The sequence below is a fragment of the Rhinoraja longicauda genome, chromosome 23 (genome assembly GCF_053455715.1).
Source record: "Rhinoraja longicauda isolate Sanriku21f chromosome 23, sRhiLon1.1, whole genome shotgun sequence".
NCBI classification, from domain to species: Eukaryota; Metazoa; Chordata; class Chondrichthyes; order Rajiformes; family Arhynchobatidae; genus Rhinoraja; species Rhinoraja longicauda.
This window is the reverse complement of record NC_135975.1, coordinates 25,693,155-25,837,333: the sequence shown is the minus strand read 5'-3', so window position 1 is coordinate 25,837,333 and position 144,179 is coordinate 25,693,155. Positions and strand designations below refer to the sequence as shown.

Sequence of the window (144,179 nt, the reverse complement as noted above, 5' to 3'; positions counted from 1 at the left end):
AATGATTATAAATCCATTATAAATATAAATATGACTTGAAATTTAAATTTAACCAATTAAGGTGCACCTTCTACCTAGCTCTGTATGGTTTACAATCTTGGGATATTTAATCTCCTTGTTCAAATAATTAATGATACTAGCGAGTGGCACAGTGGTAGAGCTGCTGCCTTACAGTGCCAAAGACCCGGGTTCAATCCTGACTATGGGTGCTGTTTGTACGGAGTTTGTACGTTCTCCCTGTGACAGCGTGGGTTTTCTCCGGGTGTTCCGGTTTCCGCCTACATTCCAGACGTGCAGGTTTGTAGGTTAATTGGCTTCTGTAAATTGTCCCTAGTGTACAGGTGATCGTTGGTTGCCTCAAACTCGGTGGGCCAAAGGGCCTGTTTCCACGTTGTATCTCTAAAACCAAAATCTAAAGCTAACAGTATATTATGAAATATAATATTTCATATGAAAGGCTGGATTTTCAGAAATGATTTGTATATTACTCTGTGAGTAACTGCATCTTTGAATGACAGAGATGAACAAAAACTATTCAAATTAATTACTGACTTTGACAAAGTCAAAGTTCCACCCTCGCTATTTCTTTGCGAGAGCCTGTCAGTGGTGTTCTGCAGCCAGGACGGCTGAAGCCTATTGGCCATTAACTCCAACATGTGGATGGCCAGCAAGATGAGCTCTCTGATGCAATTAAATTGAGTGTGAATAGCGAGAACCACAGGTAGCTCTGAGCAATCGGCTAAGTTCAGTAACATCTAACCCAAAGTTTTTGGAGTGCAGCCACTTCGACTAAAGCTTCATTAACTGATTTTGTTTCAGCCATGAAAACCTAAACTGAGCTCACAATTTGAAAATCATGTGAAAATATTGGCAGGAATATGATTTGCTTCAATACCCGTTAAAATAGAAAGATATAATAGAATCCCTCGATATATAGCACAAGCACTGTATGATAAGCTAAGTACTTTAGAAATGTTGTCACTATTGTATAATGGAAATGGTACATTTTTGTTTTAAATGTTCTCATCTTTAAATAAATTATAATGTGTATATTTTATAGTTTCTATACATGCCACACAGAAGAATATATTTTACAGAATACATTACTTTGACTATAACTACTTACGTTGCTGTGGACAATCATAGCAGCAGCGATGTTCATCCCATATTCTGGCAGCCTAAATTAATAGAAAATATTAATCACTGTTGTACACATACTATTTAAATTTCAATTATGTGTTATGCAAATTGCACAGCATATACAAATGTATATATTGGTGAAAATTAAATTCTAATTAAATTATGTCAGAATAAAATGTGATTTATCATATCTTTTTGAAACATGATTATTTTATATTATGTAAATAATTGCTCCAGTTATCCATAGCAAGGATTTGAGGATGTAGGTGACTGCAATTAGGACTACTTACCAAGTTTTAGTTTATTTACATTTTACAAATTTTGTGTACTTCAAATTACTTAGATGTGTTTCATTCAATTGGATTTTAAATTCCACACACCTTGACAATCTTGGTGAAATTATGATTACATTTTGGAATTTCATTTCTGTCATTTTTATATACTTTGTTGTTTCTAACGGATATTTTGACCAAATCTGCAAATAAATGCAATACGATGTAGCGGTATATTTATCTGCTGGGTTTAAAGTAAATCTATAACAATGTTTATCGTGGTAAGCCTTGCATTGTCATCCTCTATTTCCAGATTGATTTGATGATATCAATTTCCATGAATTGCTTTAGTCGGGAGGGAGAGGAAGCTCTTGATCAGTCAGAATGAATTAGACTAGTAGGATGCACTGGTGAGTCAAACATAGCACACCTAACATAGATTATTGTTCTTCTTATTTTGTTCCAATGAACTGTTTTTGAACCGTACAATATACTTGACTCCATTGGGTTGCACACTGGTGCAACTTACAGTTACTGCCTCACAGCGGCAGGGATCTGGGTTTGATCCTGATCTCGGGTGCTGTCTGTGTGGAGTTTACACATTCTCCCTGTGACCATGGAGGTTTCCTCTGTATGCTCTGGTTTCCTGCCACATCCCAAAGATGTGTGGATTTGTCGGTTAATTGGCCTCCGTAAATTGTTCTTAGTGTGTACGGAATGGATGTGAAAGTGGAATAACATTGAACTAGTGTTAATAAGTGATCGATGGTGGGCCAAAGGACTGGTTTCCATGCTGAATCTTTCAATTAAATCAAAACTAAATCATTACAGTTTGGAGTTTCTTGCCCCTTACCTCCATCTGACGTGATTGCTGCTTTGATATCAATTTGTAATTTGTTCCCAACATATGAGAAACTAATGAGATTAGCCTCTGTTTTTTTTACGAATAACCTTTGTAACAAACAAAAGCCACCCTTCATCTCAGTAATCGGAGCTAAATTAAAATCTTGGGTACTTAGATGAACTGGTACAATAATGGTTTCTGCAGCAGCTGTATCTTGAAAGGATGCTGTGTTAATCCTCTGAGCCGAGATTTTATTTTAAAGTTTCTACTGATGTAGGATCTTTCCCATTAATTTAAATTTGCTTCTCATTTTGCTGTTCTTTTAGGTTTACCATCCATTAGTCAATTCTTTGCACAAACAAAAATTATAGCAAAAGTGATAAATACTTCAATGGCAAAAACAAAGCTGTGGAAAAACTCAGCAGGTCAGGCAGCACCAAATGAGAGATAAATAGTTAACCTTTCAGACTGAAGACTTTCTCAGAATCCTTTGTCTGATAAAGGGTCTTTGAACTGAAATGTTAACTCTATTTCTCTTTCCACAGATGCTGCCTAACTTGCTGAGTGTTTGAAGCAATATCTGATTTTGTTAAGATATCTTCAGTTTTTAAAAACAATTTCAACACACCAGTGTTATGAACATCAGAACAAAAGGAATTTAGTACAAATCAAATGGTGTATTGTACAAACCTCATCACAGCTTGGGTGAGATGAACATGTTATTTTAGTCTCTACTACCACACCTTGTGAGCAGCTGAAGTGAATACATGTATTAGTGGGATGCGACCAATGTTCACCTTCCTGTAAGAAAAATATAGACAATAGACAATAGGTACAGGAGTAGGCCATTCGGCCCTTCGAGCCAGCACCACCATTCAATGTAATCATATCATATCATCATCATATCATCATATCATCATCATATATATACAGCCGGAAACAGGCCTTTTCGGCCCACCAAGTCCGTGCCGCCCAGCGATCCCCGTACATTAACACCATCCTACACCCACTAGGGACAATTTTTTATTTATTTTTTTACATTTACCCAGCCAATTAACCTACATGGCTGATCATTCTCAATCAGTACCCCATTCCTGCCTTCTCCCCATACCCCCTGACTCCGCTATCCTTAAGAGCTCTATCTAGCTCTCTCTTGAATGCATTCAGAGAATTGGCCTCCACTGCCTTCTGAGGCAGTGAATTCCACAGATTTACAACTCTCTGACTGAAAACGTCTTTCCTCATCTCCGTTCTAAATGGCCTACCCCTTATTCTTAAACTGTGGCCCCTGGTTCTGGACTCCCCCAACATTGGGAACATGTTTCCTGCCTCTAACATTTCCAACCCCTTAATAATCTTATATGTTTCGATAAGATCCCCTCTCATCCTTCTAAATTCCAGTGTATACAAGCCTAGCCGCTCTAGTCTTTCAACATATGACAGTCCCGCCATTCTGGGAATTAACCTAGTAAACCTACGCTGCACGCCCTCAATAGCAAGAATATATAAATATTCACCAAAAAATTATAAAATTCCATAGTGTTAGAAACTCCTCTCAAGATGATTCAGTTGCTTATGGCAGTAAGGAGTTTAATCATGTAATCCAGAAGGATCAATTTTGAGATAGCTAACATCAGATGAAGCAGCTTTGGATCATTACAATTGGTATTTGCAAAGTGCTGGAGTAACTCAGCAAGTCAGAAATAATGGCATGCTTTACTGCTTCAGTGTATTTTTTCTCTCTTGAAATTATCCATTGGAGGGAAATACCTAATGCAATGAGATCAAGTTGTCTTAGAAGGATGTGCACAGTTCTGACATAGGATTTTCAACCTGAAATGTTAACTTTATTTCACTTTCACCCGCTAAGTGTTTGCAGCATTTCTTGTTTTATTTCGGGTATCCAGGAGCTACAGTTTTAATTGGTTTTCATACATAATGAATACCTCATTTGACCAGAAGATCAAACTCACAACTTTCATACTTGTTGGAGATTCAGCACAAGAGCGTCACAGGCAATTCACACATTGAGCATTATTGTAGTCAAGTCAGCACCTGTTTTCCAAGTATTTATTACCAGTGTGTGGACTCACAAAATAAATTTGCTGAATAATATTGATAATGCAAATTCTGGTCGATTTATGTTTTCTTTTCTTGAACTATTATAGGCTTAATCAGGAATCTAACCATGACCTTTATTGTTAATTTCAAAGGGGATTACACAATGTCAAAAGTAATTGGTACATTGACACTGAAGTGGCCAGGCCTTTTGTGCAGGCAAAGGGATGTTCAGAAAGGGGGATACTTTTAAAAGAATGAGAGTGAGAATTCAAGGTAAAGATGTTCCCATTAGAGTAAAGATGAATACAGGTATGAGTAAGGAAACCTGGATGACAAGTGAAATGAAAGCTCTGACCAGGAAAAAGGAGGCAAGGCATGGGTCAGGTAGTGACTAAGCAACCGAGAGGGTTGAGAAGGGCAGGGGTGTTTACATTGTCTATATGCACTTCAGCCAGGTCTTTTATAAGGTTCCACATGGTAACTGCTCTGGATGGCTAGATCGCATAGGATTCAGAGAGGATTTGCCAGCTGGATATAGAACTGGCTTCATGGTAGGAAGCTGAGGATCGGGGAGGAAGGTTGTACTTTGCACGAAAGGCCTATGACGTGGTGTGCGTCAGGGATCGGTGCTGAACCCCTGCTATTTGTTATCTATGTCGACAATTTGTATGAATATATATGGCATGATGATAAGTTTGCAAATGACACCAAAATAGACAGTATTGTAGACTGTGAAGGTGGTTATTAAATATCACAGAGGGGTTTTGATCAGCTGGGCCAAGTAATGGTAATTGAAGTGTAATCACACAAGTGTTACCTGTTGCATTTTGGGAAGTCAAACGTGGACAGGGTCTTCACAGAAAACGGTAGAGCAGTGAGATACTCCAGTGTACATATTTCACTGAAAGTGGCTTTGCAGGTGGATAGGTGAAGAATGTTTTTGACAAACTGTCCTTTATCAGTCAGGGAATTGAGTAACAAAGCAGTTACAGTTGTACAAGGCGTTGGTGAGGCCACACTTGGAGTATTGTGATTAGTTTTGGTCACCCCACTATAGTAAAGATGCCATTAAGCTGAAGAGTGTGCAGACAAGATTTATGAAGATGTTACCAGGACTTGAGTTTGGGCAAGCTAGGACTTTATTCCTTGGAGTGCAGTTTGGCTCAGAGGAGGTCTTCTCATGGTGTATAAAACCATGAGTGGAGTAAATAGGGTGAATTCAGAGTCTTTATCTCAGGGTTGGGGAATCACGAACTAGAGGGCATGTTTAAAGTGAGAGCGGAGAGATTTAAAAGGAACTCGAGGGCACATTTATTTACAGAGGAAGGGGAATGTATGGGAACAATTTGTCAGAGGAAGTGCTTGGAAAAGTTCAGAAGGATATGGGCCAAACATAGACATGTTGGGCTGAAGAGCTTCTTTCCTTGAGTGCGACTAGGTTACTTGAGGCATTATCATTAAGTACATTCTCAGAATATTATACTGGTAAAAAAGCTACCGAATGCAAGCAAAGAAAATCACCACACGGTTTGATGCAAGTAAACAATATGGGGAACACTACTGTGAGAGAGCTTCAAAATAAAAGAGTTGGATGATGGAAACAGTTTGAAACTTCACACTGTTTGATTTTAGTTTATTCTGGAATCAGATTAGGAATTGTCGACGTCTTCACATAACTGAATGTACTGTGCATGAATAGGAAAGTGACAATATAATTACTGCCCAATAAAAAATAAAAATCTTTGAGAGATTATGTACAGAAAATAAAACTTGATTAGCAATGACAGGAGGAGCATTAATTTAAGATCATTAGCATTAGAAGAAGGAAACAAAGTTAATTATTCATGCCAATAACTTGTTTGGGTGCAGGATGTACCATTTCAAAGTGCAATTAATACAGATTTAATAGTAACTTTCAAAGAGGATGAGATATATATTTATTTTTAAATGTAGTGTTACTGGGAAAGAACAATACAGAGGTCTAATTGGATAGTCACATATATAATGATCCAAATGGGCTTCTTCTCTTATGTCAGCTTTAAAACACTGCATAAGAGCAGTTGGACTATTTTATGATATAAATTTGCATAAAAATATAGATTCCAATGAAGCATTGAAAAATGTTCTAGTACTCACATTTCTTAAATTTCCTGAATGGTCTTTACATCCTGTAGAAATAATGCAGCAATGCATAATTAATTCTGCATTAAATTCCCAAGCAGTTAATTTTTTCGACATTAACACCTCAAATTGCGATCTAGATACATTCCAAGAAAATGGAATGCTAAACGAAAGTGCGCTCAAAATGGGGTCACTATATATTATAAATGAGGATGCGACCCTGGTAAGTTATTTTTAACCTCAGACATACACAGTACTGTATATTATATGGTATATGAAGAGTGTGGATAATAATAATAAAGAATAATAGTAAAGAATAAAGAAAAATAATATAGAAATGTATCTTTACTAATTAATGTACAGTGTAGATTATTGAACGGTATAATTCTGCTTTTTGCGTATGGCGTGTACAGCCTGAAGTTGTAGGTCAAGGGTAGACATCCAGACCAGGGCAGCATCAGTTGCTGGGTGGATGGCCTTGATGCCATTGGGCAAAAGCCTCAGTGAGCAGTCTCAGTAAACTGGTCCATGATTTCTGTAATCTTTGCGATGGTTTTACGGAAGAATTCAGTGGTGAGGATTCTCTCTAGTGTTGTCTATGTCTCTGTAGCAGGGTTGTCAGGATCTTCAGCCTCACACTGGATTTGTTGCTGTGCCTACTCCTGCAGTTGTTCAACATTTAAAACCTTACCACGAGACTCCAATAACTCCTCCACATCTTCAACGCTGGTATCCGCCACTCCCCCTTCTTCGGCCAGTTCCATGATTTCATTGGTGACTGTTGGAGGTTCTCATCCATGCTTCTGGCCATAAGTTCTTCCAGACTCAGTTCATGTAGTTTTGGGTTACTTCACATTGAATGGTGGTGCTGGCTCGAAGGGCCGAATGGCCTACTCCTGCAGCTATTGTCTATTGACATTATCTATCAACCTTTATGATGTGGTAGATTTTCTAAAATTCATGATTGATTGATTGTTTCCTGGGCCGTTTGTCTTCTCACCATGTTGTCTGACGGTGTGACGAAGGAAGGTTTTAAAATTAGAAATGACTCCCTGATCCATTGGAAGGAATCAGCAAGTTGTGTGCATTATTCATCATTTTTCTGAGTGATAAACTAATCAGCATCTTCAGGTTGAAATCTCCTGAAGTGTTACTGCCGAGTGAGAGTGTTAAACTGTCTTTTCCAGCCTTGAACCCACAAGAACTTTTCTTTTCAGAAAATAAAAGTGCTGGATAGCATTCTTTTTCAAAAAAAGATCGTTTCATCAACATTGAAGACAAGCTGGGGAGGGTAATTGCTATGTTTAATGATTGCTTTGAGATTTTGGGGAAATTGTTTGGCTGACTGCATGACTGCACACAACTTCATCTGAGATAGATACTGTGCAGGTTATAGCATTGTTTGAACTTGTCAAACCAATCCCTGCTAACTGTGAATGTTTTGGGGCTATCACTTTCTTCTTGTAGGTGTCTGAAGATGCTCCTTGTTTTTTCCGTGATGATAAATTGGTTTAATAGCATGTTGCATTGCGATTGCAAGTGCAAAACATATCTTCCATTTTCTCCAAAATAATTCTCCTTGAAAAAGCCTCCTTCTTTGAGGTTGTCATGGCACAAGCTTTTATCTTCTCTACATTTTTTATAATGGTTCTAATCATTGATGTAGCCACATTCATAGATTTACTCGCTTTCATCTGATGCGCACCAGCTTCCAATTGGCTCAACACCTTCAGTTTTACGTCCATTGTGCTGCTTTTCCTCAGCAACAGATGCACTTCAGCACTTGAAGTTGCAGGCCGTTTTCCAGTCATGATAAGTAAAAATTGTGTAGATAATATAACAAATGATAATAAGACAGCCAGAATGTGTGCACAATGTAGTTGCCTCAGAGCATGACCTAACTGAGGACTAGGAGGTAGCTGTTGTCTGGATGTGAGCACACGTGTGGTGCATTCTGATTGGCTACATGAATGTAAACAAAGATAGACACTCTTGGTGGGCTGTTCGAACTTGCAAATTTTGACCAATGTTATGGAGTTTATTCTTATTTTTGGAAAAAATAAGGCTCCAAAATGGAAACGTGCTTATGGTGATGGGGGTAGTGCTAAACGTGGTATTACTGTATTTTAATTGTGATTTATAAATATTTGTATGTTTACTTGGAAATAGAACTTACTTCTGCATGAAGGAACACATTGGGTCTCATCTTCAGATAGCATCATGCTCTCCGGACAAAAGCAACCTTCAGCAGGCTCATCAAAATTCTCTCCAACTATCATCACACTGCAACAAAGATAATTATTTAAAATGACTTACTAAATTATAGTTTCATATCAATATTGAAATTTGGCATGAAAGGTATGAAACAGATTTTGAAAATATGAAGTATATCATAAAATACTTACTTGTTCTTACAATAATTGTGATTACGGCTGGAACAGGCTTTGTAGATGAAACCATTCGGACAAATGTAGTCTTAAAATAGAATTAACATAAAATATCAGATACAGAGACATTTAAAATTTCCATAAACATTGTAACATTGTAAATATGTGTCCCTTCCGAACGGAGACCCGACCTTTGTTTCTGGGCCGTGTCTCCGTTCCTGCTGCGGCCTACCATCGGCCCTACTCCTGGAGCTGTCGGCCTCCAGGGCTCTGGTTCGCAGAGCCCGCGGATCGGACTAACCATCACCGGAGCCGGCCGTCTTCGGAGGCTGCGGGAGCGGCTGCGACTCGCCTTAGGCTCGGGCCGCGTGGATGCCGACATCGGGAGCTCCGGCAGCGGCAGCGGGTTCGCCCGCCCCGGATCGCGGGGCTTGGGTCGAGGACATTTCACCGTCCGGCGCGGCCTAAGATATGCCGCGGGATATTTCTCTGCTGGGCGGGGGCTTCAATGTCGGGAGCCATGACCGCCCCGACGTGCAGCAACAGCAGCAGCAGCAGCGTGTTCGCCCGCCCCGGATCGGACATATCATCGGTGGAGCCGGCCGTCTTCGGAGGCTGCGGGAGCGGCTGCGACTCGCCTTGGGCTTGGCCCGCTGTGGACCGTCCGGCGCGGCCTGCAACCACAACAACCTGACTGCGGGCGAGGACAGCAGGAGAAGGGAAAGACATTGTGGCCTTCCATCACAGTGAGGAGAGAGAGGACTGGAGGAGACTCTCTGTGATGGATGTTTCTTTGATGGATGTTTCTTTTTTGTGTGTTTTTGGGGTTGGGTAATTTGAATGCCTATTTAATGCTTTTATTGTTGGACTGTGTTTTGGGGGTTTTTTGGGGTTGTGTAATTTTAATGCTTATTTAATGCTTTTATTGTTGGACTGTGGGTGACTGAATTTCGTCCAATATTGGATGACAAATAAAGCTATCTTGAATCTTGAAAACTAATATTTTAGTCCCAGCCAGAATGTTTGACTAAAAGCTCTCTGTGAAATGTGCTCAGCATCGTTACTTCCAGCTGAAGAAAAGCCAGAAGACGAGATCAAATTTGGTCACCAAAACATGTACAGTTCTTTTAATCTTTGCACATTTGTTCCATTCATGTCAAAGGAAACTAATTTCAAAAGCACAGTTGAACATATAAGCCTCAAGTTTCTCAGTCCCTATATTTTCACACCATAATTTAACTGTTAGGGATAGTAATTGCAAAAGTTGATTGGAGTAGATTGTATGCAGGCAAAGGGACATCGAGAAATTAGGGGATGTCTTTTAAAGCGGGATAGAGTTCAAGACATGCATGTTCCTGATAGAGCAAGACAGGTAAGAATCAAGAGGTTTTTATTATCATATGTCCCAGATAGAACAATGACATTTTTACTTGCAGCAGCACAACAGAATGCACGAACATAGTACTCTGTAAACAATGTAATAAATAAGAAAATAAAAGTTCACTATGAACGGAATCTTGGATGACAAGAGAAATTGTCAGGAAAAAGAGGTATGTTTGGGTATAGCAGCTGGGATCAGGTATATCCCAGGAAAAATATGGATTGAGGAGTATATTTCAGAAGGAAATCAGGAAGGCAAAAAAGGGGCATGATATACGTAACTCTGGCAGAGAGGATCAAGGAGAATCCAAATAATTTTTGTGGTATATTAAGGGAAAAATAATAAGTCGAGAAAGAAGAAGGTCTCTTAGAAACCAGTGGTGGCCTATGCGTGGAGCTACATGAAATGGGCAAGATCCTCAATGAGTGTTTTTACTGTGTAGAAAAACATGAAAGTGAGGGAACTTGGGAAAGTTAATGGTCAATTATAGTCAAGGAGGTGCTAAGTGTCTGAAGGCTTATGAAGGTAAATACATTTTACGGGCCTCATCAGATAAATCTGATGACACAGTGGGAAGTTAGACAAGAATTGCAGGAGCCTCGACTGAAATATATGAACCATCGTTAAATTGAGGTGAGGCACCTGAAGCCTGGAGATTGTAATAGAATTAACATAAAATATCAGATACAGAGACATTAAAAATATCCATTTTTATTGCGGGGCTCCTGCAATTCTATTTAAGATGCAAAAAAAAGCCTAGGAATTATAACCAGTGAGCCTAACAACTGAGGTAGGAATGTTACAAGATAGGATTTTGAGGGATAAGATATAGATGCATTTGGAAAGATGGAGATTGATTAAGAATTGCCAGAATGGTTTAGTGCATGGTGACTAATGAATTTACTGAGTTTTTTTGTTTGAATATTTCAGAAAGGGCTTTCTTAAGGTTCCAAATGCTCAGGGTTGTTAGATCGCATAGGTTGCAGGGAGAGCTAGCTAACTGGATGCACAATTGGCTTCATGGTAGGAAACAGAAGGTGATGGTGGAAGGTCATTTTTCGGACTGGAAGCCTGTGACTGGTGTGCCTCAGGGATCAGTGCTGGGTCCATTACTGTTTGTTATCTTTATCATTGATTTGAATGAAACTGTAAAAGGTATGTTTAGTAAGTTTGGTCATGACACTAAAATGTCATATTGTAGATAGTGAAGTATTATTATTAGGAATTACAGCAGGATGTTGATCAGCTGGGCAAGGATACCGAGGAATCGAGTTAATTTAGAAAAATGTGAGGTGTTATATTGGGAAGTCAAACTAAAGTAGGATCTTCACAGTGAATGGAAACGCCCTGGGGAGTGTTGCAGAGTAGAAGGATCGAGGGCAAAATTCTCTAAAAGTGGTGTCATAGGTAGATAAGATGTGAAGAAGGCTGTTGGCACGTAGTTCCTAATCAGTCAGGGAATTGAATAAAGAAGTCTGTTACAGTTGCACGAAAGGTGGGTAAGGTTGTACTCCTGAGTATCGTATTCAGTTTTTGTCACCATTCTGTAAGAAAGATGATATTAAGCTGGAAACAGAGCAGAGAAGGTCTATGAGGATTTTGCCAGCTCTCTGGGGCTTGAACAAAAAGGAGAGTTGGGCAGGCTAGGACTTTATTTCTTGGAATGCAGGAGATTGAGAGGAGATCTGATGTGATGTATAAAATCATGAGGGGAATACATAGGTTGGATGTACAGAGTCTTTTTCCCCAGGGGTGCGGACTCAAGAACTAGAGTTTATGATTAGAGAGGAGGGATTTACCAGGAATCTGAGGGGCAACTTTGGGTATATGATGCAAGAGGGTGGTGGATATATGGTGCAAGCTGTTGATGCATATGCAATAAAAACATTGAAAAGCTATTTGGACACGCATATAAAGGGACTAGACCAAGTGGACCCGTTGGGCCCAAACCTCTCCTGCATTGGTGCACCACCCTGTCCTCCCCTGTCTCCTCAACCCCCTCTCCCTTCTCCTCCCACTCCCCCCTTCCCTCCCTCCTCCCTCCTCCCCTCCCCTCCTTTTAAACTTTAAAATGTGAATAACTTAAAAAATATAACACCGACTTCAATAAAACTACTTGCATTATCACTAAAGTGACAATGGTGAGCCTAAAGTTGTTGCGCTATCGTGTACCGTTTTGGCTAAAGTTCAGTCACAAACAGATAACAAACAAGAGTTTTAGTATATAGATATGGGCCAAACGCAGACAAATAAATCTAGCTTAGAAAAGGCATCTTGGTCAACACGAAAGAGTTGGGCCAAAGGGCTTGTTAATACGCTGTATTGAACATCAAATAATATAAAACAATACAGCACAAAAAGGGGTTCTTTGCTCACAAAACCTATGTCCAAGATGACTCCAAGACCAACTCTTATCTGCCTGCACATAATCCATTTCCTCAATTCACTGCATATCCACGTGCTTATCTGAAAGTCTCTTAAATGGCACTATTGTATCTGGCTTCACCATCACCCCCAGCAGTGCATTCCAGGTACTTACTACGCTTGGTGTAAAAAACGTGCCCGACACATTTAGTTTAAACATTATCCCTCTCACTTAAAGGTATAACCTCTAGTAGTTGGCATTTCCATCCTGGGAAAAAAAGATCTACCCTATGACTCCATGACTATTGCTTCACAATACTCACCACATAATCCTTTTGCAGATGATCTCCAGTCGACACACCGTCCCGCTCTATTGCACATTTGGGCAGCTGCTTCCAGGCTGGAACAGTCAGGTTTTCTGGAATTCGACCCACAGTTGTCGTACTGACATGCCTGGTTGCAGAAGTCAAAATACCTATTGTTTCTGCAACCACTGAATGAACTGTAGAATTGGAACATAAAGAATTTAGTTCTACAATTTAACAAAACCCAAAATAATTTCACATCTAAGAAAGCTTAACATTAATTGCAACAATAAAATTACAATGCATATAACAAACGTTAGAAATTCCTTTCTCTGTTGTTTTTGACTAATACTTGTTAAAGGGGAGAATGCTTATTAATTGTATATATAATGGTCAAGATTTCCAGAAATACTGGTTATCAAAATGTTAATCAAAATGGTTTATATTTTTTATGCATTTATTCCCTTGCCCATCGCTAACCTATATCTGGTGTGCATTTTTCCAGTAATGCAAGTGCAAATCCCCCAATAATAAAAAAACACTGAATCCAGAAATAATCTTGGTCATGATCGGATAATTTGCCAGCACAATGTTGCAATCAGTGACCACTGTAAATTTAGTGCAAATACCCTTGGACAACAGTGAACCATATGGTCTCTTAAAAAACAACTTATGCACTAAAATATTTTGCAAAGAGCATCAATGCACACAAAATAATGTTCAATGTTTGTGTTAATGTTTTATTTTGAATTATTAACGGGCTATCAATAAAGCCAAGAGCAGTCCCATGACAGGAACATGATTCAAACCACATCATATGTGCTGAAGTGGAATTGGGGAGGGGGGGGGGGGGGATTGTTTATCATCATATCATATCATATCATATATATATACAGCCGTGAAACAGGCCTTTTCGGCCCACCAAGTCCGTGCCGCCCAGCGATCCCCGTACATTAACACTATCCTACACCCACTAGGGACAATTTTTACATTTACCCAGCCAATTAACCTGTACGTCTTTGGAGACGTTTATTGCAACAATATTTGCAACAATTATTGCAACAATATTTCATCAAACCCACATCAGATACACAGTTCCCCACTGATATTTTTAATTCTGTACTTAGGAACTGCAGAGTTCAGGAGCTAACTTTCAAACAATCTCAGAGCATGAGAGGTATGCAAATTGCTGAGGAAGTCTCCACTCCACTTTGTACAGGACCAGGGCCATTGACTGCATTCTAGGTATCACCTGCTCCCCAGTGCTCTGACTCAGGTCAGCGCATGTTAGCAATATCGACAGGCACAGGGACTTTAATAGCAGAGGAAATTAATCCAAATACCAAAATGTACTCAGTATTCCATTGAAGGCACTTAGAGATCAATTAATTTTCAGAGACATCAGGCATGTCTCAACTGGTGTCACTCTTGACAGAATCTGAATTGATGACCAATCTCGGAAGCTTAATTTGAAAAATCAGTTTCCATTCCAGCGCAGAACAAATGAGATTTTAAATTGTGTCCCATTCGCTCTTTGAGGTGTATATAAATGATCCCATGAAACTGTTCCAAAATTAATTAAATACTGAAGTTATCTCTGATATCCTTGTATGATGTATTAACGCACATCCTTAAGAAAATATAATGGAAAAACAATATTAAGGGTGACTCTGGCTAGCAGTTGTCCATCACTTTAAGTTTCTATTGCACTCCTTTTCAGACATTTTTTCTTTCCACAGATGCTCCCTGATCTGCCAACCTTTTACAATATTTTATGTTCAGAATTTTCAGCAACAGTTCAATAAAGTCATCAATTGAATTTATTATTTAATTTCAAAGAAATAAAATGAAATAGTACATACTTTCCTTTCAGGACATCACACACAGTTTCGTGTTCACATGGCGGTGGAGGAGAAGGTGGAGTGCACGGCACATTTGTAGGAGATGCTCTACACTCTGGTTTTTTTGGGTCATCAATCTTCCAGTCAAATGCAGTTTTGTGGCAGCAGTTAGGAGGCTCTGCTTTACCATTTCTTCTTTTACAGTCATCATTCATATTTCTGGATAGAAAACCTATGAAGTGGGGACATTTTCGATAAGCAAAAAAAAAAATCAAATTCAGAACAATACAATTTATAGTTTAATTGATTTTTATAAAAGCTTAATAGGTTAAGCATGCACTCAATATTTTATGAAATTCACTTTCTGTAAAAATATATAACAAATATGTAAAGAATTAGTTTAATGGCATGAACTATAGGTTACCCCATGTTAAAGTTCATATTATATGTGTTAAATGTAATTGCAAGAAAAATGTTCAGTCTTTAATCCACAGATTTAATGCACCCTGATGCCATTGTACCTGCCCTTAGTTTGGGTAAGCTACAAACAAACTGCACAAACTTATTAAAACACAATTGTATGATATAGCTATGTATCCTAGCATTGTGTATAAACAATAACAGATCTCATACCGCATTGTCCTTGTGTGTTATCTCGGAAGTATTGCTCTGGTACTTGAATCTTGATGGTATGTTTGTGACCAGTAATAGTGGTTCGAATGTAAGGAATGCTAACACGTACATTGGCACCCATCTTTGAAATGTAGATTCCTTCTGCATCATATGGAAAGCTCTCAGCTATTCCATTGAATGTCATCTGTTGATAATTGATGAAAGATTGTTGAGACTTCATTTGTGAGAAACATATTGTCAAATAATCTCTATATTACTAAACCTCTCATCTTGTATATTTGTGGGTTTGTGGATAGATTTGTTCCCAAAATACAGCCAAAACAGTACATGATAGCGCAACAATTTTAGGCCCACCTTACTCACCATTGGCCTGCAGGCCTGCAGTTCAAATGGTTGTTATATTTTAAAAGGTATTCACTTTTTGAACTTAAAAATACATTTTTAAACCTTAATAAATCCCTTTTCCACTTATGCTGCCCGTCAGCCGCGCCTGCTTCTGTTTTCGACGTCCCAATGCGCAGTTGGGAGCTCGGAGAGGGGCGGGACGCACCCGAGTGACAGGAGCGGCGGACAATCGGGAGGAGGGGGGTGAGGAGAGCTCTCCTGCTGCTGGCCACCCGGGTCCAGGGTGAATGGCTACCTTTTAAGGGTGGTTGAGGGAGGATGGTAGGTGGTGGTGGGGAGGGGTGGAGTAAGGGGGGATTAAGGGGGGATGGAATGGGTGAGTGCGTGAGGGAGGGGGGATAAGGGGGGTTGAGGGGGGATGGAGTGAGTGAGTGGGTGGGGGCAAGGGGAGTGGAGGGGGGATAAAGGGGGTTGACGGGGGCTGGAGTGGGTGAGTGGCTGAGTGGGGGAGGAGAGGAGGGTGAGTTGGGGTGTGAGGGGGAAGGGGGGGAAGGGGGGAGTGGGGAAGGAGAGGGTGCTGGACCAATGCAGGAGAGGTTTGGGCCCAACAGGTCCACTCAGACTAGTGAGTCATAAAGTCATACAGAACAGAAACAGGTTCTTGGGCCTAACTTGCCCATGCAGACCAAGATGCCTCATCTAAGTTCGTCCCACCTGCCCAGGTTACACCCATATCCATCTGTCATTGCCGATCAACTGGACTCTGACACCTTGCATTCGTTTTCCAGCCACACGATTTCCTCGTGCACAATGAGAGCAGTACAGTGCCAGTTACTGTACGACTCTGAAATCCCACTCTCTAATTTATTATCATCGATCACAAAACATTCTCGAAAACACTAATACGGATAAAATGGCATGCTATTGAAATCAAGTTATCTGAAGTTGTAGAATTCAATATTGAACCCAGAAGTGTGCAATGTGGCCAGGCAGAAGATAAAGTGCTGTTCCTCAAGCTTGTGTTGGGCCACAATACAACAGTTGAGGAGGCCAATCTGCTTTTGGTTTCCCAATGTAAAAGATACCATATTATGAACAGCAGGTACACTGGATTGGAAAGCGATTAAGTGAATCATTGCTTCATCTGGAAGGGCTGTTTGGGCCCCTGGGTGGTAGGCAGGGAATAGGTGAAAGGGCGAGTGTTGCATCATTTATGGTTGAGAGAGAAAATTCCATAATAAAGAGATTGGCTGGGGGGAGCAGAACAGTGGACCAGGAAGTCACAAATGGAATGGTTCCTGCAAATGCTGAAAGGGGAGGAAAGGAGAAGATGTGTCTGGTGGTGGAATCTCTTTCAAGGTAATTGTAGAGAATTATCTGTTGAATGTGGAGACTTGGAAGGTGAGGACCAGACTAACACTAACCTTGTTCTGTCCCGGGGGAGCAGAGGTCCAGGAAATGGATGAGGAGCAGTCAAGAAATTTGTTAAGATTGGTAGAGAAGAAATAGTGATTAAGAAAGAAAACATTTTAGAGGTGACTATGGAATGTCTTTTTTAATGCAAATACAAGTTTAGAAAGAAAGAAGACATTTTACAGGCAGATGTATGGAATGTGTCATCATTAGTGCAAATATGATGAAGACGGAGGAACCAGGTGAATGGAATAAAGTACTTACAAGGTACTTACAAAGTACTTTATAAGGTGAGACAAAGAGTAGTTAGAGAGCTCTCTTGTGCCCTTTCTCAACTATGCTTTGTCCAACTCCCACAACCATCCTGACAACACTTCATCACCTTGTTTAGAGGCCAAGCAGCCTAACCTGCTCACCACTTTTTGTTTTCATTTGACATTGACACAATCTGTAGTTTTGTCTTGATTTTCATTTACCTCTTGAAAATCTGTCCCATGTGAGGATTACCTAGAGCCTTTCCTCAATAATGCTTCAATGTATATTATTCAATGTATATAATGTTTATTCAATGTTATTCAGTGTCCAATGACACTGTAAAATATTATTGGTCTCTTGGGAGTGTGGCAAAGAACAACATTGGAAACAACATGAAAGGATTTTTTTTTCACGTGTTTCTAACATGTAAGGAAGCCTATAAAACCAAATATTATTAAATATCAAATAGCAAAGGAAAAAATATACATTGAAATGTGAGATAATGGCTGCTAGTAGGGAAAGGGTTTGTGAAACTGACATACAGTATAACTAGGCATTAATTTTTATGAAGACATTACTTACACTGGGTCGGTATCCGGTTGTTAAATATATGACATTTCCTTGGTAATGGATAATTAATGTTTGTTGACAGGAATTAGGCGCTGATGATGTGCAGTAATAATTATCGAGTATCACCGTAAAATTGTATTTTGGGACAATTTCTTGCACAAGAATATGTGTACAATTTTCAAAGAAGTTATAGAATATCCCATCAAAGGTACGATAATGTTGTCCTCCCCATATCTGACAATCATCTAAAAAAAAAAAAATCCACTTAGATTCATGAAAAAAAAAAAAATAATAAAGAAAACTACATCAAAGAAAGTCAAGTCAAGTCAAGTCAATTTATTTGTATAGCACATTTAAAAACAACCCAAAGAAAGATGAATCTGAATCAATTAAAAGACTTACATTCACAATCCCACTTTGAACAGCAACCATCTTGAGTTTCAACTCTGATAGGGCGTAACCCATTGTAACAACTTGGTTTCACAGGTAATTGACAGGCAACATGTTCAATTTTGAACATTTCGTCTTTCACACAAGTAAGGGTCGCACAGTTCTCTTTCCATGTTTCATTGCACTACGGAAAGATGACAAAAAATGTAGACATCAACAGCTTACACATTTGCCAAGTTGTTTGAATTCGGCATGTAACTGCATGTGAAAAAGTATATTTTAGGATGGCTTGGTTGAATTAGTTTCCATCTAAACGATTTGAATATGAAACGTGGTGGTTTCTCTGAACCATAATCACCTCTGATTATGATGGAATTTTTGGAGAACCAACATTGTGCTTATTAGATGGCTGAAAATCCAGCCGTCAGTAACGAGAGATCAGAGTTTTTGAATACCTGCGGTGCTGGTTAGGATTATGGAGGGGTGAGGCAGAGAGGGTGAGAATTTTAAGACAGAGACATTGGTGGACAATGTGGGTAAAACTACATAAAGGTGTTGGATGAACCCAACGTGTCATAGGCTGGGATTTAGAAGCAGAAGCAAGGAGCAGAAATTTATGGAAGAACACAAGAGGCCGAGTGCACAAATAATGGAAGAGTCAACGCTAATGGATGCAGAAGAGCGTATGAAAAGTTTGGCGGCAACATAGTGAAACAGGTGGAGATGTCTAATGTTATTAGTTTCAGAAGGTGGTGCTATATTGACATGAAGAAATATGGTTGGAAATTCAGCTCAATTCAATGGAATGTTGAGGGTGTAAACTGTGTCATTGAGCCTGAGATAAAGGTTAGAGATTGTCATTACAACTTGCAATTCAATCTGATAACTACAATAAAATATGAGGTAAATTAAGTTTTTAAAGGCAAAACTTTCAGTACTTATTTTAGTACCACATCAAATCTGCCAAATTGGATGAAACAATTACCTTTCTTGGTGGATGTGAATCACAGAAACATTCTTCAGGTGCTGTAGTCGTGGTGACAGTTGTAGTCTCTTCAGTTGTGACAATGGGGAAAAAGCATAAAGCACAAACATGAGATGTCACTTTTCAGGCAGCTGACTGCAGCTGTGCGCTAACTATTGCATGATTTTAACAGCCGGATATTCTTTCCACTTTGATGGGTTGGTCTCAGCGTGCTATTGAAGAACATTATTGGAGTATTGCGCTATATCACCTTTGGATAGACAATAGACCATAGACGATAGATGCAGAAGTAGGCCATTCAGCCCTTCGAGCCAGCACCGCCATTCAATGCGATCATTGCTACGTATATGGTGAAAGGATATACCCCATATGCAGAAGAGATTAATTAGTGGGCAAGAGGGAAATGGCAAAAAGTTAGCTGCTCCAGGATAATATATGATAAAGGACCAAGTTTGCTATCAATTCATAAAACAGAATCATGAGATAATGCAGGAAAGAGATTATAATGAAAACAAGACCACTCTCAATAAGCTGTGGAAGGCTGTGCCTCGCCTTTGCCTGAAAGCTTGAGAAATCCAAGTTCAATCGTGATATTACATATTGTTTGTATGGAGTTTGCATTAGCTCCCTGTACCTCCTTGGGTTCCTCCTGTCACACAGAGAAGTACCTGTAGATTAATTGGCTGTTGTAAATTATCCCTTTGTGAAGGTCATTACCAGAAGAGTCAAAGGAGAGATGATGTGAGAGAGAATATGTTGTGGAGTTACAGGGAAATAAGCAAGGGACATGACATTGCACTGTTGGAAGCTGAAAATGACCCAATGGGCCAAACAGCCTCCTCCCATGGCCTAATAAAGAGATTACCTATCATATTCATAAACACACGAGTTCAAATTCAGGAATTATGATAAAAGTAGCTGCCATTGTGAGCGACCAACCATTTTACTTATGAAAGTAAAATTGGTGAAAAGGGAACAGGGTCTATGCCAATGTTTGCCCATGGAGAAATTACAAATGTGATTTAGAAAAGGAATAGAGTTGTTATTACTGCCATTGCCATTGCTGTAAGTATTTGCTTTGAAGAAAAATTGAGGCATTCAAAACTGGACCAAATTAATGAATAATTGCTGTGAAGTTCCTCAAATGGGCAACTTTATCAGTTTGAAGTAAAATACAGCAGGAATAATTGATTACAGACATATATAATGGCAATCTAAATAATATTAGGCCAGGCACCTAGAAAGAAGTATGAACTATATTTTGATAGAATCAGCAGGTGCCACCAACATTAAAACCTCCGCTGATTTCAAAACCTTTTAGTGAAAGAAAATTGTTTCAATTTATTAAAAGAATTTGGAACAGTTTGTACTTAATATGTTTGACAATAAACTCTTGTGAGAATATACCAAAAAGGTAGAGAAGAAAACAAATGGATTTTCACTGTGATGAGTTGAGGTTGCAAAATAAATATATATTGAAAAAGCCAACACTTACCTGTCGTGGAAGAAATGCTGGTTGATGTCACAGTTGATGTTTCTTCTGGAAAATAACAAACAAATTCAAATCACAAAGTCAACTCAATTCTTATACCACTCCAGCAGATTTCAGACATTAGAAAAATGAAAGCAAAAACTACTGGAAGTACTTGGTAGGTCAAGCAGCATCTGTTAAGAATTAACATTTGAGACTGATTATATTTTATGTACTGGAAAATTTAGAATAAAACAAAATTTACGGTGCAGAGAAATAGGGGAGGATGTGACGGGCTGGAGACCAGGAGAGATTGAGTGACACAAATGGTGACTGAAATATGGAAGGAAAGGGTAAGAAAGAATAAGGTGAATGCTTGGAAAAAGTGTCACTGCAAAGAAACAAATAAAATGTAAAAATTATCGGGAAAGGCAGTGAGTATATAAGAAAAGGGAAGGGAAGGTCCACAGCAGAGTGGAGGGCAAAACAGATTTACTGTAGAATATATTAATTATCAGAATTAAAGTGTCTGTCGTTTAAATGTTCCCCACATTTCCACTCTGTGCCTCTAACACTGTTCCAATAAAGTTCAGTACTCGGTGTAAGTTACAGCGCCTCATCTTCCCACTACGCATATGGCTTTAGGACCCAAGACAAAATTTAACTGTTTCAGATAATCAGCTGGATTTGTATATCACATTTGGTCTTTAATCTCTCTCCAATATGGTGTCTCAGGTTTCAGTTGTCTGCTGACATTTACAAATTCTCTGGTTATGAAGTCTCATCAAAACTTTCTCTTGCAACTTAAAAGCTTGAATAATTTCAAATTTTTAATATTTGTTAATAAAGGTGAATGATCTGAAAAGATATCTTTAGTGCTCTATACAAAAATAATTCTTAATATTAACAAAGGAGATATCTTTGGTCTGTCCTGTATCATATCACCAACCTCGAGTAAACCCTCAAGGCTCTGGGGTAGGATAGAACTCTACTGCGCTGAAATTCAAACGATTGTGGCAAGCCAATAAAGTTCAAGCTTACAGTGCCTAAAAGGATAGTTGCGTTAGAATATCCATGAATTAATATTGAATGATGGCATCACCCACCAGTTATGTGACTGGTGGTAAACTAAGTTATGGTTGACTCTGTTATTGTATTTTCTATAAATAAAAGCAATCATGACCACTACATTCAACTTGATGAATGGCAGTAAAAATTAACCCGAGAAATGATTGTGGAAAATAATTTCAGCAAATGGCTTCAAAATTATAACCATACTCCATTCAGCTTTAAAATTTGCTGGGTGATTTATCTGTTTCGCATGTAAACTCTACTTTCAAAAGAACATCATTTTGTGAGCAAGCATGTTAACATACAGTTGATCACTTGGAACATTCAAGTGCAATGCTGCGAAATTACTGAGAAATGTGAAAACAATTTAGAGAGGGAAAAATTATTTTCTTCACTTCAGAACCTACATGAGTGGAGATGCAACTGCAACAAAATAGTATAGTCCTTCACGATTTATTCTCAGATTTGATGCCCTCTCAAGACATCAACGCATTTCAGTAACGCTTAATTACCCACGAGATTCGCTTTGTTCAGTCTCACACAGGCTGGCTGATTTTAGTAGCCATCATTTAAAGAAGAGGATTCTAATAAATTTCTGTAGAAATAAATTTAAATATTCACTACGCTTGTTTTGGAAATTGTAGTGGAAAGGTCAAATTAGTCGACTTTTACAGAAGTTGAGTGGAAGTTTTAATTGAACAACCAAACGCAACAGCCAGTAAATAAATACTGACCAAGCCGATCACTCATCTGTTATGGATGAAGTGAAATTGAAGAAAGGAGGGGAAAGGAATGTAACTGAAAATGATGTCTATGAGCTTAGCTGTGATATAAAAACCCATGGATTTACATTGAAAGTAGTTATCACTCACCAGTTGTGGGACTGGTGGTCGATTCTGTTGTGGTTGTCGCTGTTGTTGTAGATTTTTCTGTAAACATGTACATACACGGCCTTTACATTCAACTTGAAGAATTACACATTTGAGAGAGCAGTCTCAAAATGAACATATATTGCACAAATTACAAGAAGTTGCACAATAATATTTCAACATAATAACTGCAAATTTATAATCCATACGACATTCAGCAGTAATAATTGTATGTATTTCAACTCCAGCACATACTTTGGGCATTATTGTTGTTCCTTTGCGTTGCATTAAAGCACCATTCTAGTGTGAATCTCAAAACTTTGAAATTCGATAACATCCCATGAACTGCTGAGGTAAAATTGTGGCGCAGCAAAGCAAGAGTGATCAACGTTGTCACAACCTACGAGTGATACTGTAGTTGAGCATATGTGTGTTAAAATGACTACTAAAAGTCATTACTCACCAGTTGTGGGGCTGGTGGTAGACTCAGTTGTGGTTGTCTCTGTTGTTGTTTCTTCTGTAAATAAAACAATTACATTCAACTGTAAGAATGATTCAACTGAGGGCAAGTGGAAGTTGAAATTGAATGACTGAACGTAACGGCTGGTAATAGCCTACTGACAGAGGTGATTACTCACCTGTTGTGGAGGTAGTGGTGCTTGGTGTCACCGTGGTAGTTGTTTCTTCTGGAAAATAATAAAGGCATTACATTGTTTTGCATGAACATAATATATATATGTATTGGGGAGCTTTTGTTACAACGATTTGCAAATGAAAATATCACCACCCACCAGTTGTGGAAGTGGTTGTGGACTTAGTTGTGTTTGTTATTGGAGATGTTTCTTCTAAAGAGAAACAAATTCATGGACAAATAAATCATCCATTTTGAATAGTAGATTTTGAATGACCGACAAATTCAGCCAGTAATTGGACTATTTCAAAAGAGATTCTGTAAAGTGGAGATAAAATCATGGAATTACTTCCCATCTTGCAAAGGACTTACAGCAAGAAATTGTACTAAAGAATGGTCACAGCTGGAATATAGGGAACACCGTAACCTGCTTATTCATATCTTCACCGTATAAACTAGAAAGCTTAAAAATATTTTCTGAGAAATCTTGTGTTAATTACTGGTATTATTCAGGGTAGTGGGAAGATTTTTCTGTTCTTCGCCATTGGCCACAAGATATACCGCAGTCACGACAGCACACTCACAAATCTCAAGCAGAATAGCACAGTATTGGCAGTGCTGCACTAACCCTATCCTGCACCAGAGGACCATCAAGACTGAACCTACGGACTGAAATGGGATCATGAACTACTGAGCTGAAATTGCGAAACTTGAAGCAAGGAGAATCAAGCCCTGCTACTGAACATGAGTGTGTGATGTATATGAGCTCAGCAGTGTTACAAAAAACAATGAGTGCACATTGAGAGAAGTTATCACTGACCAGTTGTGGGACTGGCGGTAGATTCTGTTGTGGTCGTGGCTGTTGTTGTTCTTTCTACGGTAAACAAATGCAGACATGTCCTTTATATTCAACTTGAAGAATGACACATTTGAGAGAAGTTACAAAATCAGCATATATTACATAAATGAATAGAAGTTGTGGAATAACATTTCAACAAAAGTCACTGCAAATTCAACAATGATCAACACGACATTCAGCAGTAACATTTGTATGTGGTTCAACTCCAGCACAAGCTGGACATAGTTTGGTCAATGTTGTCCTTCCTTTAAAATGACTGTTAACAAGTACTAGAGAAGGAGCCACTCACCAGTTGTGGGACTGGTGGTAGACTCAGTTGTGGTGGTCTCTGTTATTGTTGTTTCTTCTGCAAAATAAAACCATTACATTCAACAAAATGTCAGACCCTAATAGCTGGTAATAACACACTGACCGATACGTTCACTCACCTGTTGTGGAGGTGGTGGTGCTTGGTGTTACCGTGGTAGTTGTTTCTTCTGGAAAATAAGAAAGACGTTCAATTTGTTTGGAATGAAAATGATATCTATATGCTAAAACTCTTGTTTGTTTGTTTGTTTGTTCCTGAACTGCAGCCAAAACGATACAGGATAGCGTGACAATTTTAGGACCACCTTACTCACCGCCGTCCCTTTGGTGCTAACGGAAGAAGTTTAATTGAAATCGGTGTTATATTTTTAAAGTTATTTACATTTTAAAGTTTAAATCTATCTCCTAGGGAGGGAGGGAGGGGATGGGAGGGAGAGAAGGGGTGGGAGGGAGGATAAGGGGTGGGGTTGATGGGGATGGAGTGGAAGGGTGGTGGAAGGAGGGGAGCAAAGGGGGAGGGGTGGAGGGAGGGGGAGGGAAGGGGGGTGGGGAAGGGGGGAGGGCGAGGGGAGGAAGAGAGAGAAGAGGGGAGGGGGAGGGGAGGAGGAGGGGGAAGTGGAGGAGAGGGTGCTGCACCAATGCAGGTGAGGTTTGGGTCCAACGGGTCCACTTGGTCTTGTGTATACGTATAACTTGTGCATTTGTACTCTGGGAGTGCCTGTGTTAAAAATATCTGCAAATTATTATTGAATATATCATCACCTACCAGTTGTGGAAGTGGTTGTGGACTCGGTTGTGCTGATGGTTGAGGGTGATGGCTCGCAGCAAACCCTAATTCTGTAGTCACGACAAAGTTGGCCTAAAGCATATCCAGAGTGTGTGCAGGTCAATCCTACATCTTTATTGCAGATCACAGCTTCTGTCGATATACTTAGTGGACTGTAAGGATCAGCGGCAACTTGGCACTCAATGTTCGTAATTGTATCAGAAGCGGATGGGCACAATGGAGTGCCATATAAAGCAAACAATTCATAATCATGTGGATTTGACGTTGTTGGATGATGTTCATTATACCAACGAGTCCATACACCGAAACAGTGTGGCCCTGTAATGGAAAAGAAAGAAAACATAAGGCAGACTTGTATAAAACAATACAAAGTGGAAAATATAAACATAAATATAAAGAACAAGATTTGAGAAACATGGTTGTGCATCAAAAGGAATCTTCCAAATTACAGTTTAAAAGAAAATGGGAACAGTAAAATGGGAATAATAACAATACGTTTGGAGAACTATTGATTGATCTGAATTTAGAAACAGCTTCAAGTATCAGATAGGGAAACAGTAATTGTCAGTGCAGAACCGGACAATGGGGAAAAAGCATAAAGCACAAACGTGAGATGTCACTTTTCAGGAAGCTGACTGCAGCTGTGCGCTAACTATTGCATGATTTTAACAGCCACTTTGATGGGTTGGTCTCAGCATGCTATTGAAGAACATTATTGGAATAGTTACACTGCCTCCCCATATCACCTTTGGACATGCTACGGTATATGGTGAAAAGATATACCCCATATGCAGAAGAAATTAATTGGTGGGCAAGAGGGAAATGGTAAAAAGGTAGCTGCTCCAGGATAATATATGATAAAGGACTAAGTTTGCTGTCAATTCATAAAACAGAATCAAGAGATAAAGCAGGAAAGAGATTATAATGAAAACAAGACCACTCTCAATAAGCTGTGGAAGGCTGTGCCTCGCCTTTGCCTGAAAGCTTGAGAGATCCAAGTTCAATCCTGATATTAGGTACTGTTTGTATGGAATTTACATTGGCTCCCTGTACATCCTTGGGTTCCTCCTGTCACCCAGAGACGTAGATTAATTGTCTATTGTAAATTATCCCTTTGTGGAGGGCATTACCAAAAGAATCAAAGGAGAGTTGATGTGAGAGAGAATCTGTTGTGGAATTACAGGGAAATAAGCAGGGGACATGACATTGCACTGTTGGAAGTTGAAAAGGACCCAATGGGCCAAACAGCCTCCTCCCATGCCCGAATAAAGAGGTTACCTATCATATTCTTATAAAGAAATGTTCAAATTCAGGCATGATGATAAAAGTAGGAAAGGGGAACAGTAAAGTCTAAGCCAATGTTTGCCCATGGAGAAATTACAAATGTGATTTAGAAAAGTAATGCATTGGTTACTGCCATTGCTGTAAGTATTTATTTTGAAGAAAAATGGAGGCATTCAAACCTGGACCAAATGAATGAATAATTGCTGCAAAGTTCCTCAGGTGGGCAACTTTATCAGTTTGAAGCAAAATACATCAGGAATAATTGATTACTGACATATATAATGGCAATCTAAATAATATTAGGCCAGGCACCTAGAAAGAAGCATGAACAATATTTTGATAGAATCAGCAGGTGCCACCAACATTCAAACCTCCGCTAATTTTAATACATTTTAGTGAAAGAAAATTGTTTCAATTTATCTATTAAAATAATTTGCAACAGTTTGTACTTAATATGTTTGACAATAACCTCCTGTGAGAATATACCAAAAAGGTAGAAAAGAAAACAAATGGATTTTCACTGTGATGAGTTGAGGTTGCAAAATAAATATATATTGAAAAAGCCAACACTTACCTGTCGTGGAAGAAATGCTGGTTGATGTCACAGTTGATGTTTCTTCTGGAAAATAACAAACAAATTCAAATCACAAAGTCAACTCAATTCTTATACCACTCTAGCAGATTTCAAACATTAGAAAAATGAACGCAGAAACTACTGGAAGTACTTGGTAGGTCAAGCAGCATCTGTTAAGAATGAATATTTGAGACTGATTATATTTTATAAGTCCTGGAAAATTTAGAATGAAACAAAGTTGATGGTGCAGAGAAATAGGGGAGGATGTGACGGGCTGGAGACCAGGAGAGATTGAGTGACACAAATGGTGACTGAAATATGGAAGGAAAGGATAAGAACAAGGGGTATGCTTGGAAAAAGTGCCACTGCAACGAAACAAATGAAATCTAAAAATTATCGGGAAAGGCAGTGAGTATATAAGAAAAGGGAAGGGAAGGTCCACAGCAGAGTGGAGGGCAAAACAGATTTACTGTGGTATATATTAATTATGAGAATTAAAGTGTCTGTCGTTTAAATGTGCCCCACATTTCCACTCTGTGCCTCTAACACTGTTCCAATAAAGTTCAGTACTCGGTGTAAGTTACAGTGCCTCATCTTCCCACTACGCATATGGCTTTAGGACCCAAGACAAAATTTAACTGTTTCAGATAATCAGCTGGATTTGTATATCACATTTGGTCTTTAATCTCTCTCCAATATGGTGTCTCAGGTTTCAGTTGTATGCTTACATTTACAAAACCTCTGGTTAGGAAATCTCATCAAACCTTTCTCTTGCAACTTAAAAGCTTAAATAATTTCATTTTTTTAAATATTTGTTAATAAAGGTGAATGATCTGAAAAGATATCTTTGGTGCTCTATACAGAAATAATTCCTAATGTTAACGAAGGAAATATCTTTGGTCTGTCCTGTATCATATCACCAACCTCGAGTGAACCCTCAAGACTCTGGAGTAGGATAGAACTCTACTGCGCTGAAATTGAAACAACTGTGGCAAGCCAATAAAGTTCAAGCTTACAGTGCCTAAAAGGATAGTTGCGTTGGAATATCCATTAATTAATATTGAATGAAGGCTTCACCCACCAGTTATGTGACTGGTGGTAAACTCAGTTATGGTTGACTCTGTTATTGTTTCTTCTATAAATAAAAACATTCATGACCACTACATTAAACTTGATGAAAGGCAGTAGAAAATTAACCCGATAAATGATTGTGTAGAATAATTTCAGCAAATGGCTTCAAAATTATAACCATACTCCATTCAGCAATAAAATTTGCTGGGTGATTTATCTGCATGACAAGTAAACTCTACTTTGAAAAGAACATCGTTTTGTGAGCAAGAGTGTTAACTGCATTTAACATACTGTGATCAGTTGGATCATTCAAGTGTAATGCTGAGAAATTATTGAGAAATTTGAACATAATTTAGCCATGGAAAAATTATTTTCTTCACTGCAGAACCATCACGAGTGGAGATGCAGCAGCAACAAAATAGTATAGTCCTGCACGATTTATTCTCAGTTTTGGTTCCCTCTCAAGACCTCAATACATTTCAGTATGGCGCACCCACCTATTATGGCAATCACCAAAAAATCTACCACTGCACTTTTATTATGAATTACATAGCTTAATTACCCATGAGAGACACTTTATTCAGTCTCACACAGGCTACCTGATTTTAGTAGCCATCATTTAAAGAAGAGGATTCCAATAAATTACTGTAGAAATAAATTTCAGGATCCTTCATTCAACATTTAGACCGATGCTTGTTTTGGAAATTGTAGCGGAAAGGTCAAATTAATAGACTTTTACTGAAGATGAGTAGAAGTTTTAATTGAACAACCAAACCCAACAGCCAGTAAATACATACTAACTGAGGCGATCACTCACCTGTTGCGGATGAAGTGAAATTGAAGAAAGGATGGGAAAGGACTGTGACTGAAAATTATGTCTATGAGCTAGCTGTGATATACAAACCCATGGATTTACATTGAGAGTAGTTATCACTCACCAGTTGTGGGACTGGTGGTCGATTCTGTTGTGGTTGTCGCTGTTGTTGTAGTTTTTTCTGTAAACACATACATACACGGCCTTTACATTCAACTTGAAGAATTACACATTTGAGAGAGTAGTAATAAAATGAACATATATTGCACAAATTAAAAGAAGTTGTGCAATAATATTTCAACATAATCACTGCAAATTTACAGTCCATACGACATTCAGCAGTAATATTTGCATGTGTTTCCACTCCAGCACATACTTTGGGCATTATTGTTGTTCCTTTGCGTTGCATTAAAGCACCATTCTAGTTTGAATCTCAAGACTTTGAAATTCGATAACATCCCATGAACTGCTGAGGTAAAATTGTGGCGCAGCAAAGCAAGAGTGATCAACGTTGTCACAACCTACGAGTGATACTGTAGTTGAGCATATGTGTGTTAAAATGACTGATAAAAGTCATTACTCACCAGTTGTGGGGCTGGTGGTAGACTCAGTTGTCGTTGCCTCTGTTGTTGTTGTTGTTGTTTCTTCTATAAATAAAACCATTACATTCAACTTGAAGAATGATTCAACTGAGGGCAAGTGGAAGTTGAAATTGAATGACTGAACGTAATGGCTGGTAATAGCCTACTGACAGAGGTGATTACTCACCTGTTGAGGATGTAGTGGTGCTTGGTGTCACCATGGTAGTTGTTTCTTCTGGAAAATAATAAAGGCATTACATTGTTTTGCATGAACATAATATATATATGTATTGGGGAGCTTGTGTTACAACGATTTGCAAATGAAAATATCACCACCCACCAGTTGTGGAAGTGGTTGTGGACTTAGTTGTGCTTGTTATTGGAGATGTTTCTTCTAAAGAGAAACAAATTCATGGACAATTAAATCATCCATTTTGAATAGTAGATTTTGAATGACCGACAAATTCAGCCGGTAATTCAAGAGAGAGCTAGATAGAGCTCTTAAGAATAGCAGAGTCAGGGGATATGGGGAGAAAGCAGGAACGGGGTACTGATTGAGAATGATCAGCCATGATCACATTGAATGGCGGTGCTGGCTCGAAGGGCCGAATGGCCTACTCCTGCACCTATTGTCTATCGTCTATCGTAATTGGACTATTTCAAAAGAGATTCTGTAAAGTGGAGATAAAATCATGGAATTACTTCCCATCTTGCAAAGGACTTACAGCAAGAAATTGTACTAAAGAATGGTCACAGCTGGAATATAGGGAACACCGTAACCTGCTTATTCATATCTTCACCGTATAAACTAGAAAGCTTAAAAATATTTTCTGAGAAATCTTGTGTTAATTACTGGTATTATTCAGGGTAGTGGGAAGATTTTTCTGTTCTTCGCCATTGGCCACAAGATATACCGCAGTCACGACAGCACACTCACAAATCTCAAGCAGAATAGCACAGTATTGGCAGTGCTGCACTAACCCTATCCTGCACCAGAGGACCATCAAGACTAAACCTACGGACTGAAATGGGATCATGAACTACTGAGCTGAAATTGCGAAACTTGAAGCAAGGAGAATCAAGCCCTGCTACTGAACATGAGTGTGTGATGTATATGAGCTCAGCAGTGTTACAAAAAAACAATGAGTGCACATTGAGAGAAGTTATCACTGACCAGTTGTGGGACTGGCGGTAGATTCTGTTGTGGTCGTGGCTGTTGTTGTTCTTTCTACGGTAAACAAATGCAGACATGTCCTTTATATTCAACTTGAAGAATGACACATTTGAGAGAAGTTACAAAATCAGCATATATTACATAAATGAATAGAAGTTGTGGAATAACATTTCAACAAAAGTCACTGCAAATTCAACAATGATCAACACGACATTCAGCAGTAACATTTGTATGTGGTTCAACTCCAGCACAAGCTGGACATAGTTTGGTCAATGTTGTCCTTCCTTTAAAATGACTGTTAACAAGTACTGGAGAAGGAGCCACTCACCAATTGTGGGACTGGTGGTAGACTCAGTTGTGGTGGTCTCTGTTATTGTTGTTTCTTCTGCAAAATAAAACCATTACATTCAACAAAATGTCAGACCCTAATAGCTGGTAATAACACACTGACCGAGACGTTCACTCACCTGTTGTGGAGGTGGTGGTGCTTGGTGTTACCGTGGTAGTTGTTTCTTCTGGAAAATAAGAAAGACGTTCAATTTGTTTGGAATGAAAATGATATCTATATGCTAAAACGCTTGTTTGTTTGTTTGTGTTTGTTTGTTCCTGAACTGCAGGCAAAACGATACAGGATAGCATGACAATTTTAGGCCCACCTTACTCACCTTTGGTGCTAACGGAAGAAGTTTAATTGAAATCGGTGTTATATTTTTAAAGTTATTTACATTTTAAAGTTTAAATCTATCTCCTAGGGAGGGAGGGAGGGGATGGGAGGGAGAGAAGGGGTGGGAGGGAGGATAAGGGGTGGGGTTGATGGGGATGGAGTGGAAGGGTGGTGGAAGGAGGGGAGCAAAGGGGGAGGGGTGGAGGGAGGGGGAGGGAAGGGGGGTGGGGAAGGGGGGAGGGCGAGGGGAGGAAGAGAGAGAAGAGGGGAGGGGGAGGGGAGGAGGAGGGGGAAGTGGAGGAGAGGGTGCTGCACCAATGCAGGTGAGGTTTGGGTCCAACGGGTCCACTTGGTCTTGTGTATACGTATAACTTGTGCATTTGTACTCTGGGAGTGCCTGTGTTAAAAATATCTGCAAATTATTATTGAATATATCATCACCTACCAGTTGTGGAAGTGGTTGTGGACTCGGTTGTGCTGATGGTTGAGGGTGATGGCTCGCAGCAAACCCTAATTCTGTAGTCACGACAAAGTTGGCCTAAAGCATATCCAGAGTGTGTGCAGGTCAATCCTACATCTTTATTGCAGATCACAGCTTCTGTCGATATACTTAGTGGACTGTAAGGATCAGCGGCAACTTGGCACTCAATGTTCGTAATTGTATCAGAAGCGGATGGGCACAATGGAGTGCCATATAAAGCAAACAATTCATAATCATGTGGATTTGACGTTGTTGGATGATGTTCATTATACCAACGAGTCCATACACCGAAACAGTGTGGCCCTGTAATGGAAAAGAAAGAAAACATAAGGCAGACTTGTATAAAACAATACAAAGTGGAAAATATAAACATAAATATAAAGAACAAGATTTGAGAAACATGGTTGTGCATCAAAAGGAATCTTCCAAATTACAGTTTAAAAGAAAATGGGAACAGTAAAATGGGAATAATAACAATACGTTTGGAGAACTATTGATTGATCTGAATTTAGAAACAGCTTCAAGTATCAGATAGGGAAACAGTAATTGTCAGTGCAGAACCGGACAATGGGGAAAAAGCATAAAGCACAAACGTGAGATGTCACTTTTCAGGAAGCTGACTGCAGCTGTGCGCTAACTATTGCATGATTTTAACAGCCACTTTGATGGGTTGGTCTCAGCATGCTATTGAAGAACATTATTGGAATAGTTACACTGCCTCCCCATATCACCTTTGGACATGCTACGGTATATGGTGAAAAGATATACCCCATATGCAGAAGAAATTAATTGGTGGGCAAGAGGGAAATGGTAAAAAGGTAGCTGCTCCAGGATAATATATGATAAAGGACTAAGTTTGCTGTCAATTCATAAAACAGAATCAAGAGATAAAGCAGGAAAGAGATTATAATGAAAACAAGACCACTCTCAATAAGCTGTGGAAGGCTGTGCCTCGCCTTTGCCTGAAAGCTTGAGAGATCCAAGTTCAATCCTGATATTAGGTACTGTTTGTATGGAATTTACATTGGCTCCCTGTACATCCTTGGGTTCCTCCTGTCACCCAGAGACGTAGATTAATTGTCTATTGTAAATTATCCCTTTGTGGAGGGCATTACCAAAAGAATCAAAGGAGAGTTGATGTGAGAGAGAATCTGTTGTGGAATTACAGGGAAATAAGCAGGGGACATGACATTGCACTGTTGGAAGTTGAAAAGGACCCAATGGGCCAAACAGCCTCCTCCCATGCCCGAATAAAGAGGTTACCTATCATATTCTTATAAAGAAATGTTCAAATTCAGGCATGATGATAAAAGTAGGAAAGGGGAACAGTAAAGTCTAAGCCAATGTTTGCCCATGGAGAAATTACAAATGTGATTTAGAAAAGTAATGCATTGGTTACTGCCATTGCTGTAAGTATTTATTTTGAAGAAAAATGGAGGCATTCAAACCTGGACCAAATGAATGAATAATTGCTGCAAAGTTCCTCAGGTGGGCAACTTTATCAGTTTGAAGCAAAATACATCAGGAATAATTGATTACTGACATATATAATGGCAATCTAAATAATATTAGGCCAGGCACCTAGAAAGAAGCATGAACAATATTTTGATAGAATCAGCAGGTGCCACCAACATTCAAACCTCCGCTAATTTTAATACATTTTAGTGAAAGAAAATTGTTTCAATTTATCTATTAAAATAATTTGCAACAGTTTGTACTTAATATGTTTGACAATAACCTCCTGTGAGAATATACCAAAAAGGTAGAAAAGAAAACAAATGGATTTTCACTGTGATGAGTTGAGGTTGCAAAATAAATATATATTGAAAAAGCCAACACTTACCTGTCGTGGAAGAAATGCTGGTTGATGTCACAGTTGATGTTTCTTCTGGAAAATAACAAACAAATTCAAATCACAAAGTCAACTCAATTCTTATACCACTCTAGCAGATTTCAAACATTAGAAAAATGAACGCAGAAACTACTGGAAGTACTTGGTAGGTCAAGCAGCATCTGTTAAGAATGAATATTTGAGACTGATTATATTTTATAAGTCCTGGAAAATTTAGAATGAAACAAAGTTGATGGTGCAGAGAAATAGGGGAGGATGTGACGGGCTGGAGACCAGGAGAGATTGAGTGACACAAATGGTGACTGAAATATGGAAGGAAAGGATAAGAACAAGGGGTATGCTTGGAAAAAGTGCCACTGCAACGAAACAAATGAAATCTAAAAATTATCGGGAAAGGCAGTGAGTATATAAGAAAAGGGAAGGGAAGGTCCACAGCAGAGTGGAGGGCAAAACAGATTTACTGTGGTATATATTAATTATGAGAATTAAAGTGTCTGTCGTTTAAATGTGCCCCACATTTCCACTCTGTGCCTCTAACACTGTTCCAATAAAGTTCAGTACTCGGTGTAAGTTACAGTGCCTCATCTTCCCACTACGCATATGGCTTTAGGACCCAAGACAAAATTTAACTGTTTCAGATAATCAGCTGGATTTGTATATCACATTTGGTCTTTAATCTCTCTCCAATATGGTGTCTCAGGTTTCAGTTGTATGCTTACATTTACAAAACCTCTGGTTAGGAAATCTCATCAAACCTTTCTCTTGCAACTTAAAAGCTTAAATAATTTCATTTTTTTAAATATTTGTTAATAAAGGTGAATGATCTGAAAAGATATCTTTGGTGCTCTATACAGAAATAATTCCTAATGTTAACGAAGGAAATATCTTTGGTCTGTCCTGTATCATATCACCAACCTCGAGTGAACCCTCAAGACTCTGGAGTAGGATAGAACTCTACTGCGCTGAAATTGAAACAACTGTGGCAAGCCAATAAAGTTCAAGCTTACAGTGCCTAAAAGGATAGTTGCGTTGGAATATCCATTAATTAATATTGAATGAAGGCTTCACCCACCAGTTATGTGACTGGTGGTAAACTCAGTTATGGTTGACTCTGTTATTGTTTCTTCTATAAATAAAAACATTCATGACCACTACATTAAACTTGATGAAAGGCAGTAGAAAATTAACCCGATAAATGATTGTGTAGAATAATTTCAGCAAATGGCTTCAAAATTATAACCATACTCCATTCAGCAATAAAATTTGCTGGGTGATTTATCTGCATGACAAGTAAACTCTACTTTGAAAAGAACATCGTTTTGTGAGCAAGAGTGTTAACTGCATTTAACATACTGTGATCAGTTGGATCATTCAAGTGTAATGCTGAGAAATTATTGAGAAATTTGAACATAATTTAGCCATGGAAAAATTATTTTCTTCACTGCAGAACCATCACGAGTGGAGATGCAGCAGCAACAAAATAGTATAGTCCTGCACGATTTATTCTCAGTTTTGGTTCCCTCTCAAGACCTCAATACATTTCAGTATGGCGCACCCACCTATTATGGCAATCACCAAAAAATCTACCACTGCACTTTTATTATGAATTACATAGCTTAATTACCCATGAGAGACACTTTATTCAGTCTCACACAGGCTACCTGATTTTAGTAGCCATCATTTAAAGAAGAGGATTCCAATAAATTACTGTAGAAATAAATTTCAGGATCCTTCATTCAACATTTAGACCAATGCTTGTTTTGGAAATTGTAGCGGAAAGGTCAAATTAATAGACTTTTACTGAAGATGAGTAGAAGTTTTAATTGAACAACCAAACCCAACAGCCAGTAAATACATACTAACTGAGGCGATCACTCACCTGTTGCGGATGAAGTGAAATTGAAGAAAGGATGGGAAAGGACTGTGACTGAAAATTATGTCTATGAGCTAGCTGTGATATACAAACCCATGGATTTACATTGAGAGTAGTTATCACTCACCAGTTGTGGGACTGGTGGTCGATTCTGTTGTGGTTGTCGCTGTTGTTGTAGTTTTTTCTGTAAACACATACATACACGGCCTTTACATTCAACTTGAAGAATTACACATTTGAGAGAGTAGTAATAAAATGAACATATATTGCACAAATTAAAAGAAGTTGTGCAATAATATTTCAACATAATCACTGCAAATTTACAGTCCATACGACATTCAGCAGTAATATTTGCATGTGTTTCCACTCCAGCACATACTTTGGGCATTATTGTTGTTCCTTTGCGTTGCATTAAAGCACCATTCTAGTTTGAATCTCAAGACTTTGAAATTCGATAACATCCCATGAACTGCTGAGGTAAAATTGTGGCGCAGCAAAGCAAGAGTGATCAACGTTGTCACAACCTACGAGTGATACTGTAGTTGAGCATATGTGTGTTAAAATGACTGATAAAAGTCATTACTCACCAGTTGTGGGGCTGGTGGTAGACTCAGTTGTCGTTGCCTCTGTTGTTGTTGTTGTTGTTTCTTCTATAAATAAAACCATTACATTCAACTTGAAGAATGATTCAACTGAGGGCAAGTGGAAGTTGAAATTGAATGACTGAACGTAATGGCTGGTAATAGCCTACTGACAGAGGTGATTACTCACCTGTTGAGGATGTAGTGGTGCTTGGTGTCACCATGGTAGTTGTTTCTTCTGGAAAATAATAAAGGCATTACATTGTTTTGCATGAACATAATATATATATGTATTGGGGAGCTTGTGTTACAACGATTTGCAAATGAAAATATCACCACCCACCAGTTGTGGAAGTGGTTGTGGACTTAGTTGTGCTTGTTATTGGAGATGTTTCTTCTAAAGAGAAACAAATTCATGGACAATTAAATCATCCATTTTGAATAGTAGATTTTGAATGACCGACAAATTCAGCCGGTAATTCAAGAGAGAGCTAGATAGAGCTCTTAAGAATAGCAGAGTCAGGGGATATGGGGAGAAAGCAGGAACGGGGTACTGATTGAGAATGATCAGCCATGATCACATTGAATGGCGGTGCTGGCTCGAAGGGCCGAATGGCCTACTCCTGCACCTATTGTCTATCGTCTATCGTAATTGGACTATTTCAAAAGAGATTCTGTAAAGTGGAGATAAAATCATGGAATTACTTCCCATCTTGCAAAGGACTTACAGCAAGAAATTGTACTAAAGAATGGTCACAGCTGGAATATAGGGAACACCGTAACCTGCTTATTCATATCTTCACCGTATAAACTAGAAAGCTTAAAAATATTTTCTGAGAAATCTTGTGTTAATTACTGGTATTATTCAGGGTAGTGGGAAGATTTTTCTGTTCTTCGCCATTGGCCACAAGATATACCGCAGTCACGACAGCACACTCACAAATCTCAAGCAGAATAGCACAGTATTGGCAGTGCTGCACTAACCCTATCCTGCACCAGAGGACCATCAAGACTGAACCTACGGACTGAAATGGGATCATGAACTACTGAGCTGAAATTGCGAAACTTGAAGCAAGGAGAATCAAGCCCTGCTACTGAACATGAGTGTGTGATGTATATGAGCTCAGCAGTGTTACAAAAAAACAATGAGTGCACATTGAGAGAAGTTATCACTGACCAGTTGTGGGACTGGCGGTAGATTCTGTTGTGGTCGTGGCTGTTGTTGTTCTTTCTACGGTAAACAAATGCAGACATGTCCTTTATATTCAACTTGAAGAATGACACATTTGAGAGAAGTTACAAAATCAGCATATATTACATAAATGAATAGAAGTTGTGGAATAACATTTCAACAAAAGTCACTGCAAATTCAACAATGATCAACACGACATTCAGCAGTAACATTTGTATGTGGTTCAACTCCAGCACAAGCTGGACATAGTTTGGTCAATGTTGTCCTTCCTTTAAAATGACTGTTAACAAGTACTGGAGAAGGAGCCACTCACCAATTGTGGGACTGGTGGTAGACTCAGTTGTGGTGGTCTCTGTTATTGTTGTTTCTTCTGCAAAATAAAACCATTACATTCAACAAAATGTCAGACCCTAATAGCTGGTAATAACACACTGACCGAGACGTTCACTCACCTGTTGTGGAGGTGGTGGTGCTTGGTGTTACCGTGGTAGTTGTTTCTTCTGGAAAATAAGAAAGACGTTCAATTTGTTTGGAATGAAAATGATATCTATATGCTAAAACGCTTGTTTGTTTGTTTGTGTTTGTTTGTTCCTGAACTGCAGGCAAAACGATACAGGATAGCATGACAATTTTAGGCCCACCTTACTCACCTTTGGTGCTAACGGAAGAAGTTTAATTGAAATCGGTGTTATATTTTTAAAGTTATTTACATTTTAAAGTTTAAATCTATCTCCTAGGGAGGGAGGGAGGGGATGGGAGGGAGAGAAGGGGTGGGAGGGAGGATAAGGGGTGGGGTTGATGGGGATGGAGTGGAAGGGTGGTGGAAGGAGGGGAGCAAAGGGGGAGGGGTGGAGGGAGGGGGAGGGAAGGGGGGTGGGGAAGGGGGGAGGGCGAGGGGAGGAAGAGAGAGAAGAGGGGAGGGGGAGGGGAGGAGGAGGGGGAAGTGGAGGAGAGGGTGCTGCACCAATGCAGGTGAGGTTTGGGTCCAACGGGTCCACTTGGTCTTGTGTATACGTATAACTTGTGCATTTGTACTCTGGGAGTGCCTGTGTTAAAAATATCTGCAAATTATTATTGAATATATCATCACCTACCAGTTGTGGAAGTGGTTGTGGACTCGGTTGTGCTGATGGTTGAGGGTGATGGCTCGCAGCAAACCCTAATTCTGTAGTCACGACAAAGTTGGCCTAAAGCATATCCAGAGTGTGTGCAGGTCAATCCTACATCTTTATTGCAGATCACAGCTTCTGTCGATATACTTAGTGGACTGTAAGGATCAGCGGCAACTTGGCACTCAATGTTCGTAATTGTATCAGAAGCGGATGGGCACAATGGAGTGCCATATAAAGCAAACAATTCATAATCATGTGGATTTGACGTTGTTGGATGATGTTCATTATACCAACGAGTCCATACACCGAAACAGTGTGGCCCTGTAATGGAAAAGAAAGAAAACATAAGGCAGACTTGTATAAAACAATACAAAGTGGAAAATATAAACATAAATATAAAGAACAAGATTTGAGAAACATGGTTGTGCATCAAAAGGAATCTTCCAAATTACAGTTTAAAAGAAAATGGGAACAGTAAAATGGGAATAATAACAATACGTTTGGAGAACTATTGATTGATCTGAATTTAGAAACAGCTTCAAGTATCAGATAGGGAAACAGTAATTGTCAGTGCAGAACCGGACAATGGGGAAAAAGCATAAAGCACAAACGTGAGATGTCACTTTTCAGGAAGCTGACTGCAGCTGTGCGCTAACTATTGCATGATTTTAACAGCCACTTTGATGGGTTGGTCTCAGCATGCTATTGAAGAACATTATTGGAATAGTTACACTGCCTCCCCATATCACCTTTGGACATGCTACGGTATATGGTGAAAAGATATACCCCATATGCAGAAGAAATTAATTGGTGGGCAAGAGGGAAATGGTAAAAAGGTAGCTGCTCCAGGATAATATATGATAAAGGACTAAGTTTGCTGTCAATTCATAAAACAGAATCAAGAGATAAAGCAGGAAAGAGATTATAATGAAAACAAGACCACTCTCAATAAGCTGTGGAAGGCTGTGCCTCGCCTTTGCCTGAAAGCTTGAGAGATCCAAGTTCAATCCTGATATTAGGTACTGTTTGTATGGAATTTACATTGGCTCCCTGTACATCCTTGGGTTCCTCCTGTCACCCAGAGACGTAGATTAATTGTCTATTGTAAATTATCCCTTTGTGGAGGGCATTACCAAAAGAATCAAAGGAGAGTTGATGTGAGAGAGAATCTGTTGTGGAATTACAGGGAAATAAGCAGGGGACATGACATTGCACTGTTGGAAGTTGAAAAGGACCCAATGGGCCAAACAGCCTCCTCCCATGCCCGAATAAAGAGGTTACCTATCATATTCTTATAAAGAAATGTTCAAATTCAGGCATGATGATAAAAGTAGGAAAGGGGAACAGTAAAGTCTAAGCCAATGTTTGCCCATGGAGAAATTACAAATGTGATTTAGAAAAGTAATGCATTGGTTACTGCCATTGCTGTAAGTATTTATTTTGAAGAAAAATGGAGGCATTCAAACCTGGACCAAATGAATGAATAATTGCTGCAAAGTTCCTCAGGTGGGCAACTTTATCAGTTTGAAGCAAAATACATCAGGAATAATTGATTACTGACATATATAATGGCAATCTAAATAATATTAGGCCAGGCACCTAGAAAGAAGCATGAACAATATTTTGATAGAATCAGCAGGTGCCACCAACATTCAAACCTCCGCTAATTTTAATACATTTTAGTGAAAGAAAATTGTTTCAATTTATCTATTAAAATAATTTGCAACAGTTTGTACTTAATATGTTTGACAATAACCTCCTGTGAGAATATACCAAAAAGGTAGAGAAGAAAACAAATGGATTTTCACTGTGATGAGTTGAGGTTGCAAAATAAATATATATTGAAAAAGCCAACACTTACCTGTCGTGGAAGAAATGCTGGTTGATGTCACAGTTGATGTTTCTTCTGGAAAATAACAAACAAATTCAAATCACAAAGTCAACTCAATTCTTATACCACTCTAGCAGATTTCAAACATTAGAAAAATGAACGCAGAAACTACTGGAAGTACTTGGTAGGTCAAGCAGCATCTGTTAAGAATGAATATTTGAGACTGATTATATTTTATAAGTCCTGGAAAATTTAGAATGAAACAAAGTTGATGGTGCAGAGAAATAGGGGAGGATGTGACGGGCTGGAGACCAGGAGAGATTGAGTGACACAAATGGTGACTGAAATATGGAAGGAAAGGATAAGAACAAGGGGTATGCTTGGAAAAAGTGCCACTGCAACGAAACAAATGAAATCTAAAAATTATCGTGAAAGGCAGTGAGTATATAAGAAAAGGGAAGGGAAGGTCCACAGCAGAGTGGAGGGCAAAACAGATTTACTGTAGTATATATTAATTATGAGAATTAAAGTGTCTGTCGTTTAAATGTTCCCCACATTTCCACTCTGTGCCTCTAACACTGTTCCAATAAAGTTCAGTACTCGGTGTAAGTTACAGTGCCTCATCTTCCCACTACGCATATGGCTTTAGGACCCAAGACAAAATTTAACTGTTTCAGATAATCAGCTGGATTTGTATATCACATTTGGTCTTTAATCTCTCTCCAATATGGTGTCTCAGGTTTCAGTTGTATGCTTACATTTACAAAACCTCTGGTTAGGAAATCTCATCAAACCTTTCTCTTGCAACTTAAAAGCTTAAATAATTTCATTTTTTAAATATTTGTTAATAAAGGTGAATGATCTGAAAAGATATCTTTGGTGCTCTATACAGAAATAATTCCTAATGTTAACGAAGGAAATATCTTTGGTCTGTCCTGTATCATATCACCAACCTCGAGTGAACCCTCAAGACTCTGGAGTAGGATAGAACTCTACTGCGCTGAAATTGAAACAACTGTGGCAAGCCAATAAAGTTCAAGCTTACAGTGCCTAAAAGGATAGTTGCGTTGGAATATCCATTAATTAATATTGAATGAAGGCTTCACCCACCAGTTATGTGACTGGTGGTAAACTCAGTTATGGTTGACTCTGTTATTGTTTCTTCTATAAATAAAAACATTCATGACCACTACATTAAACTTGATGAAAGGCAGTAGAAAATTAACCCGATAAATGATTGTGTAGAATAATTTCAGCAAATGGCTTCAAAATTATAACCATACTCCATTCAGCAATAAAATTTGCTGGGTGATTTATCTGCATGACAAGTAAACTCTACTTTGAAAAGAACATCGTTTTGTGAGCAAGAGTGTTAACTGCATTTAACATACTGTGATCAGTTGGATCATTCAAGTGTAATGCTGAGAAATTATTGAGAAATTTGAACATAATTTAGCCATGGAAAAATTATTTTCTTCACTGCAGAACCATCACGAGTGGAGATGCAGCAGCAACAAAATAGTATAGTCCTGCACGATTTATTCTCAGTTTTGGTTCCCTCTCAAGACCTCAATACATTTCAGTATGGCGCACCCACCTATTATGGCAATCACCAAAAAATCTACCACTGCACTTTTATTATGAATTACATAGCTTAATTACCCATGAGAGACACTTTATTCAGTCTCACACAGGCTACCTGATTTTAGTAGCCATCATTTAAAGAAGAGGATTCCAATAAATTACTGTAGAAATAAATTTCAGGATCCTTCATTCAACATTTAGACCGATGCTTGTTTTGGAAATTGTAGCGGAAAGGTCAAATTAATAGACTTTTACTGAAGATGAGTAGAAGTTTTAATTGAACAACCAAACCCAACAGCCAGTAAATACATACTAACTGAGGCGATCACTCACCTGTTGCGGATGAAGTGAAATTGAAGAAAGGATGGGAAAGGACTGTGACTGAAAATTATGTCTATGAGCTAGCTGTGATATACAAACCCATGGATTTACATTGAGAGTAGTTATCACTCACCAGTTGTGGGACTGGTGGTCGATTCTGTTGTGGTTGTCGCTGTTGTTGTAGTTTTTTCTGTAAACACATACATACACGGCCTTTACATTCAACTTGAAGAATTACACATTTGAGAGAGTAGTAATAAAATGAACATATATTGCACAAATTAAAAGAAGTTGTGCAATAATATTTCAACATAATCACTGCAAATTTACAGTCCATACGACATTCAGCAGTAATATTTGCATGTGTTTCCACTCCAGCACATACTTTGGGCATTATTGTTGTTCCTTTGCGTTGCATTAAAGCACCATTCTAGTTTGAATCTCAAGACTTTGAAATTCGATAACATCCCATGAACTGCTGAGGTAAAATTGTGGCGCAGCAAAGCAAGAGTGATCAACGTTGTCACAACCTACGAGTGATACTGTAGTTGAGCATATGTGTGTTAAAATGACTGATAAAAGTCATTACTCACCAGTTGTGGGGCTGGTGGTAGACTCAGTTGTCGTTGCCTCTGTTGTTGTTGTTGTTGTTTCTTCTATAAATAAAACCATTACATTCAACTTGAAGAATGATTCAACTGAGGGCAAGTGGAAGTTGAAATTGAATGACTGAACGTAATGGCTGGTAATAGCCTACTGACAGAGGTGATTACTCACCTGTTGAGGATGTAGTGGTGCTTGGTGTCACCATGGTAGTTGTTTCTTCTGGAAAATAATAAAGGCATTACATTGTTTTGCATGAACATAATATATATATGTATTGGGGAGCTTGTGTTACAACGATTTGCAAATGAAAATATCACCACCCACCAGTTGTGGAAGTGGTTGTGGACTTAGTTGTGCTTGTTATTGGAGATGTTTCTTCTAAAGAGAAACAAATTCATGGACAATTAAATCATCCATTTTGAATAGTAGATTTTGAATGACCGACAAATTCAGCCGGTAATTCAAGAGAGAGCTAGATAGAGCTCTTAAGAATAGCAGAGTCAGGGGATATGGGGAGAAAGCAGGAACGGGGTACTGATTGAGAATGATCAGCCATGATCACATTGAATGGCGGTGCTGGCTCGAAGGGCCGAATGGCCTACTCCTGCACCTATTGTCTATCGTCTATCGTAATTGGACTATTTCAAAAGAGATTCTGTAAAGTGGAGATAAAATCATGGAATTACTTCCCATCTTGCAAAGGACTTACAGCAAGAAATTGTACTAAAGAATGGTCACAGCTGGAATATAGGGAACACCGTAACCTGCTTATTCATATCTTCACCGTATAAACTAGAAAGCTTAAAAATATTTTCTGAGAAATCTTGTGTTAATTACTGGTATTATTCAGGGTAGTGGGAAGATTTTTCTGTTCTTCGCCATTGGCCACAAGATATACCGCAGTCACGACAGCACACTCACAAATCTCAAGCAGAATAGCACAGTATTGGCAGTGCTGCACTAACCCTATCCTGCACCAGAGGACCATCAAGACTAAACCTACGGACTGAAATGGGATCATGAACTACTGAGCTGAAATTGCGAAACTTGAAGCAAGGAGAATCAAGCCCTGCTACTGAACATGAGTGTGTGATGTATATGAGCTCAGCAGTGTTACAAAAAAACAATGAGTGCACATTGAGAGAAGTTATCACTGACCAGTTGTGGGACTGGCGGTAGATTCTGTTGTGGTCGTGGCTGTTGTTGTTCTTTCTACGGTAAACAAATGCAGACATGTCCTTTATATTCAACTTGAAGAATGACACATTTGAGAGAAGTTACAAAATCAGCATATATTACATAAATGAATAGAAGTTGTGGAATAACATTTCAACAAAAGTCACTGCAAATTCAACAATGATCAACACGACATTCAGCAGTAACATTTGTATGTGGTTCAACTCCAGCACAAGCTGGACATAGTTTGGTCAATGTTGTCCTTCCTTTAAAATGACTGTTAACAAGTACTGGAGAAGGAGCCACTCACCAATTGTGGGACTGGTGGTAGACTCAGTTGTGGTGGTCTCTGTTATTGTTGTTTCTTCTGCAAAATAAAACCATTACATTCAACAAAATGTCAGACCCTAATAGCTGGTAATAACACACTGACCGAGACGTTCACTCACCTGTTGTGGAGGTGGTGGTGCTTGGTGTTACCGTGGTAGTTGTTTCTTCTGGAAAATAAGAAAGACGTTCAATTTGTTTGGAATGAAAATGATATCTATATGCTAAAACGCTTGTTTGTTTGTTTGTGTTTGTTTGTTCCTGAACTGCAGGCAAAACGATACAGGATAGCATGACAATTTTAGGCCCACCTTACTCACCTTTGGTGCTAACGGAAGAAGTTTAATTGAAATCGGTGTTATATTTTTAAAGTTATTTACATTTTAAAGTTTAAATCTATCTCCTAGGGAGGGAGGGAGGGGATGGGAGGGAGAGAAGGGGTGGGAGGGAGGATAAGGGGTGGGGTTGATGGGGATGGAGTGGAAGGGTGGTGGAAGGAGGGGAGCAAAGGGGGAGGGGTGGAGGGAGGGGGAGGGAAGGGGGGTGGGGAAGGGGGGAGGGCGAGGGGAGGAAGAGAGAGAAGAGGGGAGGGGGAGGGGAGGAGGAGGGGGAAGTGGAGGAGAGGGTGCTGCACCAATGCAGGTGAGGTTTGGGTCCAACGGGTCCACTTGGTCTTGTGTATACGTATAACTTGTGCATTTGTACTCTGGGAGTGCCTGTGTTAAAAATATCTGCAAATTATTATTGAATATATCATCACCTACCAGTTGTGGAAGTGGTTGTGGACTCGGTTGTGCTGATGGTTGAGGGTGATGGCTCGCAGCAAACCCTAATTCTGTAGTCACGACAAAGTTGGCCTAAAGCATATCCAGAGTGTGTGCAGGTCAATCCTACATCTTTATTGCAGATCACAGCTTCTGTCGATATACTTAGTGGACTGTAAGGATCAGCGGCAACTTGGCACTCAATGTTCGTAATTGTATCAGAAGCGGATGGGCACAATGGAGTGCCATATAAAGCAAACAATTCATAATCATGTGGATTTGACGTTGTTGGATGATGTTCATTATACCAACGAGTCCATACACCGAAACAGTGTGGCCCTGTAATGGAAAAGAAAGAAAACATAAGGCAGACTTGTATAAAACAATACAAAGTGGAAAATATAAACATAAATATAAAGAACAAGATTTGAGAAACATGGTTGTGCATCAAAAGGAATCTTCCAAATTACAGTTTAAAAGAAAATGGGAACAGTAAAATGGGAATAATAACAATACGTTTGGAGAACTATTGATTGATCTGAATTTAGAAACAGCTTCAAGTATCAGATAGGGAAACAGTAATTGTCAGTGCAGAACCGGACAATGGGGAAAAAGCATAAAGCACAAACGTGAGATGTCACTTTTCAGGAAGCTGACTGCAGCTGTGCGCTAACTATTGCATGATTTTAACAGCCACTTTGATGGGTTGGTCTCAGCATGCTATTGAAGAACATTATTGGAATAGTTACACTGCCTCCCCATATCACCTTTGGACATGCTACGGTATATGGTGAAAAGATATACCCCATATGCAGAAGAAATTAATTGGTGGGCAAGAGGGAAATGGTAAAAAGGTAGCTGCTCCAGGATAATATATGATAAAGGACTAAGTTTGCTGTCAATTCATAAAACAGAATCAAGAGATAAAGCAGGAAAGAGATTATAATGAAAACAAGACCACTCTCAATAAGCTGTGGAAGGCTGTGCCTCGCCTTTGCCTGAAAGCTTGAGAGATCCAAGTTCAATCCTGATATTAGGTACTGTTTGTATGGAATTTACATTGGCTCCCTGTACATCCTTGGGTTCCTCCTGTCACCCAGAGACGTAGATTAATTGTCTATTGTAAATTATCCCTTTGTGGAGGGCATTACCAAAAGAATCAAAGGAGAGTTGATGTGAGAGAGAATCTGTTGTGGAATTACAGGGAAATAAGCAGGGGACATGACATTGCACTGTTGGAAGTTGAAAAGGACCCAATGGGCCAAACAGCCTCCTCCCATGCCCGAATAAAGAGGTTACCTATCATATTCTTATAAAGAAATGTTCAAATTCAGGCATGATGATAAAAGTAGGAAAGGGGAACAGTAAAGTCTAAGCCAATGTTTGCCCATGGAGAAATTACAAATGTGATTTAGAAAAGTAATGCATTGGTTACTGCCATTGCTGTAAGTATTTATTTTGAAGAAAAATGGAGGCATTCAAACCTGGACCAAATGAATGAATAATTGCTGCAAAGTTCCTCAGGTGGGCAACTTTATCAGTTTGAAGCAAAATACATCAGGAATAATTGATTACTGACATATATAATGGCAATCTAAATAATATTAGGCCAGGCACCTAGAAAGAAGCATGAACAATATTTTGATAGAATCAGCAGGTGCCACCAACATTCAAACCTCCGCTAATTTTAATACATTTTAGTGAAAGAAAATTGTTTCAATTTATCTATTAAAATAATTTGCAACAGTTTGTACTTAATATGTTTGACAATAACCTCCTGTGAGAATATACCAAAAAGGTAGAAAAGAAAACAAATGGATTTTCACTGTGATGAGTTGAGGTTGCAAAATAAATATATATTGAAAAAGCCAACACTTACCTGTCGTGGAAGAAATGCTGGTTGATGTCACAGTTGATGTTTCTTCTGGAAAATAACAAACAAATTCAAATCACAAAGTCAACTCAATTCTTATACCACTCTAGCAGATTTCAAACATTAGAAAAATGAACGCAGAAACTACTGGAAGTACTTGGTAGGTCAAGCAGCATCTGTTAAGAATGAATATTTGAGACTGATTATATTTTATAAGTCCTGGAAAATTTAGAATGAAACAAAGTTGATGGTGCAGAGAAATAGGGGAGGATGTGACGGGCTGGAGACCAGGAGAGATTGAGTGACACAAATGGTGACTGAAATATGGAAGGAAAGGATAAGAACAAGGGGTATGCTTGGAAAAAGTGCCACTGCAACGAAACAAATGAAATCTAAAAATTATCGGGAAAGGCAGTGAGTATATAAGAAAAGGGAAGGGAAGGTCCACAGCAGAGTGGAGGGCAAAACAGATTTACTGTGGTATATATTAATTATGAGAATTAAAGTGTCTGTCGTTTAAATGTGCCCCACATTTCCACTCTGTGCCTCTAACACTGTTCCAATAAAGTTCAGTACTCGGTGTAAGTTACAGTGCCTCATCTTCCCACTACGCATATGGCTTTAGGACCCAAGACAAAATTTAACTGTTTCAGATAATCAGCTGGATTTGTATATCACATTTGGTCTTTAATCTCTCTCCAATATGGTGTCTCAGGTTTCAGTTGTATGCTTACATTTACAAAACCTCTGGTTAGGAAATCTCATCAAACCTTTCTCTTGCAACTTAAAAGCTTAAATAATTTCATTTTTTTAAATATTTGTTAATAAAGGTGAATGATCTGAAAAGATATCTTTGGTGCTCTATACAGAAATAATTCCTAATGTTAACGAAGGAAATATCTTTGGTCTGTCCTGTATCATATCACCAACCTCGAGTGAACCCTCAAGACTCTGGAGTAGGATAGAACTCTACTGCGCTGAAATTGAAACAACTGTGGCAAGCCAATAAAGTTCAAGCTTACAGTGCCTAAAAGGATAGTTGCGTTGGAATATCCATTAATTAATATTGAATGAAGGCTTCACCCACCAGTTATGTGACTGGTGGTAAACTCAGTTATGGTTGACTCTGTTATTGTTTCTTCTATAAATAAAAACATTCATGACCACTACATTAAACTTGATGAAAGGCAGTAGAAAATTAACCCGATAAATGATTGTGTAGAATAATTTCAGCAAATGGCTTCAAAATTATAACCATACTCCATTCAGCAATAAAATTTGCTGGGTGATTTATCTGCATGACAAGTAAACTCTACTTTGAAAAGAACATCGTTTTGTGAGCAAGAGTGTTAACTGCATTTAACATACTGTGATCAGTTGGATCATTCAAGTGTAATGCTGAGAAATTATTGAGAAATTTGAACATAATTTAGCCATGGAAAAATTATTTTCTTCACTGCAGAACCATCACGAGTGGAGATGCAGCAGCAACAAAATAGTATAGTCCTGCACGATTTATTCTCAGTTTTGGTTCCCTCTCAAGACCTCAATACATTTCAGTATGGCGCACCCACCTATTATGGCAATCACCAAAAAATCTACCACTGCACTTTTATTATGAATTACATAGCTTAATTACCCATGAGAGACACTTTATTCAGTCTCACACAGGCTACCTGATTTTAGTAGCCATCATTTAAAGAAGAGGATTCCAATAAATTACTGTAGAAATAAATTTCAGGATCCTTCATTCAACATTTAGACCAATGCTTGTTTTGGAAATTGTAGCGGAAAGGTCAAATTAATAGACTTTTACTGAAGATGAGTAGAAGTTTTAATTGAACAACCAAACCCAACAGCCAGTAAATACATACTAACTGAGGCGATCACTCACCTGTTGCGGATGAAGTGAAATTGAAGAAAGGATGGGAAAGGACTGTGACTGAAAATTATGTCTATGAGCTAGCTGTGATATACAAACCCATGGATTTACATTGAGAGTAGTTATCACTCACCAGTTGTGGGACTGGTGGTCGATTCTGTTGTGGTTGTCGCTGTTGTTGTAGTTTTTTCTGTAAACACATACATACACGGCCTTTACATTCAACTTGAAGAATTACACATTTGAGAGAGTAGTAATAAAATGAACATATATTGCACAAATTAAAAGAAGTTGTGCAATAATATTTCAACATAATCACTGCAAATTTACAGTCCATACGACATTCAGCAGTAATATTTGCATGTGTTTCCACTCCAGCACATACTTTGGGCATTATTGTTGTTCCTTTGCGTTGCATTAAAGCACCATTCTAGTTTGAATCTCAAGACTTTGAAATTCGATAACATCCCATGAACTGCTGAGGTAAAATTGTGGCGCAGCAAAGCAAGAGTGATCAACGTTGTCACAACCTACGAGTGATACTGTAGTTGAGCATATGTGTGTTAAAATGACTGATAAAAGTCATTACTCACCAGTTGTGGGGCTGGTGGTAGACTCAGTTGTCGTTGCCTCTGTTGTTGTTGTTGTTGTTTCTTCTATAAATAAAACCATTACATTCAACTTGAAGAATGATTCAACTGAGGGCAAGTGGAAGTTGAAATTGAATGACTGAACGTAATGGCTGGTAATAGCCTACTGACAGAGGTGATTACTCACCTGTTGAGGATGTAGTGGTGCTTGGTGTCACCATGGTAGTTGTTTCTTCTGGAAAATAATAAAGGCATTACATTGTTTTGCATGAACATAATATATATATGTATTGGGGAGCTTGTGTTACAACGATTTGCAAATGAAAATATCACCACCCACCAGTTGTGGAAGTGGTTGTGGACTTAGTTGTGCTTGTTATTGGAGATGTTTCTTCTAAAGAGAAACAAATTCATGGACAATTAAATCATCCATTTTGAATAGTAGATTTTGAATGACCGACAAATTCAGCCGGTAATTCAAGAGAGAGCTAGATAGAGCTCTTAAGAATAGCAGAGTCAGGGGATATGGGGAGAAAGCAGGAACGGGGTACTGATTGAGAATGATCAGCCATGATCACATTGAATGGCGGTGCTGGCTCGAAGGGCCGAATGGCCTACTCCTGCACCTATTGTCTATCGTCTATCGTAATTGGACTATTTCAAAAGAGATTCTGTAAAGTGGAGATAAAATCATGGAATTACTTCCCATCTTGCAAAGGACTTACAGCAAGAAATTGTACTAAAGAATGGTCACAGCTGGAATATAGGGAACACCGTAACCTGCTTATTCATATCTTCACCGTATAAACTAGAAAGCTTAAAAATATTTTCTGAGAAATCTTGTGTTAATTACTGGTATTATTCAGGGTAGTGGGAAGATTTTTCTGTTCTTCGCCATTGGCCACAAGATATACCGCAGTCACGACAGCACACTCACAAATCTCAAGCAGAATAGCACAGTATTGGCAGTGCTGCACTAACCCTATCCTGCACCAGAGGACCATCAAGACTAAACCTACGGACTGAAATGGGATCATGAACTACTGAGCTGAAATTGCGAAACTTGAAGCAAGGAGAATCAAGCCCTGCTACTGAACATGAGTGTGTGATGTATATGAGCTCAGCAGTGTTACAAAAAAACAATGAGTGCACATTGAGAGAAGTTATCACTGACCAGTTGTGGGACTGGCGGTAGATTCTGTTGTGGTCGTGGCTGTTGTTGTTCTTTCTACGGTAAACAAATGCAGACATGTCCTTTATATTCAACTTGAAGAATGACACATTTGAGAGAAGTTACAAAATCAGCATATATTACATAAATGAATAGAAGTTGTGGAATAACATTTCAACAAAAGTCACTGCAAATTCAACAATGATCAACACGACATTCAGCAGTAACATTTGTATGTGGTTCAACTCCAGCACAAGCTGGACATAGTTTGGTCAATGTTGTCCTTCCTTTAAAATGACTGTTAACAAGTACTGGAGAAGGAGCCACTCACCAATTGTGGGACTGGTGGTAGACTCAGTTGTGGTGGTCTCTGTTATTGTTGTTTCTTCTGCAAAATAAAACCATTACATTCAACAAAATGTCAGACCCTAATAGCTGGTAATAACACACTGACCGAGACGTTCACTCACCTGTTGTGGAGGTGGTGGTGCTTGGTGTTACCGTGGTAGTTGTTTCTTCTGGAAAATAAGAAAGACGTTCAATTTGTTTGGAATGAAAATGATATCTATATGCTAAAACGCTTGTTTGTTTGTTTGTGTTTGTTTGTTCCTGAACTGCAGGCAAAACGATACAGGATAGCATGACAATTTTAGGCCCACCTTACTCACCTTTGGTGCTAACGGAAGAAGTTTAATTGAAATCGGTGTTATATTTTTAAAGTTATTTACATTTTAAAGTTTAAATCTATCTCCTAGGGAGGGAGGGAGGGGATGGGAGGGAGAGAAGGGGTGGGAGGGAGGATAAGGGGTGGGGTTGATGGGGATGGAGTGGAAGGGTGGTGGAAGGAGGGGAGCAAAGGGGGAGGGGTGGAGGGAGGGGGAGGGAAGGGGGGTGGGGAAGGGGGGAGGGCGAGGGGAGGAAGAGAGAGAAGAGGGGAGGGGGAGGGGAGGAGGAGGGGGAAGTGGAGGAGAGGGTGCTGCACCAATGCAGGTGAGGTTTGGGTCCAACGGGTCCACTTGGTCTTGTGTATACGTATAACTTGTGCATTTGTACTCTGGGAGTGCCTGTGTTAAAAATATCTGCAAATTATTATTGAATATATCATCACCTACCAGTTGTGGAAGTGGTTGTGGACTCGGTTGTGCTGATGGTTGAGGGTGATGGCTCGCAGCAAACCCTAATTCTGTAGTCACGACAAAGTTGGCCTAAAGCATATCTAGAGGGTGTGCAGGTCAATCCTACATCTTTATTGCAGATCACAGCTTCTGTCGATATACTTAGTGGACTGTAAGGATCAGCGGCAACTTGGCACTCAATGTTCGTAATTGTATCAGAAGCGGATGGGCACAATGGAGTGCCATATAAAGCAAACAATTCATAATCATGTGGATTTGACGTTGTTGGATGATGTTCATTATACCAACGAGTCCATACACCGAAACAGTGTGGCCCTGTAATGGAAAAGAAAGAAAACATAAGGCAGACTTGTATAAAACAATACAAAGTGGAAAATATAAACATAAATATAAAGAACAAGATTTGAGAAACATGGTTGTGCATCAAAAGGAATCTTCCAAATTACAGTTTAAAAGAAAATGGGAACAGTAAAATGGGAATAATAACAATACGTTTGGAGAACTATTGATTGATCTGAATTTAGAAACAGCTTCAAGTATCAGATAGGGAAACAGTAATTGTCAGTACAGAACCGGACAATGGGGAAAAAGCATAAAGCACAAACGTGAGATGTCACTTTTCAGGAAGCTGACTGCAGCTGTGCGCTAACTATTGCATGATTTTAACAGCCACTTTGATGGGTTGGTCTCAGCATGCTATTGAAGAACATTATTGGAATAGTTACACTGCCTCCCCATATCACCTTTGGACATGCTACGGTATATGGTGAAAAGATATACCCCATATGCAGAAGAAATTAATTGGTGGGCAAGAGGGAAATGGTAAAAAGGTAGCTGCTCCAGGATAATATATGATAAAGGACTAAGTTTGCTGTCAATTCATAAAACAGAATCAAGAGATAAAGCAGGAAAGAGATTATAATGAAAACAAGACCACTCTCAATAAGCTGTGGAAGGCTGTGCCTCGCCTTTGCCTGAAAGCTTGAGAGATCCAAGTTCAATCCTGATATTAGGTACTGTTTGTATGGAATTTACATTGGCTCCCTGTACATCCTTGGGTTCCTCCTGTCACCCAGAGACGTAGATTAATTGTCTATTGTAAATTATCCCTTTGTGGAGGGCATTACCAAAAGAATCAAAGGAGAGTTGATGTGAGAGAGAATCTGTTGTGGAATTACAGGGAAATAAGCAGGGGACATGACATTGCACTGTTGGAAGTTGAAAAGGACCCAATGGGCCAAACAGCCTCCTCCCATGCCCGAATAAAGAGGTTACCTATCATATTCTTATAAAGAAATGTTCAAATTCAGGCATGATGATAAAAGTAGGAAAGGGGAACAGTAAAGTCTAAGCCAATGTTTGCCCATGGAGAAATTACAAATGTGATTTAGAAAAGTAATGCATTGGTTACTGCCATTGCTGTAAGTATTTATTTTGAAGAAAAATGGAGGCATTCAAACCTGGACCAAATGAATGAATAATTGCTGCAAAGTTCCTCAGGTGGGCAACTTTATCAGTTTGAAGCAAAATACATCAGGAATAATTGATTACTGACATATATAATGGCAATCTAAATAATATTAGGCCAGGCACCTAGAAAGAAGCATGAACAATATTTTGATAGAATCAGCAGGTGCCACCAACATTCAAACCTCCGCTAATTTTAATACATTTTAGTGAAAGAAAATTGTTTCAATTTATCTATTAAAATAATTTGCAACAGTTTGTACTTAATATGTTTGACAATAACCTCCTGTGAGAATATACCAAAAAGGTAGAGAAGAAAACAAATGGATTTTCACTGTGATGAGTTGAGGTTGCAAAATAAATATATATTGAAAAAGCCAACACTTACCTGTCGTGGAAGAAATGCTGGTTGATGTCACAGTTGATGTTTCTTCTGGAAAATAACAAACAAATTCAAATCACAAAGTCAACTCAATTCTTATACCACTCTAGCAGATTTCAAACATTAGAAAAATGAACGCAGAAACTACTGGAAGTACTTGGTAGGTCAAGCAGCATCTGTTAAGAATGAATATTTGAGACTGATTATATTTTATAAGTCCTGGAAAATTTAGAATGAAACAAAGTTGATGGTGCAGAGAAATAGGGGAGGATGTGACGGGCTGGAGACCAGGAGAGATTGAGTGACACAAATGGTGACTGAAATATGGAAGGAAAGGATAAGAACAAGGGGTATGCTTGGAAAAAGTGCCACTGCAACGAAACAAATGAAATCTAAAAATTATCGTGAAAGGCAGTGAGTATATAAGAAAAGGGAAGGGAAGGTCCACAGCAGAGTGGAGGGCAAAACAGATTTACTGTAGTATATATTAATTATGAGAATTAAAGTGTCTGTCGTTTAAATGTTCCCCACATTTCCACTCTGTGCCTCTAACACTGTTCCAATAAAGTTCAGTACTCGGTGTAAGTTACAGTGCCTCATCTTCCCACTACGCATATGGCTTTAGGACCCAAGACAAAATTTAACTGTTTCAGATAATCAGCTGGATTTGTATATCACATTTGGTCTTTAATCTCTCTCCAATATGGTGTCTCAGGTTTCAGTTGTATGCTTACATTTACAAAACCTCTGGTTAGGAAATCTCATCAAACCTTTCTCTTGCAACTTAAAAGCTTAAATAATTTCATTTTTTAAATATTTGTTAATAAAGGTGAATGATCTGAAAAGATATCTTTGGTGCTCTATACAGAAATAATTCCTAATGTTAACGAAGGAAATATCTTTGGTCTGTCCTGTATCATATCACCAACCTCGAGTGAACCCTCAAGACTCTGGAGTAGGATAGAACTCTACTGCGCTGAAATTGAAACAACTGTGGCAAGCCAATAAAGTTCAAGCTTACAGTGCCTAAAAGGATAGTTGCGTTGGAATATCCATTAATTAATATTGAATGAAGGCTTCACCCACCAGTTATGTGACTGGTGGTAAACTCAGTTATGGTTGACTCTGTTATTGTTTCTTCTATAAATAAAAACATTCATGACCACTACATTAAACTTGATGAAAGGCAGTAGAAAATTAACCCGATAAATGATTGTGTAGAATAATTTCAGCAAATGGCTTCAAAATTATAACCATACTCCATTCAGCAATAAAATTTGCTGGGTGATTTATCTGCATGACAAGTAAACTCTACTTTGAAAAGAACATCGTTTTGTGAGCAAGAGTGTTAACCGCATTTAACATACTGTGATCAGTTGGATCATTCAAGTGTAATGCTGAGAAATTATTGAGAAATTTGAACATAATTTAGCCATGGAAAAATTATTTTCTTCACTGCAGAACCATCACGAGTGGAGATGCAGCAGCAACAAAATAGTATAGTCCTGCACGATTTATTCTCAGTTTTGGTTCCCTCTCAAGACCTCAATACATTTCAGTATGGCGCACCCACCTATTATGGCAATCACCAAAAAATCTACCACTGCACTTTTATTATGAATTACATAGCTTAATTACCCATGAGAGACACTTTATTCAGTCTCACACAGGCTACCTGATTTTAGTAGCCATCATTTAAAGAAGAGGATTCCAATAAATTACTGTAGAAATAAATTTCAGGATCCTTCATTCAACATTTAGACCAATGCTTGTTTTGGAAATTGTAGCGGAAAGGTCAAATTAATAGACTTTTACTGAAGATGAGTAGAAGTTTTAATTGAACAACCAAACCCAACAGCCAGTAAATACATACTAACTGAGGCGATCACTCACCTGTTGCGGATGAAGTGAAATTGAAGAAAGGATGGGAAAGGACTGTGACTGAAAATTATGTCTATGAGCTAGCTGTGATATACAAACCCATGGATTTACATTGAGAGTAGTTATCACTCACCAGTTGTGGGACTGGTGGTCGATTCTGTTGTGGTTGTCGCTGTTGTTGTAGTTTTTTCTGTAAACACATACATACACGGCCTTTACATTCAACTTGAAGAATTACACATTTGAGAGAGTAGTAATAAAATGAACATATATTGCACAAATTAAAAGAAGTTGTGCAATAATATTTCAACATAATCACTGCAAATTTACAGTCCATACGACATTCAGCAGTAATATTTGCATGTGTTTCCACTCCAGCACATACTTTGGGCATTATTGTTGTTCCTTTGCGTTGCATTAAAGCACCATTCTAGTTTGAATCTCAAGACTTTGAAATTCGATAACATCCCATGAACTGCTGAGGTAAAATTGTGGCGCAGCAAAGCAAGAGTGATCAACGTTGTCACAACCTACGAGTGATACTGTAGTTGAGCATATGTGTGTTAAAATGACTGATAAAAGTCATTACTCACCAGTTGTGGGGCTGGTGGTAGACTCAGTTGTCGTTGCCTCTGTTGTTGTTGTTGTTGTTTCTTCTATAAATAAAACCATTACATTCAACTTGAAGAATGATTCAACTGAGGGCAAGTGGAAGTTGAAATTGAATGACTGAACGTAATGGCTGGTAATAGCCTACTGACAGAGGTGATTACTCACCTGTTGAGGATGTAGTGGTGCTTGGTGTCACCATGGTAGTTGTTTCTTCTGGAAAATAATAAAGGCATTACATTGTTTTGCATGAACATAATATATATATGTATTGGGGAGCTTGTGTTACAACGATTTGCAAATGAAAATATCACCACCCACCAGTTGTGGAAGTGGTTGTGGACTTAGTTGTGCTTGTTATTGGAGATGTTTCTTCTAAAGAGAAACAAATTCATGGACAATTAAATCATCCATTTTGAATAGTAGATTTTGAATGACCGACAAATTCAGCCGGTAATTCAAGAGAGAGCTAGATAGAGCTCTTAAGAATAGCAGAGTCAGGGGATATGGGGAGAAAGCAGGAACGGGGTACTGATTGAGAATGATCAGCCATGATCACATTGAATGGCGGTGCTGGCTCGAAGGGCCGAATGGCCTACTCCTGCACCTATTGTCTATCGTCTATCGTAATTGGACTATTTCAAAAGAGATTCTGTAAAGTGGAGATAAAATCATGGAATTACTTCCCATCTTGCAAAGGACTTACAGCAAGAAATTGTACTAAAGAATGGTCACAGCTGGAATATAGGGAACACCGTAACCTGCTTATTCATATCTTCACCGTATAAACTAGAAAGCTTAAAAATATTTTCTGAGAAATCTTGTGTTAATTACTGGTATTATTCAGGGTAGTGGGAAGATTTTTCTGTTCTTCGCCATTGGCCACAAGATATACCGCAGTCACGACAGCACACTCACAAATCTCAAGCAGAATAGCACAGTATTGGCAGTGCTGCACTAACCCTATCCTGCACCAGAGGACCATCAAGACTGAACCTACGGACTGAAATGGGATCATGAACTACTGAGCTGAAATTGCGAAACTTGAAGCAAGGAGAATCAAGCCCTGCTACTGAACATGAGTGTGTGATGTATATGAGCTCAGCAGTGTTACAAAAAAACAATGAGTGCACATTGAGAGAAGTTATCACTGACCAGTTGTGGGACTGGCGGTAGATTCTGTTGTGGTCGTGGCTGTTGTTGTTCTTTCTACGGTAAACAAATGCAGACATGTCCTTTATATTCAACTTGAAGAATGACACATTTGAGAGAAGTTACAAAATCAGCATATATTACATAAATGAATAGAAGTTGTGGAATAACATTTCAACAAAAGTCACTGCAAATTCAACAATGATCAACACGACATTCAGCAGTAACATTTGTATGTGGTTCAACTCCAGCACAAGCTGGACATAGTTTGGTCAATGTTGTCCTTCCTTTAAAATGACTGTTAACAAGTACTGGAGAAGGAGCCACTCACCAATTGTGGGACTGGTGGTAGACTCAGTTGTGGTGGTCTCTGTTATTGTTGTTTCTTCTGCAAAATAAAACCATTACATTCAACAAAATGTCAGACCCTAATAGCTGGTAATAACACACTGACCGAGACGTTCACTCACCTGTTGTGGAGGTGGTGGTGCTTGGTGTTACCGTGGTAGTTGTTTCTTCTGGAAAATAAGAAAGACGTTCAATTTGTTTGGAATGAAAATGATATCTATATGCTAAAACGCTTGTTTGTTTGTTTGTGTTTGTTTGTTCCTGAACTGCAGGCAAAACGATACAGGATAGCATGACAATTTTAGGCCCACCTTACTCACCTTTGGTGCTAACGGAAGAAGTTTAATTGAAATCGGTGTTATATTTTTAAAGTTATTTACATTTTAAAGTTTAAATCTATCTCCTAGGGAGGGAGGGAGGGGATGGGAGGGAGAGAAGGGGTGGGAGGGAGGATAAGGGGTGGGGTTGATGGGGATGGAGTGGAAGGGTGGTGGAAGGAGGGGAGCAAAGGGGGAGGGGTGGAGGGAGGGGGAGGGAAGGGGGGTGGGGAAGGGGGGAGGGCGAGGGGAGGAAGAGAGAGAAGAGGGGAGGGGGAGGGGAGGAGGAGGGGGAAGTGGAGGAGAGGGTGCTGCACCAATGCAGGTGAGGTTTGGGTCCAACGGGTCCACTTGGTCTTGTGTATACGTATAACTTGTGCATTTGTACTCTGGGAGTGCCTGTGTTAAAAATATCTGCAAATTATTATTGAATATATCATCACCTACCAGTTGTGGAAGTGGTTGTGGACTCGGTTGTGCTGATGGTTGAGGGTGATGGCTCGCAGCAAACCCTAATTCTGTAGTCACGACAAAGTTGGCCTAAAGCATATCCAGAGTGTGTGCAGGTCAATCCTACATCTTTATTGCAGATCACAGCTTCTGTCGATATACTTAGTGGACTGTAAGGATCAGCGGCAACTTGGCACTCAATGTTCGTAATTGTATCAGAAGCGGATGGGCACAATGGAGTGCCATATAAAGCAAACAATTCATAATCATGTGGATTTGACGTTGTTGGATGATGTTCATTATACCAACGAGTCCATACACCGAAACAGTGTGGCCCTGTAATGGAAAAGAAAGAAAACATAAGGCAGACTTGTATAAAACAATACAAAGTGGAAAATATAAACATAAATATAAAGAACAAGATTTGAGAAACATGGTTGTGCATCAAAAGGAATCTTCCAAATTACAGTTTAAAAGAAAATGGGAACAGTAAAATGGGAATAATAACAATACGTTTGGAGAACTATTGATTGATCTGAATTTAGAAACAGCTTCAAGTATCAGATAGGGAAACAGTAATTGTCAGTGCAGAACCGGACAATGGGGAAAAAGCATAAAGCACAAACGTGAGATGTCACTTTTCAGGAAGCTGACTGCAGCTGTGCGCTAACTATTGCATGATTTTAACAGCCACTTTGATGGGTTGGTCTCAGCATGCTATTGAAGAACATTATTGGAATAGTTACACTGCCTCCCCATATCACCTTTGGACATGCTACGGTATATGGTGAAAAGATATACCCCATATGCAGAAGAAATTAATTGGTGGGCAAGAGGGAAATGGTAAAAAGGTAGCTGCTCCAGGATAATATATGATAAAGGACTAAGTTTGCTGTCAATTCATAAAACAGAATCAAGAGATAAAGCAGGAAAGAGATTATAATGAAAACAAGACCACTCTCAATAAGCTGTGGAAGGCTGTGCCTCGCCTTTGCCTGAAAGCTTGAGAGATCCAAGTTCAATCCTGATATTAGGTACTGTTTGTATGGAATTTACATTGGCTCCCTGTACATCCTTGGGTTCCTCCTGTCACCCAGAGACGTAGATTAATTGTCTATTGTAAATTATCCCTTTGTGGAGGGCATTACCAAAAGAATCAAAGGAGAGTTGATGTGAGAGAGAATCTGTTGTGGAATTACAGGGAAATAAGCAGGGGACATGACATTGCACTGTTGGAAGTTGAAAAGGACCCAATGGGCCAAACAGCCTCCTCCCATGCCCGAATAAAGAGGTTACCTATCATATTCTTATAAAGAAATGTTCAAATTCAGGCATGATGATAAAAGTAGGAAAGGGGAACAGTAAAGTCTAAGCCAATGTTTGCCCATGGAGAAATTACAAATGTGATTTAGAAAAGTAATGCATTGGTTACTGCCATTGCTGTAAGTATTTATTTTGAAGAAAAATGGAGGCATTCAAACCTGGACCAAATGAATGAATAATTGCTGCAAAGTTCCTCAGGTGGGCAACTTTATCAGTTTGAAGCAAAATACATCAGGAATAATTGATTACTGACATATATAATGGCAATCTAAATAATATTAGGCCAGGCACCTAGAAAGAAGCATGAACAATATTTTGATAGAATCAGCAGGTGCCACCAACATTCAAACCTCCGCTAATTTTAATACATTTTAGTGAAAGAAAATTGTTTCAATTTATCTATTAAAATAATTTGCAACAGTTTGTACTTAATATGTTTGACAATAACCTCCTGTGAGAATATACCAAAAAGGTAGAGAAGAAAACAAATGGATTTTCACTGTGATGAGTTGAGGTTGCAAAATAAATATATATTGAAAAAGCCAACACTTACCTGTCGTGGAAGAAATGCTGGTTGATGTCACAGTTGATGTTTCTTCTGGAAAATAACAAACAAATTCAAATCACAAAGTCAACTCAATTCTTATACCACTCTAGCAGATTTCAAACATTAGAAAAATGAACGCAGAAACTACTGGAAGTACTTGGTAGGTCAAGCAGCATCTGTTAAGAATGAATATTTGAGACTGATTATATTTTATAAGTCCTGGAAAATTTAGAATGAAACAAAGTTGATGGTGCAGAGAAATAGGGGAGGATGTGACGGGCTGGAGACCAGGAGAGATTGAGTGACACAAATGGTGACTGAAATATGGAAGGAAAGGATAAGAACAAGGGGTATGCTTGGAAAAAGTGCCACTGCAACGAAACAAATGAAATCTAAAAATTATCGTGAAAGGCAGTGAGTATATAAGAAAAGGGAAGGGAAGGTCCACAGCAGAGTGGAGGGCAAAACAGATTTACTGTAGTATATATTAATTATGAGAATTAAAGTGTCTGTCGTTTAAATGTTCCCCACATTTCCACTCTGTGCCTCTAACACTGTTCCAATAAAGTTCAGTACTCGGTGTAAGTTACAGTGCCTCATCTTCCCACTACGCATATGGCTTTAGGACCCAAGACAAAATTTAACTGTTTCAGATAATCAGCTGGATTTGTATATCACATTTGGTCTTTAATCTCTCTCCAATATGGTGTCTCAGGTTTCAGTTGTATGCTTACATTTACAAAACCTCTGGTTAGGAAATCTCATCAAACCTTTCTCTTGCAACTTAAAAGCTTAAATAATTTCATTTTTTAAATATTTGTTAATAAAGGTGAATGATCTGAAAAGATATCTTTGGTGCTCTATACAGAAATAATTCCTAATGTTAACGAAGGAAATATCTTTGGTCTGTCCTGTATCATATCACCAACCTCGAGTGAACCCTCAAGACTCTGGAGTAGGATAGAACTCTACTGCGCTGAAATTGAAACAACTGTGGCAAGCCAATAAAGTTCAAGCTTACAGTGCCTAAAAGGATAGTTGCGTTGGAATATCCATTAATTAATATTGAATGAAGGCTTCACCCACCAGTTATGTGACTGGTGGTAAACTCAGTTATGGTTGACTCTGTTATTGTTTCTTCTATAAATAAAAACATTCATGACCACTACATTAAACTTGATGAAAGGCAGTAGAAAATTAACCCGATAAATGATTGTGTAGAATAATTTCAGCAAATGGCTTCAAAATTATAACCATACTCCATTCAGCAATAAAATTTGCTGGGTGATTTATCTGCATGACAAGTAAACTCTACTTTGAAAAGAACATCGTTTTGTGAGCAAGAGTGTTAACCGCATTTAACATACTGTGATCAGTTGGATCATTCAAGTGTAATGCTGAGAAATTATTGAGAAATTTGAACATAATTTAGCCATGGAAAAATTATTTTCTTCACTGCAGAACCATCACGAGTGGAGATGCAGCAGCAACAAAATAGTATAGTCCTGCACGATTTATTCTCAGTTTTGGTTCCCTCTCAAGACCTCAATACATTTCAGTATGGCGCACCCACCTATTATGGCAATCACCAAAAAATCTACCACTGCACTTTTATTATGAATTACATAGCTTAATTACCCATGAGAGACACTTTATTCAGTCTCACACAGGCTACCTGATTTTAGTAGCCATCATTTAAAGAAGAGGATTCCAATAAATTACTGTAGAAATAAATTTCAGGATCCTTCATTCAACATTTAGACCAATGCTTGTTTTGGAAATTGTAGCGGAAAGGTCAAATTAATAGACTTTTACTGAAGATGAGTAGAAGTTTTAATTGAACAACCAAACCCAACAGCCAGTAAATACATACTAACTGAGGCGATCACTCACCTGTTGCGGATGAAGTGAAATTGAAGAAAGGATGGGAAAGGACTGTGACTGAAAATTATGTCTATGAGCTAGCTGTGATATACAAACCCATGGATTTACATTGAGAGTAGTTATCACTCACCAGTTGTGGGACTGGTGGTCGATTCTGTTGTGGTTGTCGCTGTTGTTGTAGTTTTTTCTGTAAACACATACATACACGGCCTTTACATTCAACTTGAAGAATTACACATTTGAGAGAGTAGTAATAAAATGAACATATATTGCACAAATTAAAAGAAGTTGTGCAATAATATTTCAACATAATCACTGCAAATTTACAGTCCATACGACATTCAGCAGTAATATTTGCATGTGTTTCCACTCCAGCACATACTTTGGGCATTATTGTTGTTCCTTTGCGTTGCATTAAAGCACCATTCTAGTTTGAATCTCAAGACTTTGAAATTCGATAACATCCCATGAACTGCTGAGGTAAAATTGTGGCGCAGCAAAGCAAGAGTGATCAACGTTGTCACAACCTACGAGTGATACTGTAGTTGAGCATATGTGTGTTAAAATGACTGATAAAAGTCATTACTCACCAGTTGTGGGGCTGGTGGTAGACTCAGTTGTCGTTGCCTCTGTTGTTGTTGTTGTTGTTTCTTCTATAAATAAAACCATTACATTCAACTTGAAGAATGATTCAACTGAGGGCAAGTGGAAGTTGAAATTGAATGACTGAACGTAATGGCTGGTAATAGCCTACTGACAGAGGTGATTACTCACCTGTTGAGGATGTAGTGGTGCTTGGTGTCACCATGGTAGTTGTTTCTTCTGGAAAATAATAAAGGCATTACATTGTTTTGCATGAACATAATATATATATGTATTGGGGAGCTTGTGTTACAACGATTTGCAAATGAAAATATCACCACCCACCAGTTGTGGAAGTGGTTGTGGACTTAGTTGTGCTTGTTATTGGAGATGTTTCTTCTAAAGAGAAACAAATTCATGGACAATTAAATCATCCATTTTGAATAGTAGATTTTGAATGACCGACAAATTCAGCCGGTAATTCAAGAGAGAGCTAGATAGAGCTCTTAAGAATAGCAGAGTCAGGGGATATGGGGAGAAAGCAGGAACGGGGTACTGATTGAGAATGATCAGCCATGATCACATTGAATGGCGGTGCTGGCTCGAAGGGCCGAATGGCCTACTCCTGCACCTATTGTCTATCGTCTATCGTAATTGGACTATTTCAAAAGAGATTCTGTAAAGTGGAGATAAAATCATGGAATTACTTCCCATCTTGCAAAGGACTTACAGCAAGAAATTGTACTAAAGAATGGTCACAGCTGGAATATAGGGAACACCGTAACCTGCTTATTCATATCTTCACCGTATAAACTAGAAAGCTTAAAAATATTTTCTGAGAAATCTTGTGTTAATTACTGGTATTATTCAGGGTAGTGGGAAGATTTTTCTGTTCTTCGCCATTGGCCACAAGATATACCGCAGTCACGACAGCACACTCACAAATCTCAAGCAGAATAGCACAGTATTGGCAGTGCTGCACTAACCCTATCCTGCACCAGAGGACCATCAAGACTAAACCTACGGACTGAAATGGGATCATGAACTACTGAGCTGAAATTGCGAAACTTGAAGCAAGGAGAATCAAGCCCTGCTACTGAACATGAGTGTGTGATGTATATGAGCTCAGCAGTGTTACAAAAAAACAATGAGTGCACATTGAGAGAAGTTATCACTGACCAGTTGTGGGACTGGCGGTAGATTCTGTTGTGGTCGTGGCTGTTGTTGTTCTTTCTACGGTAAACAAATGCAGACATGTCCTTTATATTCAACTTGAAGAATGACACATTTGAGAGAAGTTACAAAATCAGCATATATTACATAAATGAATAGAAGTTGTGGAATAACATTTCAACAAAAGTCACTGCAAATTCAACAATGATCAACACGACATTCAGCAGTAACATTTGTATGTGGTTCAACTCCAGCACAAGCTGGACATAGTTTGGTCAATGTTGTCCTTCCTTTAAAATGACTGTTAACAAGTACTGGAGAAGGAGCCACTCACCAATTGTGGGACTGGTGGTAGACTCAGTTGTGGTGGTCTCTGTTATTGTTGTTTCTTCTGCAAAATAAAACCATTACATTCAACAAAATGTCAGACCCTAATAGCTGGTAATAACACACTGACCGAGACGTTCACTCACCTGTTGTGGAGGTGGTGGTGCTTGGTGTTACCGTGGTAGTTGTTTCTTCTGGAAAATAAGAAAGACGTTCAATTTGTTTGGAATGAAAATGATATCTATATGCTAAAACGCTTGTTTGTTTGTTTGTGTTTGTTTGTTCCTGAACTGCAGGCAAAACGATACAGGATAGCATGACAATTTTAGGCCCACCTTACTCACCTTTGGTGCTAACGGAAGAAGTTTAATTGAAATCGGTGTTATATTTTTAAAGTTATTTACATTTTAAAGTTTAAATCTATCTCCTAGGGAGGGAGGGAGGGGATGGGAGGGAGAGAAGGGGTGGGAGGGAGGATAAGGGGTGGGGTTGATGGGGATGGAGTGGAAGGGTGGTGGAAGGAGGGGAGCAAAGGGGGAGGGGTGGAGGGAGGGGGAGGGAAGGGGGGTGGGGAAGGGGGGAGGGCGAGGGGAGGAAGAGAGAGAAGAGGGGAGGGGGAGGGGAGGAGGAGGGGGAAGTGGAGGAGAGGGTGCTGCACCAATGCAGGTGAGGTTTGGGTCCAACGGGTCCACTTGGTCTTGTGTATACGTATAACTTGTGCATTTGTACTCTGGGAGTGCCTGTGTTAAAAATATCTGCAAATTATTATTGAATATATCATCACCTACCAGTTGTGGAAGTGGTTGTGGACTCGGTTGTGCTGATGGTTGAGGGTGATGGCTCGCAGCAAACCCTAATTCTGTAGTCACGACAAAGTTGGCCTAAAGCATATCCAGAGTGTGTGCAGGTCAATCCTACATCTTTATTGCAGATCACAGCTTCTGTCGATATACTTAGTGGACTGTAAGGATCAGCGGCAACTTGGCACTCAATGTTCGTAATTGTATCAGAAGCGGATGGGCACAATGGAGTGCCATATAAAGCAAACAATTCATAATCATGTGGATTTGACGTTGTTGGATGATGTTCATTATACCAACGAGTCCATACACCGAAACAGTGTGGCCCTGTAATGGAAAAGAAAGAAAACATAAGGCAGACTTGTATAAAACAATACAAAGTGGAAAATATAAACATAAATATAAAGAACAAGATTTGAGAAACATGGTTGTGCATCAAAAGGAATCTTCCAAATTACAGTTTAAAAGAAAATGGGAACAGTAAAATGGGAATAATAACAATACGTTTGGAGAACTATTGATTGATCTGAATTTAGAAACAGCTTCAAGTATCAGATAGGGAAACAGTAATTGTCAGTGCAGAACCGGACAATGGGGAAAAAGCATAAAGCACAAACGTGAGATGTCACTTTTCAGGAAGCTGACTGCAGCTGTGCGCTAACTATTGCATGATTTTAACAGCCACTTTGATGGGTTGGTCTCAGCATGCTATTGAAGAACATTATTGGAATAGTTACACTGCCTCCCCATATCACCTTTGGACATGCTACGGTATATGGTGAAAAGATATACCCCATATGCAGAAGAAATTAATTGGTGGGCAAGAGGGAAATGGTAAAAAGGTAGCTGCTCCAGGATAATATATGATAAAGGACTAAGTTTGCTGTCAATTCATAAAACAGAATCAAGAGATAAAGCAGGAAAGAGATTATAATGAAAACAAGACCACTCTCAATAAGCTGTGGAAGGCTGTGCCTCGCCTTTGCCTGAAAGCTTGAGAGATCCAAGTTCAATCCTGATATTAGGTACTGTTTGTATGGAATTTACATTGGCTCCCTGTACATCCTTGGGTTCCTCCTGTCACCCAGAGACGTAGATTAATTGTCTATTGTAAATTATCCCTTTGTGGAGGGCATTACCAAAAGAATCAAAGGAGAGTTGATGTGAGAGAGAATCTGTTGTGGAATTACAGGGAAATAAGCAGGGGACATGACATTGCACTGTTGGAAGTTGAAAAGGACCCAATGGGCCAAACAGCCTCCTCCCATGCCCGAATAAAGAGGTTACCTATCATATTCTTATAAAGAAATGTTCAAATTCAGGCATGATGATAAAAGTAGGAAAGGGGAACAGTAAAGTCTAAGCCAATGTTTGCCCATGGAGAAATTACAAATGTGATTTAGAAAAGTAATGCATTGGTTACTGCCATTGCTGTAAGTATTTATTTTGAAGAAAAATGGAGGCATTCAAACCTGGACCAAATGAATGAATAATTGCTGCAAAGTTCCTCAGGTGGGCAACTTTATCAGTTTGAAGCAAAATACATCAGGAATAATTGATTACTGACATATATAATGGCAATCTAAATAATATTAGGCCAGGCACCTAGAAAGAAGCATGAACAATATTTTGATAGAATCAGCAGGTGCCACCAACATTCAAACCTCCGCTAATTTTAATACATTTTAGTGAAAGAAAATTGTTTCAATTTATCTATTAAAATAATTTGCAACAGTTTGTACTTAATATGTTTGACAATAACCTCCTGTGAGAATATACCAAAAAGGTAGAAAAGAAAACAAATGGATTTTCACTGTGATGAGTTGAGGTTGCAAAATAAATATATATTGAAAAAGCCAACACTTACCTGTCGTGGAAGAAATGCTGGTTGATGTCACAGTTGATGTTTCTTCTGGAAAATAACAAACAAATTCAAATCACAAAGTCAACTCAATTCTTATACCACTCTAGCAGATTTCAAACATTAGAAAAATGAACGCAGAAACTACTGGAAGTACTTGGTAGGTCAAGCAGCATCTGTTAAGAATGAATATTTGAGACTGATTATATTTTATAAGTCCTGGAAAATTTAGAATGAAACAAAGTTGATGGTGCAGAGAAATAGGGGAGGATGTGACGGGCTGGAGACCAGGAGAGATTGAGTGACACAAATGGTGACTGAAATATGGAAGGAAAGGATAAGAACAAGGGGTATGCTTGGAAAAAGTGCCACTGCAACGAAACAAATGAAATCTAAAAATTATCGGGAAAGGCAGTGAGTATATAAGAAAAGGGAAGGGAAGGTCCACAGCAGAGTGGAGGGCAAAACAGATTTACTGTGGTATATATTAATTATGAGAATTAAAGTGTCTGTCGTTTAAATGTGCCCCACATTTCCACTCTGTGCCTCTAACACTGTTCCAATAAAGTTCAGTACTCGGTGTAAGTTACAGTGCCTCATCTTCCCACTACGCATATGGCTTTAGGACCCAAGACAAAATTTAACTGTTTCAGATAATCAGCTGGATTTGTATATCACATTTGGTCTTTAATCTCTCTCCAATATGGTGTCTCAGGTTTCAGTTGTATGCTTACATTTACAAAACCTCTGGTTAGGAAATCTCATCAAACCTTTCTCTTGCAACTTAAAAGCTTAAATAATTTCATTTTTTTAAATATTTGTTAATAAAGGTGAATGATCTGAAAAGATATCTTTGGTGCTCTATACAGAAATAATTCCTAATGTTAACGAAGGAAATATCTTTGGTCTGTCCTGTATCATATCACCAACCTCGAGTGAACCCTCAAGACTCTGGAGTAGGATAGAACTCTACTGCGCTGAAATTGAAACAACTGTGGCAAGCCAATAAAGTTCAAGCTTACAGTGCCTAAAAGGATAGTTGCGTTGGAATATCCATTAATTAATATTGAATGAAGGCTTCACCCACCAGTTATGTGACTGGTGGTAAACTCAGTTATGGTTGACTCTGTTATTGTTTCTTCTATAAATAAAAACATTCATGACCACTACATTAAACTTGATGAAAGGCAGTAGAAAATTAACCCGATAAATGATTGTGTAGAATAATTTCAGCAAATGGCTTCAAAATTATAACCATACTCCATTCAGCAATAAAATTTGCTGGGTGATTTATCTGCATGACAAGTAAACTCTACTTTGAAAAGAACATCGTTTTGTGAGCAAGAGTGTTAACCGCATTTAACATACTGTGATCAGTTGGATCATTCAAGTGTAATGCTGAGAAATTATTGAGAAATTTGAACATAATTTAGCCATGGAAAAATTATTTTCTTCACTGCAGAACCATCACGAGTGGAGATGCAGCAGCAACAAAATAGTATAGTCCTGCACGATTTATTCTCAGTTTTGGTTCCCTCTCAAGACCTCAATACATTTCAGTATGGCGCACCCACCTATTATGGCAATCACCAAAAAATCTACCACTGCACTTTTATTATGAATTACATAGCTTAATTACCCATGAGAGACACTTTATTCAGTCTCACACAGGCTACCTGATTTTAGTAGCCATCATTTAAAGAAGAGGATTCCAATAAATTACTGTAGAAATAAATTTCAGGATCCTTCATTCAACATTTAGACCAATGCTTGTTTTGGAAATTGTAGCGGAAAGGTCAAATTAATAGACTTTTACTGAAGATGAGTGGAAGTTTTAATTGAACAACCAAACCCAACAGCCAGTAAATACATACTAACTGAGGCGATCACTCACCTGTTGCGGATGAAGTGAAATTGAAGAAAGGATGGGAAAGGACTGTGACTGAAAATTATGTCTATGAGCTAGCTGTGATATACAAACCCATGGATTTACATTGAGAGTAGTTATCACTCACCAGTTGTGGGACTGGTGGTCGATTCTGTTGTGGTTGTCGCTGTTGTTGTAGTTTTTTCTGTAAACACATACATACACGGCCTTTACATTCAACTTGAAGAATTACACATTTGAGAGAGTAGTAATAAAATGAACATATATTGCACAAATTAAAAGAAGTTGTGCAATAATATTTCAACATAATCACTGCAAATTTACAGTCCATACGACATTCAGCAGTAATATTTGCATGTGTTTCCACTCCAGCACATACTTTGGGCATTATTGTTGTTCCTTTGCATTGCATTAAAGCACCATTCTAGTTTGAATCTCAAGACTTTGAAATTCGATAACATCCCATGAACTGCTGAGGTAAAATTGTGGCGCAGCAAAGCAAGAGTGATCAACGTTGTCACAACCTACGAGTGATACTGTAGTTGAGCATATGTGTGTTAAAATGACTGATAAAAGTCATTACTCACCAGTTGTGGGGCTGGTGGTAGACTCAGTTGTCGTTGCCTCTGTTGTTGTTGTTGTTGTTTCTTCTATAAATAAAACCATTACATTCAACTTGAAGAATGATTCAACTGAGGGCAAGTGGAAGTTGAAATTGAATGACTGAACGTAATGGCTGGTAATAGCCTACTGACAGAGGTGATTACTCACCTGTTGAGGATGTAGTGGTGCTTGGTGTCACCATGGTAGTTGTTTCTTCTGGAAAATAATAAAGGCATTACATTGTTTTGCATGAACATAATATATATATGTATTGGGGAGCTTGTGTTACAACGATTTGCAAATGAAAATATCACCACCCACCAGTTGTGGAAGTGGTTGTGGACTTAGTTGTGCTTGTTATTGGAGATGTTTCTTCTAAAGAGAAACAAATTCATGGACAATTAAATCATCCATTTTGAATAGTAGATTTTGAATGACCGACAAATTCAGCCGGTAATTCAAGAGAGAGCTAGATAGAGCTCTTAAGAATAGCAGAGTCAGGGGGTATGGGGAGAAAGCAGGAACGGGGTACTGATTGAGAATGATCAGCCATGATCACATTGAATGGCGGTGCTGGCTCGAAGGGCCGAATGGCCTACTCCTGCACCTATTGTCTATCGTCTATCGTAATTGGACTATTTCAAAAGAGATTCTGTAAAGTGGAGATAAAATCATGGAATTACTTCCCATCTTGCAAAGGACTTACAGCAAGAAATTGTACTAAAGAATGGTCACAGCTGGAATATAGGGAACACCGTAACCTGCTTATTCATATCTTCACCGTATAAACTAGAAAGCTTAAAAATATTTTCTGAGAAATCTTGTGTTAATTACTGGTATTATTCAGGGTAGTGGGAAGATTTTTCTGTTCTTCGCCATTGGCCACAAGATATACCGCAGTCACGACAGCACACTCACAAATCTCAAGCAGAATAGCACAGTATTGGCAGTGCTGCACTAACCCTATCCTGCACCAGAGGACCATCAAGACTGAACCTACGGACTGAAATGGGATCATGAACTACTGAGCTGAAATTGCGAAACTTGAAGCAAGGAGAATCAAGCCCTGCTACTGAACATGAGTGTGTGATGTATATGAGCTCAGCAGTGTTACAAAAAAACAATGAGTGCACATTGAGAGAAGTTATCACTGACCAGTTGTGGGACTGGCGGTAGATTCTGTTGTGGTCGTGGCTGTTGTTGTTCTTTCTACGGTAAACAAATGCAGACATGTCCTTTATATTCAACTTGAAGAATGACACATTTGAGAGAAGTTACAAAATCAGCATATATTACATAAATGAATAGAAGTTGTGGAATAACATTTCAACAAAAGTCACTGCAAATTCAACAATGATCAACACGACATTCAGCAGTAACATTTGTATGTGGTTCAACTCCAGCACAAGCTGGACATAGTTTGGTCAATGTTGTCCTTCCTTTAAAATGACTGTTAACAAGTACTGGAGAAGGAGCCACTCACCAGTTGTGGGACTGGTGGTAGACTCAGTTGTGGTGGTCTCTGTTATTGTTGTTTCTTCTGCAAAATAAAACCATTACATTCAACAAAATGTCAGACCCTAATAGCTGGTAATAACACACTGACCGAGACGTTCACTCACCTGTTGTGGAGGTGGTGGTGCTTGGTGTTACCGTGGTAGTTGTTTCTTCTGGAAAATAAGAAAGACGTTCAATTTGTTTGGAATGAAAATGATATCTATATGCTAAAACGCTTGTTTGTTTGTTTGTGTTTGTTTGTTCCTGAACTGCAGGCAAAACGATACAGGATAGCATGACAATTTTAGGCCCACCTTACTCACCTTTGGTGCTAACGGAAGAAGTTTAATTGAAATCGGTGTTATATTTTTTAAGTTATTTACATTTTAAAGTTTAAATCTATCTCCTAGGGAGGGAGGGAGGGGATGGGAGGGAGAGAAGGGGTGGGAGGGAGGATAAGGGGTGGGGTTGATGGGGATGGAGTGGAAGGGTGGTGGAAGGAGGGGAGCAAAGGGGGAGGGGTGGAGGGAGGGGGAGGGAAGGGGGGTGGGGAAGGGGGGAGGGCGAGGGGAGGAAGAGAGAGAAGAGGGGAGGGGGAGGGGAGGAGGAGGGGGAAGTGGAGGAGAGGGTGCTGCACCAATGCAGGTGAGGTTTGGGTCCAACGGGTCCACTTGGTCTTGTGTATACGTATAACTTGTGCATTTGTACTCTGGGAGTGCCTGTGTTAAAAATATCTGCAAATTATTATTGAATATATCATCACCTACCAGTTGTGGAAGTGGTTGTGGACTCGGTTGTGCTGATGGTTGAGGGTGATGGCTCGCAGCAAACCCTAATTCTGTAGTCACGACAAAGTTGGCCTAAAGCATATCCAGAGTGTGTGCAGGTCAATCCTACATCTTTATTGCAGATCACAGCTTCTGTCGATATACTTAGTGGACTGTAAGGATCAGCGGCAACTTGGCACTCAATGTTCGTAATTGTATCAGAAGCGGATGGGCACAATGGAGTGCCATATAAAGCAAACAATTCATAATCATGTGGATTTGACGTTGTTGGATGATGTTCATTATACCAACGAGTCCATACACCGAAACAGTGTGGCCCTGTAATGGAAAAGAAAGAAAACATAAGGCAGACTTGTATAAAACAATACAAAGTGGAAAATATAAACATAAATATAAAGAACAAGATTTGAGAAACATGGTTGTGCATCAAAAGGAATCTTCCAAATTACAGTTTAAAAGAAAATGGGAACAGTAAAATGGGAATAATAACAATACGTTTGGAGAACTATTGATTGATCTGAATTTAGAAACAGCTTCAAGTATCAGATAGGGAAACAGTAATTGTCAGTGCAGAACCGGACAATGGGGAAAAAGCATAAAGCACAAACGTGAGATGTCACTTTTCAGGAAGCTGACTGCAGCTGTGCGCTAACTATTGCATGATTTTAACAGCCACTTTGATGGGTTGGTCTCAGCATGCTATTGAAGAACATTATTGGAATAGTTACACTGCCTCCCCATATCACCTTTGGACATGCTACGGTATATGGTGAAAAGATATACCCCATATGCAGAAGAAATTAATTGGTGGGCAAGAGGGAAATGGTAAAAAGGTAGCTGCTCCAGGATAATATATGATAAAGGACTAAGTTTGCTGTCAATTCATAAAACAGAATCAAGAGATAAAGCAGGAAAGAGATTATAATGAAAACAAGACCACTCTCAATAAGCTGTGGAAGGCTGTGCCTCGCCTTTGCCTGAAAGCTTGAGAGATCCAAGTTCAATCCTGATATTAGGTACTGTTTGTATGGAATTTACATTGGCTCCCTGTACATCCTTGGGTTCCTCCTGTCACCCAGAGACGTAGATTAATTGTCTATTGTAAATTATCCCTTTGTGGAGGGCATTACCAAAAGAATCAAAGGAGAGTTGATGTGAGAGAGAATCTGTTGTGGAATTACAGGGAAATAAGCAGGGGACATGACATCGCACTGTTGGAAGTTGAAAAGGACCCAATGGGCCAAACAGCCTCCTCCCATGCCCGAATAAAGAGGTTACCTATCATATTCTTATAAAGAAATGTTCAAATTCAGGCATGATGATAAAAGTAGGAAAAGGGAACAGTAAAGTCTAAGCCAATGTTTGCCCATGGAGAAATTACAAATGTGATTTAGAAAAGTAATGGATTGGTTACTGCCATTGCTGTAAGTATTTATTTTGAAGAAAAATGGAGGCATTCAAACCTGGACCAAATTAATGAATAATTGCTGCAAAGTTCCTCAGGTGGGCAACTTTATCCGTTTGAAGCAAAATACATCAGGAATAATTGATTACTGACATATATAATGGCAATCTAAATAATATTAGGCCAGGCACCTAGAAAGAAGCATGAACAATATTTTGATAGAATCAGCCACCAGCATTAAAACCTCCGCTAATTTTAATACATTTTAGTGAAAGAAAATTGTTTCAATTTATCTATTAAAATAATTTGCAACAGTTTGTACTTAATATGTTTGACAATAACCTCCTGTGAGAATATACCAAAAAGGTAGAGAAGAAAACAAATGGATTTTCACTGTGATGAGTTGAGGTTGCAAAATAAATATATATTGAAAAAGCCAACACTTACCTGTCGTGGAAGAAATGCTGGTTGATGTCACAGTTGATGTTTCTTCTGGAAAATAACAAACAAATTCAAATCACAAAGTCAACTCAATTCTTATACCACTCCAGCAGATTTCAGACATTAGAAAAATGAAAGCAGAAACTACTGGAAGTACTTGGTAGGTCAAGCAGCATCTGTTAAGAATGAATATTTGAGTCTGATTATATTTTATAAGTCCTGGAAAATTTAGAATGAAACAAAATTTATGGTGCCACTGCAACGAAACAAATGAAATCTAAAAATTATCGGGAAAGGCAGTGAGTATATAAGAAAAGGGAAGGGAAGGTCCACAGCAGAGTGGAGGGCAAAACAGATTTACTGTAGTAGAAATTAATTATGAGAATTAAAGTGTCTGTCGTTTAAATGTTCCCCACATTTCCACTCTGTGCCTCTAACACTGTTCCAATAAAGTTCAGTACTCGGTGTAAGTTACAGTGCCTCATCTTCCCACTACGCATATGGCTTTAGGACCCAAGACAAAATTTAACTGTTTCAGATAATCAGCTGGATTTGTATATCACATTTGGTCTTTAATCTCTCTCCAATATGGTGTCTCAGGTTTCAGTTGTATGCTTACATTTACAAAACCTCTGGTTAGGAAATCTCATCAAACCTTTCTCTTGCAACTTAAAAGCTTAAATAATTTCATTTTTTTAATATTTGTTAATAAAGATGAATGATCTGAAAAGATATCTTTGGTGCTCTATACAGAAATAATTCCTAATGTTAACGAAGGAAATATCTTTGGTCTGTCCTGTATCATATCACCAACCTCGAGTGAACCCTCAAGACTCTGGAGTAGGATAGAACTCTACTGCGCTGAAATTAAAACAACTGTGGCAAGCCAATAAAGTTCAAGGTTACAGTGCCTAAAAGGATAGTTGCGTTGGAATATCCATTAATTAATATTGAATGAAGGCTTCACCCACCAGTTATGTGACAGGTGGTAAACTCAGTTATGGTTGACTCTGTTATTGTTTCTTCTATAAATAAAAACATTCATGACCACTACATTAAACTTGATGAAAGGCAGTAGAAAATGATTGTATAGAATGATTGTATAGAAAATGATTGAAAAGAATAATTTCAGCAAATGGCTTCAAAATTATTACTACTCCATTCAGCAGTAAAATTTGCTGGGTGATTTATCTGCATCACAAGTAAACTCTACTTTGAAAAGAACATCGTTTTGTGAGCAAGAGTGTTAACCGCATTTAACATACTGTTGATCAGTTGGAACATTCAAGTGTAATGCTGAGAAATTATTAAGAAATTTGAAAATAATTTAGACATGGAAAAATTATTTTCTTCACTGCAGAACCATCATGAGTGGAGATGCAGCTGCAACAAAATAGTATAGTCCTGCACGATTTATTCTCAGTTTTGGTTCCCTCTCAAGACCTCAATACATTTCAGTATGGCGCACCCACCTATTATGGCAATCACCAAAAAATCTACCACTGCACTTTTATTATGAATTACATAGCTTAATTACCCATGAGACACACTTTATTCAGTCTCACACAGGCTATCTGATTTTAGTAGCCATGATTTAAAGAAGAGGATTCCAATAAATTATTGTAGAAATAAATTTCAGGATCCTTCATTCAACATTTAGACCAATGCTTGTTTTGGAAATTGTTGCGGAAAGGTCAAATTAATAGACTTTTACTGAAGATGAGTGGAAGTTTTAATTGAACAACCAAACCCAACAGCCAGTAAATACATACTAACTGAGGCGGTCACTCACCTGTTGCGGATGAAGTGAAATTGAAGAAAGGATGGGAAAGGACTGTGACTGAAAATTATGTCTATGAGCTAGCTGTGATATACAAACCCATGGATTTACATTGAGAGTAGTTATCACTCACCAGTTGTGGGACTGGTGGTCGATTCTGTTGTGGTTGTCGCTGTTGTTGTAGTTTTTTCTGTAAACACATACATACACGGCCTTTACATTCAACTTGAAGAATTACACATTTGAGAGAGTAGTAATAAAATGAACATATATTGCACAAATTAAAAGAAGTTGTGCAATAATATTTCAACATAATCACTGCAAATTTACAGTCCATACGACATTCAGCAGTAATATTTGCATGTGTTTCCACTCCAGCACATACTTTGGGCATTATTGTTGTTCCTTTGCGTTGCATTAAAGCACCATTCTAGTTTGAATCTCAAGACTTTGAAATTCGATAACATCCCATGAACTGCTGAGGTAAAATTGTGGCGCAGCAAAGCAAGAGTGATCAACGTTGTCACAACCTACGAGTGATACTGTAGTTGAGCATATGTGTGTTAAAATGACTGCTAAAAGTCATTACTCACCAGTTGTGGGGCTGGTGGTAGACTCAGTTGTCGTTGCCTCTGTTGTTGTTGTTGTTGTTTCTTCTATAAATAAAACCATTACATTCAACTTGAAGAATGATTCAACTGAGGGCAAGTGGAAGTTGAAATTGAATGACTGAACGTAATGGCTGGTAATAGCCTACTGACAGAGGTGATTACTCACCTGTTGAGGATGTAGTGGTGCTTGGTGTCACCATGGTAGTTGTTTCTTCTGGAAAATAATAAAGGCATTACATTGTTTTGCATGAACATAATATATATATGTATTGGGGAGCTTGTGTTACAACGATTTGCAAATGAAAATATCACCACCCACCAGTTGTGGAAGTGGTTGTGGACTTAGTTGTGCTTGTTATTGGAGATGTTTCTTCTAAAGAGAAACAAATTCATGGACAATTAAATCATCCATTTTGAATAGTAGATTTTGAATGACCGACAAATTCAGCCGGTAATTCAAGAGAGAGCTAGATAGAGCTCTTAAGAATAGCGGAGTCAGGGGGTATGGGGAGAAAGCAGGAACGGGGTACTGATTGAGAATGATCAGCCATGATCACATTGAATGGCGGTGCTGGCTCGAAGGGCCGAATGGCCTACTCCTGCACCTATTGTCTATCGTCTATCGTAATTGGACTATTTCAAAAGAGATTCTGTAAAGTGGAGATAAAATCATGGAATTACTTCCCATCTTGCAAAGGACTTACAGCAAGAAATTGTACTAAAGAATGGTCACAGCTGGAATATAGGGAACACCGTAACCTGCTTATTCATATCTTCACCGTATAAACTAGAAAGCTTAAAAATATTTTCTGAGAAATCTTGTGTTAATTACTGGTATTATTCAGGGTAGTGGGAAGATTTTTCTGTTCTTCGCCATTGGCCACAAGATATACCGCAGTCACGACAGCACACTCACAAATCTCAAGCAGAATAGCACAGTATTGGCAGTGCTGCACTAACCCTATCCTGCACCAGAGGACCATCAAGACTGAACCTACGGACTGAAATGGGATCATGAATAACTGAGCTGAAATTGCGAAACTTGAAGCAAGGAGAATCAAGCCCTGCTACTGAACATGAGTGTGTGATGTATATGAGCTCAGCAGTGTTACAAAAAAACAATGAGTGCACATTGAGAGAAGCTATCACTGACCAGTTGTGGGACTGGCGGTAGATTCTGTTGTGGTCGTGGCTGTTGTTGTTCTTTCTACGGTAAACAAATGCAGACATGTCCTTTATATTCAACTTGAAGAATGACACATTTGAGAGAAGTTACAAAATCAGCATATATTACATAAATGAATAGAAGTTGTGGAATAACATTTCAACAAAAGTCACTGCAAATTCAACAATGATCAACATGACATTCAGCAGTAACATTTGTATGTGGTTCAACTCCAGCACAAGCTGGACATAGTTTGGTCAATGTTGTCCTTCCTTTAAAATGACTGTTAACAAGTACTGGAGAAGGAGCCACTCACCAGTTGTGGGACTGGTGGTAGACTCAGTTGTGGTGGTCTCTGTTATTGTTGTTTCTTCTGCAAAATAAAACCATTACATTCAACAAAATGTCAGACCCTAATAGCTGGTAATAACACACTGACCGAGACGTTCACTCACCTGTTGTGGAGGTGGTGGTGCTTGGTGTTACCGTGGTAGTTGTTTCTTCTGGAAAATAAGAAAGACATTCAATTTGTTTGGAATGAAAATGATATCTATATGCTAAAACTCTTGTTTGTTTGTTTGTTTGTTCCTGAACTGCAGCCAAAACGATACAGGATAGCGTGACAATTTTAGGCCCACCTTACTCACCGCCGTCCCTTTGGTGCTAACGGAAGAAGTTTAATTGAAATCGGTGTTATATTTTTAAAGTTATTTACATTTTAAAGTTTAAATCTATCTCCTAGGGAGGGAGGGAGGGGATGGGAGGGAGAGAAGGGGTGGGAGGGAGGATAAGGGGTGGGGTTGATGGGGAGGGAGTGGAAGGGTGGTGGAAGGAGGGGAGCAAAGGGGGAGGGGTGGAGGGAGGGGAGGGAAGGGTGTGGGGAAGGGGGGAGGGCGAGGGGAGGAAGAGAGAGAAGGGGGAGGGGGAGGGGAGGAGGAGAGGGAAGTGGAGGAGAGGGTTCTGCACCAATGCAGGTGAGGTTTGGGTCCAACGGGTCCACTTGGTCTTGTGTATACGTATAACTTGTGCATTTGTACTCTGGGAGTGCCTGTGTTAAAAATATCTGCAAATTATTATTGAATATATCATCACCTACCAGTTGTGGAAGTGGTTGTGGACTCGGTTGTGCTGATGGTTGAGGGTGATGGCCCGCAGCAAACCCTAATTCTGTAGTCACGACAAAGGTGGCCTAAAGCATATCCAGAGTGTGTGCAGGTCAATCCTACGTCTTTATTGCAGATCACAGCTTCTGTCGATATACTTAGTGGACTGTAAGGATCAGCGGCAACTTGGCACTCAATGTTCGTAATTGTATCAGAAGCGGATGGGCACAATGGAGTGCCATATAAAGCAAACAATTCATAATCATGTGGATTTGACGTTGTTGGATGATGTTCATTATACCAACGAGTCCATACACCCAAACAGTGTGGCCCTGTAATGGAAAAGAAAGAAAACATAAGGCAGACTTGTATAAAACAATACAAAGTGGAAAATATAAACATAAATATAAAGAACAAGATTTGAGAAACATGGTTGTGCATCAAAAGGAATCTTCCAAATTACAGTTTAAAAGAAAATGGGAACAGTAAAATGGGAATAATAACAATACGTTTGGAGAACTATTGGTTGATCTGAATTTAGAAACAGGTTCTAGTATCAGATAGGGAAACAGTAATTGTCAGTGCAGAACCGGACAATGGGGAAAAAGCATAAAGCACAAACGTGAGATGTCACTTTTCAGGAAGCTGACTGCAGCTGTGCGCTAACTATTGCATGATTTTAACAGCCACTTTGATGGGTTGGTCTCAGCATGCTATTGAAGAACATTATTGGAATAGTTACACTGCCTCCCCATATCACCTTTGGACATGCTACGGTATATGGTGAAAAGGTATACCCCATATGCAGAAGAAATTAATTGGTGGGCAAGAGGGAAATGGTAAAAAGGTAGCTGCTCCAGGATAATATATGATAAAGGACTAAGTTTGCTGTCAATTCATAAAACAGAATCAAGAGATAAAGCAGGAAAGAGATTATAATGAAAACAAGACCACTCTCAATAAGCTGTGCCTCGCCTTTGCCTGAAAGCTTGAGAGATCCAAGTCCAATCCTGATATTAGGTACTGTTTGTATGGAATTTACATTGGCTCCCTGTACATCCTTGGGTTCCTCCTGTCACCCAGAGACGTAGATTAATTGTCTATTGTAAATTATCCCTTTGTGGAGGGCATTACCAAAAGAATCAAAGGAGAGTTGATGTGAGAGAGAATCTGTTGTGGAATTACAGGGAAATAAGCAGGGGACATGACATTGCACTGTTGGAAGTTGAAAAGGACCCAATGGGCCAAACAGCCTCCTCCCATGCCCATGTATATGAGCTCAGCAGTGTTACAAAAAACAATGAGTGTACATTGAGAGAAGTTATCACTGACCAGTTGTGGGACTGGCGGTAGATTCTGTTGTGGTGGTCTCTGTTATTGTTGTTTCTTCTGCAAAATAAAACCATTACATTCAACAAAACGTCAGACCCTAATAGTTGGTAATAACACACTGACCGAGACGTTCACTCACCTGTTGTGGTGGTGCTTGGTGTTACCGTGGTAGTTGTTTCTTCTTGAAAATAAGAAACACATTCAATTTGTTTGGAATGAAAATGATATCTATATGCTAAAACTCTTGGCTTCAGAATTATAACCATACTCCATTCAGCAATAAAATTTGCTGGTTGATTTATCTGCATCACAAGTAAACTCTACTTTGAAAAGAACATCGTTTTGTGAGCAAGAGTGTTAACCGCATTTAACATACTGTTGATCAGTTGGAACATTCAAGTGTAATGCTGAGAAATTATTGAGAAATTTGAAAATAATTTAGACATGGAAAAATTATTTTCTTCACTGCAGAACCATCACGAGTGGAGATGCAGCAGCAACAAAATAGTATAGTCCTGCACGATTTATTCTCAGTTTTGGTTCCCTCTCAAGACCTCAATACATTTCAGTATGGCGCACCCACCTATTATGGCAATCACCAAAAAATCTACCACTGCACTTTTATTATGAATTACATAGCTTAATTACCCATGAGAGACACTTTATTCAGTCTCACACAGGCTATCTGATTTTAGTAGCCATCATTTAAATAAGAGGATTCCAATAAATTACTGTAGAAATAAATTTCAGGATCCTTCATTCAACATTTAGACCAATGCTTGTTTTGGAAATTGTAGCGGAAAGGTCAAATTAATAGACTTTTACTGAAGATGAGTGGAGGTTTTAATTGAACAACCAAACCCAACAGCCACTAAATACATACTAACTGAGGCGATCACTCACCTGTTGCGGATGAAGTGAAATTGAAGAAAGGATGGGAAAGGACTGTAACTGAAAATTACGTCTATGAGCTAGCTGTGATATACAAACCCATGGATTTACATTGAGAGTAGTTATCACTCACCAGTTGTGGGACTGGTGGTCGATTCTGTTGTGGTTGTCGCTGTTGTTGTAGTTTTTTCTGTAAACACATACATACACGGCCTTTACATTCAACTTGAAGAATGACACATTTGAGAGAGTAGGACTATTGGACTATTTCAAAAGAGCTTCTGTAAAGTGGAGATAAAATCCTGGAATTACTTCCCATCTTACAAAGGACTTACAGCAAGAATTTGTAGTAAAGTATGGTCACAGCTGAAATATACGGAACACCGTAACCTACTTATTCATATCTTCATCGTATATACTAGAAATCTTAAAAATATTGTTCTGAAATATGGTCACAATTGAAATGTAGCAGCATTGCACAGCATTGGCAGTGCTGCAGTAAATACTATAATGTGCCAGAGGATTAGCTAGAGTGAACCCAAGGAATCTGAATTGGGATCACGAGTCACTGAGCTGAAGTAGGGAGGTGAAAGGAATGTTACTGAACATGAGTGCGTAATGAGTATGAGCTCAGCTGTGAAATAAAACCCATGAGTGTACACTGAAAGAAGTTATCACTGACCAGTTGTGGGAGGGGTGGTAGACCCTGTTGTGGTTGTGGTTGTGGCTGTTGTTTCTTCTGTAAACAAATGCATACACGGCTTTTACATTCAACTCGAAGAATGACACTTTTGGGAGAGTAGTAACAAACTCAGCATAAATTGTATAAATTAAAAGAAATTGTCAATATAATATCAATAATATCACTGCAATATCACTACAATCTGATGACTTTGAAATGCGATGATATCTCATAAACTGGTGAGGTGAAATTTTGGCGCACAAAACAAGGCAGTTACAACATGCAAGTGGCACTGTATTTAAGCATTGTTGTGTTAAAATCCCTATTAACCGTACTGAGAGAAGGCGCCACTCACCAGTTGTGGGGCTGGTGGTGGACTCTGTTGTGGTTGTTTCTATTGTTGTTTCTTCTGCAAATAAAACAATTACATTCAACTTCAAGAATTATTTACTTAAGGGTAGAAAAGCTGAAATTGAATGATTGAACTTCACGGCCGGTATTAACCTACTGACAGAGGCGATCACTCACCTGTTGTGGAGGTAGTGGTGCTTGGTGTTACCGTGGTAGTTGTTTCTTCTGGAAAATAATAAAGGCATTCAATTTGTTTTGAACAAAAATGATATGTATACAGAAAACTTGTGCATTGGTACTCTGGGAGTGTTTGTGTCAAAAATATTTGCCAATTATTATTGAAAATATCATCACCCACCAGTTGGGGAAGTGGTTATGGACTCAGTAGTGCTGGTGGTTGTCAATGTTTCTTCTAAAGAGAAACAAATTAATGGACAATTAATTCACCTATCTTGAATGGTAGATTTTGAATTAAAGCAAATTCAGCAGATTTTACCCATCTTGAAAAGTAATTCTGTTTAAGTAGAGATAAACACCTCTAATTTCTGACCATATTGCAAAGGACTTTCAGCAAAAAATTGTATTGAAATTATGGTCACAGTTGAAATGTAGCAGTATTGCACAATATGGCAGTGCTGCAGTATATGCTATCCTACGCCAGAGGACCATCTACACTGAACCCACGGACTCTGAATTGGGATCACGAGGTACTGGGCTGAAATTGCGATACTTGAAGCAGGGAGAAGAAAGGCCTGTTACTGAACACGAATGTGTGATGTGTACGAGCTCAGTTGTGAAAGACCCATGAGTGTATTTGTACTCTGAGATAGATTGTGTTGAAAAGATTGGCAAAGGATTTGTCGAAAATATCATCATGCACCAGTTGTGGAAATGGTTGTGGACCCAGTTGTGCTGGTGGTTGAATATTGAATCAATCATAGTCATTAATCCAATTGTGGAGACATTTTATCTTTATTTATAAATCTTGTGATCGGATTTTGTACTTCCACAACAGCACACTCACAGATCCACACAAAAAACTATGGCAGAATAACACAGTATTGGCAGTGCTGCACTATTCCTATCCGACACCAGAGGACCAATTACAATGAACTCATGGACTCTGAAATGGGATCATGAGCTACTGAGCTGAAATTGCAAGATTTGAAGCAAGGAGCAGAAAGGCCTGGTTACTGAACACAAGTGTGTGATGTATATGAGCTTAGCTGTGATATAAAAACCCTCGAGTGTACATTGCGAGAATTTATCACTCACCAGTTGTGGGACTGGTGGTAGATCCTGTTGTGGTCGTCATTGTTGTTGTTGTTGTTGTTTCTTCTGTAAACAAATGCATACACGGCCTTTACATTCATCTTGAAGAATGACACTTTTGGGAGAGTGGTAACAAAACAGCATATAATGCATAAACTTAAAATAGATAGTGCAAAATAATGTCAACAAATCACTGCAAATTTACAACCAACACTCCATTCAGTGGTCATATTTGCATGTGTTTCAACTCAGACTTAAGCTAGACAAACTAGCCCTTCCTTTGTGTTGTATCAATGCACCATTCTAGTGTGGGGTTAGAGATACAATGTAAAAAGAGGCCCCTCAGCCCATCGTGTCTGTGGTGACCATCAATCACCCGTACACTAGCTTTATCTTATAAGCTAAGAGCAATTTTTATAGTAACCAATTAACCTGCAGTCCGGAAAGTGGAGTGGAAATCGGAGCACCAGGAGTAAACCCACGTGCTCACAGGGAGAACGTATAAACTCTATAGTCCATAGTCTGGATGGTACCCTGGTCTCTGGCGCTGTAAAGCAGAGGATTCCGCTGTAAAGCAGAAACCCTACAGCTGCTGCACTGTTTGCATATCAAGTCTTTGAAATGTGATAACATCTCTTGAACTGCTGACGAGATATTGTGGTGCACTAGAAAGGCAAATAAACATCAGTTATAACACGAGTGGTACTGTATTTAAGCATTGTTAAAATGCCCGTTAACAAGTACTTTGAGAAGGCATCACTCACCAGTTGTGGGACTGGTGGTAGACTCAGTAGTGGTTGGCTCTGTTGTTGTTTCTTCTGCAAATAAAACCATCACATTTAACTTGAAGAATGATTGAATTGAGGGTAAGTGGAAGCTGAAATTGAATGACTGAACCTAATGGCCGGTATTAACCTATTGACAGAGGCGATCACTCACCTGTTGTGGAGGTGGTGGTGCTTTGTGTTACCATGGTAGTTGTTTCTTCTGGAAAATAGTAAAGGCATTCAATTTGTTTTGAATAAAAATGATTTGTATACATTTAGTTTCTCCATAAGTTGTCTTGGAGAGCTTATCTTAAAAATATTTGCAAATGATTATTGAAAAAATCACGACCCACCAGTTGTGGAAGTAGTTGTGGACTCAGTTGTGCTGGTTGTTGTAGATGTTTCTTCTAAAGTGAAACAAATTCATGGATAATTAATTTATCAGTCTTGAATGGTAGATTTTGAATGAAGACAAATTCAGAAGATATTACCCAATTTAAAAACGATTTTGCAATGTGCAAATCAGTCTCTTTCATTCCTCAACATCTTTTAGTCATGAAATTTGGTTAATACACGTATTCATGTATATTTGTACTATATATTTGTACTCATGTATTTGGCTAATAGATGTATTCCAGAGAGAGTTGGATATAGCTCTTTGGGCTCACAGAATCAAGGGATATGGGGAGAAAGCAGGAGAGAAGGAATGGGTAACGTTTCGGGTCGAAGCATCAGTCTGAAGAAAGGTTTCAAGGCATGCTACCTTCGATTTTAACCAGCAGCTGCGTTTTTTTCCTACACTTGGATCAAAGACGTATCTAGATTAAAATCGCGTGCGTTTGATGCGAGATATCACACAGCAAACTACTCAGCTGTAAACACACAAGTGATAGATTCCCAGTGTGTGTATTATTCCTATCTGAGTACTTCACCATGTTCCTACTAGATTATCGCTTTTAAAATATCACAAGTACTGCATACTCTGAAGCCATTTAAGTCATTATCTCTTTACAGTTCTTTGATAGTCACTCCAATCCACCTCCATATTCATTTCAATGCCCCTCTCACGTTCAAGCTATGCTTTGCTATTTCCATCCTGGGCAATAAGTTCTGACCGTCCACGCTGTCTATGCCTCTCTATTTTCATATATTTCTAACAGCTCTCTACAACTTTGGCGGTACATTTCTTTGTACAAGGACAACATTAAACAGTAGTTAGAACCGCTGCCATCAGTTTAAAAGGAATTTGTGAAAAAGGGAGGAGGTTGCAATATTTAACAATATTAACATTATTTGACAATAGAGGAAAACTGGCAGAACATAACTGTGGAGAGTTGAGCAGAGATGTCTAAAAAAAATCTTAATTAAAAGGTGCACTAGAATGGAAAAGATGTGTGGGACAATGGTTATTATGATCATTCTTCCATTATATAAATATTCAGATGTAACCCAAGGCCTTGGCTGCAAGAAATTGGGTATTGTACATTTTATCTTCACGTCAGGTTGATAGGTTTATCACATTATTGAGGGAGTCTCGAATTAGAGATTTACTGACACTGTGGTGACACATTAACTCTCCAGCAGATTTTGTATGTGTGGTGGTAGGAGGAAATGAAATGGAAGAGAAGGGAAGGGAAGGAATGGTGCTTTTATGCAGGGAAAAGGAAGGTTGAGATGAGTAGATGAAGGGTTGACAGAGTCCAGTAAACCAGCTGAGAAAGGATCATTGTAATGGGGAGGGGGGTTAATGTGGATTAAAGGGTCAGGGTATTAGTGGAGATCAAGGACATTGGGTAGCACATTAAATTTGGCAGATTTTAGGTAATTATCTGACTTTGTAATTTCATTTTAAAAGGTAAAGTTGAATCTGCTTATAAAATACATCTCTTTCCAACAGCACATTCCAAATCATTGCAAATTTGTGCTTAAAGAAATTTATATTTTATTTTTGCCTTTAGTTCTTTTGGCAATTATCCTGGAACCCCTTTTTTGGTATCTGGTAAATCATTGGTTACAATGTAAACAAAAGGGATGCATCACAAATCACTTCATGAACTTTACATTGCAGAAAGCCAGTTTGATCTCACATCTGTTTTACTTCATATTTTCATCTAGATCCAGCATTTAGTCATACAGCCCTCCCAAAATAGCAAAATGGTAGAGAGGGTGTTGCCTTGTTGATTAAGGAGAATGCCATGGAATTAGTCCGAGATTACATTACTGACAGTTAAAAAAATACAAGTAAAAATTAAAATATATATATTAAGAGACATTTGGATTGGTACATAGATAGAATAGGTTTAGAAGGATATGGGCAAATGCAGAGATGGGACTAGTGTAGATGGGGCTGGGCATTGGCTGATTTCTGCCACTCAGAAATACAGGTCCCCACTGAAATAGTAACAACACAAAAACTGAAGTAAAAAATTAATGAATATTTAAAACTAAAATTTACATTTCTCTGAATATGCTTTCTGAAAAGCCCATTTTACTATTCCCCTTTTTTTAAACAGTTTTTGAATTGCTAAATATAATGAAACAGACATTATATTCTGGTGTCAATTTCACAAAAAAAACCATAGAATAATACAGCACAAGAACGGATCCATCAACCCACTATGTCTGTGCCGAACATGATGCCAAGACCTATCCTTATCTGCCAGCACATAATCCATACCCTCCATTTCCTACATATCCAGGTGCTTGTCCAAAAGTCTCTTAAATACCACGATTGTATCTGCCTCCATCACCATCCTCAGCCAGGCATTCAACATCCACCATACACACATCTTCTCTAAACGTTGCCCAGCCACAAAATGGAGAATTGTGCAGGCAGAGATTAGTTGCAGGCAGAGGAGATTAGTTGAACTTGGCATCATGTGCACCAAAAGGCCTGTTATTGTGCTGTACTGTTCTATGTTAGGATGTTTCTGATTTACATTCATTCTTCTTATCAACATTTTGCCAAACTTGCAACTTGACGCCCGGACCTGATGTGCTTTTCACTCGTGAGTTTAAAACATGAGCCAAAGCTCAGACTTTATCCATACAAATTGTCTATAACACCTACAGTTGCTTTGGGCTTGTCCCTGTAGAGGTAGGAGCAGTGAATGTGAATGGAGATGAGACCCAGTTGACTGAATCATACATTTGCCTTGTGGAGTCAGGAGGGACTCACATTTGCCCTTTTTACACAGTGTTTGTCATTTCTTTGAGACCCAAGAGCAATATGTAGATTCAAGTTACTGATCGTCAACATCATGAAACATGTTGGAAAGTGACAACCTGCTTATGAATCCCATTTGCGATTATTATGTCCAAAAGTACAGACATACCAATGTTCAGTTTCACCTCTGATCTTTCAAAATCTGTTCTTACCATATTGTAAAGATTACATGCCATAACTTGTAACTAATATCACCTTACCTGGGATAGTGATCGGTGAAGAAATTGTTGAAGTTGACATAAGTGGAGTTGTGGTCAACAGTGTTGTAGATGGAACAGTTGTGGTAGTTATTCCTGTTGTTAAGAACATGTACATAATAAAACTTCTGTCCTTAATCTATTTTGTATATTTCCTCAAGGTAATAACCATGTTACTGTCATTTAAGTAACAGAAATTTGCCCTTATTAAATCCTTAATCAACTACCAAAACATTTGAGATACAGATTAAAATTTGCACTTACCAAAATGGAAAATAAACAAATAAATATATATAAAAATGCAAACGAAACAACAAATTTTAAGTTTAGTCACTGTGTCAATGGGGTTGGCAGTCACAGCCATGTCTTCTTCAGATCAAAGACAGATGTCCCAGAGTGCAGTTTTGCTGTGCTCTTCACCTGTGAGTGCAATGTGGGGAGTCGCAGTAGCCCTGGCCATCTCCTTAAAGTAATCCCTCAGTGTTTACTACACTTCCATCCAGCCACCGAGCTTTAACTCATTCGTTTAGTTTAGAGATACAGCATGGAAACAGTCACTTCGGCTCACCGAGTCCACGCTGACCATCGATTACCCATTAACATTAGTTCTATGTTATCCCACTTTTTCATTTGTTCCCTACACATTAGGAGCAACTTACAGAGGCTGATGAACCTATAAGCCCGCCGTTTTTGAGATGTAGGAGGACACGGAGGAAAGCCACCTGGTCACAGGGAGGTGGTGCAATCTCCACACAAACAGCACCAGCTGCGCCACTGTGTTGCCCCATTAATTACTTCTACGTCACTTTTCTCCCATGAATCCCAACCCTTGAATTCCATTCCTTTCCCAAATAAATCCACTTAGTAAACTCTTTCATAATCAGCGAGTCCTGTGCATCAGACAGTACGACTCGCAAATGAAGAGCCCGGCAATGCTACGGTCCGCAACATCTGTTAACATATCGGACTGGAGGGAGCTCCTAACCCAATCGACAAAATGACTCATATTCAGATCTTATCGCCATACAACATTGAGTGATTAAAAATTGATGAAACTTGTTGTTTCATTTGTATAAGCTTTGTCCATCCTCTGGGTCTAATGTTGGTCTCAGATGTTAAATATGAATGGTGGCTTCTCTTGCCATCACTGATAAATTGGTTTAAAATGGGAGAAATTCATTCTCCACTTATAACGTGGAATTCAAGATGAGAAGGAGATTGCGTTGCAGAAAATCACAATTATAGCAAATGCAACCACTCTATAATGCAGGAATCATCTATGTTGGGTACATATTTTGTCTGCATACATCAGTGTTTCTTAGCTCTGCTATAACTTCAGTACAAGTTGTAGTTGACAAATCATCCTCTACAATAATCCCCAATCCGGGTGCTCCGCTAGGATGTGTTCTCAGCTCCCTTCATTACTCCTTATTCACCACGACTGTGCAGCCTAGTACAAATCCAATTCAATTTACAAATTCATGGGTGATGCCACCGTAGTGGCACGGATCTCAAATAATGATGAGACGGAGTACAGGAAGGAGATTGAGAACCTTGTAACCTGGTGTCACATTAATAACCTTTCTCTCAATGTCAACAACACAAAGGAGATGGTGATCAACTTCAGAATTCAGGCAAAGTGCTACACATACATTGACAGCGCCAAAATAAGGATGGTTAAAACTTCAAGTTCCTAGCAGTAAATATCCCCAGCAACTTGTCCTGAACTAGCCGTATCGAAGCAAAGGCCAAGAAAGCGCACTAATGCCTCTACTTCCTAAGAAGGCTTAGCAAGTTTGGCATGTCTTCAACAACTCTCTCCAACTTCTACAGAAGTGCTAATTATTCACATCTGGCATTTGGAAAGTAGTGTTTTGGAAATATTTAAATTGAAGATATAACTACAACTGCTGATACTATTAATATTGCACTGCAAATAAGCAAACATCCTTCTTTATCGAAAAACAATAATTTATTACATATATTCATTTCTTTAACAGGTGGAATGCTGAAAGTTATTACTTACTTTTGCACGTAGTGATTCCATGATTGCAGGTACTGTCAACAAAAAAAAAAAGATGTTACAAATAAAACAAACTAACAAACAACAAACTAGTCTAAAGACATATTTTATTGCAGTGGTTCAACCTCTCTGGAAAGATTGACAACAATGGATACAAAGCAAGAATCGGAAAGGAAAAAACTCTGTTAGCTCTGAAATTACCACCAAATGGTCCACAGGATGATTTTAAAATGTAATGGGGGCAATGTATGGTCAAGGTAATAGATTCTTTACTAATTGCAGAATGAAAAAAAGACAAAAAGAAGCTTTAATAAAATTTGTTGGTTTATTCATGGGCAATCACAGACTATCTGCACTTTATTGTTGCAACTCATTGAGAAGTTAATCTTTAAAGGAGCGATAGCCTTCACTTAATGTTCATAATTTACAACCAATATTACAATACAGTGTAATAATGAAGAATAATTATTAAGGGATGGACTCTCAGATAGATAAATAGTCACTGACTATCGTTGGATAGAGATAATAAAGAACATGAAGAACTTTTTGCTGAAGGAACAGAAAATGAATATAACTGCAAACTATAGATTAAAGTCACTGAAGTGGATGAGGGAGGGCGGTGGGTGGGAAGGAATTTGTAAACAATTATTTTGGCTTTTGTTCAGGTGTGAAATTATCCTAATTGCATTTTATATTTCAAGTATTAAAACAGCAAATGTCACTATTTAAACCTCAAAAAATATTCATGGCATTAGACAATAGACAATAGACAATAGGTGCAGGAGTAGGCCATTCAGCCCTTCGAGCCAGCACCGCCATTCAATGCGATCATGGCTGATCACTCTCAATCAGTACCCTGTTCCTGCCTTCTCCCCATACCCCCTAACTCCGCTATCCTTAAGAGCTCTATCCAGCTCTCTCTTGAAAGCATCCAACGAACTGGCCTCCACTGCCTTCTGAGGCAGAGAATTCCACACCTTCACCACCCTCTGACTGAAAAAGTTCTTCCTCATCTCCGTTCTAAATGGCCTACCCCTTATTCTTAAACTGTGGCCCCTTGTTCTGGACTCCCCCAACATTGGGAACATGTTATCTGCCTCTAATGTGTCCAATCCCCTAATTATCTTATATGTTTCAATAAGATCCCCCCTCATCCTTCTAAATTCCAGTGTATACAAGCCCAATCGCTCCAGCCTTTCAACATACGACAGTCCCGCCATTCCGGGAATTAACCTAGTGAACCTACGCTGCACGCCCTCCATAGCAAGAATATCCTTCCTCAAATTTGGAGACCAAAACTGCACACAGTACTCCAGGTGCGGTCTCACCAGGGCCCGGTACAACTGTAGAAGGACCTCTTTGCTCCTATACTCAACTCCTCTTGTTACGAAGGCCAACATTCCATTGGCTTTCTTCACTGCCTGCTGTACCTGCATGCTTCCTTTCATTGACTGATGCACTAGGACACCCAGATCTCGTTGAACTCCCCCTCCTCCTAACTTGACACCATTCAGATAATAATCTGCCTTTCTATTCTTGCTTCCAAAGTGAATAACCTCACACTTATCTACATTAAACTGCATCTGCCATGTATCCGCCCACTCACACAACCCGTCCAAGTCACCCTGCAGCCTTATTGCATCTTCCTCACAATTCACACTACCCCCCAACTTAGTATCATCTGCAAATTTGCTAATGGTACTTTTAATCCCTTCGTCTAAGTCATTAATGTATATCGTAAATAGCTGGGGTCCCAGCACCGAACCTTGCGGTACCCCACTGGTCACTGCCTGCCATTCCGAAAGGGACCCATTTATCCCCACTCTTTGCTTTCTGTCTGTCAACCAATTTTCTATCCATGTCAGTACCCTACCCCCAATACCATGTGCCCTAATTTTGCCCACTAATCTCCTTTGTGGGACCTTGTCGAAGGCTTTCTGAAAGTCGAGGTACACCACATCCACTGACTCTCCCTTGTCAATTTTCCTAGTTACATCCTCAAAAAATTCCAGTAGATTTGTCAAGCATGATTTCCCCTTCGTAAATCCATGCTGACTCGGAATGATCCCGTTACTGCTATCCATTTTTAAGAGAATATTTGTAAAACCCAGTTTTTTTGCACTTATTTTGTTTTTTCTTCCAATATTAGAACAGTGATAAATACATTCACTGATATGACTACTTTACCATTCTTCACAATCACTCATTGTTCTTTCACCATGTTGCAGAATTCTTCCATCATAATAACATGTGCACTGGTTTAATGTAACACATTTCATAATATTTTCATCCAAGTAAGGAGCAGTATCTGGGCACTTGGCATAGCAACCTAAAGTAGTGAGAAGTAAAAGGGACCATCAAGATAAACAAGAATGTTGTAAATGCAGGAGATCTTGACACCAAGAAAATGTATCTCCATTCTAAATATGCACAAATCTCCAACGAATTACCAGTATAAGCATAACATTTTTATGAAGAATTATCAAAATATATAGATAATTTAACTGAGTATAATGTGTAATGAATTGCACAATGAATTGATTATTATGATTAATTTTAGAACAGAAACTTAGACTAACCTAAAAGTATTGTTTAAAAAAAATTGCAAAGAGATTGTAACATATTTGAATAAATTCTAAACAGCACCTTCTAGAATTGCAGAAAACTTTTTCCCAATGAAATGGCCTGTGCATGTTCTTGTTGTTGTTGTTCCACACGGCTGATAGTGCCAACTGCAGCCACCAAGACTGTTATAATAGTCACAGTACACAGCTGGAGAATAACAGAAACAATCAAATTGTGATTCTGGCTTGGTTATTCATTGCCCAAAATGAGCACAATATTGCATGGCAAATAGTCATTGTATATTTCTTTTATACATATTGGTCTGTGAACTGGAGTGTTAGACTCTCAGACATCTGTCCCTACCATGGCAAATACTCAGACAAATTTATTCTCCTGTTCCCAAGAGTATACATGTTGATAATTGAGTTGACTTATGTAGTAGGTGAAGGAGAATTGTCATGAACATCAATATAATCAACCTGCAAAGTATCCTTTTTTAGATAAAGTGGACCAACAGTAATATTGATAGATGGAATGATATGTGCATTTATTCTTAACTGTATGCCAAACTTGGAGGATAGAGACTGAATGTTGGCAGAACATCATCTTCAAATGAAAAGCCACAAATCTTAATAAGCAAACAGACGAGATTTAAAGAAACAAATATGTGGGTTAGTTGCAGATCAGCAGGTGGTGGGATATTCCTCTTCATGACGTTCTGAATGTATTTTACTTGATGAATCAAGGATTAAAAGTGTACAGTGATAGTGACCTGCCTTTCATTGAAAGGATCAAAATAACCTGCCTTTCATTGAAAGGATCAAAATCAGTTTTGACATGCTATTCATCATGAGCCAAAAAGTGATTTAGTAAACAATGCACAAATAATTACCCAAGAGTATCCTCAAAACAGAATCAAGGTTTCAAGGTCAGTTTATTGTCACATGTACCAATTAAGGTACAGTGAAATTCAAATTACCATACAGCCATACAAAAAAAAAGCAACAAGACACACAACTACATGTAAGTTAACATAAACATCCACCACATCGGATTCCCCACGTTCCTCACTGTGATGGAAGGCAATAAAGTCCAATCTTCTTGAAACCTTGATTTTGTTTAGAGGATACTCTCGGGTAATTATTTGTGCACTCTTTACTAAATCACTTAGAAGTTGGAGGATCTTGTGTCAAAAGAGACAGGGAATTGAAGAAGGAAATATGGTTTCTTTATTGCAATTACAAAATGGCACATATTTTAAACAGCAGCAAGCATCAATCTAGACTTTGGGGACACAAGAGTCTGCGGATGCTGGAATCTGGAGCACCAATCTGAATAATTATGGTGCTCTGTGGATCAATGTGTTCCGCTATCTATAAAAGTATGTTGATGAGCTCTTATACTTTAATTGTTCTCTACAAGGAATACAAAAGTTTAGACTTACGGCAGAATTCAGGGGTTCTCCAGCGAATACAAACTTCAGCTTTATTGCAAGCCTCTGCATACACAGCAATAGCAGTACACAAACCCTGGTATTTTCCCTCCATATCACAAGCACAAGCTTCTTGGACACAAGCATCATAAAATAGGATTGGGTTAACCTGATAAAGAGCCACAATGTCAGAAATCATGATTGCATTATGGATTTTCTTGAAATTTCAATTTGACTGACATCTTACCATTTTATGACAAGCTTGAAAGACTGGGCCAGTAATTATGCTGCACCTCTTCTGAGCCCATGTTAAACAATATGGATTGTTATCACATGGGTATATTTCATTTACTGTGTTAGAGCATGACTGGATGGACTTCCAACTGTTCCCGAAGGCCGTAAAGCTGGTCACCAAGGAGTTCCCCTTCGTTGTTAAGTCGTCTTCAATGTTTTCATTGAAATTTCCACAAAGGCCACAAACTTTATTCTTATGTATGTAAGAAAAGCAAAGTAATGGTTATTATTCTAAAATCACAATTCATATTTCCTACTTTTTCCAAGTTAACCCAATACAATACAAACCCTTGCTTCAGAAGCACAGCTTTTGTCTACTCCAAAAATGACCATGATCATAGAGTGAGCAAAGCATCAAGAGGGTTTTACATCACAATTAGTACCAAAGACATTAGCTGTAAAGAGATTATAATGTAGGTTGTGAATGGCAATAAATAAGGCCAGTTATTTCACTCTTCATTACCCATGGATTACTATAGTTGAAAATTCAAAGTATTTTCAATAAACTGCTAAATTGTACAAGATGGGGATTTTGGGCAGTTCTGGATTGAATAACTAATCTATTGGTTGAAGGCCTTCACCATAAGTACAGTGTCACAACTTTTCATGATAGAAGTTGGCACAAGTACATAAAATAAAATTAAACTGCTAAATGTATAATTTTAAATGAAGAATAATTCAAGACAGTATTGTCTGATCCTATTATACTTCATCTTCCTTATTTTCAACATACTCTTAACTGAATCTTCGTGATCTTTACCATGTATATAAACATTGTACACATTTCTACTGCGACTGTTTAACTCATCAAAGCTTCAAGCCATCCTTTGAATGAAATGTCATTGAACTTCAAATTACAATACATAATCTGTACGTGAACTGTTGGCTTTAACTATATACTTGCAGACTCTTTAAAATAGATGGCATCAAAGGGGTGATTTTTAAAAACAATTCCTCTTGTATTTTTACTTTCAGTTAAGTGATTTATCATTTAATATAAAGCTTTTACTTTATGTATACATATGTTTAATGATAGCCTTTTGACAGGTTTGAGCAAGCCTTTTTCCCCCACCCATGTGGTTTCTGTTTTGCCTTCCCACACTGCCAATTGACTTGGAGACAAGATCTTGAGTTGGGATTGTTCCAGTGAAGGTTTCCACCTTGGCCTCTTGTCACATCCTGGAACACCTATTTTGGAGCTTTAGGTTCACATTAAATGAAAAAAAAACCTGAAGATACTGGAAATCTGAAACTAAAACAAAATCCTGCAAAAACTCAACAGGTCAGGAGACACTAGTGGAAAGAGAAACAGATAATCTTTCAGGTTGAAGGCCCCTCAGTGGCCTGAAGATGGTTCTTCGGCCTGAAATGTTATCTGTTTCGCTTTTCACAGATGCTGCTTAACCTGCTAAGAAATTCCAGTATTTTCATTTTTTTTAGATTCACATTGGTTATTAGCTTGACAAATCCCAAAGCTTATATGCCAAAGATGTCATAAAAACATATATGCTTAAAAATCTCCAGTTCCGTGTTGGTGTTTTATTCAATGTGCTTATTTCAACCTTCCCATACCCTGCAAAATAGCACCATTCTGATCCCTTCCCTTCTCTTCCTCATTTCCTCCTACCATCACACAAAAGAAATCTGCTAGAGTGTTAGTGTGTCACCAGTGTTAATAAATCTCTAATTCAAGCCTCCCTCAATTACGTGATAGACCTATCAAAGTGGCGTGAAGATAAAATGTACAATACCTAACTTCGTACAACCAAGGCCTAGGGCTGCATCTGAATTTTAATATAATGGAAGAATGACCATAATAACCATTGCCTCTCACATCTTTTCCATTCTAGTGTACCTTTTTAATTAAGAATTTTTAGACGTCTGTGCTCAACTCTGTTTTCCAGATATTTTCTGCCGGTTTTCCTCCATTGTTAAATAATGCAGCTCCCTACCCTTTTCACAATTCCTATTAAACTGATGGCAATGCTATTACTATTTAACATTGTCCTTCTACAAAGAAATGTAGGGTATTGTTCAGCTGCTTCTTAAAATTGAATAGCTGATAAAGAGCCCAATAATAAATGATAAACCAGAGTTTTGTCTAATTTATTTTGGAGCCAATGCTGCATTGCTTCAGGGAATGTGTCCATCATTTATTCCCAAATTTTGTGTTGTCCATTACATCTATACCCCAATTGTCTACGAACATTCAGTTAAACATTTTTCACACCACATCCATGTTTCTCATATGAATTATGCCTCACAAGTTTTGTTTTACAATTTCTTATTATGTTTTCTCTATCAATAAACAGAAATTAAGGAAGCATTTTAATTTACAATCATGCATACCTTCCATCTTGGGTCCAATGTGATTGAAAATCTTGTACGTTTGTCCCATATCACAGTTATTCCATTGGGAAATGTTATGACCAAGTAAAGTCCAACGTTGTGAATAGTATATAAATTTTCTGTGCACTGGTTTTTGCCAAGGGATGTTTCACTTACTCTATTTCCACTTAACAGAATTATTTCTTTATCCTGGAAGAATATATTTGAAAATACGTTGTTTTATAACATGCTGAATAACTTCAGATAAATCATTGCAAGGATCCATTTGGAAATTTTGTTTTAAAACTCCAGCTTACACATTCTAATTGCTATAAATCAAAGCGCATATACCTCAAATATGATTCTGATGTTTCTTGAACATGTCACTCCATTTTCACAGCAGGGAATACTCTCGGTCAGTATTTGGAATGTGCCAATCTCTCGCAGACATCGGTCCTAAAATTAAGATAACTTGATGCAGCATAACTTCAACCTATCATAATCTGGCATGGCAGAGCCAGCTCAATATTTCCAGTATAATTTATAGTTCATCGAGATTTATATATATTTTCATTATCCTCTGAGCTCAAGAAAATATATGGACAAAGGAGGTGGAAAAGACAAGGTCTTAATAACAGCTCTTGAAACCCTTAGCACCAAGTGATAGTTAACACTTTCAAAAGCATTTAAATGTTTGCTGAAGAACTATTCATACTATAGAATATTAGATCATTTAATCTGATTAATACATTTTGTTCATTTTTGCCTACCCTTTTCATTTATATCTCAGAAGCAATATCAGAGATTTCCAATTACACTCAAAAACATTCTTGCTGATTGTGTCTGAGATAATTTATACTTTTAAACATGCGATCTATTATACTGCTGTATATTTAGAATCTCATATGTCATAATTTTGAAATGTGAAATGCTGATATTCTTAGAGTGAGTGAACAAGCAAATGTGTGAACAATTCCAGTTGCACACATGTATCACTCCCTCTCCTCCAGCAACCATCAATGTCAACAACCAAAGGCCGACCATATGAATGTCATAAGCAGTTGCTCGGACCTTTCCATTTTAAATGAACAAATTACGCTTTAGAGAATTTTTAAATAAAAACTTCTGTGAAATATTTTAAATACTGATTACAATCATTATATCAATTAACAATAATTTTTTGCATGTCTGCGTGAACTTAGAAAGAATGTAAAGATTTTAAATTTAAGTATTATCATATATGTTTACAACTAAATGAAAAAGAAGAATATGCACATTGAATATGCACGTTCTCTATCTTACCTCAACAAAGATATATTCACAGTTGCCATCAAAAGTGTATCGTTTTCCATCAAAGGTCATGTAATGTCCATCTCCATAAACCTGGCATGTCTTTGGACATGGATCATTGCTACATTCCCATGTGCCACTTTTGCATGTGCTACAACATAGAGGACATAGTAATATCTTTCTCCAATTCTATGCTGTTAAGGGCATATTATTTATTAGAATTATTTTGTTTGGCATTTGTCTACACTCACCACTTATTGCAGTCCCTTTTGATTTTTTCTCCAGGCCCAAAGGTTTCACCTCCAAATACACAAGGACACTGAGATAGTGTAACGCATCTTCCACTGGAATCTTCCACCAAACCGTCAGGGCAGACACAGCCCGGGACACATGGGTTTGGCTTTATAAAGGAGAAAACATTGTAAAATTGGCAGAATTGGCATTAAGATCTATAGTTGGACAGCATGTATGCGTAATCATCACATAGTTAAAATACACCCTGCAGTCCTATATGCTTCTGAGACGTGGACTACCTGCACCAGGTATCTTAAGGCAAAGGATAAAAAACTACCAATGCTATTTCAGAAAAAGCTGTGGAATACACCCTCCAAGCAGCATTTATGTTCCCAAAGTGGAGATGTTCGAAAGCTTCAAATTCCCAGGTATGAATATCACCAACAATTTGTCCTGAATCAGCCACATTGAAGCTCTGGGTAAAAAAGCACATTGATGAAATGCGGAAGAGGATCTAGTAGGTGATAGGTTGAACCAGAAGAGGGGGGAAATGATGAGCAGATGGAACCAGATTAGGGAGCATGGGGAATGGATGAAAAAGGTGAACAGAAAACGTGGGAGGGTTGGTGGGGTTTAGAAAAGAATATAGGGTGTCAGAGTTATCTGAGAATGGAAAATTCAATGTTCATACTTTTGGGTATAAGTTAACAAAGCAGAATCTGAGGTATTGTTCTTCTAGTTTGTACTTGGCCTCACTGTGGTAATGAAGAAGACTGAAGGCAGGCAGGACAGTATTGGGATGGGGAGGAGAGTGAAAAGGCATCCAACTGGAAGCTCAAGATGACTGTTGTGGACAGTGCATATGCTCTGTAAAAGTTACCAAATCTACACTTGTTCTCGCCAATACAGAGCAGGTCACATTACAAACATTGAATCCATTATCCATTTTATAGATTGAGTGACATAGATACCCATAGATTGTGACAAGACATGCATGGTATAAAGCTACAAAGTGAAGGCAATAGTATCACTGGCAACAATGGGTCCCTCCCCGAGGAACTCAATGCATCTACACACGCTTTGAACAGCCACATTGGAGCAATGGGCAAAAAAGCACACTGATGCCCAAACTTTCTCAGAAGACTGAAATTTCAACATGCTCCAACAAATTACCTTTTCCAGATGCACTGTAGAAAGCATCCTAACTCATTTGCCTCACAGCCTGGTTTAGCAACAGCTCTTCCCAAGACCATAAGAAATTGCGGAGAGTTGTGATGCAGCACAACACACTGTAATCTCTCTGATGTAGTCCATCACACAAACTAGTCTCTCAACTATCGACCCCATCTACACTTCTGCAGCTTCAGGAAAGCAGTCAACAAAATTGTAAATCGTTTATAGCTCAGTCATTCCCTCTTCTCCATTGTCCCTTTGGGCAGAAGGTACAAAATCTTGAAAGCACATACCATCGGGTTCAGATACAGATTCTTCCCCATGGCCAGTGGACTACTGCACAATCCTCCCATAAGCTAAGGTGTAGTCCCAATCTTCCAACCTATCTCATTGCAAATCTTGAACTTTTTCTCTGTGACTGTAGCGTTCTAATGTTGTAACACTATATTCAGCTCTCTACTATTTTTTTCTTTGTAATACCTGCTGTGCTTGTGCATGGCTTAATTGTACTTGTACAGCATGATTCGACATTAGTGCGTAAACCAAGCTTTTCAATGTATCTCGATACATGTAACAATAATAAACCAGTACTAATACCAATGCCAAATTTACTGTAAGTACTAAAGAACCATCATCATTGTCATCTCCCAGGTTACCCCCCATTATTGAGGCCCTGCTTATTTTTAGTTGGCTACTATGGGCAGGCCTTAACATTCATATGCCTGATTACTTCCATATGCCTAGCACTTTTTCAAGCTCTGCATGGGAACAATTTGCCAGGAAGACAGAGGAAAAGATCAAAGGAGGTGCTCAAATGCACCTTAGAGAAATGCAGCATTCTTACTGATTCCTGGGACTCTCTGGCCTGTGACTGCCCAATGTGGAGAAAAAGCATTCCGGATGATATGGAAAACGTTGAGGTCATGTATCAGGAAAACATCGCAACTGTGATGCAAAAAATAGATCACTTAAACTACCCTCGCCCGGTCAGTCAGCATCTGCCCATCTGTGGAAGAGTATGTGATTCCTACAAGACCTTAGTGGCCATTTCAAACCCATAAAACCAAAATAGAATGAAACCACGCTTGATCCTGAGGGACTGCCTCAAAAAAATAATAGAATGGATCACCATTTGTCCTATGACGGACACCTAGTAAACTGAATTATGTTGAGATACATGACCCATTGGGCTTTCATTTTGTACAAATGGACCAAGAATATTGGCTCGTGTTCACTTACACATGGTTTGTACAGCGTTTCACATGTCCTCTTGCATGCACCAGCAGTGGAACAATTTGAAAATATTTTACTTTGTTTCTTGCAATCTAACAAAAAAAAGTGAATTATTTTTTCATGCAACCAAAGTGCATTCATTTAATTAAAAAGTTAAATTGTGTGTTTCAATAGTTTAAACAGATTAAAAATATATTACCTTGTAAGATTGGTGGATTTCTTGCATTAGGGCACGAAAGCTCTCCATTGAGACATAAACTAAGAGAAAAAGTATACTTCTTATTTTATAGTTGCAAGTACTTTAATCCAAAAATGTACAAAGCAAAATGTAAAGCACTGACCATGTCATTCCATTTAAAGTTAGACTTTGTCCTGGTGGCAGATTTAAACCATCAACATAACAAGGGCATTCTGATCTGCTCACGCATGCATTCTCATCATTCATGTACTTTCCCTGAGGACAGCCGCAACCAGCAACTGGAACATCTTGAAGCTCACATGTGAAATCAGGATTTGACAGAAACCTGCACGTACGATTACAGGCTCTCATATCGTGATGATAAATCTGTGATATGGGACAATTTACTCCTAAAAAGGAAAAACATTCCATTAAGCCATTTGATTTTTGCCATGAATTCCAAATATGGTTGAACACTAGTAATTGCATGGCGAATTGCTCAAGATGTGCAATTGGCAAAGATATTGTGAAATCATTTTCTGACTGCAGATAACCATGCTTATTTCAAACAATTGGGAAAAAAACACATGTTTTACATTTCTAAAATAAGACTCGGCTCTTGTTAATTGTTCCAATGAATGAATAGCATTTCAACAATGGGGGGAGGGAAGGGGAGGGGAGGGGAGGGAAGGAGGGAGGGGGAGCAGGAGAGGGGCGGAAGGGGAGGAGGGAGGGGGGAGGGGATGGGGGAGGGGATGGGGGAGGGGAGGAGGGAGGGAGGGAGGGGGAAAGGAAGGGGAGGGGGAAGGGGAGGGGAGGGGGGAGAGGGGAGGGGGAGGAGGGGGAGGGGGGTGTGAGGGGGAGGGGGGAAGGGGGAGGGGAGGAGGAGAGGGTGCTGCACCAATGCAGGAGAGGTTTGGGCCCAACGTGTTCACGGTCTAGTATGTTCCTTAAAAGTAATACCCTCTGTACGACTATGATTATCTCCACCCATCTGCTAATCATCCATTCCCCCCCCCCCCCCCAACTGTATCTTTGCACCACCCGAACCTCCATTCTGCAGCTTTCTCCCACCTACTTCATCAATCTGAAGATGGGTCCCAACCCAAAATGTCTCCCTTCCCTTCACAGATGGTGTCTGACCCGTTGAGTTCCTTCAGCATCTGCAATCTCTTGTGTCTCAATAACTGAATGGTCACCACCCACTGTTAGTATTCCTCTATCATTTTTATTTCTGTAATTATAATGTAACAAATACTGAAAAATCACATACTGCACACTGATCCTCTCCAGTTCCTCACGATGACACCCCTTGCAGCACAAGCATGGGCATATGCTCCCATTATAGCACATACGCAGTCAGTGACCTTCTCACAGTTACATGAGGCAACTTTACACATCTAAAACACAAAACACATTTGTTACAATTTTAAATATCTCCATTATTGATACCATGATTACTTTATAAACAATGCAATGGAGCAGCCATTTACATTTTAATATATTACCAAAAATTTGATACCATCCAGAGGCCATAATTTTTACACAAATTATTAAAAAATACCAACTTAGGTTCTCGTACAATTCTAGTAATTCTTCTACTCATATTATTTTGTTCACAGGTAGTATTTTGTATCAGAATGATTGTTAGCACAATCTGATTCCAAGCCTTCTTTAATATTAACTTTAAAAATATTATATTTGAAAGATACAAAATACGTGATCAGCATTGAGAAATGACTGACATGACAGAAATGATGTTCTTGAGTATATTTGCATTTCTTTCTATGTTTTGTTTATTTGCTTCTGACTTATGATGTGTTTTAAATATATATATTTTGTTAAATATTAAGGGTAGGCACAACAAGCTTTGGCTTCTGCCTACACCTTTTTCTTTTCGGTCAGAAAATATCAAGTGTGATAATATTGTTTTATTTTTGATACAATGATTTTGCACTATTGAACTTTCACAACTGTATGGTCAATCTATTGTATGTATTGAGTGGAAAAAAATAAAAAATAAAATAAAATAAAAAATAAATAAAATGCTTACTTCTGTTCTAACAAAGCAATTTTGATGTAATCTCAAATGTAATTCTGTACTTTATTTGAAACAAAAACAAGGAGAAGATCTCTATGGGTTTCTTTTAATTCACATGTCTCAGATTTGGAACCATAAACAAAATCCTATTTAAATGATATGGACCTTGTTTAATTCAAAGTCATTTCTCAAGAAGTATTGAGGTAGTAGCTTGATTGTCACAGGTCAAATAGTGCAAACACTGCTTTTCAAGGGAACCACTGACTATCATCTATTCAAAATATCTTGGACATCCAGGCAGATGCCAGGAAATTGGAAAGGTGTTCCAAAGATCATGTGCATCTGACTATCTGCATCAATGAGCTCAGTACTGGGGCAGTAACGTGCTGAGGAGAGACCAGATACAATGTGCCTTTTACTCAGTGTGTATGAAAGAAGTACAGATGCTGGTTTAAATCGAATTGTGTGTGCCTATTACTCAGCTTTGTCGGCTCTATTTAAGCTTGTGAAGTGGGTCACTTATCCAATCCTCTACATTCACAAAGGTGGGTGGGGACCATGGGCAGCAAGTCAAGTAGTGGATCAGGTCCAGGATGATCGGGCAGATCATATTATCATTTGCGGAAATATGTTTACAATTCTGACTTACTTCATAATACTTGTTAAATTCTACTGTGGAATGACAGATGGCGAAATCTCCTACAGGGTTTTTCAACTGGGCACAATGTTCTTTAGCAAAGATTTCTGCAACACAAACATAAGTTATAATTACATAAAATATGAATTATCTAATGACCTATTATCCAGGATTATACAAACAGGCTTGCAAAGCTTTTGTATGTTACTCATGTACCAACTGACTTTGATCAGAGGAAATTATGAGTATTCTTTGACAAAATTCACATGCATAGCCAGCACATATCCACATTTCACTGAATTCTCCATGACATTGGTCCCTTATGCAGTAACTCAGATTCCTATCATCTAGTATGAACAATATGGTTCTCACTTTGGCCAGCTTAGACTTGAAATAAGGAGTTTACTTTCACAGATTTCAATGGAGGAGAACAATTGCGGAGGATTAAGCTAAAAAAGATAATATTCAAAACTTTTTCAAACTTGCTTGGCAACCTCAACTACTAATTAACTCAAGTCTGTCAACATTATTTTAGATGTCTATCTGCTGGGTCATGTTCTTGCCCGCGAGCATCCCCACCCCAAATTATGTTATAGAAGTTACCGCCATTGCACAAGCCCTCGGGTGATAAGGTTTCAGTTGTCGGAACACAAGAACAGACTACTAAGGAACTCATACTCTGGACTATACTAACTCAATGCTAACTTCCATTGTCAGCTCAGTCTAGCAATCCTCAAACCACAAAGATTAGGCTTAAGCAAGCTTGAACAAGAGTTGTTTCAGAAATGTTATGGTTTATAGGAAACTGTATTCTTACTAAAACTGTATTCAGACTGTTAATAAATACTGACTTCAAATAGACCTCTATCAGAACTTGCATGATTTATTTTAAATTATGTTGCAAGAAGGAAAATAAATTAAATTTAAGTACAATTCATTGGAATTAACGGTAAATTTTCTGACATTTTAAGTGTAATAAACCAGTTTAATTTGCTCTTTTAATTTCAGTGATCTGAATCTGTGATCTGGAAATTACATGGAGCACATGATTGAAGGTGACCCCTTCCAGTTTACAGTTGGAGTTTTTCTCCAATTCTTAGGAAGCTGGTGCTCTGACTTCAGTGGTCATTAACAAGGACAATTTCCATCTTTCGTTATTTCAGAACAATATTTCACCTGAATTATCCACTTGGGACAGAATAGATCTGCTTTCACTGATTGTTTCTGAAGCCCTAGTTTCTCAATATTTCCTATTTATGATCTTTTCTCCAAAACAATAATGACAATTTATCTTTCAAGTCTGAATCTTCCATAAATGTTTGCTTTTCAGCCTCTCAGCTTCAATTTTTTTAAATTAGAGGAAATCAGTTTTCAGTCAACTTTAAACTTTATCTGTATACTGTGGATGGCTTGATTGTAATCATGTATTGTCTTTCCTTTGACTGGATAGCACACAACAATAGACAATAGACAATCGGTGCAGGAGTAGGCCATTCGGCCTACTTCGAACAAAATCATATGTACCTCGGTACATATGATAATAATAAACTAAGCTCTCTGAGATGTATGCATAGGTTTCTAGATCTATTTTTATTTTATGATAATGTAGGCAGAAATTGGAGTTGTGAGACGGTGGGGGTCAAGTTTTTTTGCAAGTACTGTATACTGTATTTTGCAGTATTAACATACAAAAGAAAATTGCTGCTTCACCACTTAATCACACAATATTTTGCCATTTAAAAACGTACCATTTTCTGAGCTGACACATGTGGGATTCACATTTGGTAAAGGGCATCCCTCCATGACTTTCCACGAATCAGCAAATGTAAAGTAAGTGTTTTCCAACATGCCGTAGGCAGATAGAAAATCATCATCTGCATTAGCATTGAAGGTGCCACATAAACCTGGAGGAAAAAAACAGTTCAGGTCAACACAAGAGAGCAGTTATGTTTTTTGTAATATGTTCTGAGAGAAGAATGAAATTAAAAAAATCATTTCATTAGTGATCTACAGATTATTACATTGTTGAAAAGATTTTTTACAAAGCAGACACATTAACGTGATTTTGGGTTGGGAGGTTGACAAATTTATGCTTCAAGTAGTTCTACACTCTACCCTATTTTATTTTGAAGTAAAATCAATGAGATGTATTATTGGGAAATGGAGCAGTATACAATCTTTCCAATTTTGCTGGTTTCTTGATAAGCAACTTATCTGAGTTATTGACAGCCTGTTTATGAGGCTTTTCAGTCATCGTATTTAAACTACCACTTAATAGATTTCAGAGATGAAGGACATCATTTATTGCCTCACAATACCAGAGACCCGGGTTCGGTCCTGATCTGTCTTTGATGAGTTTGCATGTTCTTCTTGTGACTCTATGACCATAAGACATTGGAGTAGAATTAGGCTATTTAGCCCATTGAGTCTACTGTACCATTCAATCATGGCTGATCTATTTTTCCTCTCAACCCTATTCTCCTGCCTTCTTCCTATAACCTTTGATGCCCTTCCTAATAAAGAACCAATCAATCTCCGCTTTAAAAATATCCAATGTCTGGCCTCCACTGCCGTCTATGGCAACGAATTCCACAGATCTACCATCCTCAAGCTAAATAAATTACTCGTCATCTCTATTCTAAACATACGTACTTTATTTTGATGCTGTGCCTTCTGGTTTTAAGCTCTCCCATTACTGGCAACATCCTTTTCCCATCCACTTTATCTGGTAGGTTCAAATGAGATCCCTTCAACTTTCCAAACCCGAGCGAGTACATGCCGAGAGCCTCCAAATGAGTACGTTAATCCAATCATCCCCGGGATCATTTTCCTAAAACTCCTCTGGTTCCTTTCCAAAACAAGCACACCCCTCCTCACATATGGGGCCCAAAACGGCTCACAATATTCCAAATGTAGCCTCACCAGAACCTTGTAAAGCCTCAGCATTACATCTTTGCTTTTATACTCTAGTCCCCTCAAAATGAATGCTAGCATCTGCTTTTCCTTACCACCAGCTCAACATGTAAATTAACATTTTGGGAATCCTGCACCAACACTCCCAAGTCCCTTTGCACCTCTGATATCCAAATCCCATTTATTTAGATCCCTTTATTCCTTCAACCAAAGTGCATTATCGTACATTTTCCTACACTGTATTCCATTTGCCACTTCTTTGTCCACTCTCCCAATCTGTCTACGTCCTTTTGCAGACTCCCTACTTCCTCAACACCAAAATACAGTATACCTTCTCCCTGTGACCATATGGGTTTCCTCCAAGTCCTGTTTCCTCCCATATCCAAAAGACGTGCAAATTTGGCGGTTGATTGGCCTCTAAAATTGCCTCGAATGTGTACGGGTTGGATGAAAAATTGGGATGACATAGAACTAGTGTAATCAGAGATGTTTGGCTTAATCTCAGTGGACAAAGGGCCTGTTTCCATGCTGCATCTCTAAATCTCAAACATGGAACAATTCCAAATCCTATTCTAAAAAAATAGGATGCTTTTCTGATCAGAGGGAGGCTGTACAAAAGCAACTGACCCCTGGGTTACAGACAGTGAAGATACATGCTTGTTAAATATGTGCACTAGTCTCTATCAATAGCAAGGAAATCAACTCAATATTAGAAGTTTATTCAAAAAGAGCTGATGCAGGGGCTGGAATTCAAAACCCAGAAGCTACTGTTTCCTCATAAATACTGCATTCAATATAAAGTTCAAAATTTCCCCACCTAAACATATATATGAATAAAAATATATTGGTTTAGAAATTATTTTGTTTATAGCAATCTTTATGCATACTATGTGGCAAATTACATTACAAAACGGATTGCTGACCAGGATCGTGGGCTAATTCCATCTATTACAAATTTTTGATCTTTCCTTCGGGTCCTCCATGTGCATCATGTATGGAGGGCCCTCGGATGCACAGGAGTAGCTAATGATCCATCTGCACAAATTCACCTTGTCAAGTTGGGGCCACTTGTTCAGAGGTGGGGTTTTTCTATGAACATCAGAACCAAATGATACTTTATGGGGACCTGCCTGATGGGACCCAGTCCTTGCAATCCAACCCAAACCTCAGCACCCATTAATGAAGACATACCAACCCCACCATTGTGGTTCTAATCCATTGAGTCATACAGCATGGAAACAAGACTTTTGGCTCGGCTTATATTTTTTAAATCCTCTGACACTGAACAACCAAGTGGAAGACACTAGCAATGTGCCAGAAATTCAAGAGAATCAGGGGGCAGAAATTAGTGTAGTCGCTATTACTGAGGAGAATGTACTTCGGAAGCTGAAAGGTCTGAAGGTGATTAAGTCACCCGGATCAGATGGACTACACCCCAGAGTTCTGAAATAGGTAGCTGTAGTGATTGTGGATGTGATTTTTCAAGAACTACTAGTGAGGAATGATTGCAGAGGACTGAAAAATCGAAAGTGTAACTCCACCATTTAAGAAGGGAGCGATCAAAAGGAAAGAAATAATAGGCTGGTTAGTCTGACTTCTGTGGTTGGTAAAATTTCTGAGGTTTTGGGGTACTTGGAAGCACATGATAAAATAGGCCAAAGTCAGCATGGTTTTGTTATTGGAAGATCTTGCCTGACAAATCAGTTGGAGTTTTCTGAGGAAGTAACAATCAGGAATGACTGAGGAGAGGCATGGATGTTGTTTACTTGGATTTTCGGAAGGCCATTGATAAGGTGTCACATGTGAGGCTGCTAAACAGGCTAGGAGCCTATGGTATTAGAGGCAAAGTATTGGCATGGATAGAAGATTGGCTGACTGGCAGCCGCAAAGAATGGGAATAAAGGGGGCCTTTTCTGGTTGGCTACCAGTGATGAGTGGTGTTCCGTAGGGGTTGTGTTAGGTCTGCTACTTTTCATGCTATACATTAGTGATCAGGATGATGGAATCGTCTTTGTAGTCATGTTTGTGGTTGATAGGAAGAAAGGTGGAGGGGCAGGCATGTGTTGAGGAAGCAGGATGTCTGCAGAAGAACTTGGACAGTGGACAAGTAGTGGCAAATGGAATACAGCATTGCAAAGTGTACGGTTATAGACTTTGGTAGAAGGAATAAAGGTGGACTACTTTCTAAATGGGGAGAGGATTTTGGAATTGGAGGTGCAAAGGGACTTTGGAATGCTGGTGCAGGATTCCTAGAAGGTTAATTTGCAGGTTGAGTCGGCAGTAAGAGGAGATTTACAAGTATGATCTTGGTCTTGATTGGGTTAGCATATGAGGAGCGTTTGAAGTGGTACTTGCTGGAGTTGAAACCTACCAGATAATGAAAGGCGAAGATAGAGTGCTTGTGAAAAGGATGTTTCCAGTAATGGGAGAGTCGAGAACCAGAAGGCACAGTCTCAGAACAAAATAATATACCTTTGGAATGGAGATGAGGAGAAAGGAGAATGGAATTGAGAGGGAAAAATAGATCAGCCGTGATTGAATGACAGAGTGGGGCAAATGGCTTAATTGTGCTCCTGTGTCTTATGGTTGGTACTATTTCTTTGGAGCAAAGGAGGCTGACGGGTGACTATGCTGAGGTGTACAAGGTTATGAACGGCATGGATAAAGTGAACATTTGTAGCCTTTTTCTCAGGGTGGAGAATTTTAAACTTTGGGAAGAGATTTAAGCCTCAGGTCAAACCGTTGTCACTCAGAGGGTGGTCCATAAATGGTTTAGTTTAGTTGAGAGATACAGTTTTGGCCCATCGAATATGCACCAACCAGTGATCAACCATACAATAGTTCTAACCGACACACTATGGTCAATTTACAGAAGCCAATTAACCTGCAAGCCTGCACGTAATTGTAACATAGGACGAAACCGGAGCACCTGGAGAAAAACTACGTGGTCACATGGAGAAGGTACATACTCCGTGCAGACAGCACCCATAGTCAGGATCGAACCTGAGATTTTGGTGCTGTAAGGCAGCAACTCTACCCCTGCACCACAGTGCTGCCCCAATGGAACGTGCTTCCAGAGAAAGCTATAGAAGCAGATACAATTACGACTTTTAAAAGACAGATATATGGATAGGAAGAGCTCAGAGAGTTATGGGCAAGCATGGGTAAATGCAGGCAAAGAGGACAAGGCCAGTATGCCAATTTGATTGGTATGGTGGGTTGAAGGGCCTGTTCCTGTGCTGTACACCTTTAAGACCCTATGGTTCTGAATGAGATTTAGCAGCTTTAATACTAGATTGACGTTTTTAGCAGCTAGATTTTAGCAGCTTTAATACTAGATTGACGTTTAAATATTTTCCTTATTCGGGCTGTGAACAAAGTCAAATATGCAAATAAACTAAAGAGACAAGGTGTGTTGATGAAGAATGTGATTAGAACATTGTTTCAGAAAGAGCAAAAGTGACTGAGCAGTATAAAATAGCAAGTGAAACAGAGCACTGTTTTTCAGCAAATGTCTGGCGATTTCATCTCATAACACTGCTCGTAATCGATAATTTTTGTTCCCACATATTTGTTATAATTAGTCGTACCTTTTGTACTTCCCTCGGCACTTCTGGGCAGTGAGATGTAAAGTTGCATGATGGGAAATATCTGTATTTGCATCTTCAGTCCAGACACGGCATGGACTTGAATGTAATGTGATGACTGTTGAAATATCATGATATTACCTGACAAAAAAATGTTAATTGGTTAAGTACACATTAACTATTGTCTGGTTAATAGGTTTTATGATTAATTGAAAGAAAACTATTTACCGTTTCTGAGAGGCAATTCTATTTTATTTCCATTTTGATTAAAAATGCCATTCCAATTGATTGTGTAAGTGTTCTGGAATGGAACGACAAATGTTATAAAATTTATCTGAAAAATTAACTCAAACATAAAGTTCCTGAATGAAAAAAATCACAGAATTTTACCTGGTTCACGATGAATGCAACTTGTTGTAAACATGTCTGTTTATATGCTGCTTGACAAGGATGTATTTGAATTTTTACTGACCAGTCCTGTGTCTGTGAAAAGCAATTTGAAATTCAAAACTCAGAAATGAATTTCCTGGGCATGCGGGTAATAGATACAAAAGTGCATCTTTGAAAAATTAAACAAGAATTAATAAAATCGGTTGACGAGGCAAAAGCTTACGTACAACTACTGCATAGTATGAACAATCTCCGATCAAGTTATACTGTGTGCCATCAAATGTTGTTATATGTGTTCCTCCTTCAATGCTGCATGTTGCAGCGCAGTTAAGGTCGGTACATTCCCACATTCCACCTCTGCAGGTGCTAAAATCATAATGAAATAAATTTATAGCACATTATCTCTGCTGTAATATTCAAATATTAATTTTACAGGTATGCTTTTGATTTATGTCATTACCATGATCGGCAGTGAGAATTTCTTATTTCTCCAGAGCTATAAAATGTTCCATCATATTCACAAGGACAATCCATCGGTCTGATGCAACTGTTATTACCTCTTTGGTTATTAAGAACAGTACCTGAAGAACAATGAAATAAATGCCTCAGTTCATCTGTTCAAAGCAAAACAGTCTGTAACTTTCATGTGAAGATTATGAAAAGTTTACTGAAGAACAGTGAACTTTCCCAGAGAAGTAAGATTGCTTCTGCTACAGGCGCCCGCGGCAGAGAAGGGAAGTACAAGAATGGACCTGGCGGCTGCTGTGAACAACCAGCGGCTCATCAGGGACGGGGCCGACTTGATCGAAGACCTGGCGGACTGCCCGCGGCCACATGCGGTGACAAGTCTGGTTCGCCACTGCGAGGAAGGACCTAGCGAGTCGTTGCCTTCAGGGGGCTGCTCGGAAGTCCAAGGACCACAAAGTTGAGGAGAGAGCCACTGGCAACTACGGACATGGGAAGTCGGCCTGCAGGAGAGGGACCAGTGTATTTCCTCCAGCTCCATCAAGGTCGGCTGCAGGAGGTGCCCTCGGGATGCAAAGGCAATTGGCAAGAGGAGAGGGACTTCGGGTCACAGGGCTACAGGGGCCTGGGGCTTACCTGGATCAGGGGTGATCCGGTACGTTCGGAATGTGAACCGGATTTTGGACATTTTCTTTGTAAACGGCGCCAAAATATGGTGACTATGCATTTGTGGATTGTGCAAAAGAATTTAACTGTGCCATGCATATGTGACAATAAAGAACTATTGAACCATTGAATTGAACGATTGGTACAAAAAGGACAGAATTACAAATTAATCGATTTCTATTGAGGGAAAAAAACTAATGGTGGACTCTCCCACAACTCTTCACATTTTCAAAAATTACAAATTCTTTAAGAAAACTGTCCACAATACAGACAACTGGTTAGGATTGGTTTTAGTATTTTCTTTTACAAAGATACTGTCACTAAAGATGAAATATATAACTTTCTGTCAAAAAACAATGTAATTTGTCTGGAAATTAACTGCTGAAATGTTTATCTTGTCAAAGATTTTAAAAGGATATCTTTGCTGTGCTTTATCACACTACAAATATCCAAACATCAAATGCTCCTTCTTTTATATATTATTGCGAAAAGGAATTGAGAAATACAATTGAGGATGTCAAGCACAAATGGAAGCCATCCTTTCAGTTAAATGAGCATTTTCATTCCCAATATAATAATGCAGTTGTGTTGAACACAGGTAAATTGCATTGACTGACAGCTGGAAGTTCTGAAGGGAGTTGATAATTATCAGCCATTCACAACTCAGCTTATCTCTGAATGCTTGCCCGTCAAAATGTAGATGTACTCCCATATGTCCAGACGCATTGAGCATCCAGCTCCCAGCTTGACCGCAAGGAGTTTTGGCAAATGAACATCAACTCATAACCTTGTAGACAAAGCTAAATACAGGTAAGTGCTTGTGTTCTTGTTATTCAAAACATTAAACGTTTTGTTAAAATGCTTTAAAATTACATTTCCTTATTCATTTATCATATTATTTTGAATAAATATATGAACATTTTGAGTTTTGAGCATGTTCACATTTTGAACATTTTTTTGGAACATCCAGTGGAGTACTTCTGAAATTTAGCTGAATTATCAGATAAATTAAAAACCAGTTAAATAGCCAATGACAGCCCACAATACTATCATGGTGTTCCGAGGATGAAGCCTTTGGATTGCAGCCTGAGAACTACTGGACTTTTAGAGCCTGTTTCACCTTGCCAGGTGCCTTTAGGATGTAGAGGGTGGCTCTGCATCTGTAAAAAGTGCACACGTGTTGCATTTGTGAACATGGTCCAGAATGGTCTGCTCCATTCTTCAATAAAATGCTTGATAAAACTTATTTAGTCCATAAGTAACTGTTAAATATCATTACCTGCTGGACAACCACATGTATTAATACATTGATCACACTGCTGTTGAGAAAATGGATCCGTGCAGGTAGGCATACAGGCAGGACCACACTCTTGGTAAACCTGATTCTCTGGACAGGTAGGTCGTGCTGAAAGAAAAGATTTGTTGATTTGATAATTAGAGCTGCTTAGTGGAGTTAAGCAAGAGATAATTAACAAAATCTTGTTGAAACAAGGAATCTATTACACTTCAAATTAGTTTAATTCAAGTTTTGACTGTCCATTACAGATTAACTTACTACATTGGTGCAAATTTCTCCATTCTTTCCAAATTGATGGATTTACATGTGTACATTCCTGTGATGCTTTTCCAAAGCTGGCACAATGACAGTCAGGTGCACCTCCACAAGCACAACTATCCAGCCGACACATCCTCATGAAATTATTGTTCATGGCATCAGAAGAACACGACTTGAAACGTTTTGGGATTTCTGAACAGATCTGAGCATAAAAATAAATTATTTCGCTTAAAATCTACTTTCTATACAATATGTAAGCAGGAGAAAGAAATAAGTGATATTTTCCAGTTGCAAGCATGATCACTGGTCAGCACCAAAATCCTTCCAGTGCAATATAAATTTTTGCCCACAAAAATGGAGATGAGTGGAACATTAGATAATAAAAACAACCATCGCATAGAATCAAAGAGTAATGCAGCATGGAAACAGCCCAACTTTCCCATGCTGACCAACATACCCCATCTACACTAGTCCCACCTGCCTGAGTTTGACCCATATCCTTTGAAATCTATCCTATCCATGTCCCAAGCATGTGAAAAAAAGAGGAAACGAGCTAAGTGCTTTTTTCAACAGCGGTCAAATAATTGGAATTTTTTTGGAAAATTTACAGAAATTACCAGTTTCAAACCTCTTTTAGTGCATTTCAAAGTAAAGACAGACATTACAAAATAATGTGAATATGTCACTGTACACTAATAACAGTTTGAAGTAAATTCGCACATTAATTGATAATCTGCCCAAAAAGGTGGTAATTGGCTTTTCTGTTGTGTTTTATATTTTAGCCCTGTCTTAAATAATTTAGCTACATAATCTTGCACTTAAATTTAATATTTAATTATTACAGTTCCACCACTGATTTTCTGGCATTCTTGGTTCCAGAGCTTTGCTGGTTTCTCCAACAGGCCAAGAAAGTTGGCTATGGGGATAGAAGTGCTGGCTCCAGCTGGGCTGGAGTTCCAGAGTCACGGCTGCAGGTTGTAAATTCAACACACCGATCGGCCATGGAAGTCCCGATGAGGTTGAGATTGGCTGCCTTGCCCAGCCTAGCTGCCACATTTCTGGGGAGACTTCCAGGGCACGGGGAAGGAAGGGGGGTCAGATTTCTCGCGGAACCTCTAGCGACTTCTCGTGGCCAAATTGACAAATTGGCCATGGAAGTCCTGATGAGGTCGAGATTGGCTGCCTTGCCCAGCTTAGGTGCCACATTTTCGGGGAGACTACCAGGGCGTGCGGGGGGGAATTTCTCGCAGAACCCCTAGAGACCTTTAGAGGAACCCTAGTGCAAATTACAAGTCTATACATTGGGTTTTTCTCTTTCTTTTTTTTAATGTGATTTCTCTGTTTATTTGACAGTGAAAAACGCGGAAACCATGCAAAAAACGTGGAAAACCTGCGGAAACATGAAAAATTCACATGCCTGATGTACAAATCCAAATGTTTTTTTAAACTCTGCGATTGAGCTTACCCCTACTACCTCCCCTGGCAGCTCATTCCATACACCTACCACCCTTTGTGTAAAAAAGTTGCCCCTCAGGTTCCTATTAAATCTTTCCCCCCTCACTTAAACCTATACATCTAATTTTTGATTCCTGCACTCTGGGTAAAAGACTGTGCATTTACCCTATCTAATCTTCTCATGATCTTATACACCTCTATAAGATTACCCCTCAACCCCCTGCTCAAATTCTCTCTTTAGCTCAGGCCCTCGAGCCCTGGCACCATCCTGGTAAATTTTCTCTGCATTAATTCTAGTTTAACAACATCTTTCCTCTAAATATGACCTCACCAATGTCTTATACAACTGCAGCATGACCTCGCAACTTCTATAACAAATACTCTGACTGATAAAGGCCAATGTGCTGAGAGCCTTTTTGATAGCCCCATCTACCTGTGATGCCACTTTCAAGAACTATGCACTTGACCTCCTAGATCTCTCTGCTCCACAACACTCTGCAGAGTCCTGCCGTTCACTGTGCAGGTCCTGCTCATGTTAGACTTTCCAATATGCAACACCCCCAACTTCTCTGTATTAAATTCTATCAACCATTCTCAGCCCACCTACCTAACTGATCAAGATCCTGCTGCGATTTTTGACAACCATCTTTGCTATCGACAATACTACCCACTTTAATGTCATCTACAAACTTATTAATCATGTCTTGCACGTTCTCATCCAAATCATTGATATAGATGACAAACAGCTATAGTCCCAGCACCAAACGCAGAGGCATACCACTAGTTACAGGCCTCCAGTCCAAAAAACAATCTTCCACCATCACCCTCTGCTTCCTTCCATGAAACCAATTTTCTATCCAGTCAGCTAGCTCTCCTTGGATCCCATGGACATTGGATTCCAGAGCAGCCTACCATGTGGTACCTTGTCAAATGCTTGGTGAAATCTATGTACATATGTCCACGGCTCTGCCCTCATCAACCTTCTAGATCACATCTTCAAATAAAAGCTCAATCATGATCTCCCAGTTAACTAACTATCCCAGATGTGCTAACTATCCCTAATCAGCCCTTGCCCATCTAAATACATGTGTATCTTATTCCTTGGTACACTCTCTATTAAGTTTTGCCCATATAATGTATTAGAGGATACGCAACAACAACAAAAAAGCAACTATTTTACATAATTTCAGTAAACTAGTTCTGCTCAGTAAGTTAATACTCATCCTGGTGAGCACAAGTAGTTTACTGAAATTTTGTAAAATAGTTGCTTTTTTTGGTTGGCACGAATTGAGATCATGCCTGCAACTCTTAAAAGATAGGTAATTTGTGGTTACAAATGAGGTTGAAGTCACAATGTAGACTGTTAGAACCTGCTGAAATATAACTTTTTCACATAAAGGGTGGTGGGTGCATGGAACAAGTTGCCAGAAGAGGTAGTTGAGGCTGGGACTATCACCGTTTAAGAAACAGTTAGACAGGTACATGGATAGGACAGGTTTGGAGGATATGGACCAAGCGTAGGCAAATGGGAATCGTGTAGCTGGGACATTGTTGGCCGGTGTGGGCGAGTTGGGCTGAAGGGCCTGCTTCCATACTGTATTACTCTATGACTCTATGAGGAAAAACATTTTCACCCAGAGAGTTGTGAATATGTGGAATTCTCTGCCACCAAGCATAGGAGGCCAATTCACTGGATATTTTCAAATGAGAGTAAGATTTAGCTCAGGGGGCCAAGGGAATCAAGGGATGTGGGGGAAAAAGCCGGAATGGAGTACTGATTTTGGATGATCAGCCATGACCATATTGAATGGCGGTGCTGGCTTGAAGGGCCGAATGGTTTACTCCTGCACCCATTTTCTATGTTTCTATGTTACACTACCAGCCCCATCCACCTATTTTTGTGTCATCTTGGCCACAAACCCCTTAATCCCCTCATCCAAAGAATTATAACTTTTATCCAAAAGTTATAGTTGAAACAAATGACGAACTGCTTCCTTTAACCATTGGTGTTTCAGCTCTGTTAATTAGGATTTCAGTATTGCAAGATCAGCAGACTGCAGATAAGAACTTAAAAGATGTTGGATTAGAAATTTCTCAAGGGAAGCAAATGTTGATCTCAGTTATGTTCATCCTGTCCTCTTCCTTCTGAAGCTTTTGATTTTCTGCTCGGTTTTGGTAGGTTACTTGCCAAGTATCCATATGTAATGCTGACAGACAGCATTACAGGATAACATGGACCTTGGAAGTTGAGAATCTGGCTATTTGACACGTCAGGTGCTTGCAAATGGTTTTGCTCCACTCAAGAATCTTTCTTCCCCACTTCATCTATCCACAATGATTTATCCTGTTACTTTTTTCTTTATCTTTTTATCTAGCCCTCTCTTAAATCCAAATTCACCCTTCAACTCAACTTGTGGCAGCAAATTCCATATCTCTTTGAGTACAATGTAAAAAGTTAATTGACCATGGAACCAATCACCCAATGCCCACTCTCAAAGTTCTACACATGTCAGAGGAAAAATAATTGAGAAACTAAGCTAATGTTTAAAATATAAGGAGTGAACTGAAAATGTCAAGAGGAATGGAAAGAATTGTACCAGTTACTCTCCCTATTAATTGACTGAGATTTTTGGAAGCGCAATTATAAACAAATCAAAATGAATCTTAAATTAGCTGAAACCTGAATTAGAAGCTAGGTTTACAAACATCGATAAAACTCAATGGAAGGGATCTGGGATCCATCAAGACCTGTCGTGGGATTCAACTCTCACTGGTCATTAATGATAAGCAGAAGGAAATGATTTGTAGTTTTAATATGTTTGTTACATTAACTTGTTTTGAGGTTGTAGAATTACAGATTTTAATAGCAATTCTTCGAGTGAGAATATGTGCACTGGAACAGGAATTAAACAAAAATTAGGCCTTTCAAACTTGTTTTCTGGTAAACTGATTTCTTAAATATTCCTGCCTATTCATGCAACTTACATCAGTTGTGTCGCAACTAGTTTCTTCTGGGAACACAGTCGTACAGGTACCACTTGTATCCATGTTGGCCTGAAGCGTAAACGCCAAATCTACACCAAAAAGAATGATCCAATTATCAATTTCAGAAATGATCTATTCATGAAATTTTAAAGATCAAGGGAAAGTTTTTTTAAATGGTTCAGTTATAAATAGTGATATAAATAGCATATATTTAGTTTTTACCATATGTTGTTGGGATATTTTCATCATTAAGTCCACAAAGGCCACATAGTTTCCCATGGTATTGAACATCCACGGTTATCTAAAAATGAAAGACTGGAATTAAAAAATACGAAAATATATTCCATCACATGAAATAGGTATATAATTATGTGGAAATTAGACCCTTTCTCTCAAAGTAATTTTTAATTTAAATTCAACAGAATGCTCTCTTTCAACACTGTATGAAAATGACATACATAGAGGAGGTTTCAACAATCTTAAAATTATTTAAAATCTATGAACTGATTTTTTATATAGAATAAAATAAATGCTCTTCAAACTTTCTTACCGACAGTGCATCGTTGTAATTCCAGATGATAGATATAGTTTGTTTCCTGTTTATAAAGCGTACATCTACTCCATATCGATGAATACTGACCAATTTGTCAATATATGGCATTGTTATTCTACAGAGGAAAAGCAATAATGATCGAAAAAGCAATTGACATTTAAAATGTTGACATACATCAAAGATCTTTTTTTGGCACTGGAATTATTTTAAATAATTCCACGGTATTAAAGCCGCAGTGCAGACAGAGATACATTGAACAAGTTGCATCTCCGTCGAGGAAAGTGATAAAAAAAAGGTTTCCCCCAACCCCCACATAATACAAAAACTAAAAGTACACTAAAAACATACAAGTAAACACAGACCAAAACAGCAAAAGAAGAAAAAGACGAGACAGGCTTTTGGCAAGGCTGCCATGTACGGGCCCACCCGAGGGTAGAATATTTCATAAATAGTGATATCTTTGAGCGTCTTTGAGTGTTTAGAAAAGCGCTATATAAATGTAATGCATTATTATTATTATTATTATTATATCGTTGATATTTATACAGAATTATTTCCACATTTGTACATTTGTTTATTCTTTATTCAAAGGCTTCAGTAAAACTTCTCAAAATAATTTCCTTTCTGTACTATTCAGCTGTGTTAAGTAAAATAGGAGCCGACATCATCAGAACTGTTTGAAATATTTTAGTCATGGTAGGGACATAGAAATTCCGAGCATGTTCAAGGGCAGAGACCAGATGCAGTATAGGGTGGATGCCATAGGGTGGATGGATGGCTGGAATGTAGGGCATCATCAGGTCCAGGCAATTTCCCATCCAGTTAGATAATTAGCAATTGCTAGTCATTCTGCTTTCAATTAATTATTCTGCTCACAATTTCAAAATTAATTAGTATCAAAATTGATCCTGCAGTACTTACACATTGTTTTTAACCTTGATCGTATCATTTGCCACAACGATGAAAGCACCTTCAATGTTTATGAAAATATGCTCCAATTTGCCACTCGGGTCACGCCGAATCTCCAAATTGAAATCTTCTGTGTCACCTTGGCAATGGCGACTCAGAATGTAGTTACAATTTGATCTAAAATAATAAAATGCATTGGTGTAGGTCCTGATCGCTCCTTGTCCCCATGTGCTGCAAGTATCTAAAGAAATGGAAAAAATCAACCGGTCGTTATTTAGTTGCCTGAATATGCTTACATAATAAATCCTGTATTGTTTTGAAATGCATTGACCTAACATAATTGTGTATTTATATATTTGAAATGAAAAGAATAAGTTATCTTGTGCAAATCTTAAGGTTTGTATGAGATGTGACCCATTCAAATCAAGCAGAATAAAATGCTTGCATTTGACACAGTTCACAGAAAACGGGAGTAAAAAGGGTTTGCTTTCTAAATACAAATATTATTTCTTTTCATTCCACACTCAACTTAGTTATAGTAATTCCATATCTAATTGTGGCTACAACATTGATCAAGCTCTTTTATTTTAAAGATAAACAGAACCTTCACATATCATTATAATATGGAATTTTATTTAAAAAACATCTCTAGTTTTATGTAAACACAATGCTACAAGTTACTTTTTCATCAAAACTGAAGAATTTATGTTGGATTGATTGACTTGACTGCAGAAGAGGCAAAGTCTTTAAATTATTATTTTCTCTGACTCATGCACAGTGTCATCTTAATTGGTTGTTTAACATGCTAAATCTTTACTGTGATGGTGCAGATCTTAGGAAGAAGCTGAGTTAGATGGGTTTTGGAAATTTTATCCATCCAGTAAGGTGGAATTAGTTTACTGTTTTCAATAGCCAGATGTTTGATGGAATGCTATTGCACGAGACAAGAGAAAAGCAATGCATGGGATAGAAGAAAGCACTGAAATTGGTAACATTAGTCAGAGGACTACACTGAGATAAAGAATCAAAAATCTTTCCTATGAAGAGAAGATGGCCCCTGCACACTGGAGTATTGCGAGGTAACTACCATAATTGCTAAACCCAAATACGAAATGCTGATGTAACATTAACCTATATGATGTCATGGTTATTTCAGTATTATAAATATTAACTTACCATGGCTGTTCTGTGACAACGTACCCCCATTTATTTCACTGGCAAAGGCATTATCTGTATTAAACAAAAATCAATTTTACTCAAATGATCTAAGATATCTAAAGCCTATTGTTTATTTATGACTGAATAAGATAATTATTGATAATTTTGTATAATTCTATAGAGATTTTGATATTCAAGAGCCAATGCATAAAAATACATTACAAAGGACTCTAAAAATTAACTAAAAAAGAGAAAGTCTATATCACCAAAACACGCTCATTGAGAAACACAAAAAACATATCCCCATGGTATTAACTCGTGCCTTCTGAATCTCTGACAGACTTTATAAAAAACACATAATTCTGATAAACTACCTATAATCTAACAAATTTCAAGAGTCAAGATTTCAAGATCAATTTATTGTCACATGTACCAATTAAAGTACAGTGAAATTTGAGTTACTTTACAGCCATACTCAGTGAAAAGCAACAAGACACACAGCCACAAAAAAATAGAATTTAACATAAACATCCACCACAGCGGATTCCACATTCCTCACTGTGATGGACGGTAATAAAGTTCAAAGATCTTCCACTTTGTTCTCCCACGGTCGGGGCTGTTGAACCATCTGGCAGTCAGGGCCCCTGATCAATGCCTCCGCAGCCGATGGTTTGAAGCCCTCGCGTCGGGATGATCAAACTCCTGCGTTGGGGTGGTTGAAACTCTCTCCGTGAAATGGAACTCCCGAGTCGGCCTCTTCTTACCAAAGACCATGGGCTTCATGATGTTAAAGTCTACAGGCCCCGCGATTGGAGCTCTGCACAGTCGATCCCCGACAAAAGATTCGCAGCTCCGAGATGTTGAAGCATGAAGTGCCGGGCCAATCTCCAGGAAAGGCCACCAACTCCTCAATGTTAGGCTGCAGTGGGGACGGAGATACGATATGGAAAAAAATCGCATCTCCGTCGAGGTATGAGATTGAAAAAATGTTTCCCCCAACTCCCCCCCATCCCCCACATAAAACAAACCAAGGAACACCAAAACATACTTAAATTAACAAAAACAGAAGAAAGGACAGACAGACTGTTGATGAGGCAGCCATTGCTGGTGGCGCCGCCCGGTGGAAATCGTGCAACTATGAAGAATGAAAAGTAATGGACAACGTAGAATCCATGATAAAATATAAACTGAATTTTTAGGATCAACATAACTTTTCATCCATAATTAACAAATTGCAAATATCACAGACTATGTAATGTTTAAAATTGGGAATGATAGCTGATTGATGCCAATTTGAAAGTTGATTGCACAATAAATTGGTGACAAAGTTATGAGAGCATTCTAAACATCAAGTTGTAAGTTAATGCATCAGGTAGATCTCAATCTCACACTAAACATACCAATGATGTCCCAGGAAGTTTTCAACCAACATTTTCTGTTGAATTAATGAAAGGAGAGTCCAAGAACATTTGTAGTGCAATATATGCACCACAAAAGTGCCTGACAATGATTATCTTCAACATGGCAGAATCAAATCATAAAGCTTTGATGTTCAAATAATTTTTGAATGCTGAATCCCCCATCATTAACATCCTGGTAGTTGCCATTGACTAGAAACTAATCGAGGGCAGCCACATCGATACTGTTGTTAAGGAATACATCAGAAGCTGGGTATTCTGCGGTGTGATTTTCTCCTTAACATTGCAAGCTATCCGCAATCTGCTATCTACAAGGTAGAAGTAGGGAGATTGAAGGAATATTTTCCACTTTTCCCATCAAAAGGCACATTCCAAGACAAAGCAACCTATCTGTTTAGTACCCAAAATAACACCCAAAATATTCATTCTGCTGACCACTACCAAACAGTAGCCGTTCTTTTTATCATCTATAAATTTTGCAGCAAGTCTTCTCGATGCTACATGGAGTACAAACTAGACACCCTCAACTCTGAAAGGATGCTCTCTAATACTTTTCTGATCCAACTTTCAAATGTCATACTTGCCATTTATTAGTGTTGTTGAACACTGTCATTCCAAAGGTCTCTATGCCGACATGGGAACTTGACTATGTTGCTTCTGAACAAACTGCAGGCTGTTCAATCCTTTCTAAGTTAGTAATAGAAAATGTTTTTCGTGCATTTAGCTGCTGGGATATCCAATCTAGTTGGATTGGTGGTGAAGTCTCTGACAGTGTTCATTACTGGACACATCGTTAAGGCCATGAAAGGACAAGTAAGATGAGTTGGGAATTTAGGGCAGGAGCAAAAACAGCCCATCTGCAAAGAGCCTACTCTCATTTACTGTTCAGAGATACAAAATTTTACCTGGAGCTCTTTGCTTAGCAAATTTTCCAAGGCTGTCATCACTATGATTAATGAAAATCTTTGGGAAATGAATGATTCATGCCCTCATGCCTGGACTAGTCTCACTTTGTAGATCAAGGACCTATTGACACTAATTGCCATCCTAGTAAGTACAACTAATCTGTTTTTTCTCCTAATTTGCTACTCACTGCTGCATCAGAGAGCTCACATGAAAATGATTTAATTTATTTAAATTTTAGAGAGAAGCATGTGAAACCTTTAACATTGGGATTTACACTTATTGCTAGCTTCCTAAAAGCACTACCATCCAATTGCTGCACTTAAAAGACTCCAAGTAATAATTGGAGCCTTTCTCTCAACGAGGATGTTTTCTTCTTGTCGGCATTTTTCTTCTTCTTCCCAACAAGCATCAGATTATTGAATACTATGAACTCCATCTAAACTTCGAACTACAAATGGTCTTGCTTGCACTTGGGCCATCGGGCTTTGTTTTGTTTTGACACCATATTGGGTTTTTAATTTTTTTTGTTTTTGTTTTGTTTATTATGTTATCTATTGAGAACTGTGTTTTTACAAATCTATTGTGCTCTGTAAGTAAGAATTTCATTGTTCACTTTTGGTGCATATGATAATACAACTCCAGCTGCAATATTTCTGTTTGTTTCTGTAACTAATCTATATCCCACAATACTTTGACAGCATTCCTCAATTTTAATGTAATTTGCAAACTTACCCACCAACCTATCTATATTTATATCCTAGTCATTTATATATATCACAAACAACACAGAACTACTGATCACAGTGCATCTTAATCTCATGCATCTTAATCATCTGTATGAGACAGAACGATGAGGGACTTTATTATATGTCAAATCAATGGATCTTATTGATGTTATTATATATTTTAACTAATTTTGTAGGTTAAAAAATAATAAATTTGAAACAACAGTGACCCAAAAAGATGAAAAAATTGAAACTCTAGTACTAGCATAGATCAAGAATTCATATCCCTTTAACCTTTTTTGCATCAAGCAATTTTGAGTTAATGATGAAAACTGAAACAAATGTTAGCTAGTCTGTAGATTTGTTTACTTAAGGTTAACATCTGAAGTTGTACACTCAATAGTAATGTGAAATATAAAGTGAAATTTCACTATGTTCTCCAAAATATGTTCAAGCAACATTATATTTCATTCACAAAATGCTGGAGTAACTCAGCAGGTCAGGCAGCATCTCGGGAGAGAAGGAATGGGTGACGTTTCGGGTCGAGACCCTTCTTCACCCATTCCTTCTCTCCCGGGATGCTGACTGACCTGCTGAGTTACTCCAGCATTTTGTGAATAAAAACCTTCGATTTGTACCAGCATCTGCAGTTATCTTCTTATATTATATTTCATTCTCTGTGGCAATACTGTAATTTTAGCTATCACCTTGAAATATTGCATGTAAAAAGTTCCAGTCAATAGAGTTCCAACTTTGAATCCCTATGGTCATTTAAGCTGTCAGAAATTATACAAAAAATAACTCAAAATTACAAGTAAATTAATAATCTGCTTAAATTAAGTTAACTTCTTTCAAATTATATCTGTTCTTAAAATACTTATTTTTTTCATCAAATACATACATCAGAGAATGGCTAAATATATAAATATAACAATGCCTACCTGCTACATTACTTTAATTACAAAACATAATACATAGTAAAAATCTCACCTTTCAAAAGAAACAAAGCAAATGTATTTACAAACATGTAAAACTTCATGGCATTAGTTTGCAAGTGAATCAGATAACAATCTGGCAGTGGTCAATCCTGCTGATTGCTCGGTGTACTGTTTCACATGTGTTTTATACCTATGTTTCGAATAGTCCCATTACGTAGGAATGAGGAAATCGTTATTTCTTGGTTATTTTATAAAGTCAATCAGGACTTCAAACACTCAAGACTGAGAAATGATGATATGTTGTCAACCTTCCCTGAAGGCAAACTTCTGATTTCTTAATTTTGCACATTACAGCTGGGAGAGGAATTCAGCAAAGACAATTGCACTTATAAACTCATTGAATGTATAAATATATAATACTTTGAATCCGAAAAATATGTAAGATGGACTTTGAGAAAGATTTGAGGGAGACAAAGGCTTTGCTTGAAAGGTTTGAATTCAGCAAAGCTAAATGCTACCATTGCTGGATGGGCTGAAGGAAGTGAGAAAGAAGGGACAGGTCCATTGAGCGATTTCAAAGTGAGAATGAAGAATTAAAAAGAATGGTTTGAGGGTCCTTAAGTGCAGGTGGATCGTAGAGGATGAGTGTTGATAAGTGCACTCCCAATAACTTGAGGTGGCTGACTCTCTCCACCACCGTCCCATTGATGAAGGTCAGACAGCATCTGTGGAGATAATGGATACGCAATATTTTGGGTCAGTACTCTTCTTCAGACTGATTGACGTAGGGTGGAGAAAATTGGAAAAGAAGTGGGAGCTGGACAAATTCATTCTGGTCTCACTCTGGCAATGGAAGAAACCCAGAACAGAAAGGTCAGTATGGGAATGGGAACGGGAGTTAAAATGGTTAGTAACCGGAGATCCAGCAGGCCTTGGCAGACTAAGCGCAAGTGATGGGCGATATGGTCGCCTAGTTTATGTTTGGTCTCGTCATTTCACTCAAGATTCTAGCATCTGCAGTTCTTTGCATCCTCCATGCCCTGTCTATTTAAGAATCTGTCCAAATGTCTCTAAATCATAGTAGTTGCATCTCAATTCACCATCTCCTCTGGCTGCACATTCCAGATATCAACTATTCTCTGAGTGAAAAGCTGACCCCACATGTCCCTTTAAATCTCGTTGCTCATACCTAAAAACTTTATCTCTTGGTTTTGATACCCCTACTATGGGAAAAAGATCTATGTCTCTCATAATCGTATATACTTCTATCAAGTTAGCCTTGAGTCTCCAACGCTCGAGGGAAAAAAACCCAGCCCCAAAAATCTCTTTGTAGAAGGCAGGTGCGGTTGTAATACATAGCGTGAAAGGGTGTAATGCAATAAATTTATTTCTAATATAAAATATTTGCAGCTGAATCATGGGGTGTGGTGAACTACACATGATGTGTGACGCTTGTGGTGGTATTGGAGAGAATGGAGGCTTGACGCGAACAGTTTAGTCAAGAGATTGTACCAGTTACAATTCAAATATTGGTGAGGCCGCACTCAAAGAATATCACATGCAATTTTGGTCACCTTGCGAGAGGAAAGATGCCAGTAAGCTGGAAAGACTGCAGAGTGGAGTAAGCAAAATTCAAACGTTTCAGTTATAGGGAAAGGTTGGTCAGGCTGAAATTTAGGGGGGTCTAAAATCATAGATTTCTAAATTATAGGGACATAGATAGGGTGAATATATATAGTGCCTTTTTTTCCCAGGGTAGGGGAATCAAGAACTAGAGGTCATTGCTTTAAGATGATAAGGGAAAGATTTGATAAGAACCTGAAGGGCAACTTTTTAACCCAGAAGATGGTTATGGATTGAGCTGCCAGAGGACATAGTTGAGGCAGAATCACTAACAATATTTAAATGAGAAAATAGACAAGTACATGGATTGGAAAAGTTTAGAGAAATGTGGGACAAATATGGGCAAATAGGACTAGCTTAGACAGGGCAACTTGTGCTGAAGGGATTGTTTCTGTGCGATATGATTCTATGACTCTAAAATCACGAAGATGGTTCGACCTGTATAAGTTGCCAATATAAATGCCCCATATTTCCCACAATTTCCATGTCATCTTGGTAGAAGTCATCTCAGAAGAGCAGGTATGAGGGAATTAGAAAAGTAAATCTGAGAGGAATATGAAAGGATCTTGGAAGTAACAAAGAAAAGCAGGAGATAAATGATGAAGTTACCCAGATTAAGCTATTTATAAAGTTGGAGAAGAATTCAAAATGGAGAAGGGTAATAACAAAGGTTGAAAATGGTAACAGAAGAGAAATTAAAGAGCATAAGACCTGTGAAATAAGGTGCGAAAGATATCAGACAGCACCCGAGCCCACTCCACCATTCTGTAAAATCATGGTCTCAACGCTATTTTCCTGAATGATAATGCTGATCCCCTATAATCTAAAAATCTCAAATTTGAATATATTAACAGCTACCCTGGAGTCAAAAATTCCAATGTTTCATAATTCACTAAGAGAACAAATTGACACTCCATTGAATCTTAAATGGTCACCTAGCTCTCTCCATCAGCTCCTCTTTATATGACATTATGCCCTCTTGTTCTAGACTTCCAAGGGATGACCAAAGGAATCATCCAAATCATGTCAATATGCCAACATTTTCAAAAACCTGTATGGACATGTTCAGTGAAATCATCTCTTAGCCTTCGATGAGTTAATTCTGTTAAACAGCTCTTCCAAGACAATCCCTTAATCCAGGAAAAAAACAGTGAACATGTGTGTTCTGCTCCATTCTTTCCTTAAATAAGGAGGGGAAAAATGTTTTCTCCTCTTTGCTCAGTGTTTTTCCTAACTGTGCATTCATAGTTTTCTGAGAACAAACACCCAGAGAGTTGTGAATTTGTGGAATTCTCTACCTCAGAAGGCAGTGGAGACTGATTTGCTGGATGCATTCAAAAGAGAGTTAGATAGAGCTCTTAGGGCTAGCGGAATCAAGGGATATGGGGAGAAAGCAGGAATGGGGTACTGATTGTGGATGATCAGCCATGATCACATTGAATGGTGGTGCCGGCTCGAAGGGCCGAATGGCCTACTCCTGCACCTATTTTCCATGTATCTAGGTATCTAATAGTTATGGAAGATTTCACAATGCTCACCTTTTCTATTCTCCTCAAAAAAAGGGTAACAGTCTACCATCTTTCTTCCCACTCTCTTAAGCTGTAGATATTCTTTTCAGAAATTTTGGGCTGGACTGTGTTAAAAGTAGCTGTCACCTGTGGTCCTTGCTTGCCCACATTTAACGGCTGATTGCAGAGAGCCATTTACACTTACTCTCCTCACTCTCGGCAAATGGTGTAATTTCAGCAGTAACTCAACATCAGGTGGTAAAATTTAAAAAAGACAAAGCTCGATTGGATCTGTCAAGCATTCCAAATGTTTATGGTATGTAGAAATGTTTAAAGCAATGTCATTTGAAATAAATGATTACAAAGTATATATTTTCAAATAAATTAAATAAAACGGAAACAATTAAAAGGATGAACTAAAGTAATACAATTTAAAAAGTGTTAATCTGTCTCATTGCCTCCTACTGCACAAATTAGAATCGTCAGAAAATGTTGGAAGCTATCTGTGGAATTAAAAAATAGATTGAATTGAATTGAATTGAATACATTTTATTAACCAAGTATGTATGCAGGCAAGGAATTTGCCTTGGTGCTTTGCTCACAAGTAACAACATGACATAGAGTAAACAATTAAGAATAAAACATAAAACATTAAAAACACTAAGAATAAAACATTATAGTTTTTGATTCAAAACACTGTTTCTCTCGCCATTGATGTTGCCTGACTTGCGTAGTGCTTCTCTATTTCAGATTTTTTAAATGCACAATTTTGTTTTGATTTTCATCTCTACTTGCAAGAAGGATGAAGGCTGAGGATGCTTGGGAATATCATTAGTAAAGAATCCCTTCCAAGTCACACATTATCTTAACGTTAAAATATCACTATTCCTTCAACCATTGGCATGTGTGTGAGGTAAAAAAAAAGAGGAAAAGAGCCGAGTGCTTGCAACAGGGGTCAAAAAATTGGAACATTTTTGAACATTTACACATAAAATTACCAGTTTCAAGCCTCTTCATTTCATTTCAGAGTAAAAACAGACATTACAAAATAATGTGAATATGTCGCTGTACACTAATAACATTTTGAAGCAAATTCGCACATTAATTGAGAATCTGCCCAAATAGTTGGTAATTGGCTTTTCTGCTGTGTTTTATATTTTAACCCCGTCTACTTTTCTGCTGTGTTTTATATTTTAACCCTGTCTTAATTAATTTAGTTATATAATCTTGCACTTGAATTTAATATTTACTCATTGCAGTTCCATCACTGATTTTCTGACACTCTTGGTTCCAGAGCTTTGCTGGTTTATCCAGCAGGACGTCGGCGATGGGGATAGATGTGCTGGCTCCAGCTGGGCTGGAGTTCCAGAGCCCCGGCCGCAGGTTGCAAATTCAACCCACTGATCGGCCATGGAAGTCCCGATGAGGTCGAGATTGGCTGCCTTGCCCAGCCTATGTGCCACATTTTCGGGTAGACTTCTAGGGCACCGGGGAATTTCTCACGGAACCTCTAGCGATCTCTAGCGGCCGAATTGATAAATTGACCATGGAAGTCCTGATGAGGTCGAGATTGGCTGCCTTGTCCAACCTAGGTGCCACATTTTCAGGGAGACTTCCAGGGCGAGGGGGATTTTTGGCGGAACCCCTAGCGACCTCAAGCGGCACACCTAGTGTTCATTTCAAGTCTATACATTGTTTTGTTTTTTTTCTTTCTTTTTTTCGATCCGATTTCTCGCGGAAATCATGCAAATTGCGTGGAAAATGGATTTTAAAAATGCGGAAATCCACGGGAATGTGGAAAATACACATGCCTGTTCAACTTCACTGGGTTTAGTACCTGGACAGCACTCTTAAACTTCACCAGATGGACTGCAAGATTTCAAGAAAGTGAATGACTATCACCTTCCCACAGATAACTAGGGATGTATTCTAATCGCTGGTCTTGCTAGTGATCCCCAGATAACAGATGAAAGAAAACACATATACTCTGATCACACGTTCTCTGCAAGCACTGTCAATTATCCTACCTTTCTGATGGGTGAAAGTTTCCGTTTACATTGCACCATAAATGGACTACTGTTTCCAGATACAGTAATGTTCAAAAGAAATTTTAAGGTATTGCAGAACTCTTGTAATCTTTCCTCAGTAAGATACCCATGGCTGTCTTGTCTAGTGACAGTGATACTGTGATGCATGAATTGTCCATTCTCCTCACAAAATAACTGCTTTCATGATAGAACCATACGTCTACATCAGTGCTCCTGTTGTGGTTTCTTACCCAGCCAGATCAGGCTGCTACCATAGAGTGTAGCCACAAAATGGACCACCTAGATCTACATATGCCCAGAGCTACTTCCACAGCAAGGCAGCAGTACACAAAAAGTAGCTGGGAGCACTGCATGGTTAGACAATGGCAATGAAGGTGTATGAACAAAGTTGATTGATAAATTATTTTAATGCTTTAGCTCTTGATTGGTTTTATTTATGTGGCTTGGAATGTTGATAACATAAAATTTTGAATCAGCTCTGGCAATGGGAACTATGGTAAAATTGAGATTTTGCTTTTGCTGAAAGTACCCCAACAATGCTTGTAAGATGGATGCTAGAGTACTTTAGTCAAGTATCAGAGAAGTAACTATATGTTTTAAAGGATAGTTTGATTTAGAAGCATCCTTCGAGATGATGGGAAAGGAATCATGGGATTGCCAACTTTCTTCTTCTCTGTGGCAAAGGTCATGGGGTTTCAGATGCTCTCAAATAATTATTGGCATTCTGTTGGGAAAACATACTTTCGTGCATCTGAAGTGCACTGATGGTGAATGGATTGCAAGTGCTAATCAACCAGTCTGTTTTGTCCTCTGTGATGGCAAATTGCTTGAAATGAACTTGTACCAGCAAGCGGAAAATATTCTTGAGCACAGCTAAATCAGGCAAATGGAGAAAGGTCCATCATACCCTGAACTTTTGATGAGGGAAAACTGGCTCTTATTCTAATCTTGGCTCAAACTCATGCATCATACTCAACACATAACATGCCATGTAAGATTGGAAACAATATATAACATGCAGAGGCACATGAGATTAGTTTATCTCGGCATCTTGTTCAGCACAGATATTGTGTGCTGACAAGCCAGTTCTTGTACCATAGTGTCTTATGTTCTATCTACCGAAACTTCACTGTACTTGTGTATATGACAATAAACTTGAATTTGAAATTGGCTATCATGAATGAAAGAGCACCAAAATACTCCTGAGAGGCGATTTTAGAAGGTACCAACTGAGATTCATGCCATGATGAAGAATCCATGTACATTTGAGCAAAACATACCAAATTGGGGGCAAGAAGGAATAAAACATAAAGATATTACATAAATGTTGAAAGAATCCAATAATGTTCCGTGTGAGATATCAATCTTGCCTTATAGTCAAGACTAAAGAGTGTTTCATTTTCATATGCACTGACAATGGAATGAAATTCGAAGTTGCAACAGCTTAACAGCATATTAAGCACTGCACAGAGAAAAAAATAATCAAGATATTCAATAAATGAATAAATAATAATAGTGAAAAAAATCTTAGTGCAATCAAAAACACAGTCCATAGAAGTTTATAATTGTTGAGGTTAATGTTGTTACTGATGGTTGCTGGTAAGAAGCTATTCTTGGACCTGGTGGTCACGGTTTTCAGGCTCCCATACCTTCTTCCAGATAGTAGAATCAAAATTAGCGTGGCCTGGGAGGTGTGAGACTTTGATGATATTGGCTGTCTTCCTGAGTCAGCACCTTCTACAGATCTCTTCGATGTTGGGGCAGTCAGTATCTGTGATGGACGAGGCAGTGTCTACCACTCTCATCAATATCCTTTATTCCTGCGTGTTCGAGTTGCTGAACCACTCCATGACGTAACCAGTCATTGTGCTCTCCACTGTATACCTGTAAATGTTCAATAGAGTATTCATTGATGTATCGTACCTTCAATGTTCTAAGGAAGAAGTGGCTTTGAAGATCTTTCTTTGCAGGGTGTAGGACAGAGCTTCAGAGATATGCATGCCCAGGAACATAGAGCCAAATTGAAATTTATATTTAAAGATGACATTGGAGCTGCTTCTGACTCCACAATCATGGCTATGGAGAAGGTTGAGCAGGGGACTGATTAAATTAATTGATATTATATTATTGATACTATCTTGAGTGACCTACTGATTGGCACAATTTAATGTTAAAAATGAAGAAAGTAGGTCTCCCTGAAATGTGTTCAGATGAACAACTCTCAACAAAACAACAAAAAAGGGACATTGCTGGATCTTGTTCTGGAGTACACATTGGGCTTGATGGACAGAGCCCTTAGGGAACAATGTTCAAATTGATAATAGAGAGGGGCAAGGAGAAATCTAAATTTTACCTTCCAAATTGGAGTAATCCTGATATCAGTTGGACAAGAAAAGAGTGTGCGAGAATAAAACAGAACAAAATATTGGGGGACAAAGCTGTAAATGAAAATTGGATGGCCTCAGCATTTTCCAAAAGGGGGAAAAGTAAGGAAACAAAAGCCAGAATTCCCAAGGTTCCAACAGAGATAGGGAAGTTGATGAAAAAACAAAGGAGCATGACGCATGTAAGGTGATTAACTGCAATGAGAACCAAGCTGAACACGGCAAATTGACATCAGCAGTACAACGGAAAACTATCAAAGATAGAGAATAGGCAATGTCGAACAGTTTTAAAAAAATGGAATCTTTTGAAATGTTCTATGAAAGAATCTGATTAGTTTATTGTCATTACTGTGTGTTCACTGTTTAACCTGTAAACTTCAATGAGCAACAATATGTTTTGTTCAAATGAAGCTCACAGATTAATCATTAGTGAAAACTACACCGATAAATGTAACAACATGTTCATGACAGCTAAATGGTGTAATATTGTAGTAATGCTGGAGTAACTCAGGAGGTCAGGTAGCATCTCAGGAGAGAAGGAATGGGTGACGTTTCGGGTCGAGACCCTTCTTCAGACTGAGATGCTGCCTGACCTGCTGAGTTACTCCAGCATTTTGTGAATAATATTGCAGTGCACCATGTTCGGCACAAACCTTGTGGGCCGAAGGGCCCATTACTGTGCTGTTCTATGTTAGAGATAGATAGATTCTTGATTATTACAGGTGTCAGAGGTTATGGGGAGAAGGCAGAAGAATGGGGTTACGAGGGAGAGATAGATCAGCCATTATTGAATGGCGGAGTAGACTTTATGGGCCGAATGGCCTAATTCTACCCCTATTCTTTATGACCTTATGTTGTATCTTGTGTTGCCACATTCAGGGAGTGGTAAACTCAGGGATGAATATATTCAGGGTTGTTGAAATTTCGGAGTGTCCGTATCATTGTAGGTTTTGCTGTGATCTTTATTGCATATTCGTGACATGGGAGTGATTTAATAAGGGCATTGTGTATTGCCCATCCCTGATTGCCTTGGGGGGGGGCAGTGGTTATGTGTATTATTGAATAACAACAATCCTGATGAGTGTGTAACTCAAGGAGTTACTGAATTAGGTGTTCCAATATCTTGAGGCAGCCTTGGTGAAATAATTGCTCTATACTCTGAAGAAGGATGAGAGTGACTGCCTTTGGTATCATCAGGGTAGCAGTTGACCCATTTCCTGTGCTGTAATGTTCTATGTTCCACAGTATAATCCTTCATTACCAGCACATCCATGTTCCCACCCCAAAGCTTCTTAAACACCATTATCATATCTGACTCCACCACCATACCTGGCAGCACTATCCAGAAAAATATCACCCTCTGTGTAAAAAACATACTCTGCACATCTGCTTTAAACTTTGCTCCTCTCACCTTAAAGCTATGCCCCCTTGCCTTTGACACTTCCTCATATTTTTATGTACTTCTATCAGGTCTCGTCTCAACCTCTGGTATTCCAAAGAAAACAATCCAAGTCTGTCCAACCTCAATGAAAATTCTTGCTTGCAGCATCAACAGGCACACAGATTCAAACAGACACACAAAAATAAATTCCACATAAAATTCTTAAAGAAAGAAAACTGTATAAAGGCAATACGTTAGTACAAAAACATAATTAGAAAAAAAAGTCCATAGTAATGAAAGAGGTGACCCATTGTCAAGGTAAGTTTAGGGTTGTGTAAAGGGCCCGTCCCACTTAGGCGATTTTTTAGGCGACTGCCGGCGACTGTCAAAGTCGTAGCAGATCGCCGAAATTTTCTTTTACCCGACGACAATGACCACGGCAATGCCGAGTCAGGTCAAGATTACACCGTCTTCGGAAACATCACGAAAATTCCCACGCTGTCAATGCTTCTCTGGCATCCTAATTTTTGCTGAAATCACTGACAAGTCGGTAAGTACCTGAGAGTTTTGAAATATAACATCTTGCCCGGGTTACTTGAAAGCCATGCTTCATGGTAACAAAGCATAAACTGGATTGACTTCCAGTTTACTAATAGCAGTATTAAGAAATTTAATTTAAAAAGTGGTCAAATGGATTTTTGAGAAAAGTGCGTGGGCATTCTTTGAAAATGTACCAGATGCATATCTGGTTTCTGGGTTGCATATCTTGGTTGGAAGCCTACTTTAAATGTAATGGCTGATGGCCATAAACATTGCAAAAATTCCCACGCTTACCTGACTGTCAAACTGTCGCCTCCAATCTGCCTGTCAAATGTCCTGACGGTAAATAAATTGGTTAAAGACAAGTATTTTATGGTATTTTGAAATGACTTTACTTATTTTAATATTATGTGCTTCTAAATACATCTAAGAGAACCTAGCAAACCTGGGGACAGCAGGCGACAGCGCCCGCAATAAGCAACGATACCTGGCGACAAGCCAGATGTCGCTGAGAAATTTCACTCCGGTTGATTTCTCAGCGACGCGCTGAGATCCACTACAATTCTTGGAAGACTCCTCATAATCGTGCCTGCAACACCCCGGAGAACTGTCGGCGACAGCCTAGTTGCCGGCAGTCGCCTTAAAATTGCCTAAGTCGGACAGGCCCTTTAATTAGTTCAAGACTCTGATTGTTATAGAAAAACAATGTTTCTGACTCTGGCGGTGTGGACTTCAGCGTTCTGTACTTCCTGCCCAATGTTATCAGTGAGATGAGGGCATAGGGTTCCTTGATGACAGATGTTGAGACAGCACCTAACGAGATGCTTTTGATGGAGAGAAGGCTGTGCCCATGATGGACCTGACTGAGTTCATCACTCATTACAGCCTCTTGCGTTCCTTGCGCATTGGAATGACCATTTGAGGCTATGATGCAACTAGTCAGGATACCTCCGACCATCTGTGAGTGTATTCAGAGACATACCAAATCTCTTTGAACTTCTAAGAAAGTAGAGGTGCTGGTGCGCCTTCTTCATGATTGGATTTATGTCCCAGGACAAGTTATCTGATATGTTAATGCCCAAAGATTTGAAGCTGCTAATTCTCTCCGCCACCAATCCACCAATAAGAACCAGAACGTGCTTTCCCGACTTCCACTTTCTGAATTCAATGATCAGTTCCTTGCTCTTATTGATATTCAGCAAGAGGTTGTTTTTGTGACACCATTCAACCAGCTGTTCTATCTCTCTCCTGGGAAATGAGTCATCACCATTAGTGATTCAACTAATCACAGTGGTCATAAGATCAAGTGATAGGAGCAGAATTAGGCCTCTCGGCCCATCAGGTCTACTCCACCATTCAATCATGTCTGATCTGTCTCTCCTAACCCCTTATCCTACCTTCTCCCCATAATCTCTGACACCTGTACTAATTAATAGTCTATCTATCTCTGCCTAGAATATTTCCACTGACTTGGCCTCCGCAGTCTTCCATGGCAAAGAATTCCACAGATTCACCACCCACTGATTAAAGAAAATCCTCCTCATCTCGTTCCGAAAAGAGCGCCCTTTAATTCTAGGGCTAAGATCTCTAGTTCTAGACTCTCCCACTAATGGAAACATCCTCTCCACATCCACATTATCCAAGCCTTTCACTATTCTGTACGTTGCAATGAAGTCCCCACTCATTCTTCTAAACTCCAGCGAGTATAGGCCAGTGCTGTCAAAAGCTCATCATATGTTAACCTACACATTCCTGGGATCATTCTTGTAAACCTCCTCTGGACCCACTCCAGAGCCAGCATATCCTTCCTCTGATATGGCGTCCAAAATTGCTCACACTATTCCAAATGTAGTCCGTCCAGCACCTTATAGAGCCTCAAAATCACATCCTTGTTTTTGTTTACAAGCCCTTTACTACCGATTCGACTTGCAGATTAACCTTTCGGGAATCCTGTACTCGCACACCCAAGTCCCTTTGCACCTCCGATTTCTGGATTGTCTCCCCATTTAGAAAATAATCTATGCTATTATTCCAACTACCAAAAAGCATCACTTTGCTACACTATATCCCATCTGTGTAAGATTTGAGAAGTTTTCCCTCATTCTGAAAGCAACACCAAACCAAAGAGCTGCAGTTTGGACATTTTAAACGGGAGACTGGGGCTGATAGCGGAGAAAGGCTGCGGTCAGTTTACCAAGGGATGTCACAATCTGTGGGTCCTAAAATGGCCGCAGGATCTCGTGACCAGCCACAAGAGCAAAAACCTTACAGCCCAGTCTCTAGGTTTCTGCAAAGCCACGGCCAGAACAATGGATGGGTATTGGCCATGCAGAAACCTGCAAAACCAGGTCGAAGTCCAGACACTGGGGCGCTGACATCAGCATACTCACAATGCCCCAAGCCGACCTACACAGTTAATCTCGTTAAGGAGGCACAATAGCCCATAGAAAACTACCTGGTAGGTGATGGGAAACCAGTTAAACCCATCACCTCGCAATTAAATACCAATTAACACCGCCTGGCCATCCCCGGTACCCCCGGACATAATCGCAGATCGGAGAGAAAACTCATATATATCTTTTAAACAAAGAGATCCCAAGATCTGGCGGGAGATAGGACGGGTCAGAATAGTATAACTGGCCACGACTTTTGGGTTTTAAACTCAAGTCAAACGGATGCAGGAGGAAGAAAAGACAGGCAAGAAGAAGCGAAGTGCAAGAGAGAGGAACCGGCACGCAACTCGAGAAGAAATACTGCAAGAAAACCTGCAAGGAACGCAAGAAACGGAAGGAAGAAACTCAGGGGACAAGCACGACCCTCTCGGAAAGCAGCGGAGAATCAGCACGAACAGCCAGTAACCCCAGTAATAGCCCCATGGTGAGCATGTACCCCGATCCTGCATATCCTGGACATAGTTTAGTGTAGAGGGGAGGGTGGTTTGAATAAATGTGGGTGTGTAAAGGAATATGTGTTGGTCAATTTTGCGATGTGTCGTACGTTCCCCATCTTACAGTCGTGTATATGTCTTGTAGAACTGTGCGTTTTAGAATTCAGAGAAAAAGGTATTCATGTATATGTCTTGTAGAACTGTGCGTTTTATGATTCATAGTCAAAAGTATTCATGTAATTCGGTATGTGTCTTATAGATATGTCTTATAGAACTGTATAAATATTCATGGACAATAGTCCCAAGCGCTCAATAAAAGCCTTTTCCATTTAAACCCTGGTCTTCAAATCTGGTCTGGTTGAATTTTTCTGCACTATAAACGCTCCTGCATCTAAGTCCAGTGTCTAGAACCGTAGGGGGTGAGTGGGTCGAACCACTCACGGGGAACCAGTGTGCGCGGCCTGGTCAAGGGATCAGAGCAAGGCACGGGGACCTTAGGTCGGGCGAAACTCGGCGCAGAAACCCCTTACAGATAATGGCGACCATGAAGGGACACTGGCAGCAGGATGATAGTGTACCAGAAAAGGATTTTAAAACTAGGGATGTAATGGACGAGCGCATTGCGGACTATGTTTTTAGCAAGGTGAACATCACCAAACAATGGATGTGTGGTTTGTTAGAGGACAAACGCCCACTGGATGCAGCGATCTACAGCACAAGAAATCTGTAGAAAAGGCGGTCTGGCTGATCTGCTATAAAAAGCAGGTCCAGCTTTTGGACCGCGTGGTTGTGGCACAGGCAGCCCAGATCAGGGACCTTCAGGAGGAGGTAGAGGAGAAGGCTGCGGGTGGGCACCAGTTGATTGAGGCTCTGGACTCTTTAAACAATGAGCGCCGGGTCGTGACCAACCGCCACAAGGCCAGGGTAGAGCTGATGGAGTGTCAGATCACTGAGGCCATGCGCAGTAAGGGCAAGCTCAGGGAGCAGTGCGCTTCCCTGAGCCGCCAGCTGGAGACCCAGGAAGAGAACCTCAAGGGGGTTAGGGCAGCCTACAAAATGTTTTTGGATGACAGGTCGGAAGGGGCCGACCACGGGGCCTGCCTGCAGGAGATAGAGGGTCTGCGGAGTGCTTTAAATAAAGTAAAAGGGCTGGTCTATCTAATGAACCCCCCAGCGAGCCAGTCGCTGGCGGTTGCGAAGGTCCCGGTTCCAGTCCCCAGAAAGACCGTGGTGGCTTCGGCCCCCAGACTCCACAATTCCCCTAGCTACGAGGCATCCTGGGAAAGGGGTAGTGTAGGGGAAAGAGAGAGAGGGGAGCTCCCGGTCGAGGACTCGGCACCGGCGCCCATGTGCCCGGTCCTGGAAACCAGACGGGGACCCACCATGCAGAATGGGGACGCCGGACCCATTCAGAGCGAGATCGTGGTGCCCCACAGCTCCCAGCAGTTAAGAGCTATGATCGGGCATGTAATGAAATTGTCCGAATCAGGGGACCCTTCGCTGCATTTTAGGGAGATCGAGCAAACCGCCGCAATCAACGGTTGCGACGAGGGAGAACGGGCAAAATTGTTGCTGTTCTCCCTAGACAGCTCGATCCTCCAATGCCTCTCAGATGAGAGTAAAAGAGGGACCAGGACCTACGATCTCCTACGGGACGAGGTCCTGGAAGTTTTGGGGATGGGCGATGAGGGCCCATTTGCCCGATTCGGGAAGACCCTCCAGATGGAGGGAGAACCCCCAAAGGTTTTTGCGGCGCGACTGTGGTCAGTGTATCAGAGCAGCTGCCCGCACATCCCCGCGCGGGATGCCCTGGTCGGGAATGGGAGAGCCCAGTGGCTCCTATGTCTGGTATCAAACAGCCTGGCGGCCGTCAGGGAGCAGGCGAAAGCCTGGTTTGATCCCACAAATAGTACAGAGGAGGCGGTTTTGGACCGTCTCACGGTAGGGTATAGGAACACCCGGGGCACATCCACCCGACTCATAAAAGGGAAGTTGCACTTAGCGGAGGCTACTGCACCGGCCCAAAAGGAGTGGCGACAGGAGGGTAACCCTACCGCACAGTCCAAGTGTTTCAGGTGCGGTAAGGTGGGGCACTGGCGGAAGGATTGCAGGGCCCACACCAAGGAAGATAGGGTTGGCACCACCCTGCGCGCCGATGTCCCAGTTAAGCCCGAGATCATCGAAACGATAATCGAGGTGATGCGGTCCCTCATGGCCGCCCAGGGGAAGGTGGCAGTCGCTACCGGCTCCCCGGGTGCAGAGGGGGCACTGGACATTCCCCAATGACATCAGCCCACGCAGCCTGCCTATCTGTGTCCTCTCCGCTACGATGCGTGGAAGAGGCCGCTTGTGGAGATGGTAGTGGAGAGGCAAAGGGGCAATTATCTGTTGGACACGGGGGCTTCATGCACCGTGGTCCACACAGAGGAACCCTTTGACTCTCCCCTGTCCACAGGGGTCCCTTTCGCACTGGCGGGGTTCACAGAGAAGGAACAGGCTGGCGCACGTTCCATCCCGCTGTCCGTTCATTTGGGAGCACTCCATACCACATGGGAGTGTATCCTGATGAAGTGGACAGAAGGGGGTGGAAAGGGGATCATTGGATCCGATTTTCTAGTAAGCCATGGGATCCTTATGGACTTACGGAACCACTGCCTTTGGGTGGACAAGGGCGGTAAAGGGGAGATAATAGTAATTAGGGGAAAGGAGGGGAAAGGGACTCTGTGCACCATGAAGCTGCCCGAGGGTTACGATCTCGAGTGCATGGTGGCAGAGGTCCCGGCCGAACTACAAGAGTGTGTGGGGAGCAACCTGAACGCGTTTGCGACCCACAAACACGATTGTGGTAGGGTAGTGGGGTTCGAGGTCAGCATAGACGGGGACCCCATGATCAGACCCCAGAGGCAGTACAATTTCCCCAAGGAGGCAGAACCCGATTTGGAGATAGCCATATCTTCACTGGTGCAGCAGGGCGTACTGAGGCCAATAGCCACACACGTGAACTCTCCATTGTGGCCGGTTAGGAAACCGGATAACTCATGGAGGGCCACGGTGGACTACCGGGTCCTCAACAGTAATATCCCCGCCTGCGCACCCACGGTGGACTACCGGGTCCTCAACAGTAATATCCCCGCCTGCGCACCCACGGTGGCAGCAGTTGCCGACCTCATAGGAAGTATCCCAGCATCCGTGACCACGTTCACGGTGCTGGATATTTCAAATGGGTTTTGGTCCATTCCGCTGTGGCGGGAGGACCAGTACAAGTTTGCCTTTACTTTTAAAGGGCAACAGTATACCTGGAACTGCTTACCACAGGGTTTCCACAACAGCCCCAGCATTTTTCACCAGTGCATGGCGGATAGCCTGAGGGAGTTTAGCCAGCGCCACCAGGTCGTGCAGTATGTGGACGTCCTCCTCCTGTTCACAGACACAAGGGAGGAGCACGGTCCACTGCTGGCCGAGCTGCTAGAGCTGCTGGCTAGGAAGGGTTTTAAGATAAACCCGAAAAAGGCACGGATCGGTCTGCCAGAAGTAAAATTCTTGGGTCTGACCATCCGTGCTGGGGAAAGGGCCATAGATCAGGCTAGGAGGGAGTCAGTGCAGGAGTTGCCTATTCCCTGTACAGTAACGGGTGTGAGGTCTTTCCTGGGACTGACCGGGTATTGCAGAGACTTCATCGAGGACTACGCGGCCACCGCAGCCCCGCTACTCCGACTCCTACACAAGGGAGTGGGGTGGTCTTGGGATGAGGGTTGCCAGGCCGCGTTCGAGAAGTTAAAAGGGGATCTGCAAGCCTTAGGAGCCATAGATGGGGAGAAAGGGTTTTCTCTGGAGGTGGCAGCCAGTGGGGACAGCCTGAGTGCCGTGCTGCTGCAGGAACGGCACGGTAGGCTGCGACCAGTGGTGTACTCCTCCAGGGTGCTCACCGATGTGGAGAGGAGTTTCTCCAATTGTGAGAGGCACCTTTTAGCCACGCATTGGGCTGTGAAGAGGGCTTTAATCTTCACAGGAACCTCTCCAATCATTCTCCTCACCCATCACACACCCACCCAGATGCTTCTGGATGGAAGGATCAAGGATGGGACTGTCAGCAGCGCCCGCATCGCGCGCTGGAACCTCCTCCTTTCACAGATGAATCTGAAGATTGAAGGTCTGTGCGAGCCCAAGCTCGCGGCAAATTTAGTGTATCCCGGAACGGCCCATCGGTGTTCCGTGGAGGGGGTCTGGGACGTCGACATAGGTCTACGGGCTGGGATCCATCCCACAGGCCGGGAAATCTATGTGGACGGCTCCAGCACGGTGTCAGCTGGCGAACGATTCACGGGATGTGGAGTTTATGACCCCAAGGCAGGCATTGCCTTGGCGATTAAGCTCCCCAGTCTCATGAGCGCGCAGCAGGCCGAGCTGTCCGCAGTGGCGTACATTATCACCCACCCAGAGAGGTTCCCAACCCCGTACACGATCTGCTCGGACAATATGTTCACCTGCAATTCGTGTACCGAGTACCTGGCCATCTGGTCCCGTCGCGGATACACTTCCTCAGACAGGAGGCCTTTAACTGTTAAACCCCTGCTAGAGCAGATTTTGGCCGCAGTAGGGGAGAAAGGGGAGGTTTTTATACACAAGGTGAAGGCCCATTCCACCACAGAACCCCGGGGGGAGGGCAACAAGCAGGCGGACGCCCTGGCTAAGGAGGGCGCCCGCAGTGGCATCTTCTGGGACCCCTATGGGCACAGGCAGATAGCAGCGATCCAGGGTAAGGAGGGTAACGTCGGGACCCCAAAGGTTACATTGCCTCTGGACCTGAGGACCGTCCAAGCTCAGGATCCTGCTTTAAAAGCCGTCCTCAGAGCTGTTAGTGAGGGCGAGCAGGTAGAGGGTATGTACGGTAAGGCGACCCTCTCCGTAAAAGAAGGCATGCTCTTCCATGCCGAACAGTGGGTTGTGCCACAGCAGCACAGGAGGGAGTTCCTCCAGCAGCCACATGAGGGTCCAGGGGCAGGGCACCCTGGACCGAAGGTTACGTGGCAGCGGGTAGAGCAGGCGGGATGGTGGCCGGGGCTTAGGGACGAGGTCCGTGAGTTCTGCGCCAGCTGCCTCGTCTGTGCTGCCAATAACCCAGACCCCCAGAAAAGGAAAGCGCCCATGGGACACGTCAGGAGGGTGGAGGGACCTTGGCATTCGATCCAGATCGACTACATCGGGCCCTTGCCCACCACCCAAGGAGGCTATAAGTACTGCCTCGTCCTCATTGACGTGTTCACAAAGTGGGTGGAGGCTTTCCCCTGTAAGGCAGCTACGGCACTGGGTACTGCTAAGATCCTGGTCCGGGAGGTGTTCTCACGGTGGGGGCTCCCTCGTTTTGTGGAGTCCGACCAAGGGAGTCATTTCACCGGACAGGTAATGCAGAACACCCTCATGCTCCTGGGCATTGAGGGGAAGTGGCACGTAGCCCACAATCCCCAGTCATCAGGGATTGTGGAGCGCATGAACCGGACACTGAAAGAAAGGTTGAGGAAGGAGGCTATGGGCTCACCCCAAAAATGGGCGGAGGTCCTGCCCCTAGTCCTCATGGGGATCAGGGCCAGCCAGTGTAAGAGCACGGGATATTCCCCATACGAGCTGATGACTGGCAGGGTTATGCGCACTCCCACCCATGTTCTGGCCCCGGTGCTCACGGAGGGTCAGCTCGAAGAGGTTAAGAGGGACAGGTTTGTCCAGAACCTCTTCGAGCATCTGAAGCAGGTCCACGGGCAGGCGGCTGGGAACATGGGAAGGCAGCACCTGGGCAACAAGCTGTTGCTGGAGCCGCGCAAGCTGCAGGAGTGGGAGGTAGGAGAACTGGTAATGGTTCGGAACTACGCTAGGGTAGGTAGCTTCGAACCACTCTACATGGGGCCCTACAGCATTGTAGATAAAGCCAGCCCCATGGTCTACGCCGTGAAGATGTCCCGGCGGATTAAGTGGTTTCATATCAACCAATGTAAATTGTACAGGCCGGGAGCACAGGGGTCAACCACAGGGGCCAGCCCTGTGAGTGGGGACTCACAGCCAAGGATGAGGCAGGTCACGCAGACAGGCAAGGTTGCCTGCGTGAGGGGGGAGGACATTCTCCAGGAATGGAGGGTCTCGCGTTTTGGGTGGGATTCAGATGAGGAAGAGCCTGATCAGCTCGACCAGGGGCTGGATCCCATTACGGAGGAGGAGGAGTCGGAGGGGGACGACAGTAACGTCCCCGACAAGCACCAGGAAGGCGGGGGTAGCGGGCGGAGGCTCACCACCTGTAGATACAGGTAGAGTGAGGCCGGATGCCGCGGGTATACCCAGCACCAAGGGGGCAGAGCTGGATGAGGCGGGGCCAGGGTCGGCAGCTGCGGGGGGTACCCGAGCTGCGGCACGGCAGGAACCGGTCCTCAGCCAGGCTGTCCAGGGGGCAGTGCCTAAGGTGACTCTCCATAGGTCTAGCAGGGAACCCCAACCTAGAAAGTTTTGGACAGAGGTCAATCACGCCCCGAGGTACCGGAGCCAAGTGAGGAGGACGGAGCTAACGTTTCAGAGGAGGTTTAGCCCCCGCCAGGCAGCGACAGGCTGCGGAGGATCAAAGGTGGGAGACAGCGTGGTGCAGCCACAGGAGACAACCCGCTGCAGCCCTGACAGGGATTAGCTGAGCTGCCCTGGGAAGGCGGCGCTGTATTATATTTTAGATAGATAAGGATTAGGTAATATAGATAAGTTTTGTGGGGATAGTTGTAAATAAAGTTGATGCGTCCAGGATGTGTGGGTGTGGGGTGCAGGCTGGGGGTCAAGAGACCCGCCCGCAGAGGCGTTAACAAAGCCAAGCGCTCCCCAAGAGGCTGGCTATACCATATTTTATCTGTTTTTCTGGAGTGGAAGGAGGCACTCGTATGGTGGATCGTTGCCACGGCGATCGGATGTGGGTGGGCCTATCGGGGCCGCACCAAGGACATCATCATTTATGGCTGCTCCGGGGACACGGCTCCCATCGCGACAGATGGGACTGGAAGGAGAGAAGCGGAGGAGACCGCAGTTCACTTCCATGAAGGCCGGTGGCCGGGGTGGCTGGGATCGAACTCTTCAGAGTATTCCAGCGCCTCAGGCTTTGCTTACCGGGACACTTCGTTATTGTGCCCGAGAGTCCCATAATCCAGCCGGGGGTGGAGGGGGAGCCGCAGACTAAGGTTGCGCAGGTGACCCAAGAGTCTGTGAGCTCCTCCCCTTCGAAAAAAAGGAGGAATCTCTCTAGGGAGGAGTGGAAGGGGGACATACGGGAATCGTTCAGTGGGGAGGGGAGTACTGTGGTGGAGGAAGACTCCCGCCCTCTGGTTCTGGCTCCTGTCCCATGCTCTGGAGGGGATTCTGGGGAGGGTGGTGATGGGGACCACTCGGGTGAAATGGAGCAGGGAGAGAGTCTTGTTGGGGAGGGAGTCCCGATTCATACACCCGAGGAAGCTCAGGAGCAACGCACCCAGGACGAGGTGCAGAGCACACAAGTGTAGTTAGGGACAGTAGGCGGGGAGGGGGAAGGGGAGATCAGCCCTTCTGTCCCTCAGGGCCTGGGTCCACAGGGCTCCCTGAGTCGGCCCAACTGGTGGAGGGATAGACCCCCCTGTCGATGGGCTTGACTCCCCAGGTACATATGGGGAAGGCCCTCTGCCTCTGGCCCCAGGGTGGGGACTGAGGTGGAGGAGAAACCAGAGGGTGGGGAAGAGGCAACCGCTGCACAGGGTGGGGTGGGAGTCTCAAGCACAAAAGGTGTGTCCAAGGATGGGGATGGTGACTCCATCTGCAGTGAGCGGGTGGAAGGGGACTCCTCGGACAATGAGTCAATGGATGTTCTTGCTCCCCCCCCCCACTCCACTTATTCCAGTAGAGGAAGTCCATGAGTTCATCGCGGCCACCGAAGGAGCCCAACATCGGCCCAGACTGGCCTCCCTCCGGTGGCCGAACTTACAAGGGGTCACTAGCTCCCTGAACCTCATCCTCAGAAGGAGGGGGAGGGGAAAGAGGGGGACGGGGTGAAGGGTAACGACCGGCGTCTGCTCAGGCCCTTCTTGGATGTCCTGGAAAGGAACGCCAAGGCCCAGAGCAGCGTCGTTCCTGCTGAGGGTAGAGGGATCAATAGAGCGTCCCTTGTTGCCAAGATCTGGAAAGTGAAATGCATTGCCAATCCATCTAGAATCCGTAGGGGGAGGAGCGGCTCTGCTGTCAGCGACCGGGGGACTGGTGAGGGGATCTAGTATACTCCTGACATGGCGATCACCATAGCCAGTTATAACATAAATGGCAGCAGGAGGCCTCTCTGCAGGTTTAACCATCTCTCAACCCTGAGGGATGGGAAATATGCGGTGAGCTTCCTGCAGAAAATCCACACCATCCCAGGAGACGAGTCCACCTGGCTCCTGGAGTGGGGTGGTGAGGTCTTCATGAGCCACCTCAGCTCCATTTCCAGTGGGGTGGCCATTTTGTTGGCCCCGAATTTCCGGCCAGAAATCCGGCCAGATATACATTAATGACTTAGATGAAGGGATTAAAAGTACCATTAGCAAATTTGCAGATGATACAAAGCTGGGTGGTAGTGTGAACTGTGAGGAAGATGATATGGGGTTGCAGGGTGACTTGGACAGGTTGTGTGAATGGGCGGATGCATGGCAGATGCAGTTTAATGTGGATATGTGTGAGATTATCCACTTTGGTGGTAAAAATAGGAAGGCAGATTATTATCTGAATGGTGTCAAGTTAGGAAAAGGGGACGTACAGCGAGATCTGGGTGGCCTAGTGCATCAGTCACTGAAAGGAAGCATACAGGTACAGCAGGCAGT

General features: G+C 39.9%; 1 protein-coding gene across 1 annotated transcript; it reads right to left on the bottom strand.

Moving 5' to 3' along the window:
• Positions 1-56,314: 56,314 nt before the first annotated feature.
• Positions 56,315-123,069, bottom strand: LOC144604948 (mucin-6-like). Its single transcript, XM_078419870.1, has 50 exons — positions 123,005-123,069; positions 119,000-119,037; positions 117,836-118,064; positions 116,912-117,029; positions 116,584-116,662; positions 116,362-116,450; positions 111,922-112,123; positions 111,646-111,771; positions 109,696-109,816; positions 109,463-109,601; positions 109,236-109,328; positions 109,074-109,146; positions 108,849-108,986; positions 104,094-104,249; positions 102,358-102,452; positions 100,941-101,067; positions 99,831-100,077; positions 99,689-99,747; positions 99,496-99,581; positions 97,101-97,249; positions 96,862-97,000; positions 95,911-96,015; positions 95,581-95,769; positions 93,185-93,424; positions 92,950-93,106; positions 91,587-91,712; positions 91,128-91,269; positions 88,944-88,975; positions 86,921-87,013; positions 73,547-73,591; positions 71,674-72,012; positions 71,032-71,079; positions 70,893-70,931; positions 69,578-69,625; positions 69,394-69,456; positions 68,934-68,990; positions 66,925-66,969; positions 65,046-65,384; positions 64,404-64,451; positions 63,937-63,975; positions 63,103-63,153; positions 62,950-62,997; positions 62,766-62,828; positions 62,306-62,362; positions 60,298-60,342; positions 58,419-58,757; positions 57,777-57,824; positions 57,310-57,348; positions 56,476-56,526; positions 56,315-56,370 (listed from the first exon to the last, which is right to left on the bottom strand). The coding sequence occupies exons 1-50, from the start codon at positions 123,067-123,069 to the stop codon at positions 56,315-56,317; spliced, it is 5,559 nt and encodes a 1,852-aa protein (XP_078275996.1).
• Between the last annotated feature and the right edge of the window lie 21,110 nt (positions 123,070-144,179).

What these genes read in the sequence shown, in the direction of transcription:
- LOC144604948 (XM_078419870.1), bottom strand. Translation starts at nt 123,069, where the DNA reads ATGAAGTTTTACATGTTTGTAAATACATTTGCTTTGTTTCTTTTGAAA. An exon ending in AATTTAACAAGTATTATGAA is followed by an intron (nt 101,068 to 102,357) that starts GTAAGTCAGAAT and finishes TTTGTGTTTTAG; the next exon opens with ATGTGTAAAGTTGCCTCATG. An exon ending in AAATCCACCAATCTTACAAG is followed by an intron (nt 99,582 to 99,688) that starts GTAATATATTTT and finishes TTTTTTTGTTAG; the next exon opens with ATTGCAAGAAACAAAGTAAA.